The 144,179-nt window shown below is 36.7% G+C and overlaps 2 protein-coding genes across 2 annotated transcripts; one reads left to right on the top strand and one right to left on the bottom strand.

The window, feature by feature from the left end:
- Window positions 1–5,395: 5,395 nt before the first annotated feature.
- On the bottom strand, window positions 5,396–9,190 carry LOC126381293 (uncharacterized). Its single transcript, XM_050030794.1, has 3 exons — window positions 8,812–9,190; window positions 7,262–8,303; window positions 5,396–5,457 (listed from the first exon to the last, which is right to left on the bottom strand). Exons 1-2 carry the CDS (start codon window positions 8,981–8,983, stop codon window positions 7,267–7,269), a joined length of 1,209 nt encoding a protein of 402 aa, XP_049886751.1. The 5' UTR covers window positions 8,984–9,190; the 3' UTR covers window positions 5,396–5,457; window positions 7,262–7,266.
- Window positions 9,191–40,215: 31,025 nt separating this feature from the next.
- Window positions 40,216–131,282, top strand: LOC126381297 (acid sphingomyelinase-like phosphodiesterase 3a). Its single transcript, XM_050030800.1, has 10 exons — window positions 40,216–40,299; window positions 116,129–116,275; window positions 116,999–117,064; window positions 118,025–118,178; window positions 121,914–122,119; window positions 123,477–123,643; window positions 125,823–126,021; window positions 127,297–127,406; window positions 129,048–129,214; window positions 130,262–131,282. The coding sequence occupies exons 2-10, from the start codon at window positions 116,206–116,208 to the stop codon at window positions 130,470–130,472; spliced, it is 1,350 nt and encodes a 449-aa protein (XP_049886757.1). The 5' UTR covers window positions 40,216–40,299; window positions 116,129–116,205; the 3' UTR covers window positions 130,473–131,282.
- The last annotated feature ends 12,897 nt before the right edge of the window (window positions 131,283–144,179 follow it).

Below are 144,179 nucleotides of genomic sequence, written 5' to 3'. Positions count from 1 at the left end.
AACCAATAGTTTCTGGACTGATAAATAAAATATAAAGTTATTAGCAAAACGGTTTCGGTTAAAACTGGCTTTCATGATGAGATTTGATCTCCCTTCATAATCTTTTGAGAATAATAATGAATCCTACTCCTATTGTATTTACATGTTTTTATTAGTTTATTAGAGTCCTGTGAATTATAAATAATACCTGTAGAAACAATAAGTAAATGCAAGTCATCGTCTTAGTAGGTACTAGACAGTGATTATGCTCTTACATAAAATTTACCCCTAATTTCAGTTATTAATTACTTTCAGAATCGTCCAAAGATCCAGGAGGGACAGATATCTACTCCAAACCTGGAATCTGTTGCAGAATATTAAAGAAAATTATGGGAAAACAAATGTGAATGACGGACAGATTTAGTAAGATGAAAGATTTAAGCCTACGAGCACACTACTGTTTCTCACATCAAAGGTACATTGTTAATTATGAACATCAATAGTAAATAAAGCAGTTTTGGAGAAAAATAGTATGTTTCATTAATAATACCCTAGTTGATTATTTTTATTGATATCGTACAGCTCCATCTATTGGCAAGCTATGGTACTACAATGACTTCTAGCTATCAAGCTGCCTAGAAATGAAGTCCTGCTTTTCACAAATGTCAGTCCTTTTCCCACTCCATCTATGTACGAGTAGATGCACTTATCCAAATCTATTCCCTAATAGATGGCGTTAAATTTATAAAAATAATAAAAAAAGTTGCCTTATAGAAAACATTAGATTCAAATTAAGAAATAAATAGTTTCATAATGGTATACATAAACATAAACAGCCTATATACGTCCCACTGCAGGGCACAGACACACATAATGGTCACTAGAATATCATTAACACTTCCATATAGGTTTGTGCATACATACATAAACTCACACCTACCTCTCACCAGGGCAAGCTGAGACCATTGAATTCCTTTTGTTTGTAGGTCTATGAAATTATGAAACCTAAAGGTACAACAAAGCCTACATGTTTCTCAAAGTTCTAATTATGTTTTCCCTGTCTAAAGTCATTAAAAAAATAAAGACGAAAATAATAATAAATGTAAAAAAAAATATTTCACCCCATAGCTAAACCTTTTAGTTACTGTTAAGTACCTACTAACTTTTAGACAAATATATGTACACATTATTGATGTACATTAAAGTTTATTGAAAATAAACTAGATGACTCCAACCGCGACGATTATTGTGGTGCGTTCTGTTACAAGCGTTAAATTCGGGGTAACACGGTTCCCCTTTCGGTACCCACTAAGTTTTAGCTTCCTTAAAAACTACGAAAAGACCCATATAAAATTTCACACCCTCTTTGAAGGGGTTAGGGGCTGATTTCCAAAAAAAGTATGCATGATGTTTTGTGAGTCACAAGTAGTACCCGCATACCAATTTTTAGCTTTCTACCTTGAAAATTGCGGAATGCTCCATAAAAACTTCCACGTCCCATTTTAGGGAAGTGGGGGGTTAGAAAGAGACAAAAAGAAGCTTATGTCACTCTCCATCCCTTCAGCTATCTCCACTTAAAAAATCACGTCAATCCGTCGCTCCGTTTTGCCGTGAAAAACCGACAAACAAACAGACAGACACACACATACACTTTCGCATTTGTAGTATTAGTATGGATACCGCTGTAACTCCATTGGTATCCCTGTTTAGGCCCGTCATACGGCATTTGAAGGCCCTATTCTACTCGCACATCAAATGGTTTGACGTGATCAAACTATGTGAAGACGCCTTAACCATTGGTTCAGGTGTGTCACAGTATTTGTGCAAATTAAGCAATGTTCTATGCGCCAATCTGTTGGATAGTTGACCGTTTAGAGGCACTCAAGGTGTCCTATTGAAGAGCATGTTGCAATCAGATTCTGGTACCCTCAAATGTATTGGATTGCCAAGGAGAATTGGGTCGATTGCTGTTACTATTCAACGTGGCTATTGTTAGTATAAGATGCCATTGTGTTCTGATGGCCTGTTGCGCTTGGTAATTAAGGCCTTGCTTTCAAAAAGCCTTGAAGTCTCATTACGGGGCAGACACGGCAAAGACCACTCTAAAGAGTCTGAAAGCGTACTCTACTACGCTGTTCTGTTGCAGCTCAGCAATTATTGAAATGTGACGTTTGACGTGACAAGCCAAATTCGCGCGAAATTTTAAATTAATGAAGAAAAATATGTTTTTTTTTTCTATTATATAAAGTTTTAAAAGAAAATAAAATATTTTAAGAGATATAAATAAGCGTTTGTATTTTTTAAATACTTATCCGAACACTGTCAAATATTCAATTGTTACAAAGATGTGATAATTATCTTGTGTGGTTTTGGTGGATATAATATTATAAATTGAAAAGGAATTTTATTACATTTTTTTTTTTGCTTCTTTTCCAGCGTACCTAAGTCTTGGGTTTTGTTTTACACACTCACATTGTTCCGTGTACAAAACGAATGTTTATTTTAGTTACGGGTTCGTTTCTACTTTTTGTACAGTCGGACAAATGACAAACTGCGCACACCACCTGATTTGCATTGCATACGAATTTGAATTGGACAAATAAACTGTGCGATATTGGAGTATCCGTTGTAAACTTGGAGATATCTGACTGTTTTTGTTCCATTTTGCTGGTAGACATGTGGGTTGATACATGTTATAATAGTGTAATATCACGCATATATCTCTGAAGCGGTAGGCAGAGGTGTATAGAATACAAACATCCACTTCTCGCCATGTTCAAGACCCATCAAAGATTAAAATTGTGTTTTAAACTGTACATGCAAATGACAGACGTGATGTTTAGCCTCTTGCCGTAAACAGGCTCGCCGTAGCGGGAATCGCCGTTCTGGGAGTCGCTGTCAACGCGACAATTCGTTTGGGGAGAGACTACTGCCATTGCAAAGATTGTTCTAGTACCTATGTTACAGCGTGCATAAAAATAAAATTTTACCATTTATAGTACACATCAAAATTAATTAAATAATATCATTCTGCTGAGGCCTTTGCTCAGCAGTGGGATCATACACGCTAATAATAATAATAGTCTCCCATAGCTCCAGTATCCCGGTCCACTAACCCCCAACCCAATAGCCCAGTTCCCTTTGTTCCCATAATCTGCAATAGTTCTACACGAACCGGGGATTGTCTTTGGGTGCACTCCCATAGTGCATACAGGGATAATCGCTGGTTGGTGTCACACCACATTTAGATTAAACTGTCTTAAGGGGCCTCTACGTGTTGGCTTCGGCTCCACGCACGCCTTCCAAAAGTCTGGGACTCCGTAGGCCCGAGATGTGGAAACGACATACAAATAATAATAATATCATTCTTCTCGTTCCCTCACTGCTGAGGATTGTGATTATTATATTGTAATCTTCCTCCACTGGGTTCGGTCCCATATGTAGAACTCTTTGTATAGGGCCACCTGCCACCTGCTTGAGCTGATCCTCCCACGTAATCGGTGATCTTCCTCTCAATCTTACCCTCAATTTGGCGAAGAATAATGCTAATCGGAAACCGTCTCTGTACATAACCAGAAAAGTACTTTATTTTCATTTTTCGTTGAAACAAAAAATATCAAACATTTTTTTTTATACGATCGTAATATTTTTTTACCCCACTCAAGATGTTTCTGATTTTAAATGTTACTTATAAAGAAACGTCCCCTACAAAAGAAAAAAACATCAAAGTCTGACGTTTTCGTGGCAAATTATAAGTTAGTTAGGAAGCTCTGGCTTTATTGACTCCGATATGGCAAAACATGTATTACGAATATACTTAGTGATTAAACGAACTTACCTATGTGAAGTTCTATCATAATTATACGAAGCGCTTCGTCCGAAGAGATTAGTATTAGTAGATATATAAACACATGTAGTTTCGCCTAAGTGATACCACTCTTGCACTAATTGTTGAGAGAAAGAAAAGGGTAGTAAATAAAAAAGGTTGAATAATAGCAGAGAATCGCGGGTAGATGTTACTTACCACACTATTTTATCGACTGTTTCTCGTCATTTAGTTTAGAGCCATATAAGATACTTACATCTTCATTATCATTGACGTACTTCTTTGTTTGTTGCGTCCCGGGTAGCGTCAGGCTTAAGGGTGGGCGGGAGTACATACTAATCTCTTCGGACGAAGCGCTTCGTATAATTATGATAGAACTTCACATAGGTAAGTTCGTTTAATCACTAATTATACTTCGCGCTTCGTCCTCTAGATTAGTATTAGTAGATATATAAACACATGTAGATTTTGAGAGCCCCTAGAGAGAAGTAGGGTCAATGATACTAGGTGCAATTATCAAGAGTTTATTTTATGATTAATTATAGGTACAAAAATAAGCAATTTGACAATCGTATCTTACACTGAGTGTAATTACTATTATAGTAGCTACAACAGTAGTACAGTAATTTGATATTATTTAATTAACATTAAGGAGAATGGTTATCAATGATTGTTCGAGCTAAGGCTAGGTCAGCGTCACCAACAACCCTATTATAAAATCGAGCGAAGGTGGAGGAGTTGTGGCTCCAGCCCGCGGTGCTACGGATGGTATCCACGCTGACACCGAGCGAGTGCGCGGCGCTGGCGGCTGCGTGTCGCGTGCTGTGAGCTGTGAACACGGCTGTGTCCACCCCGCACTCGCCCAGTGTACGTTTGATCCATCGGCTGAGTGTCTGTGTACCTACCGCGTTGTGAGGTTTTTTCAGACCAATGAATAACATTTCCGATGTTCTTAGGGACTCCGTTTTACTTATATAAATCTGAAGCGTTTTCGCTGGACAGATCGACGGTTTGTCATTGAAAAAGGGCAAAAAAAGAACAGGTTGCTTACAGCCGGGCCGAGAAGTTTTTAAAATATCCGGAATTTTGATACTAATGCGATCATCAGACGTTTCTATATTTTTGACATTAATTTTGGAAATAGTTTGCAATCTATGCGCTGTTGTAAGAGCTAACAGTGTAATGGTCTTTTTGGATAGCTTGCATAAATCAAGTTCTTCATTTGGGTACCAAATACTTAGATGATTAAGTACACAACTAGTATCCCAGGTGGCATTGTACTTAGGTACAGGAGGTCTAAGCCGAAATACTCCTTTAAAAAATCTATGTAAGTATTCGTCTTTTGCTAATGTAGGTCCTAAGATTAACGACAGGGCCGATCTATACGAATTTAGGGACCCATATTGGTAGCCATCAGTGAATAAATTAGTCAAAAAGGAAATTACTGTTGGAATTGTAGCTTCATACGGTTCTACGGAATGAGCTTGACAAAAAGACCACCACTTTTTGAGGCATACGTCATATTGTTTGATAGAGCTTTCTGAGAGCGAGGCCATCATGATGTCTAGTGATGCTGCAGGGAGGCTTCGTCTTGATAATGCCGCCCTGATAACACTCCTGCAGCCAGGGTAAGGGACGGCAGTATCCGAGAGCTGTAATGGGATAATAAAACATTGTCTTTAGGTGTGAAAGTCACGATGTCCGATACAAGGAGAGCTTTGAACAAAGGAAACCATGCCTGTGTTTGCCACATCGGTACCACAACGATACCATAAGCTTTGTCCGAAATTATTTTTCTAAGCATTTTGAGAACCATTGAAAATGGTGGGAAGGCATAGAAAAATAAATTTGACCAACAGATGGTAAACGAATTAATAGCAACAGCGTCCGGATCCCTATGCCAGGAGATGTATTTGGCGCATTTTTTATTTATTCGACTAGCGAATAGGTCTATGTCAGGCTGACCGAATAAAGTTATTAAGTGACGAAATGCTTGATCAGATAACTCCCATTCTATATCTGGGTGCGTTTTACGTGACTCTGCATCAGCAGTGACATTGTCGCAAGACCTGATGTATGACGCGAAAATAAACAATTTACGAACCTCGCACCACTGCCAAATCTCTTTAGTTATGTGGTTAAGATGGGGAAACTGTATACCTCCCATACGATTAATATAAGCGATGGCAGTTGTATTATCGATTCGTAGTAATATTTGGCAATTGTAGAGATTTTTCGCGAAGATCTTTAGACCGATAAAAGCAGCCAACAGTTCCAGATAATTTATATGCTGTTTCTGTTCGCTACTTGACCATTGGCCACTTGCCGTTTCGTTATTGCAACACACACCCCACCCCGTTGTTGAGGCGTCAGAATATATATGTATAACATAGTTGTCGTTTCTAATGGGATGCATCGAGTGGTCAATAGAATGCAGCCACCATTGAATATCAGGTAAAAGGGTATCTGGGATATTCATGTACCTATCATAATCGTTGTGGTGTTTTAAATTGAGAAACTTGCACCTTTCTAGGTCCTTGGTATACAGCCACCCGTATTCGATAGCTGGGCAGCTCGACACTAGTAAACCAACGAGATGGGCGAACTTCCTGATTTTGCAACGGCGTAGATGGGTAAATGTTTCTAATTCGGATTTTATGCGTAACCTTTTGTCCGAGGGTAAGCTTAAAAGCATGTTGTTGGTATCTATGATCATACCTAAAAATTTACATGACATTGACGGTGTCAATACACTCTTTTCTTCATTTACAATGAATCCTAAAGAGGTAAGTAAGTTTCTAGTCGTGTCGATATTTGTCAAGCATTGTTGGAAGGACTGACCTATTAGAAGCCAGTCGTCTAAGTAAAGCGTGGAAATAAAACCTGCCTCGCGTAGGATTTTGGCTATAGGTTTCATAATCTTGGTGAAAACAAATGGTGCGGTGCTTAAACCGAACGGCATTACATTGAATTCGTACATCTTGTTATCAAAATTAAAACGAAGGTATTTTTTAGACTCATCGTGAATCTTTATTAAAAATATGCGTCTTTAAGGTCAAGAGTAGCCATAAAACAATTTTGAGATACTAGTTTGAGAGCGGTGCGTAAGTCTTCAAGTTTAAAATGATTGGTGCTTATGAATTTATTCAATTTCTTAAGATTCAATATGAACCTCATTTTGCCGTTCGGTTTGGGTGTGAGAAAAATACTTGACAGAAATTGACCTTCGCAAGGTTTACACTCAGAGATAGCTCCTATATGCAAAAGATTATCAATAGCCTCGTGGAAATGTTGTAGTTCGGACTCCGTGTATACAGGTAACATAGGAATAGAATCTTGAACAACTGGTGATGAGAATACTATTTTGTAGCCAGTGATCCAGGAAAGGATTATCTGGTCATCTGTAATATTAGCCCACTGTCTATAATAATTTGCCAGACGGCCTGCGTACTTAACTGTGTCTAGTAGCGGCGTCGTTGTGGCGCTGGTGGAGCTGCCGGCGCTGGGTGCGGCGGCGGGGGCGGCGGCGGCGGCGCGTGCGGCGGGACCGGAGGCTGCCACGGCATGCGGTAGTAGGTAGCCGGGTGCGCTCGCGGAGCTGCAGGCTCGCGGCTCCGGTAATTCGCGCCTGGTGGCCTGCGTGCCGACGCCGGAGCCTTGCGGTTTAAAGATTTTGGAGCAGATGTGTTCGTCCTTTTTGCTGTATTTTTAGCGCCTGCTACATCAAGTTTTAGTTCGACACCCGATTTTGTCACAGCCTTAGCAGACTTAATAGTTTCCAACAGATTTTCGCCAAATAAAAAGGTGTCAATTTTCGTATTGGAGAGATGCTCCTTCATATCTTTTTTAAGTACTGATAGTATGAAATTCCTCCTGGTCGCCGAATCGCCGTGTTGAATATCGCAGAGTATGCGGCTTAGGTCCATAAGTTTTTGGAGCATTTCATTATTTTTGTCCTTTGAGTTAATTTGTGTGTTGATCACATCACTGAGGCATGAAATGGCACATGCCATTTGTTTTTGTTTAGCTTCAATGCCCTTGTCGCGTTTTTGTGCGGATTCTGGGAGAGCGGCCTTAATCTCGGGGTTAACCTGAGGGGCGCTGATATGTAAACAATTGGCAGGAACCGGGTACTTTGCGAGTAACGATTTTCTATCGTCTTTTTTCAGGCCTTCTTGAGCTGTATGTTTGAGGCGACTAGCTAGTTCTGTACGAATGTCGCTCGCGTACTTAATCTCGGTAAATGGGTCTTCTCCTAAGATTTCCAAAATGTCCTCGTCCAATGCTGTAGGTTCTGCCGGGGGTACATTTTCAGCCACAGTGACCGTCTTCTTCGACGTCGACGGGTCATTAACTGCCGCCGTGACCAGGGATGGGGGCGCATTTGCCGTGATGTTCTCATCATCGGATTCGACAACACTGACGTCGTCTACAAATCCCTGACATGAAGAAGTTTCCGGTAACCAGTCGTCTGGACCCAGAATTGGTTGTGGGGACTCTGAAATGAGTGCCACCAGGTTAGAAAAAGGTAAGTATATTTAGGTCATTAAAATATCTACGGCACAAAAACTTAGTGTGTGTCGAGACATTCCCAGCGAATGCTCTGATTACACACTTATTACATAACGTGAATACGTTGTATGCCTTGTTTATGTAAAATTAATTTCACATAAGTAGTCCAGAATTCAATAAAGTGCACATTTATTCTTTAGAAAAGTAGGTAAGAAAGAAAAAAGTTGTTAAAATATAATTAAACTGAGAACATAATTAATATTTTCGGAATATAAATCTAAATTGAGTTTTTGATATTATTTGGGTTTTAAAATATGAAAAGCAAGTTAGTTATAGTCACTATTACACATAATGTGTGCACTGTAAAGACAAAGTGTAATATCAGTTCGACCCGATATTAATATTTTGAATGCGGTGAAATAACCCCAACGGTTATCTCGGTTGCATTCGTCTGGACATTAGGTACATAAGTAATAAATCGTATAACTACGTACCTGGTCGATGTATGGTACTGCGTACCGTTGTTTCACAAGCTGGAGAAATTTCCGAATCACTATCCGAAACACTGGTTTTTCGATGACGTATTTTTCGTTCTAATTTTTTAACTTTCCGTAGTAAAGTCTCTAAATCGTCGTCAACTTCTTTAGAACGCTTTCTTTTAGGCATTTTTAACGTAAAAACGAACTTTTTAGTGAATTTAAATGAGCTAGTATTAAGTGTCTAGAGCGGTTGAGCACTAAATTGCGAATGACGAGAAACAGTCGATAAAATAGTGTGGTAAGTAACATCTACCCGCGATTCTCTGCTATTATTCAACCTTTTTTATTTACTACCCTTTTCTTTCTCTCAACAATTAGTGCAAGAGTGGTATCACTTAGGCGAAACTACATGTGTTTATATATCTACTAATACTAATCTAGAGGACGAAGCGCGAAGTATAATGATACATAACTGAACTTATTCGCTATGTTTGGCAAATAATTACTATTCTTTTCTGTTCTGTTCTGTGATGGCCTGTCCTATCCTGTTATGTCCTGTCCTGTCCTGCCCTGTCTTGTCCTGTCCTTTTTATCCTATTCCATTCTACGTGTATCTGACACAGTAACATATTAGTAATTCTCTGAGCAATGATAATTTATTTCATTAATAAAAATGAAATTACAAGTACATACACATAAACATAAACTCACGCCTATTTCCTACCGGGGTAAGTAGACTGTGCAATACCATTTACATCGCCACTGACATACTTTTCTTGCTTACTCCACATTCATTGGTTTCATACACGCACGCCAGTCGAGTACATCGTACTGAACCTTTTCTAAGGAAATCCCCTATATGGTCAATGTACGTATGTACTTCTAGGTATGTTTTTATAAGCGATTACTTCAAAGTAAACTTAACAAAAACTAGTAAGTAGATATATCTTACATCAAAATGAATCATCTCAAACTTTCACAATCACACGCACGTCAATAAGTAGAAAATACGAGAACGAACGTTCTACACAGGTTGTTAGTGACATCGTAACGAAATCTTTGCGGGATGATTCAGATCATGATTCTGAGTTGACAACAAGTGGAATTTTCTGTCGCAAAGGTATGGAACTGAAAATATTTAAGAAATAACTAAAATCTTCGTGTATTTTCCGACAGGAAATTTCACTTCAACTCAAAATCATGGTCTGAATTATCCCCCTGAGTATTTGTTACGGTGTCACTAACAGCCATACGTACTTATAACATCGTATCGAATACTGAGGAGAATGACTCAGCACAATATTCTGAGTTAATATCAGGTGGAATTTTCTATTGCAAAAGTATATAATTAAAAATAATAAAAAAACACAATAAAAGCATGAATTTTGCAACGGATATTCACTCAGAATCATGGTCTGGATCATCCTCCTCAGTATTCGCTACGATATCACTAACACCCTGTATATTGGCCCATCTACGAGATTATGATAAAACTTTAATCCCTTTCGGCCGAACTGGCAAACTTCGTAATAGGAAAGTGTCCGTATCCGGTCGATTGTAATAGTTTCGTGAACAATGGGTACGGATCCGAAATTTTCATAATGGACTACTTTGCTCATCACAACATGTTGGATGTCTTTCGGTCCAACTATTGGGTTTGAAGCGAATTTTTGGAGCGTAAACGATAAGTCCGTAGGAACCGTGATAGCCTAGTTCTAGCGTGCAAGCGTTCTACCGCTTGCCTCTCACTTTTAGGTAGCAGATACGAGCATAGGAACAGGACCAAGACCAATGACTGTCGAATTTGTTTTCGAATTCATATTTGGATCATAAATGAAAACATCGTGAGGAAACCCACATTCCCGATAAATGCATTTTCGGAGGTATGTGACCTAACATGTATTAAGCTGACTTTTCCTTCGCGGGTTGGAAGGTCAGACAGGCAGTCGCTTCTGTGAAAATTCGGACCTGGTAAGGTAAGCGGACCCTGTGAAAAACGGGATAATACTAGGGAGATGATGAAATGATAAGTCCGTAACAGAAAGACTTTGTACGTCGACACGGGGCTACTGCGTCGTCGACACCATCGTCGTTGGTCTGTACGGTCACGAGCATTACGTAATAAGTATACACTTTGGTACCATGTCACATTAACTTTTTTGACAAGTTGGACTGTAAGTCTCACTAAATGTCAAATATGTTAGTGCGACAGAGTCCTGAAGTGGGTAAGGTCTTAGTGTAATAGGGCCATTAAGCCATTCATAAATAATATATTATAAATTCAAATTCAAAAATATCTTTATTCAGTAGGTAACATAGTTACGGTCACGAGCATTAATATGTATACACTTTGGTACCATGTCACATTAACTTTTTTGACAAATTGAACTGTAAGTCTCACTAAATGTCAAATATGTTAGTGTGACAGAGTCCTAAAGTGGGTACGGTCACGAGTATTAATATGTATACACTATGGTACCATATCACATTAACTTTTTTGACAAATTGAACTGTAAGTCTCACTAAAGGTCAAATATGTTAGTACGACAGAGTCCTAAAGTGGGTACAGGATATTGCTCATGACTGTTTGCGCCCTAAGGGGTTATTTTTTCTCCCACTGCCGTACGTCATATTACAGGTGAAACGAATTGCGAGCGTACGCAATAAACGGGACGTTTATTTATTTATGCCACCATTATACATTAGAGAATATAATGTGGACTGTCTGTCTGTGTTAAAATGGACGTTTAGGAAAATGTTGGTCGTGTAATGAGTTTGGGAAATGTAGATGAATTGCCTGGCGCTGATATTGAAACTGCCACGGACTAATAATAACATTATTTTTAACGGCCTCTGCAGTCCAGAGGTTGAGAGTTTAGCTCACGGTCACGATCTCGGGTTCGATTCACGGTGGGTAAATATCATAAAAATCACTTTGAGATCACCAGTTTGGTGCGGACATTGCAGGCTGATTACCCGATTTCCTGAAAGTAAGAAAATTCGTGCTTCGGAGGGCAAGTTAAGCATTCGGTTCTGGCTGTTACTTACTTAAGTATGTATTCAGTTGTTATATGAGCCATGTCAGCGGTTTTTGCGGAGGAATAGTAATCCTGGCACCAGTGTTGATGAGGACGGTCATTGATGAGAGAAGAAGAAGATTATCTCTCTCTTTCTCTATCTCTGTTTGCCAGGAGATTGATAAACGGCCTCCATGGTACAGTGGTTGAGCGTTCTGCTCGCGATCCGGAGGTCCCGAGTTCGAATACCGGTGGGGACAAATCACTTTGTGCTCCCTAGTTTGGTTAAGACATTGAAGGCTGATCACCTGATTGTCCAAAAGTAAGATGATCCGTGCTTCGGGAAAGCAATTTAAGTTGTTGGTCCCGGTTACTACTTACTGATGTAAGTACATAGTCGTTAATTGAGGCACGTCAGGGGCCTTTGGCGACTCAATAATAACCCTGACACCAGGGTTGATGAGGTGGGTCATTCACCTCACAACCCGCACGATAGAAGGACAAGGAGATTTACGCCAACCACTTTAGAGACAGTTTAGAAAAATATTACTACATAATGATCTGTACATATATAAAGGCGTGTATAGCGTATGTATGTTTGTATGAAAAAGGGAATTTTCTTGACAGTTAGGACCATGTCATCATTATCATCATCACCAGCCCATTAAAGTCCCCACTGCTAGGGCACGGGCCTTCCCTATGGATGGATAGGGAGATCGGGCCCTAAACCACCACGCGGGCCCAGTGCTGATTGGTATATTAACGTCTGCTAATGTAGCCGAGACCAACGGCTTAACGTGCCTTCCGAAGCACGGAGGAGCTCGAGATGAAAACTTTTTTTGTAGTCACCCAACCTATGACCGGCCTTTGCGAAAGTTGCTTAACTACAACAATCGCAGACCGTCGTAGGTCCATGTAAAATGAATATATCCCAATTTGGGAAATCACAGATACATTATATCGCGAGAAAACAAATTCCTATAAACGCATAAAGTCAAGCTGAAGGCATAAGCTAGTATATTTACGAGGGCGTTGTGCGTGACACTATCCTCACTTTATTTAGGGGACTACTATTTTTACGATTATACTAATATTTTACTATCGGGGGCTTTTTACAAATTCTAGGGGCTGCATAAAATTCGCGGGACGCGGCGCCTCTCGGCTCGCCATAAAAGTTGGCGATTTGATTCGAGACCCGATTTATTTCTTTTTTTCGTATAGAAAAGAATGCCTAGGATAATAGGACTGCGAAAGCGGTATATAAAAAGAAGGTTGATGGTAGGGCTCGCAGAGGAAGACCTAGAAGGACGTACCACCAAATTGGAGATTTCCTTAGTAAAGTATTTACTCTGACCCGGCGTGCGTGTATGAAGCGATCTGTTATAGAATGCAAATGCTATTAGAAATGCTTACCTTTACCCAAAAACCACTAATTCTGTATTTCATCTAAATTGTAATAGTCAGCACCTTATTCTCCTAGCCTCCTCTTTCCACGCAATCTAGTCAGTCTGGATCCCATCCACCACGCGGTACACAACTCTATTCCAGTTTCTGTCTTTTCTAAATCTGTATTTCAATTCCAAATTCAAAGTCCATATAACAGATCGATGAATGTAGAGAAAGCAAGAGAAGTGTGTCAGGATCGAATCAAATGGAATTCCATAGTTTCTGCTTACCCCGGTGGGAACTAGACGTGAGTTTATGTATGTATGTAAAAGGATATCTAGATAATATGTATTTGAACATCGAACACTCAAATGACGCCTTAGTATTCATAGGAAGAAGTTTATTAGTTTGTTGTGGTAGTAAATAAATGTTTTCAGTCAACGTAATCTTTTAGAAAATTCATTTCCCTACTCTTTTGCTTTTGATTTAAAGTACTGGTACCATTTGCAAGTATCGCAAACCTAAAGCAAAATAAATTAATAAAGGATCTAACAATGGCTAACCCAGTTCATCTCAGTGTTATAAACATCCAAAAGGCAAAGGTGAAACTCGCAAATAAAACCTGGAAAAAATTACCCATTCAGTGAAGAGAGACAGAGGCCGCGATGTTATGCATATCTTAAGAGTTAAGACTACGAAATCTGAAGCAATGACCTAGAAAATTCAATTACCCCCTCTCGCAATTCACGCATTCTAATGTACGAAGGGAGGCGTGTTACAAAATCTAATCAAAGTTTATGGTCGCCCTTGCGGTTTTTGCTGCTTACCTTGAATTCGGGTGCGTTCACAGTAAGGTATTTTTTACACCGCCAGGGTGAATATAGCGAAAAACATCGATCTCGAAAAGACATAAATAAAAAGATTTATTACTTATATTATCTCGATTTCTTTGGCTATTATTTCACTTGATGGTAAGCAAATTGACTTAAGATGGACTGTACTTTAAGCTACTAAACTATTATGACATAAAAAGTAAAGTTTGTTTGTTTGCATAATAAGTACTTTTTACAACGCTGAGGTGAATATACCAAAACCCACCGACCTCGAAAAGACATAAATTAATTAATAAAAAGATGAACTACTTATATTTTCTTGAAAATATAGCCGCGTTTGGCTTCTATTACACCGTGATCGTAAGCAAACTGTTTGATTGTTCTTCATCAATTTAAGAGCCACGCTCTTGTTGATGCAGCATTTTCCATGCTACTTTTTTAGGGACAAATAGGGCAGTGGTTTCCCTCTTACCGTCCGCCCCGCAGTTCTCTGTCTGACGCAAGTGGGATGGCGCCCAGAGTAGTCTATTACAAAGCCGTACTAGTACTCCTGTCCTCCGCCTCTGAATAGTACTGACAGTTACTGCTGCCCAGGTCTGTCTGTTAGATTGTTAACGGGCATTAAAACACATACCATGTTAAGTACAAAACGAAGATGGAAGATAATAGGCCGTTTTAATAGGGCCCATTTTGTTGACGGGCAGAATCACGGTCGCGGTATCCTGTCGTATAAACGCTTCGTCACTTGCTGTCTTGTTGGTTACGCAAGCAACAGGACGCCAGCATAGGACGCCAGCACAGGACGCCAGCGGAGCTAACATGCGCAACGCATATATTTTATCATAAATTTTATCGACATTAAGTTTGTTTTTTTTTTCCTGACATGCCACGTTATTCGTATTTTAACAGAACGACAAGACTTATTTGGGTTCAGATATTAGCACCAATCGACAAAATCGAATCCATAAAACGACCGTGACAAAATTTTATCATGTTGCACATTGTTAGCCCTACAGGTGTCGACTGTATAGTTTTTGTTAGTGACACGACGGGGGTTGTGCCATCATGGTGTCCTAGAGAGATTCAATTAGGGTCAATCTTTCCGCTTCTTCCCGCACTGTGAACGTATCCTTAGACTTTATGCTAAATCACCTGGCTCAATATACCACCGAATTACATTCTATTGTCCAACTTAAAATGTACAAGGTGTTGCGTTCGCATTCGAAATGGTTTATTTGAATGAGGAATGAGAATTTTTGTTTCCGAAGAATTACATTTTGAACGTGATTTGATGGGGTTTTGATCATAGTTTATAATAATATATATTTGTTATTAATCTTACACGTGACAATAATATAAGACTATTTATATAATAAAGTTGTTGATGTTTTAACGGGTTTGATCTTGACATGTTACTTACTAACTTGTACACCATCATAGTATTCAAATAAAGAATGTTGAATATATTAAGAATATAGAGGTAATAGGAATATACATCTATATTTCTAATTAAAATTACAGTGTTTGTGTACGTGCTTTCTAAATTGACAATAAAATAGTTCCCAAATAGTCAAATCAGTTACTTTTTACTAAACGTCAAAACACGAAATCACTATACAATTTTAATGAAAAGGCAACATGTGACGTTATAGAAAAATGTGACATAGTGTCGCACTTATTTTTACATTTTTCTTACTAAAAATCATAAAAAAGTTAAATAGAAAAAAGAAAACGTTATTTGTCACCTTTTGATCTGTTTTTATTTAGCAAGTAAGTAATCAGAATTTCATAATTTATCTTTGACCTAGGAAACTACTCAGTTGTTGCTCGATCGATCTAAAAGGTCAGTGAATTATGAAAATCGGGATAGGTACGAGTAATAACTAAATAGCTTATAGTTTGATATATCTTCTTCTATCGTGTGTGTTGTGACCTGGTGTCAGGGTTACTATTGAGCCGCCAAAGGCCCCTGACATGGCTCATGTAACGACTATTTACTTACATCAGTAAGTAGTAACCGGGACCAACTGCTTAACGTGCCTTCCGAAGCAGAGATCATCTTACTTTTTGGACAATCAGGTGATCAGCCTGTAATGTCCTAACCAATCACAAAGTGATTTTTGTGATATGTCCCCACCGGGATTCGAACCTGGGACCTCCGGATCGTGAGCCCAACGCTCAATCACTGGACTACGGAGGCTAATAAAGAAGAAAAATATCAAGTAGAATATAAGAAAAATGTGCACGGGTACAAGTTGTAAGAGAACTTCAAAGGCCATAACTAAATTACAGTTAGTGCTGCCGATATGAGTCAGGAGGTCGGGACTTTCCTCTTTCCACAGTTTACTCTTGAAATGTTCTCGAGAACTTATTATAAATGGGTTGTTCTTCTTTTTTATCGACAATGATCTGTCCTTCGTTCTGCTTCTGATAAGTTATGTTTTAGAATTTTATTTCATGTTTTGATTGTCCAAAAATATAATTATCTTATTATACTCAAAATACAAGCAAAATACTAATCGGTTCCTCAATTAGTTATTAACGTAGCTTGATCGTTTTTCACAAAATTATGTGACAGAGTGGTAAATTGAAATGCTGTCTCCGATGAAAAGGGCCACTCTGTCACAATATTTTTTGGAATGCGCCTGCAAAGAAAAGTATGTTACCAAGATGAAGAGAACCACCAAATAGTCCTCTACAGACACATCTTTATATGATGTTTTAAAATATTTATTGCCGTTATAATTTTAAAGATGTTAAATCCGATAAATCGAGAAAATGTCTTTTTATTGTCGATAAAAAAGAAGAACGACCCAAATATGATTTCATTACTTTCTTAGTAATGCACATTTAAAACGTAATGGACGGGAAAGTAGAAAAACCAAGGGAAGAACAAGAAGAGGTATATGGAACAAATTAAAGAGAAGGCGAACGTTGTGTCTTGTAAAGAAGTCAAATAATTCGCTCTTGATAGGCAAGAATGGAAAAGCAAAGCATGGTTCATAAGTTAATGATGAAGTACATATATTATACTTCATTTAAGATTCATCATCATCAGCCCATTAACGTCTCCACTGCTGGGGCACGGGCCTTCCCTATGGATGGATAGGGAGATCGGGCTTTAAACCACCACGCGGGCCCAGTGCGGATTGATGGTTATTAACGACTGCTAATACAGCCGAGACCAACGGGGTCATTTTAGATTACAATTTAGAAATTTGACTGTGTAACTTAATTTTAACTTAAATTGCTAAGTACAACTAAGTATGATACAAATCTGTCTGGTATTAAATGTGTTCCTATAGTTGTTAAGTAAGTAGCCGTTACATGAGTCATATCAGGGGCCTTTGGCGGCTCAATAATAACCCTGACACCAGGGTTGATGAGGTTGGTACTCCACCTCACAACCCATACGACAGAAGAAGATAGTTATTGAATAAATTGTAGGTAATGTACATACATTGATTTAAAGCATGTATTGCTGTTGCAGTTTCTTGTAATTTTTTCTTCTCAGCCATAGCACCTTGCGAAATGAAATAATTTAAAAAAATGGTAAATTTTACCTGCATCAAGTTTATCTATAATAATTACGTTGAATTAATAATTTTGATTTCTGACTAAGAATGCGTCCACTAACACTTTTATTACTAAAACGTAAAAAAATAAGAAATAATATTATTTTGTTGAATGCAATATTAGAATCTATTTTCTGAAAATAGTTCAACTATGCAGACGGTCGAACTACGTATTTCTAATGCCATAATTCAAATAAACACGGTAGAGAATTAGCAGGGTTCGCAGGTAACGAAGGCTGGTTGCCGAATTCAGAATTTAGATTCTAACATTGAATTAAACAAAACATTAATTATTTTAATCATTTATTATTTTGGGCGCCTCCATTGTGTAGGTATGTAATGTCTGTATTATTTGTCTTTTTGTCTTTGTTTTTTTTTTTATTTCTGTAATGTAAGTTTGTAAATGTGGCGTCCAATATGGAAATAAATATTTTCTTTCTTTCTTTCTAATTATTTCTTTTTATACGACTGACTTAAAGTCAGTTTTTTTTTTCATTTTATTCTTTACAGTATCGCGTTTGAGTAAGTGATGATATAGCCTAAGATTGAACATGCTTACACGCACTCAATTCACTTTAAACTGGAAAATTTCAAAATTTTATATAAGTAATGCGTTGGAAAAAACATCAATAATCTTTTCTCTTTGCATGAATAAGTAAATGACATAATAGTATGCAGTATGTATGTAAGAACTTATACAAGTAGGCAAAGGGACAGTCTGTCACGAAAATAAAGTCTGAGCATTCCAACAATGTGGCCACATACTTGACGAAAGAAGCCGGTAGTAGATTACGTGGAACCTCACAGTGTAAATATACTCAGTAACTTCGGTAACAGAGGAAAATAACTATAATAGTGTCTTTATCTATCACACTGATTGTCTTGCATATTTTATATTATAATATACATCTCTAGGCACATAAATACATATTTTAATATGTGTAAATATGTATTTATTTATATAAGCATTTATCTACAGTGTTTGTTATTTATTTGACAGTGTTTGTTAGTTATTTAATGTTAATCATCATCATAAAATTATGAACAGACATATATAGTCTGTTCATGATTTTATGATGATGATTAACATTATTACAACTATTTTCTTGTGTTGTGCACTTTTGTACCTGCTGTTCTTGTTTCATGTTCTTTTCTTTTTCCGAGGTTTGCTGGAAGAAAACTTAATTGTTAAGTTTGCCTTTGTACATATTCATTTATGTTCTATGTCTGTGTAACTTGTGTGTGTGTGCAATAAAGAATAATAATAAAGTTTTCCGTCTGTCCGTCTGTCCGTCCGTCCGTCCGTCCGTCCGTCCGTCCGTCCGTCCGTCTGTCCGTCTGTCCGTCTGTCCGTCTGTCCGTCTGTCCGTCAGTCCGTCAAGACCCTTTTTATCGAGATCGCGTAGAGGTATAAAGTTCAAATTAACATGTTATACTTATGTCCGTGGTCCCGTGGAGCCGTGGTAGCCCAGTTGGTAGGAAAAAGAAAAAAGGGATAATGCTAGGTAGATGATGATGATTGAGTGGTGACACCTGGAGAGTCCCACAGACCACGTCGGCGTCCCTAGCGGCGTGGTATGCGTCATTTTCCAACGTTAAATAAAGACCCTCACTAGCTGTAATGTTGCAGCTGGCTTGCAGCTTAAATACAGTCCGTCCATAAAAGCGCTACGCCGGCATATACTCGTACTTACATATAAGTCTGACAGCGTTTATAGCTCATTCATTAAAAAGGGACTGACGAACTGTCCTGAACTATTTATAATGAGCGAGCTTTCCCTCGCAGCTGAGGTGAACATTTACAAAATTTCACAATTATACGACTGCCTGCAGTGATGTGCCGGTCTGCAGAATGTTCCCACGTTCGGAACGTTCCCGGCAGTAAAAACACGAAAAACTTATGTAGAAAGAGTTCTATTACCCAACCTAACCAGGGTACGGTCACGAGTACTAATATGTATAGTATACACTTTGAAACTATGTCACACTAACTTTTTTGACAAATTAAACCGTAAGTCTCATTACATGTCACATATGATAGTGCGACAGGGTTCTAAAGTGGGTACATGATATTGCTCATCACTGTACACGAAAGAACAATTTGAAAAAGAAAAGCAGACAGTGTCTTAACTGTTAAAGAGATTTTACATCGGGAACATTCCGATTTGGGAATATCCCCAGGAAAGGCACATCACTGACTGTCAGTAACACGGACATTTAATTTGACTCGTAAATCTGGTACTGTCTTATTTATTTTAATCAGTCCAACAATTTAGCTTTATTTCTGAAAACTGGGTATCTACCCCGATATGGATTACAGGCGTAGGCATGCTTTACCTACTTTAATTCTGTGGAAACGTACGTTTTATATCATATTTTTTCGTCACATGAATACATACATACATAAACTCCATATTTCCCACCGGGGTAAGCAGAGACTATAGAATTCCATTTGTTTCGATCCTGACACACTTCTCTTGCTTCCTCCACATTCATCAATCGCTTCATACATGCACGCCGGTTCACAGTAGATCACATAACTATTTACTTCACATAATTGTCATAAATTTCCGCGTTTTTATTTTCACAGAAAATGTTATTGAGTTAATGGTTGCGGACGTGCAATTTTTTTCTTTTTTTATGGGACTTTTTTTAAATATGTATAATAGGTTCGCGTTTGACCACTATCTCACCTAATGGTAAGTGCCGCATATGACATTTACTACTTGCACAGATGATAGTACAAAGTTTTCAACTTTTATATGTTAATCAAGATTTTTTTTACTTATAACCAGTGATCAGAACACATAATATTCCTCGTGGTTACCATGAGGTTTCTGATTACGGGATAAAGTTACATTATAATATCATCTTTTACGAGTATTAAACAAATTAACTGTTTGAGATAATTATCATAAGTATAGTCATACTAATAATAAAATGTAAAAATTTGTTGATTCAGACAAAGAGCACCTAAAGAGAAAAAAATCACAAGTAAATTTTAATAACTACGTAACACATAAATTACTAAACTATATCAAAAATTTCATTAAAGGAATATCAAAATGTTAACTTAATGTTATTAAAAATAGAAAAATATATATTCATTAAAAATTCGAATATGGTGTTTTGAGATTCAAAATTTGGGAGGCATATCCATGTTAAGACAAATCTCTCAAATGGCACTACCTATAACTCTCTTTGAAAATTAACTTACTCTCTCTTGCGTAATATTAAAACTTGTTACGCACGTAAAAACAAATTAGTTATAACTTATAACCATTTAATGCACAAAGGCGTTGACACCAAAATAACATTAAACACTTTCGAGACTGTAACGTCTATAGGCGATGTCCCAATTTGGAGACCCCAAGTGTCACCCTATTATGATCGAAAGGTCAATAATCTGTGCCGTGTGTTCCTAAAAGGATTAAATATAAAATATATTTCTTTATGAAGTGTGGCTACTGCAGGCTGTGTTTTACGTGCCATCACATGGTCGGATGTACCGAACCTACGTCGGCACATTGTTAATAAGGGGGAGGGGCCTATCCGGTCCACGTTTCAAAAGAGAATTATGGAATAAAGAAACCGGGTGGAGGTAAAAGATGTAATGTTTCCCCCGTTTCCCCTTTCTGTGAACTTTTTGTTTGTTTACTGTAATGTTGTATTGAATGCGCTTCCAGTCCGTATGGGGTTCGGGATTTTGTGTTATCCAACAATGAATTAAAGCGGGCGGTAAGTGTGTATATTTAAATTTCTTTCCCTTTAATATTGTTGTTGAAAATAAAAATAAAACCATTTGATATTTAAATAATGCGGTCCCTTTTTAGGTAAATCAGTTTATTATACAATCATAAATAAATATTTAAGTACACAATCTCTGGCAGAGGAAGACCTAGAAGGACTTACATTGATTGAATACATTATTTAATCAGCCAATAATTATAACTAATAACCAGCCAGTTCGCTTGAAACCTGTACTTTCCTCTCTGGATCTAAAGTTCATACTTGTGGTTTATTTTTATACAGTAAAATAAACATCAATTACTAAATTATAAAATCTTTGATTTACAGCGGTCGAGAGGCTTTGTACATTTATTGTTTACCTTGTTATCAATTCTCAACTACCTCTACTATGAAGCTTATTTACATGATAAGATCGACAGAGTAACGTCACTGCTTCAACATCGTAACGGACTCAACACGCGTCGTGTGGCTTCACTCTTATATTAGTCAGCGCGTGGGCTTGTCACGTTTCCATAAAGATGTATATACGTAGAAATGAAATAGAAAAACACGTTTTCAATTTTAATTGCGACCTCGTAGACTATTCTTTATTGGCGCGAGCACCAATTACTGTTCGAGGTTCGTCGGTTTTGTTATAAAAAATTACTGTGAACCCCTACCATTTTATATAAGTAAACTAAGAATATGGCGCCATGTCCTATAAAGTCAATATGTTTTGGTGTTATATGCTTAGTAATATAACATAACATAAAATAAACTCACGACTATATCCCAATTAGGGTAGTCTGAGGTACATCCACGACGACGATCCAGACGAGCCACGTGCCCACATCTCAGAGTGCCTAATAATATTATAATAATTAACTTCAAACACTTTAATTCACATAAACACAACATTATCTATTGGATATTATTTATATTTTGGTTTGATGTTCTTTCAAATAGCAATAGAGGTACAGATTAACATAATTTAAACTATGAACATCGTTTGTAGAGATCATAACAAAATGTCACTTTGTTTCAGATCAAAGTCAAATCTACGAATTATTGATTCATCCGCACCTAAATGATAAATGACAAGACAACCGAAGTGTTTACACCTCTGCATATTTGATGTGGAAAATTAATAGTATTTTTTTTATTTTGGCCCTTAGCACGAAATAAAAAGCGAAGTATATAAAGCGAAGGTTGGTGGTAGGGCTGGCAGAAGAAGACCTAGAAGGACGTACATTGACCAAATTGAAGATGTCCTTAGAAAAGTTTCAGCAAGATCTACTCTGTACCGGCGTGCGTATAAGAAACGAATATGAACGACTTTAGAACCCTGTCGCACTATCATATTTGACATTTATTGAGACTTACGGTTAAATTTGTCAAAAAAGTTAATTTGACATGGTATCAAAGTCTATGCATATTATACACTTTATACATTGACCTTCAACAAGCTTGTTGATGATGTTGTTATCCATGATAATAACGTTGAATAAATGATTCTGATTTTTGATTTCTAAGTGCTTGTGACCTCAAGTCGCAAGTATATCGACACGATGGAGTCCGAGACTCGTTGCTATCGAGTTCCCATAGTAGATCACCTCGCGTGACTGTTTTGATTATCACACCATAAACACAGGGTAACGAGTAACGACTGGCCAGTTTTTAGTCCGGAGTGCTTTTAAAATTTCGTCGGCCCCTATTTGGGCTTGTTCGTAATTTATTTTACATACAATGTAAAGGCGCGCGAAAATATTTACACGGAAACACATGTGACAATCATTGTAAGTAAGTATTGTTTTATAGATTAAAAATAACCAACCAAGAAGTATTTTAGGGTGGTATACTCGTAAAGTACCGTATTAATAAGCATTCCCCTAATACACGGGACTTAAACATTGCAAGCAGTGGATAGTTACCTACAGAGTGTTAGTGGCATCGTAACTAAAACTTTGAAGTCTGATTCAAAGATTCTGAATTAAAATCAAGTGGGATTTTGCGTCGCAAATACTTAAACTTCACTTGATACTAACTCAGAATCATGAATGAATCATCCCCCTCAGTATTCGTTACCGTGTAATATCACAAACACCCAGTATGTAAATCTTCTAACATCTAAACTTTTTATCCGAATTTAACAAATGAGGTGTCACTAGAAGCGTCTTGATTGTCTCCTTGTTAATATGTAGATTATATTTGCCATGTTTCAAAAAAAAACAATGTGGGTTGTCACTATTCGGAAGATAGTCAGATATATAATTTCTTATTACATATTTTTACTAGCGCAATATTTCCATAGACGGGTTTTAGTTTTTAAACGTTTAATCTTGAACTTGAAATCAGTCAAAACAAATGCTACAGAATAAACATTTACACATCCTTTCGTAATTAAAACACATAATAACGGGTTCTTACCGCGTTTAAAATAGGGATATGAGACTCCCGATAATTCGACACTGTTGCAAGTGCCATGATAATAACCGCGTAAACTTAAAACAATGTACATCCTTTCGTACCTTTAACAATTGTTATGCCTATCCAGCCATTGTTAAGATTGTTGGACATGTAACGAACTTATTTGGTAATATGGTATTTCATAAAAAATAACGATATTACTATTGTATTCGTACAAGCGGCTTGGATACGCCAGTAACTATTATTCTGCGCGTTTTCCTAACACATCCAAAGATTGGCATTACTTGAAAACGTGACTGTTTTCTGCCTAGACGTCCCTGGTTATTGACATTGAAATGCGTAGATATCGACTGAATACATAACGTAAGCTCGTGACTATACCCCAATTGGGGTAGACAGAAGTACCTCGCAAGATGAATTAAATACCCACACCTTACCGAGGTTTCTGTTAGACCAGCGTGATAGGTGGTGAGCCGTCATTTGTCCGGCCAAATAGTTAATACCATTTGCGACAAATCTACAGTAAGTCACGTCAAATAAAAAAATTGAACCGTCTATAATGGTGGAAACAACTCTGCACTTTAGATAAATTAATGACCCATTGGTTCAAGTCCAGTACTGGGGTTTCGAACCGGAACTCCCCGATTATGTGATGGAACGCCACAACACCACAGTGACTATTACAATACAATGAGACTGAAAACAAACGTATTGATTCCAGTACACACTATCTAAGTTTATCTTAAGTTATACCTGTCATTTTCTTCTCCGCCGAAAAGGAAAGGGACGGGTAATCGCCAGGCATAAAATTTATGGAACACACGTTAATTTTACACAGATTTTTTTAAAGGCCTTCCTAATTTGATATTGGCCGATACTTACAGCAAACGAATTGCATATAAGCGAGATTCCTATTTTATTCACCCTGGTTATTGATTCATTTTAAAATTAACAAGTTATGTTGTCAATAATCCGTCTCTTTCCTATTCGGCAGATAAGAAAATGATGGGTATAACTTAAAATAAAATTCATATTCATAATACAGAAATGAATAAGGTTGCCGTTATCGGGCACCATAAGGAGGACTATATAAAATAAAATTAGGGTGTGTCTCCAGAAATCGGGGCCAATATGTGCTTAAGAAGATTAAGAAGTAATATTTTCCTTGGAGTAGGTACCTATTTTGTCCTTAATTACAGGTCTTACTGCTCATCTGCAAGAATATTGAAGGTCAATATTGTTCATCATGATATTTCGCCCATCTCAGGTTTTTCTATCAGAGTGCTCGCGAAGTGGCATGGAAATCCAAATTACTCGTCGTTGAGTCAAACCCATTGGAATGAAATTCATGTCCCTGTGTATGACTTTTTAGACGACTATCACTCATGAGTCATCAAAAAGATCTTACTTCAAAGAATTGTTACGAATTTCTTACTTACAAAAATAACCACAGTTTTATCTCACATCATAAAATGAAATACTACCTCGAAATGTGAAAAACGAAGAAAAATAGCCACCAAACTAATAATAATACCCCAGTGGGTCAGTAGCAAAAAATAAAAGGTTCCGAGCAAACTTCATACCTAATCATACTTTTTCATCTCAGGGAAAAAGTTTGGGGGGAAAATATGAAAACAAAGCATCTCCACTCCGCAGAAGTTAGTGGAGCGAACTAGCTTGGGGCCTCTTTATTCATTTTACTTTATAATATTTTGTGGGTAACTCCGCTTTGATTAACTTCATCTGCTAATATTTTTATAGAGTTTTATTCTCCATGGCGAAACCCGTGTGTAATACACACAGAGATAGTGCAGATTGACTTGACATGTTTCTATATAGAAAATATTTCGTGTGTGCGTTGACTTCTGATGTGATGTCATTATAATGTACTAGCTTTTGCCCGCGACTTCGTCCGCGTGGCGTGTTATATAAGAGAGAGATCTTTGTGTGTGTGGGAGTGCATACTTATGCAGTTTAGATTTTTTCATATTTTTTTTTTCCCAATAACTCCCATTTTTCAAAATACAGCCAAAAATAAACTTTATATTTACTAAGGTATGCATGCATGCTAGATTGAATCAATTGATTGAATTGATTTTTTTTTAATTGATTGTTCATTGAGTTTTAATTTTAATACACACTTCCTCTCTTCCCTTCAACGTTGCTGTGCCCTACAGGGTCCATGTTTTAGTTCCTATGCCTATGTAACACCCCATTGTACTACATGGAATGCAATAAATAATTTAATTGAATTGAATTGAAAACATCTATCTTACGCGGTTTCGATTTTTTCATACAAATGTTTTTTTCCCGCTTACTCCCGTTTCCGTGGGAATTTTGCAATATCCTGTTGCAACTAAGCTTTAAGTTAACTAAGGTACCTGCATACCAAATTTCAAGCGTCTAACTTAAGCGGTTTAGATTTTTTATACAAAAGGATTTTCCCGCAAATTTCCGTTTCCGTGGGAATTCCGGGAATTCCTTTCTTAGTGCACCTCTACGGTACCTAAGCTATGTCCCTTCCAAATTTCAAATGCCTACGTTTAGCCGTTCAGGCTATGCGTTGATATGTCAGTCACTGAGTCAGTCAGTTTCTCCTTTTATTTAGATTTGATTTTTTCATACAAATGTTTTTCCCGCTAACTACCGTTCCCGTGGGAATTTTGTAATATCCTGTTGCAACTAAGCTTTAAGTTTACTAAAGTACCTGCATGCCAAATTTCAAACGTCTAACTTGAGTGGTTTAGATTTTTCATACAAAAGGATTTTCCCGCTAATTCCCGTTCCCGTGGGAATTTCGGGAATTCCTTTCTTAGTGCACCTCTACGGTACCTATGGTACCTGCATGCCAAATTTCAAACGTCTAACTTGAGTGGTTTAGATTTTTCATACAAAAGGATTTTCCCGCTAATTCCCGTTCTCGTGGGAATTTCGGGAATTCCTTTCTTAGTGCACCTCTACGGTACCTATGGTACCTGCATGCCAAATTTCAAACGTCTAACTTGAGTGGTTTAGATTTTTCATACAAAAGGATTTTCCCGCTAATTCCCGTTCCCGTGGGAATTTCGGGAATTCCTTTCTTAGTGTACCTCTACGGTATTTAAGGTACCTGCGTGACAAATTTCAAACGTCTAACTTGAATGGTTTAGATTTTTCATACAAAAGGATTTTCCCGCTAATTCCCGTTCCCGTGAGAATTTCGGGAATTCCTTTCTTAGTGCACCTCTACGGTATCTAAGGTACCTGCGAGCCAAATTTCAAACGTCTAACTTGAATGGTTTAGATTTTTCATACAAAAGGATTTTCCCGCTAATTCCCGTTCCCGTGGGAATTTCGGGAATTCCTTTCTTAGTGCACCTCTACGGTATCTAAGGTACCTGCGAGCCAAATTTCAAACATCTAACTTGAATGGTTTAGATTTTTCATACAAAAGGATTTTCCCGCTAATTCCCGTTCTCGTGGGAATTTCGGGAATTCCTTTCTTAGTGCACCTCTACGGTACCTATGGTACCTGCATGCCAAATTTCAAACGTCTAACTTGAGTGGTTTAGATTTTTCATACAAAAGGATTTTCCCGCTAATTCCCGTTCCCGTGGGAATTTCGGGAATTCCTTTCTTAGTGTACCTCTACGGTATTTAAGGTACCTGCGTGACAAATTTCAAACGTCTAACTTGAATGGTTTAGATTTTTCATACAAAAGGATTTTCCCGCTAATTCCCGTTCCCGTGGGAATTTCGGGAATTCCTTTCTTAGTGCACCTCTACGGTATCTAAGGTACCTGCGAGCCAAATTTCAAACATCTAACTTGAATGGTTTAGATTTTTCATACAAAAGGATTTTCCCGTTAATTCCCGTTCCCGTGAGAATTTTGGGAATTCCTTTCTTAGTGCACCTCTACGGTACCTATGGTACCTGCATGCCAAATTTCAAACGTCTAACTTGAGTGGTTTAGATTTTTCATACAAAAGGATTTTCCCGCTAATTGCCGTTCCCGTGGGAATTTCGGGAATTCCTTTCTTAGTTCATCTCTACGGTATCTAAGGTACCTGCATGACAAATTTCAAACGTCTAACTTGAGTGGTTTAGATTTTTCATACAAAAGGATTTTCTCGCTAATTCCCGTTCTCGTGGGAATTTCGGGAATTCCTTTCTTAGTGCACCTCTACGGTATCTAAGGTACCTGCATGACAAATTTCAAACGTCTAACTTGAGTGGTTTAGATTTTTCATACAAAAGGATTTTCCCGCTAATTCCCGTTCCCGTGGGAATTTCGGAAATTCCTTTCTTAGTGTACCTCTACGGTATCTAAGGTACCTGCATGCCAAATTTCAAACGTCTAACTTGAGTGGTTTAGATTTTTCATACAAAAGGATTTTCCCGCTAATTCCCGTTCCCGTAGGAATTTCGGGAATTCCTTTCTTAGTGCACCTCTACGGTATCTAAGGTACCTGTATGCCAAATTTCAAACGTCTAACTTGAGCGGTTTAGATTTTTCATACAAAAGGATTTCCCTTCACTACTCTGCTCCTATTGATTGTAGCGTGATGAAAAGTATACTATAACCTGTCCAGGAGTGTGAAGAATAATTGTACCAAGTTTCATTAAAATCCGTCCAGTAGTTTTTGTTTCTATAAGGAACATACAGACAGACAGACAGACAGACAGACAAAAATTTTACTGATTGCATTTTTGGCATCAGTATCGACCACTTATCACCCCCTGATAGTTATTTTGAAAAAATATTTAATGTACAGAATTGACCTCTCTACAGATTTATTATAAGTATAGATAGATGAAGTACTCTTAACCAACAACATATTTATATTTATATTTGAATAAAGATTAATATTATTATGTTGATACAACTTAAACAAATTATTTCGACCAAATTTGGTACCATAAAAACGGTCATTGTGACTAAACCTTAAAAGATAGACATATGCCGTCGCGGACTTTTTTTTAGATCATGTATAGAGGAATAATTCTTTCATACATATTTTTTGTGTATCTTGAACCGTTTTCGCAGCGCACGCAAAGAAAGCCTTCAAAAATGAATAATTTTCCCCGTTTTTTACACATTTACCGCTCTGTCTTTGCTCCTATTGGTCATAGCGTAATGTTATTTAGCCTATAGCCTTCCTCGATAAATGGACTATCCAACAAAAAAAGAATTATTCAAATCGCACCAGTAGTTTCGGAGATTAGCGCGTTCAAACAAACAAACAAACAAACAAACTCTTCAGCTTTATAATATTAGTATAGATATATATGTAAACCGTGTCTGTGGTGTCCTAAATAATAAATGTTTCTTTCTTTCTTACTTATATTGCTCGTTCGCGAAATTCACAGAAGTCACTATTAGATATCTAAGTTATTGTTAATAGTTAGTTATGTTTTTTTTTATTTATCTTAATGATTTACACATTGATTTAAATTTATAAAGACAAGAGATTGTTTATATTATATGTGGTACACAGATTTAATTATAGAGTTTATAATACAAGTAAGTATATTGTTCGGTAAAATTCTACCAAGTTCCGTGTGTATTAAAAATTCTCAATTTCCGTTACCCTTTCACGGTCAACCCTACCCCTGAACTATAAATTATGGCTGCACGTCCAGACCACAGGCGAACATATTGAAACTGGGATTAATACTATTCCTAGGGAAATTACATTACGAAGAGCGTAATCTGAAGCTTAGGGAAATAATTTATTTTGTATAAAACGATCCATTTATCTTTGGACTTTGAAACTAGGGCTGCGTTTGCATGTAGATATTTTTAAATTCTTACATAGCTTTTACTCGGCCATAGATACAACATAACACACCATCACGCCTGTATCTCTGAAGGCGCCAGCCATGTTTAGGTCTTATTATGTCCTGTCACAAATCCTGTAAACCACGTGGTGTCATCAATTGGATCGTGTACTAGGTTAAAGATAAATTATGAAATTCTGTTATCTAAATAAAAGCAGGTCTAAAACTAACGAAAAACATTTTCTTTTCCTATTTTATTTATGAATTTTAATCAAGAAAAACTTGATAATAAGTCCGACATTTTATCACGTTTTTCCATGATGTCACAGTGTGCTTTTTCATGTTTCAATTTCGTGTTTCGACGTTTAGTAAAAAGTTACTGGTTTGACTAGTTGGAAACTAGTCTATTATGTATGATCCAAACATGAATTCAAACCATAATAGACACTTTCCAAATCATTTTAAATATTTAAGTATTACAGTAGGTACAAAATTATGAGTTCTATAATTGCCTTATATAATGTCTTAGCACCTTCCCTGACGTTACGCCCATAGAAGGATTTAAAATTCCAGGTCCCACACAATGCGGGATTTTTCAAGCTACGTTCTTCAAAAACAATATAGATGGCGCTGTATAGATTTTCCTTAGAATAGAATAGAATAGAATATGTTTATTTATCAAAAAACTTAAACTTAAACATTACTGGCGGACCCCGCATTAGGGAAACCCTGTATCGCGGAGGTCCTGAACATTTGTTATTACTAAACAATTTTAAATAAACCGGTGAGCTAGCCTTTCATAACAGTACTATTATAACATCATCATCATCATCAGCCGTACGACGCCCACTGCTGGAGGTCTCCCCCAAGGATCTCCACGACGATCGGTCCTGCGCTGCCCGCAACGCGTTTTCCATTATAACATATTAATGTACAATTTAGAATAAACAAAAGTAAGTAATAGAAAACAATAAAAAAGTTACATTTTATATGGCACATTTCCTTCGTTTAACGTTCTAGTTTCATGAATAAGAGGAATATGCATCATAAATCTTTGTTTTTGAGTATAAATTATGATCATTTTTATTACACCCAGGCACAATTACATCTTCCAGCATTTATTATTCTGATTAAAACAAAGAGAAGCAATATAGGTAGCAACATAATTATATACATAATGGTGCTAATTCCTGTAAAATACCATCTAATTTTATTTTAAGTTATATCTGTCATTTTCTTATCCGCCGAAAAGGAAAGGGACGGGTAATCGACAAGCATAAAATTTATGGAACACACGTCAATTTTAAGCACAAATCTAAACCAACCGTCTAAAAATTTTACATCAGTCAATAACCCGACACAGTTAAGTAGACATCACGTCAAACGGTTTGCATACCAGCGACGTACCTTTTGATTCGCCCGGGTTATTCATTCATTTACTCATTCTTCCTAAAATTAAGAGCTGTGAATCATCCGTCCCTTTCCTTTTCGACGGATATGAAAATGACGGATATAACTTAAAATAAAATTAGGTGGTCTCTGCAGGAATCGGGGCCAATGTGATCCAAATATCAAGTAACAATTGTTTTTATATTATGTTTCTGCCATTATATTGTATTTGTGAATAATTATATATCCGAGTAATGTGAAAATAAGTAATTATAATTTTAAAGCTGTACAAAGCAATGTCTACTGTTTTTGGTAAACATAGATTGGATAGTTCCTCATTATAAACAATGACACGTCAGTGAAAGGGTTAAAAATAAACGTAGTGAAACGTATAAATTGTATATATGTAATCAATAAATTAATTTAAATCTACAGCACATATTCCGGACAATAAAGGGGGTTGTAGAGTGCGTGAGAGATCATAAGGTTTCTCTTCAGAAATGTGTTCAGGGTGTTTACGGTGTTAACATGCTAAAAGATCCCATGTCTAGGGGGCGAGCCGGAGTGGGGGAGGGGGGAAAGGTCCCATTTTTGGGGTTTACAAACGGTGCGTCTTAGAGAAAAAAGTTCTATTATTGAATAAAGTATAAAAATTGCTACGACATTTTTTTTTTCATTTTTTTTGTCATTACACACTTTTCAGAATTTTCATCCATTTTTTCATTACTTCAAAAATAACGATTCCTCTCACGCACTCTACAACCCCTTTTGAGGCATTTGTTGCATATCTTTATAACAAACATAAAATCTTCTGAAATCTATTAAGCCGTAGTCATCCTGTCCTATTAAAGACATTAAGTAAAGAGCCTTTCATTTTTATTATACAACGTCGAGGGAAAGACCCCGGCCACCGATCCTAGCCTTCATAATATATTGAAATGTATGGAAATGCTCGCAGGATAACGCTTTTGGCATATTGACAAGAGTGTGCGCGAAAAGTATTGGGGTTTCGGCCCCTAAATGTGAAGATGTCAGGTATAAAGGTGCCAACAAATCAAAATTCTTCCGCGTCGTACGCGCTGCCGGAACTTAAACTTTTATACGAAATTATATTCACTGTCACAAAACAGAAGATCATTTTCTTCTGAAAAATTAGTATGCCGTCCAGTCTCCTATCGCGTGGGTTGTGGTAGATTACTAATCTCGTCAACCCTGGTGTCAGGATTATTAGTGACTCATGTAACGATCACGTACTTACATCAGTAAGTAGTAACTGAGATCAACGGCTTAACGTGCCTTCTTAAGCACGAATCGTCTTACTTTCGAACAATCAGGTGATCAGCCTGTAATGTCCTAATCAAACTAGGGATTACACAGTGATTTTTGTGGTATGTCCCCACCGAGATTCGAACCCGGGACCTCCGGATCGTGAGCCTAACGCTCAACCACTGGACCACTGAAGCCATCCAGTGACATTATGTCATCAGATTTTTTCATATCAACATACATACATACATACATAAACTCACGCCCGTAATCATAATCCGTTTTTTCATATCAACAAAAAGAAAATCTACCTTATTTTCTCGTATAATAATGATTCGAATTTCCAATAATTTAAAATTTTGACGGTACGTACAACGCGGATTCTTCCGCGCACTTTTGGTCTGGTTACAGCTTAAGAAAGAATAATAAGTAATGTGATAATGTAACGTCTGCGCGGAATAAGAATTGGCTTGTTTGACAAAAGGAATATTGTTTTTTAAAATGATAAGGGTGACATTATTATACCTTTTGATAATATTAACGTCAGTGCGTTTTGTTGAAATTTTTCGTGCCTTTTATCATTGTGGCTCTGCCCACTCCATTAGGAATTACGAGTGTAGTTATGAAGAAGTAATCAATCTTTCTCGGAGTCGATTCAATAAAAACCTAGCAACAGAAGTTTGGTACTTAATTGAAATATTTTTCTATGACTATACGCCATTTATTTTATCTTGTCATAATAAGGCTTATGATTACTTATGTCAATTGATCTGGTGGCTAGGTAAGTATACTTCAACTAACTTGTAAGTCAATGTCAATTCAAATTGCTTTCACATTAAGTACCCAAGTTTCTTAACAAATTCTATACAAATTAAAGTAGAATTTGATATAATATTACTAAGTATTCTGTCTTGAGTATTAAATAGTCATTTATGTAAGTTGGTAATGTATTATAATACCATGTTATATGTCTAATACTCTTGAATGAGTTGTTCAAAGGAACTTTGATGGATTTTGTTTTATACCTCTATAATATATGGTTGAAACACAAAGATCCACTTATAAAGTATTATGCTGCTTATACTTCATTGACTACTCGTCTTTGAGGTCAATGACACCAAATAACTTTATCGATTATAAATGTTGATTATATTAGATAAAAAAAAATATTTATAGTATTTATAGTCACATCACTAATTTAAGCGCCACGCTCTTGCCGGTGTTGAATTCTCCTTGCTACTTTTTAGGGAAAAATAGGGCAATGGTTTCCCTTTTGCCTTCTGCGAGTAGGTATTTTATAGACATACAAATAATTAGTAAGTAGAAAGTGTGTCAAGGTCGAACCTAATTGAATTCAATAGTCTCTGCTTACCCTGTTGGGAAATAGGCGTGCACCGAAAAGCTAGGGGCCCACACTGATTTTTCACCCTCACCCGTTATCGGAGACGCGTTAAAAGTGTTGTAAATTGTTATTTATTGCACTAAATGAACATAATATACCTACAACACAGTTAGGCAAATGGTACAAAAGCCGGCCTTATAGCTAAGGTAGTGAAAGTTTTCAGGTAACCTATATGTACATCTAGGACAAAATTAATATAACGTTGTACAAGAATGAACAATGGAAAGTAATAAATACATTATTTTTATTAATGATAAATATAATAATATAAATAAATACGTGTATATACCTCTACATATATGCCATGTGTGCAAAAACATAATAATCAGAATAACTCTTGCCTCAAAAACCAGGTATAGGCTTTGTCCACTGTTTTTGACAACAGTACTGCAGCAGCTTAGCACGTACAAAATATGGAAACGACATACAATAATATAATAATATCAATACGTGTATACAGGGTGTTAGTGACATCGTAACGAAAACTTTGAGGGATGATTCAGGCCATGATTCTGAGTTGATATCAAGTGGATTTTTCCGTCGCAAAAGTATGGAACGGAAAATAATTTAAGAAAAAATTTAAAAATATTCATAAATTTTCCAACAGGAAATTCCACTTAATATCAACTCAGAATCATGGTCTGAATCATCCCCCTCAGTATTCGTTACGGTGTCACTAACACCCATACCTACTTGTATGGCTACCTGTAGTACTGGTAAGGGGTGTAAGTGACATCGTAACGAATACCGAGGGGGCTGATTTAGCTCAGTATTCTGAGTTAATATCAAGTGGAATTTTCGATCGCAAAAGTACAGAATTCAAAATAATTAAAAATAAAATAAAAAAAACATGAATTTTGCGACGGAAAATTCCACTTGATATTAACTCAGAAACATGGTCTGAATCATCCCCCTCAGTAATCGTTACGATGTCACTAACACCCTGTATACATACATTCACATATATATCAGATAATAATCAGAATCATTTATTCAACGTAATTTGATCACCACAAATAGCGATAAGCGGTGGTTTTGTGCCCCTACGATAGATGCTGCTTAAATCTTCAGACAAGATACATACACTGAGATACATGACACTCATTCAAATTTTGTGAGAAATGTCCTAAAATACTTAAGTCCAAATTCTAAACTATAATATAGTCATTGTTTTAAGTTTACGCGGTTATTATCATAATTAAAACACATAATGACGTGTTTTTACCGCGTTTAAATGGGGATATGTCGTCAGACAGTCATCCCGTGATCATGGCAATTGCAACAGTGTCGAAATATCGGGAGTCTCATATCCCCATTTAAACGCGGTAAAAACCCGTTATTATGTGTTTTTATAATATAGTCATAAGTAAATTCATATATTTTTATGTTATTCTACTTTAATTTTATATTTCATTCATATTTGTCAGTTCAGGATAAATAGACTGCTTTGCTAATTTAATTACTAATTTGTAGATGCTATGTACACTTTAATTGTCATATTAATAAGTCTTAATTTAAGTAATTGTCTTATTTGTTAGTGCTTTATATATATGATGTAGTGGTATTTAATAAATAAATAAATAGATACATACACTGCTACATTACTATGGAAGAGAAGAGATAATAACAGTTGTAAAATACTTTTCAAAGAAGAATTAAGAAGAGAAAGAAGACGTTATAAAGAAGGTGGAGGAAGAGAAAGTGCTGCTTGATTTATCCTTTAAAGTGTAATAATTGACTAATCCTAGAAGGACGTGCATTGACCAAATTTGAGATGTCTTTAGAAACAGTTCAATAAGATCTACTTACTCTAAACCGGCGTGCGTGTATGAAACGATTGATGAATGTGGAGGAAGCAAGATAAGTATGTCAGGATCAAAGCAAATGGAACTCTCTTCTTACCCCGGTAGAAAATAGGCGTGAGTTTATGTATGTATGTAATATATGAATATTCATTACCTTTTATTGTTTAGTTCCACTGCAAACTACGTATTCCAGAAATACAACTCTAATTTGAAACTATTAATTTGTAGACTACTTCAACTTTAATTTTGCTGCACTATAGCATAATTTGTATGAAATCCCGGATAGTTTTTAAATTGTTTCTAAACTTTAATTATATGAAGCATCCCTACTACCACCCTATTTGCTGCGTTTATTAATAATTCTCTTTCTCGTTATGAATTTCGTGTACGTAGTTTGTTTTAAAATAAGATATTTTTAATGAATGAAAGTCGATTTATGTGAAAGCTTGATAATATATAAGTGTAGTGACTTGGTAGCGGTACCCGATTGGATCAACTTATTGGAGTGACTAAGTACGGAAAATCGACAAACGCGTTGTACCCATCCATCTGCCCAACATTATATTGGGCACATAGTGAAATAATTGGCCAAATTACGCGATGCCGGCACACCGTTATCTCAGGCAGAGGCTCAGTTTTTGCGATCTACCCGCTACATACAGTCATGACTGTCATGAGCAATATCATGTACCCACTTTAGAACCTTGTCGTACTTTCATATTTAGGGAGGGTGAGAATAAGACTTACTGTTGAATTAGTCAAAAAAGTTAATGTGACATGATATCAAAGTATACATATTAGTACTCGTGACCGTACATAACACAATGCGTGAAATCTTTGGGCCATTTAGTCTTTGCGCCCTGCGTGTTCAATACAATGACGCTTTCAGGATTCTGTTGGGGCTGCCTCGCTACTGCAGCGCGTCGGGAATGTTTGCCGAGGCTAACGTAGATGACTTTTATGCCATAGTCTCCTGGAGGTTGTAGCCGGGCGGGTCGATGGCCCTGTGCTTAAACACTGGGTCGGTGTCCATGTTGTCGGGGCTTCGCGCACGTTTTAGACGGAACAATTTTCTTAGAGAATAAAAAAGGAAATGATAATATTAATTCTTGATTGTATTCCACACTACATTTCTGCCATCTAATTTAATATTGATTTTGTGTTTTTTTTTATTGTAACGTAAATTTGATTATTGATTTTTCATTTTAATTTCTTGTTTATATTTTTTATGTATTTGTACTTTTATTTTTTAACAATTTTTGTACTTATTTAGTGTTTATTATTATTTATTTTTTCTATGGACGTTATTATGGTCCGAAAATAAATTATTTGAATTTGAATTTGTACGCTAAGCTGCTGCACTACTGTTGAAACAGTGGATAATAGTAACAAAAGCCTATACATGTTTTTTTGAGGCAAGAGTTAACACGTTTAATGCAGTTGTGAGAAACAGGATTGCCTCCTTCATGTCTTTTCTGTATCGGTCGAATAATGTTCTTGGAAGGAACTGCAACTAAGTATGTTGGGCACTTCTTGGTACAAACGATGGCTAAATGTTGTGATTTAAAGTTTTACTTATTTATATTTATAAAAATATGATATATTTTGTGTATTTACTCTGTAACAAGAATGTTGTTATAATTAAAACACATAATAACGGGTTCTTACCGCGTTTGTGTTTTAATTATGATAATAACCGCGTAAACTTAAAACAATGTAAGAATGTTATTGCATTTCTCACTTTTTTTTAATGTTACTATCAAAGATTTATTTAAAAATAAAAGCAAGAAATAATTAAAACTATACTACTAAAACTAAAAACAAAAAGAAACAAAAGTACACGCAAGTAACTATTAAAAAGCTCAATTAAAAATGCTCCCTTTTTGGAATATTTATATATTATTTTATTTGTTTATCTTTTTTATTATTATTATTGTATTGTATTATAAATTATTTGTTTATAACTCGATGGTCCTTGTGTCGGAAATAAATATCTATTATTATTATACTAGAGATAACGAAACTCGAAGGTTGAAAAAACATCTTGTAATTACCACCCTATAATACGAGAATCGAGATTTCGAAGAGAACCACACAAACAAAAACTGTTTTATTATTGGTCGTGCCCATTTATCAAGTGAACTGTAGGTATTGTCCACGTATAATAACATATAATTTAACATAATAGCCTGTATTTACAAGACAGCCTTAAAAAGAATTCCGTTAGAGTTAATAAACCTTCTCTTTCCGGGAAAAACCACTCCAAGTGTAAATGATTTATCCATCACGGAGGTCCTGACTGCTCAACTTTTCAATTGTCAATGGAAGCAATCAGTTTGCCCGATTACCCGCTATATCTGGTAATTGATCTGCAGATTAATCCTGTGATTAATCGCTGCGCACATACATCAATGTTTGCCAACTTAACTGTGTCCAAAACAGACAAAATTCAACCTTAGTTTCTGACGAGTAGAAGACACAATGATGGTAATGGTAAAATGGTCGACAGCGATATGTTTACCGATCAGTGCATATGTGTGTATGGGATGTCGCGTCTGTGTGTTTCTATTCAGATTTTAGCTATGCGTTCATTCAATAAAAGTGTAACGTTTCAGGAAAAAATGTGATAGAAAAAAATATGGCTCATGGTATCAGCTTTAGAAAAGTTTTAAAAGGATTTTATGTATACCGTTGTTGGACAAAACCGACTCGCAGTTACGCAGTATAAACTGTCGAATGCTTCGTTTTATTTTCTGTTTTTATATTATTTTATTTTTAATACTATACATTGTATTGTATTCTGATTAGTTGTGCTCTGTCGACCCCATAAGTTTATTTATGACTCAAGTAACGTGTATAATATATATTTACTTACGTAAATTGCAACCAGGACGGACTGCTTAAGGTGCCCTCTGAAGCAGGAAATCATCGTATTTCATAGATCGTATGGCTTCTAATTTTGTCATTTTTGTTTTTGCTTTTAATATGACGACTCTAAACGGTTTTAAAAATAAAACAATGCCATCGTTTTGACGTTTATAAATATCTCTCTTGTATCCTTTTGCGAAACATTTTAAACCGGAATTTCCGTTTGCCGCGCAGCGATCGAAGGGAAATTTAGCGGAAGAAAAGCCATTACTAAAATAAAGCTGTAAATAGTGATGGAAACTGAGTAACTGTATAAATCTATGACGAAAGACTGTATCTAACTACATATAAGTTTTTAATCACTACTTGGTTGGTCTAGTGAGGTGGAACGTGGATACTTAGTTAATCACGTGAAGGCTGCTATATAAGAAAGAAAGAAACATTTATTACTTCAGGACACCACAGACACAGACAGACAGGTACATTACATTTAACACAGGACAGAAACTACACGGAAATCAATACACAGGGAAAAAATCCAAAAGAAAAACAAACCAAAACCATAAAAACAATAATAATGAAAGTAAGCATCCTAAATGCAACGCAGTGACGGCCCGATTATCTGCGGTGGCGTCCGGAATAAAAGGACCTCGCTCAGCATAAGTCGCGGCGTGAGCCACGATGCTGGTATTATGTGGGCCCTGCCGAATGAGGCTATACCTCTGACTATCCTCATTCGAATTTTATAAACCAGCATCGATCAGTCAACAAATCACAAGATATACGATGTAGGTTTATTCTATTGTGAGGTTTGTGTGAATTCTACATAATGTACGTACTAAGTATTATGATCTAACAACTAGTGATGGACTAACTATGCATCTAAATATGAATCTTTTTGACAAGTCTGCTACGACCGTAAATCAATAAACCTACTTAAAAATAAATTTTATTCCAATGACATGGAATAAAACCTCGCCTACGACTACACTTTCTTGAATCGGTAATTTTTACATATTTAATTATATTTAAATTATTTTGTATACAATTGAAATAAATTATTATCATTGTAATATTATTTATATATTAAAATTAAATAAATTATCAGGAAATTTTATGACACGGATAAAATCTTACAAAAACTGAAATATATATTATATATTTAGCGGGTAAAAAATACATTTCACTTGTACTTGTTGGCGGTGAATAATTCAGTGCCCAATAAATGTAAGATGACTTTTAATTAAATCTTGTTAACTGAAATGTTTGATTACACCTAAAGGGGAACAGGTAATTATTTATTCAAAAGATTTTGGTTTGAAGTAGAAGAATAAATAATTTACTACCATCAAATCAGTGTGTAATTTCAAGTGAAATAATTATTTAGTGTAAAAATAAGAGTTTACAATTTCAATGAATACTATAATAAATGTTTTAATATTCAAATCTATTCCAAATAAGTATTAGGTGGATATATATAAATATTAACGAGTAGTGTGAACAAACTGTTAAGATATACCTAACCTGAAAAAGCTTCACAGAATCAATTTTGTATAAAGTCTGGCATTAAATATTAACTGTACATTTTGCGTTCCTAACCCGCATTTTAAATTATCATAATTATGGAATTTATAATTAGTCCAACTCCGTCCATCTGCATATTTAAAAGTGAGCCTATATTCAACAAGCTAACGACACTTAGCTTGTAGTATGTCGTTGGATATCTTTTACGCGGCGCGGCGTATAATAATATCTCTTTCTCAAGTCGAACGTATATCAATAGCGACGAGCGGCCGTCCCTTCAGTCTGTATAGGTTCGCACCTGCAGGCATTCGACGTCAGACCCCCGTCGCGAACGGACGCGTTTCCCCGAACGCCCTCGACGATTTCCGAACACACCCGAACTCACGTGCGCGAGTGAATTCAAATTCAAAAACGTATTTATTCGTGTTGATGTTCTAATTCCATGATTTATGTTTGGACGGTTTTTTCGAGTGCGGAAAGATTCCACTCCGGGGACATCACGCCAATGGAATACAAAATATGTGAGGACCTTTTTTCTATTATGTTAATAGGATTTTGTTTTTTTTTTCGTCCAGATGGAATTGGGTTTGGTTCGTTAATGCTTTTTTGGTGGAATACAAAGTAACGTAGAATTTTATTGTTATCGGCATTTAGATCCGTGGTTTTATTGATGTTGGGGGTTCTACTGAATTTGCTGTTTGAGAGATGCGAGGCTCCATTTAACAATGTTTCTCGATCCATTTTCGAAATAAAAGTTATCTTTGTAGCTGTCCTGGTCGAGCGGTTTAGTACCCATTACTTGAATGGTTACAGCTCGTAGACTTTCGTAGCTAATAGCTACGGCGTAGCAACACGAAATTGTTGTGGCAAAAAGTTTTCTAAATGTTATTACTGCGGTTTAATCTTTGCTGCGAGCGTTTGTAATTACAAACGTCATGAAACGTGATGGCAAAGGAAAACATGTTTTAAATGTTTTCCGTGCCAGCCACAAACACTATCTATCTATGTTTAAGTTATAATTATCCTTATGTTGTTACCGAAATTCAAAGTGACACGAATCATGACCAATAAAATTGTGACATAAATATAAGTTACGGTATTCTGTTTTACCATCTAAACGATACCATAAAACACATTATAATTCATCGATTAAAGGAAGGGCTCCGTAGAAAAGACCTACAGCGTAGCAGCGATGGAAATAAAATTATATTGGTAATATTTCACAAATTGGTTTAGAAAATTGGACGTCGCTCTTTTATAAAGAGATTCCATTCTTTCGATTCTTAAGAAATATTACGAACATTTTGTTCGTAGAAATAGCTTTTGCTTTTAAAGATACTTATTTTTAATTAATAAACTCAAACTAATTTCTTGTTAGGAAATTGTGCCAAATTCTTTCGCAGTTTCTTTTCACCTTCAGTTATTTTTCCTGAAAGTTATCCGCCTTTATTAGACACTTTGTTATTTCCTTGAAATATTAATGGTGATTGTTCATCAAAACGCTTCTCTGTCACTATATTAATATTTTGCCAGAAGAAGTTAATTATTTATTTTATTATGTTTACTTCGAAAGAGACATTCATTTCTCTCTTGGAAATATTTTAGCGCGTATGTACATAATATAGAAATGTGACAGCATAAGTGGTTTTCCTTTTTTGATTTTGTTATTATGTACCTACTTAGCTAAGTAAGAGCCGTTGTAACTCAGTTGGAAGAATGCTTTACTAAATGGTCACAGGTTCAAATCCAGCACGAGCTGCAATTTTTGAATTCATGTTTTGGTTTCTGGATTAAAATTGTGCTTGATTTGATTATCTTAGGCTGGCTTCTATTTCTATATTAGCGTTTTATAATTCATTCTCTGATCTATTCGTCTATCTTATTGTTAGCACAGAATAGTAGAGCGCCATAAATAATATCAAGCACGCGTAGACCACCGCTAGATAACCACGAAAGGGGTTACGAAGCATATTTCATTAAGCTATTCCGCTGCGGGTCGAGAGGTTCCAGCGGTTCCCAGTCTACTACTAAATTCAATTGAATTTAAACTAGCCCCGAGACCGTAGTATCTCAATCTGCTGAAATATAAATAAACATAATACGCTTTAGTAATACTTTTGGTACAGATCTTATAGTATCGGAGCCGTCAACTCTCCCTATTTGTCTGGCCAAGTACCTAGTTATGCCATCTGAAGGAAACCCACAATAAGTTACGTCAAATTAAAAGGGTATGACAACCCTTATGAGAATAGACAGTGACAGTGACAAAAATGTATGAGACTGACATAACGTGACATGTCAATGTCATACATTTTTATCACTGTCACTGTTATCAAAATGGTTGGAACTTAGCTAAGGCCCGACGTCGGTATCCTAATATGAGAAACCATAGCTCACAAATAAAAAGGGCTGGAGTAGTAATGTATGATCCGTTCTCTATCCATTCGACAAGCGGAGTTCTCTGCCCAACAGTGGGAAATGGGAAGTTTCCTAGGTCAAACATAAATTATGAAACTCTGACTACTAAATAGAGAATCTAAAGGTGACAAAAACTGTTTTCTTTTTTCTATTTAACTTAATTATGAATTTTAATAAATAAAAATGTAATATTAAGTGCAACTTTTGTCACGTTTTTCTATGACGTCACAGGTTGTTTATTCATACAAATTCCATAGTAATTTCGTGTTTTGACATTTAGTAAAAAGTAATTTATATGACTAGTTGAAAACTAGCCTATTATATTAAGCTATTAAGCTGTTTGTTGTTATATAGGTGTTCATGTAGGCTAGCGATCTTGTTTCAAACACATTGATGGATCTTTTTTTTAAATAAGTATTATCTATTTAGTAATAAACAAAATGAACAATACAATATACTTTTACCTTTTTTTATCTTTGGACTTCGTATCAACAGTGGCTGCAAGTTGTCTTTGATTACTCGTGGCTCTGCCCACCCCATTAGGGATTGCGGGCGTGAGTTTATGTATATATAAAACAAAAAACAAAAACAAAACAAAACAAAACAAAAAAAAAAAAAAAAATTTTCTTAGTTGGCTAACATTGTGATACAAGTGTATTTTAAGGGAGCTGGTGCTTGTAAAAGGATTTCCCTTGTACTACAGGTCACCAGGCCCCAACCCTTGGTAATTATATTCTAATGTGTTACTAAGTAGCTACAAATATTAGAGAAATGTATTATTATATAATCCAAAAAATATATCAAAAAAAAACAGAAATAAAGGAAGATATTAAATAAGGGAAAAACTGACAGGAACCTTCAAGATACGCAAGTGTGTGTGTGTGTGTGTGTGTGTGTGTGTGTGTGTGTGTGTGTGTGTGTGTGTTTTTTTTTGGGCTATTATTGCTGGTACCCAACAGATAGCCGTCACCCGCCATCCACTTCTAGAACAGGCAAAGACAGGTTAATGGAAAATTAACTAACGCAAGGGATGAAGCAACGCTTCGGTGGTATCATAATTGTAACTTTGAAGCCAGATAGTCACCCTCCTTTTGCACTCGTATCTGTTTAACCCATATATTTCCAGCTCACGGTGGAGTTTGTTGTACAAAAAGGGTCCCAGGAAGCAATAAAATCTACGACTAAAAGCGGTCCTAAATAGATTATGGGATTATATGTATGTAATATACTTTTAACAATTAAGCGACACTGCTATTTACTGCACTCCTAATGGATTTATGAAGATTTGTATTTTCTAAGTAAGTAGTGTCTTTTTTAATTCATGTGTCTATACAGTGTTGAAATATCGGTAGTCTCATCTCCCTGATTTTAACGCGATAAGAATCCGGTAATATGTGTTTTAATCATGTGTAAACTATTGTGAATTTTACATAACTTAGCTTAAGTTATGTACGACTATATTTCAATGTAGTAATCAGAGGTACATTCTTAAGATGAGCTAAGTATCCACACTTCACCGAGTTTTCTGTTAGACCAGCGAGACAGGTGAAGAGCCGTATCTCCGTTTGTAATTTTCGAGTCAACTAATGTTTTACTCATACGTTTTATACAAAGACAGTCTCGAAAACGAGAAATCTCTTTTCCATAGAATATTCGAAAATAAAGCAATTATAAAAAAAAGTGAAAAAAGGAATAGTTGACTAAGTTTTAATTGTCTTATTTACAAAATAAACCTAAGTAATTTGAATTCATTGAAATGAAAGCGTAAAATTTCAAAAGGTAGCCAAATGATTCCATCCTTGTGAATTGCAATGTCAAATAGGTCAGATATCTCGAAATTCAATACGATTCCAGTAACGTTATACAGGTTCAATCTTCACGTGAATTTCGTCTCAATACCCACATTTCGGTAGCAGACAAGATATTTATTCTATCCAATATACAATTGACTTGACAAATAGATGTTTGTATAGAGATTGGGTGTTTGTTTTGGGTAGAATGTTTAGTTTCTTACAGCATTCGCTCGAGGGTTTCAACTTCGGGAATACCTTTTGTGTTATTCGTTTTAAAATTTGATCTCTTGAAATCGATTTTACATAAGGCAAACTTAACAATACTCGTTTTTATACTTAATTGTGTCAGAGCAAATGGGACTCCGAGTCTGAAACAATGGAATAATTTGAAAACGTGTACAACCGTGCTTCCTATTTTTATATCTTTATTTTTTTACCTATGCCCTGATTCCTGCAGACCCCTTTCATTTTATTTTCAGTTACTTATACCCTCAGCTTATACTGTCATTTTCATATCTATCGAAAAGGAAATATAGCAATATTTGACAGCTGTTAATTTTAAAATGAACGAGTGAGAACGAATTATCGATGCGAATCAAATAGGCATCCCGCTGATATGCAACCCGTTGGCGTGTGCTGACAACCTAATTCTGTGGGGTTATTGGCCAATGTAAATTTTTGAGAGGGTTGTTGATATATGTGCCTAAAATTGACGTGTGTTCCATAAACTTTATGCCTGTCTCTTTTCTTTAAGAAAATGACAGGTATAATTTAAAATAAAATTAAATGGAGTGTACCGGCATCAGCACCATTGTACACATAGGAAAACAAAAAAAAAATTACAACAAGAAGACAACCAAAAGTCGCAACTTATTTCGAACTGAAAATCCATTAATTAGGCCTAAGAAACTGATAAATTACAAGGTGAGAGCAGATAGTGAGTACAAGAACACATAAAAATAAAAATATACGACTAATTATTGTTAATAGTGTATTTTCATTTCACTTTTTGTACTTGTAGTAAACATTTTCTTCTAACAAAGAGAAATTTAAATGGACAAAAAATTCTGACTTGGATCGGACTGCCGATTATTGACTTAATGACTATACATAGACCGAAAAAAATTGCATGGACAGGAGGAGGACCTGGTGGTGTAATGGGTTCAAGTTTTGTCCGAATCAGACATTTTTCGCTTTCAATTTCTCTTTGTGAGTTTCCCTAAGCACTTATGGTATAAAAATAAAAAAAACCCTTTAATTTTCTTCTATGTTAATGCCTTTATTAATGCCCTGTGTAATTAGGGATAGGAAAATACTGTAATTGTACTTTGTCTTCTAATTATTATCGAGTGAGTTGTGAGGACGATGGTCGACTTCATCTACTCCGGTGACAGGATTATAACTGTTGCCAAACGACCTTCACTCCATGTACGGTCACGAGCATTAATATGTATACACTTTGGTACCATGTCACATTAACTTTTTTGACAAATTAAACTGTAAGTCTCACTAAATGTCAAATATGTTAGTGCGACAAAGTCCTAAAGTGGGTACATTATATTGCTCATGACTGTACTAAGTATTTGTTTACGTATATAAATAACAGTCGGAACTAAGCTCGAAACTACCTATAAGTATTACTCTCAAACTATAAGTGATTTAGCCTTCAATGTCCTAATCAAACTAAAAACAATTTTGCAAAATTATTTATTTATTTTATTTTTACCACCCACCGGCAAACGAACCGAAGATAGGGTTCGTTTTATTTTTTTACTACTTTTCCATGCTTGATTTTAGGCCAAGTATTTAATGCCATACGCGGCAAATCTACAATAAGTAACTAAATAAAAATAAAATCATGCTTTACTCAAACATGAACGTAAATCTAGAATAGACTGAAAGTCTATGGCGTTTTCCTCCTTTTAAGTATAAACAGCCTATAGTATACGTCACACCGATGGGTACAGGCCACCACTCAATAAACCAGAGAGGATATGGAGCATAATCTACCACTGCTCCATTGCTGGTTGGTAGAAGTGTTTTGACGTAGTAGGTCGGGACCAACAGCTTAACGTAACGTAACGAATCAGCCTGCAATGTCCCACAATAAAGGACAGTCTCACAAAGTGATTTCGACAAAAAATGAAAATAAAAATGTCCCCATTGGGGATCAAACCCGGACCTCCAGATCGTAAGCCTAACGATCTAACCGCTAGACTGTGGAAGCCGTTTTCCGCCTTCATAAATCCGAAGATGTAACACGGGACGACTTCTAAAAGTATATAAGCGGGTCTCCATTATCATGTTTCAGAGAAAAGGGCCCTATTATCATACGTCACTGTCACAGTAACAACTATGTACATTCTCGTATTTCATATCACGATTTCTCCTCAATAGTGACGCTGCTAAACGATATCTCCATTTAAATAACTCGATTTAATTGAAGAAGAAACACAAAACACACTTTTTTTAGTTTAGGCAGGGTTACTATTGAGCGTGTGCTCGATAGACGCGACACTCATGACCACACCTGGTTTGACACACTGGCGAACAGGAGAATGAAACGCTATCAAACCGACAACAATCCACCAGTTGGAGACTTCTCCTGCAGAGTGTGCGGTAGAGTTTGCCGCTCTAGGATTGGCTTGCACAGCCATGAAAAAAGTGCATTTCTTCGAGGCAATGACGTCATAAATCGTCTGAAACAGACGTATAAGGCCAATGATGATGATGATGATGATGATGATGATGATGATGATGATGATGATGACGATGACGATGACGATGACTATTGAGATGCCAAAGGCCTCTGACACGACTCATGTAACGACTACATACGTACGTAGTAACCGGCACCAACGGCTTCACTTGCCTTTTTAAGCACGGATCATCTTACTTGTAGACTATCAGGCGATCAGTCTGCAATGTTCTAACCAAACTAGGGATCACAAAGGGATTTTTGTGATTTGTCCCCACCGGGATTCGAAGCCGGGACCTCCGTCAGCTCTCAACCACTGGACTACCATTAAAGTCAGTCATGATTAGTCTAAAAAGTAGAATGGACGCTAGAAACTTTTTTATGGTTTATAGAAACATCGACAACTTCCGAACATTTTTAAACTTGTTTTGTTTTCGATTTATAAATCGAGTCGATCAAAAAAAAAAATCAAAAAGTATTTATTTTCTTTTCTTACATGTTTTTTCTTAAACCAGTTACTGGAGCCTCCTTTTAAGCAAAATATACCTGTATCAGGAGACCCCGCTCTTCTATAACAGTAGTAAATAGGTAAGAAAGTTTTGTTACCTTTAAGTTTTACAAATAATTAAAGAATGTTTGTATAATGTGTGTGCGTGCGTTCGTGTGTGTAAGTGTGGGCGTGCTCCGGCAATTAGGGTAGATTCCTCCTGCCCTACGACGAAAGTCTTGGGGTCGGTTCGGTCGGTCGATGATTTAAGATAGTAATCGAATGGCTTGCCTTTTCAAGGAATAGGCGCAACACTATATATCAATTTTAGAACACGTTTGATCACGTTTCATAACGCGAGTATAATGGCTGAAACATGTTGGACATGTTTAAGTGCTAGTAGTTGTTATGAATATGCTCCGCGATTATGTATTGATAAGGATGTTTGATGGCTTGTGGTAATATCTTGTTATATTAAAGCACTAATCATATTTAAATAATTTGTTAGGAGCTCGGTGCCGCAGCGGTAAACGCGCTCGGTCTGCGATTGTTGAAGTTAAGCTACTTTCGCAAAAGCCGGTCATAGGATGGGTGACCACAAAAAAAAATCATCTCGAGCTCCTCCGTGCTTCGGAAGGCACGTTCAGCCGTTGGCCCCGGTTGCATTAGCAGTCGTTAATAACCACCAATCCGCACTGGGCCCGATGGTTTAAGGCCCGATCTCCCTATCCATCCATAGGGAAGGCCCGTGCCCCAGCAGTGGAGACGTTAATGGGCTGATGATGATGATGATGGTGATGAATTATATTTGAATAATAAATAAAGTTTTCATTTACATACATATTTAAGTTCAAACCTTAAGGTTTGGCTTAAAGTTTAAGTAACCCCGAGCCCCTTCAAGCCAAGTTCAAGACCTCAAAACCGGATTGAGAATCAAAGTCATGTTCTAAATTAACTCCCGAACGAATTCAGATTTGAACCTGCGTCCTTCGGATCGTTATCGCAAGTGACCACTGGACCACAGAAGCCGCAATTTTTTAAATAAGCTACGTAAATACAGCTTGTGTTTATTTCGACAATTTTAATTTCTATGCAACGAATTATTAAAAAGAAACGTCTGCGGACAATAATAATTCTAATAACAAAATAAATGACTTGAATTTTCATAATAAAAAAAACTTTTCTTCGAAAGGAGTTCCATTACCTGTAACAGAGCAGCAGCGTGATAAATTTAAATTAATTTTAATTACAATTCTAAAAGTAAGCTAAAATAAAAAGCAAATAGATTATTTAATCTGTTTTTGGTATATTATATATTTTTTGTTTTATATTTGTACGTGTATGTTGAATGTGGAGGAAGAAATAAGTACTTATTTCAGGATCGAAGCAAATGAAATTCCATGGTCTCCACTTACGACGGAAGGAAATAGTTTATATATAAAAAATTCATTTTTGTCAGAAAGTGGTGTCAGGTCATAGTAGATTTGATTCCGTAGTGTCTGCCTACCCGAAACAGGAAATAGGCGTTATCTCTTGTATGTATGTTTCCAGTTGTCTAGCACTCAATAAATATACATTGTCTCTTTAATTTCAACTTTCTACCTCATCATCATCATGCACCAAAACTTTCAAAGATAAAGGAATTCATTAGTAATAAAACAAACTTAATACACTCCATTTAAAATTTCCACATAATTTACCATTATTATAATCTTGTACTTAATCTTTACCCAGTTAATTCAATAGCAAACATAATACGGTAACATTCAGCAAGATCTGTCTTCGATACTAAAAGTAAAATTATGGGTTAACATTGGCCCATTTAAATTACGTATTTGGCTAATGTCAACATACCACGTGATTCGGCATTGTTTAGCTAACGAAATGAAATAATTAAAGAGGTAAAAAGGTCAAGTTTATATTACACTGAATAAACACGTACAAGGAAAAATAATTATCAAACTCTTTCTCTTTATCTTTAATTAGGAATTTGATAAAAAGTTGTTCTCGTTAAATGTAATTTATGCGTTTTTGTAATTGATGGTGTAAACACAGTTTAAAGAGGGACACATGCAAACTGTTACTTTTATTTGAACTTACATAAAATAACATAAGCTCACAACTATATCTAAATTGGGATAGTCAAAGGTACATCAATAGCAAGATTAACTAAATAGATACCCACACCTCACCGAGCTTTCCGACCAACGTGATAGGTGGCGAGCTGTATCGCCGTTTATAATGGTCGAGCCACCTGTGAAGTGCACTAAAGTGAGCATTATAAAAACCATCTTATTATTACTTCTAAGCGTCATATCTCACTAAGAAACCATGGTGGCTTCACCACCAGTCCGGTCACAAACAAAATATTTATGCAACCAAAAGACACAAGGGCCTTTGACCAAGTTGCAATTATTGCGACAATTGACAGTGACATTTATAAAAATGTATGGGATTGACATGTCATCTTATGTCAAGTCCATATTTTCGTCACAGTCACTGTTGTTTGTACCAAATGCCCTGGTTGCAGCTTACGAAAACATCCCGCTCAGGGACGATACTGAAAAGTATCGGCGTCAGAAGGGCGTAATATACGATCCCGACGACCCGATTATTCTAGCCATAGAGGCGGCCAATCAACTCGCGTCACCAAACACTTCAGAACCTTGATACCGACGCCGCCGGCGTGGTCGACGATTTCCCTCATTCAGCGAATATCGCTATCGACCCACTAGGGTCGATTAATTCTTTCAAATATTCTTCCTCTCAGACGACATCCTGAGCCGAGGTTCGCGCCCAACTGGACACCCTCAGGCCTGTTCTTAAACGCTGTACTGGGTGAGAGCCTTCAGCGCTCCCCATTTGTCGGGCCAAGTAGTTAATGACATCTGCGGCAAATCTACAATAAGTTACGACAAAATTAATAAAAAAAATAAAACAAAAAAATAATAATGTCGATTGTAATAATCGATTGTAACTTAGCTAAGGCCCCAGATGAGGTAGCATTTATACACATAAGTACATTTTATTGGTGGCGTAACCAAGGTTGATGATGGTGTCCGAGTGAGGTAAAGCTCTTAGATTTCCTAACGACCGCAAACTCAATTTGTTAAATTAATTTTCCTAATGATTCCAAATAATTTGTGTAAGTAACTCGACGCCAAATCAACGAAACAATAAATTTTATGGTCTTCAAGATAATAACAATTCTAATTTAAAATTTCTCAAACTTGGAGCCATAATTAAAGGCACATGCTAACTCGAGTTTAATAACAAATAATTGTATACCTACCAACATAAGAAAACCTGACGAAAACAAGCTTTCAGAAATTTGATATTGGACTTTGTTCGGAAATCAAATTACTCCAACAATAACGGCGAGTTTGGTTTCGAAGAAACTTTTTATTATTAACCATGTCAAGACACAGTTTTTAGGTCAAATCAGTGGGTGCTTTTGATCTTAAATTTTAGATAATTACTTTTATACAAAGTTATTAATTACCTGTACACGATTGCTTGGAACTTGACGAAATATTCGAGTTCGTGTTTTATCCATTGAAGTGGTTGTTATTAACCCGTAGCGTACGAACTCGAACATTAGCTCCTGTTCGAGTTCGAACGAACGAACTTACTTACATCAGTAAGTAGTAACCGGGACCAACGGCTTAAAGTGTCTTCCGAAGCACGGAACATCTTACTTTCGAACAATCTGGTGATCTGCCAGTAACGTCCTAACTAAACTAGGGATCACAGAGTATTTTTTGTCATATGTCCCGACCGGGAATCGAACCTGGAAACTCCGGATCGTGAGCCCAACGCTCAACCACTGGACCACGGAGGTCGTCGACACTTATGTATCTTGATACAGAAAGGCACAAAAAGCGGCCGTATTTCTCATGCAGCAATTTCTTACAACACACAACAACCTGATACTTACAGAAATATTTTGTACAAATATAATAGTAGTAGCGGATTAGTACATTCTAACTAAAATTAAAAGGTTAAAACAAAGAAGGCCCGGAAAGTATCAACATTTGAACATAGAACGAGTGTTGTTACAAAGTTTCTTTTATAGCAAACTCGTTGCGGTTATTATTGTCGCTTACAGTACAATAACTAATTACAGTTCGTTAAACTTTTATCTTGGCATCTACAATTAACGTAGTCGATAGTAAATAGGACCCACGAGGTTTTACAATATGTGCGACGCTTAAAGTACTAGCGAGAAGCGTGCAGCGAATAATTAATACCTATGCGGCGTGCACAAGTTCATCTTTTGAGTATGTTTTAAAATATAAACGGAATAAGATATTCAAATTCAAAAATATCTTTATTCAATAGGTAACATAGTTGCACTTTGAATCGTCAATTTTTACATAACGAACATCTCATCCGCCTAAAACTACTGCAGCTTCTCACAACTGTGCCTAACAGTGAGTGTATTTGCGCCTGCCCCTTCTGGTATGCCTTATAGGCGTGATGATTATGTTATGTGTTAGCGTTACCAACTTTATCCCTGATAATTACGTATATAATATTTAGTACATTTACTAAAATAAGTAATATGATTTTCAAATTGCGCACAAAATGTCGTGAGCAAAACCACACACCCGAGAAATACGCTCGGAGGTATGTGACCTAACCTACAGGCTGGTTTTCCCTTCGAGTTGAAAGGTCGGGCCTCGTCGCCTCTGTAAAAAACCGGACCTGACAAACCTGGTTAGGTAAGCGGACCCGGTCAAAACTTTGAAATTGTTCATTGAACCATTTAAATGGTTTACGTCAACGGTTACGGAGTCTTTAAGGCATTTGATTTAGACGATATCGTCACCTACCGTCAGGTGAGATTGTGGTCAAACGCGAAACTATATTATTAAAAAAGAAGTCTATCGCTACCAAATGGACAGAGGGTTTATGCCCTTATTAAAGGTAAAACGTTAGCCACAGAGCAATGCATAGTTTCATGGCAGTTAACCTACTTTTCGCATGCACAATCACGTGTTCAATACGGTTAGCGTATGTTGTGTATCGGGTCAAATCTGATTTAAACGATCGACTTTTTAATGAACTAGTTTCAGAAAATGGAAAAATATACAATGGAAAATCGTGTTTGTTTTTAGCGCTTTCAATCTAGGTTTACACATATATACCTATACTCACGCCTATTTCCTACCGGGGTAAGCAGAAACTATGGAGTTCCATAATGCATTTCCATTTTCCAGATTTCAATATATTTTCTTTTCTAGGTTTAGTTTTGCTTGACGAGTATTTACTTTGCATTAGTATATTAAACCACTAACTGCACTCGTTCAAATTGTAATTTTTTGCCTTTTAGTAATTTTACTACCTTTGTGGGTTTGTTGAGAAATATTATGTAATTATCACAAAAAAATATCATTATTTATTTTTTTCAATTATCATTATTTATTATTATTTGTATGTAGTTTCTATATCTCGGGCCCACGGAGTCCCGGACTTTTGGAAGGCGTGCGTGAGGCCGAAGCTAACACGTAGAGGCCCCTTAAGACAGTTTAATCTAAATGTGGTGTGGTGTGACACCAACCGGCGATAATAACAATAATAATAATACAGGGTTATCCCTGAATAACCCTGTATTATTATTGTTATTATTTGTGCGCAATAAAGTGTTTTATTACTATTATTATTATCACATATTTTGTTGCCATCGAAAACCTCTTGCCCTAGAATTGAAAACCTAGGAACTGTTCAACAAGAGTAAGAATACGTCTAATCTCCGAGACTATTTGACAACTACACAAGTCGCAACTGAGCGGTTGCTATCGGCATGCCAGCGACTGTCTCGACGGCTTCGCCCCATGTCGATTCTATGACGCAGTAGCCATGTGTCGGCGTCATTTACACCATCGTCGTTTCTATTAAGTACCCTTAGTAACTACTAAGCTTATATCCAGCGAGTGTGGAGTATCACCACAAACTATGGGTCACCTTTTGTGCTGTCGTAAGTGCCCTAACACCTGCACTATCAAAGACCTTTACGAAGCCACTGACAATGCCGTAAGCGTGGCCAATTATTGGTCAGCAAAAATCCAAATTAGGTACTTTATAAATTGACTGAATATTCGACATTCAATAGGTTTTATTTTTTGACGAAATGTATAGATGGTTGAGTTTTTTAACTACTCATATCCTTTTTCATGCACGTGGTATTTTAGGATATACTACTCATTGAACGTAACAAAGACCAACATAGCTCATAGAAACTTTGTATAACTGGGTTCCTACGCTATTATCCCACCCTATAATCTTATCAGGCCAAATAGTATAAAAACTATTGTTAAACCTGACTTTAACACGATACTAACGGCCTCCGTGGTCCAGTGGCTACGCGTTGGGCTCACGATCCGATGGTCCCGGGTTCGAATCCCGGGATATATTACAAAAAATCACTTTGTGAGCCCCGGTTTGTTTATGACATTGCAGACTGATCATTCGTTTGTTCGAAAGTAAGATGATCCGTGCTTCGGAAAGAACGTTAGGCAGTTGTCATCGGTTACTACTCACTGATGTAAGTACATAGTCGTTACATGTATGGAAGAATAACACGATTGGATTTTTGTTAAGCATCGGTAGGTACCTAGTTATTGTTTCGTCTAAAACTGGGCTCACCGCAAGCATTTCGCTTCAAAATGTCTGCCATAGTTTAAAAGCCGCTAGTTTTAGCTCGGCTTAAGAGGTGGACGGGTTGAGTGTCCTTATCCACAGTAGTCTAGTTTCGCTTCTCGCCTTCCGAGCCTTAACAAGCTGCTTCTAATTTCATTTTTAACATACCTATTTTTTACATAGACTATCGTTGTAGATATATTATGTAATACTAACTGGATTTAAAAAAAAAGAAAAGAAAGGAAAACATGAAACAGTAGGACTAGGGCCGTGTGCTGGGAGGTTTTCTGGCCACGTCTTTCCCTCAGCGTTACAGATTCCGATGTGGTAGTAGTTTTACAGCTAGTTACATAATATGTAATTTAATTTTTTTGACGTTCAAAAAGCGCTAATTTTGTAAGCCAATTTTGAAAAATGAATTTGTAAGCAAATTTTTTTTTGAGATTAAAAAGCTTCTCTTTTATGGTTTCCGTACCAAAACTGAACTCTGAATTATTTAGTAGTTCGGAGATCAGTTCTATTCAAAAAAATATAGTGAATATTATTTTGTTTTTTCCTGTTTGTGCAATAAAGTATTTGTTATGTTATGTTATATAGTAAGTAACTAAATACACTTCTCATCAAAAAAATCGAAACACTTCCGTTTTCATTGTTTCTGTCCGAATTTAACACAAAAAAGAATTCATACGATGAAAAAAAATACATAAATGTATAGCTGGCAGTTTGGCCATTACAGTAATAAGCGAAAATTCTAAATTCAAAATTAGAATTTCATTTGTTTACCTTATAAACGAAATGAATCACTGTTTTGAGACAAATGTGTGTTTAGGGTTGGAGTACATTTAGCGTTTAAAAACTAAAAATTGGCGCCTATCCTTAAACTTTTTGTTTTTTATTTCAATACTGTGACTTTGGGACGTCTGAAAAAAGGGTTTTTTTCTAAAACGTATGGATACTTCGCCCACAGAAGCCGCCCAAGTTGTGGCATTGCTGGATTCTGGCCTTAGTCAGCGTGTTGTGGCTGCAAGACTGCATCTAAGCCTGTCATCTGTTCATAGAGTCTATAAACGTTATCGGGAGACTGGTTTGTTCACGCGCCGTTCAGGATCTGGCAGGAATCGGGTCACTTCTGAGCGAGATGATCGATTTATTGTAACAACTTCTTTAAGAAATCGACGCCTTAACGCTTTTCAACTGCAGCAGCGGCTTCGTGTTGTACGAAGGGTGGCTGTAAGTGACTCTACAATTAGAAGAAGGTTGAAGGATCGTGGACTGGTACCGCATAAGCCAGCAAATGGGCCGAAATTAACTGCAGACCATCGAAGAGCGCGCCTTAACTTTGCACGTGAGCACCTAAATTGGTCATACCTACAGAACCGCCACCATAGCTGACCTTTTCTTCAATGCAGCATTGTGCATAGCGTTCTCCGTCTCTTCTGTAGACCTTGTTCCTTCCGTCGTTACCATACAGCATAATTTTACACTCATCAGAAAAGAGAACTTTGCTCCACTGTAGGTATGACCAATTTAGGTGCTCACGTGCAAAGTTAAGGCGCGCTCTTCGATGGTCTGCAGTTAATTTCGGCCCATTTGCTGGCTTATGCGGTACCAGTCCACGATCCTTCAACCTTCTTCTAATTGTAGAGTCACTTACAGCCACCCTTCGTACAACACGAAGCCGCTGCTGCAGTTGAAAAGCGTTAAGGCGTCGATTTCTTAAAGAAGTTGTTACAATAAATCGATCATCTCGCTCAGAAGTGACCCGATTCCTGCCAGATCCTGAACGGCGCGTGAACAAACCAGTCTCCCGATAACGTTTATAGACTCTATGAACAGATGACAGGCTTAGATGCAGTCTTGCAGCCACAACACGCTGACTAAGGCCAGAATCCAGCAATGCCACAACTTGGGCGGCTTCTGTGGGCGAAGTATCCATACGTTTTAGAAAAAAACCCTTTTTTCAGACGTCCCAAAGTCACAGTATTGAAATAAAAAACAAAAAGTTTAAGGATAGGCGCCAATTTTTAGTTTTTAAACGCTAAATGTACTCCAACCCTAAACACACATTTGTCTCAAAACAGTGATTCATTTCGTTTATAAGATAAACAAATGAAATTCTAATTTTGAATTTAGAATTTTCGCTTATTACTGTAATGGCCAAACTGCCAGCTATACATTTATGTATTTTTTTTCATCGTATGAATTCTTTTTTGTGTTAAATTCGGACAGAAACAATGAAAACGGAAGTGTTTCGATTTTTTTGATGAGAAGTGTATTATTATACATCAGTGGCATTAGTGCCATTGATTTGAAATTTGGAATAATTTGGTAAAAGTCATTCCAACCCCCCTGCCCCGTTTTCGGGGTTTTATAAATTGTATTATACTTACATAAGTTATACCCGTCATTTTTTTATCCGCCTAAAAAGAAAGGGACGGATGATTGACAACTGCTAATGTTGGAATTAAAGAATAACCCGGGCGAATAAAATTGGCATCTCGCTCATGTACAATCCATTTGACGTGTGCTCAATTCTATCGGGTAATTGGCCAATATAACATTTTGGAAGGGTTTTTACTGCCTAAAATTGACGTGTTTTCTATAAATAAAAAATTAATAATATAAAAAAATATATGATACCTAATAATATTAACACTCTATTACGAGGCCGTCGGCTAGAGCAAGCAGCTTTTGTGCATATCAGTATAAAAACACACATTTAGAATCAGTACTAAACAATAAACCATAATATCGTCACTTCAACATCATCAGCCCATTAACGTCCCCACTGCTGGGGCACGGGATAGGGAGGAGCTCGGTGGCGCAGCGGTAAACGCGCTCAGTCTACGATTGTTGAAGTAAAGCAACTTTCGCAAAGGCCGGACATAGGATATCGTCACTTACCAAAAAGGAAAAAAAAAGCAAAATAAAGATTCTATTCTATGAGATTGTGGTCAAACGCGTACGCGATATTTAAAAAGAAAAAACGCCCTTATAACTAAGCAACAACCTTTTCCTTGCATAGTATGTAAATATCATAATTGCCTTAATACGGTCAGTTTATAAGTTCAGGTGGCTCCACATACAACGTATAACTTTTCCTTAACTGACATTGCGTGTGACATTCCGTTCAGCTTTTAGTTTTAATTTATGGTAATTTTACTTAAACAAACACGAATGACAGCTTTATTAACGTGTGCAACTATATTTCGTGTCATAATGTCACCGCCATTAATATAAATCCCGTTATTTAACGAGAACGGTACCTATTTTATTTATAATAAAAATTATGAACATATTATTTTTTTAAATAAAAAACCAAACCAATTGACTCGATCTACTTCGGGAAATATTTTGAAAAAAATAAATAAAAAAGAAATACCTGAGACAATAAAAACACGTAGTAAGAATGCACCTCCACCAACCCGCAGTGGAGCAGTGTGTTGGATTATGCTTTATACCCCCTCTGGTTGATTGAGGGGAGGCCTGTGTCCAGCAGTGAGATATATGTATAATATGTTATGGTAGTCTGTGACAATATAGACTTAAGCGGAGGAACCAGAAAAAGATCAAATATACCTATCGAGAAAACAAGAATGTGAACCTAAATTACAAATATAAAACTGGCCAAGTGCGAATGTGACTCGCACACGCTGGGTTCTGCACCATTGTCTAGGTAAATAACAGTAGGTACACAAATTTCATACTGTCTACCGGTTGCCATTATTAATATCAAAAAATTTGCGTTTGTTGTATGGGAACTCACGAAATATTTATTTTATATTATTTTTAGTATTATTTGTTACAGCGGAAACAGATTGACATAATGTGTAAAAAAATCAGCTGTCTAGCTATCGCGGTTCTTGCGATACGGGTTATGACAGACGAACGGACAGACAGACATGGAAAACTTAGTATTAGGGTTCCGTTTTTACCATTTGGGTACAGAACCTTAAAAACGTAAAGACTAGAAAACTCGTATGTATGTGATAGTGGGCGGATGTAGGTAAGATAGATTGACCACTAAGGGTCAAAGTACAGGAATTCTTGCACGTACACGATCTTAGACATTGATGACTATAAAGAAGAAAAAATGTATTAAATTCCATTGAAAGGTCGTTCGTGCCAAAATTGGTTACAGCAAAGGGTAAAAATACGTTAAGTTCTATATAAAAGTTACATAACTTTCAAAGAAACCTGTTGTGTAAAATGTATTAACGAGAATGGAAATCAATTTTTAATAATGTGGCGGACCCAACTAGTTGGCCAGCTAGTTCCGTCCACATGCAACAGAGGCCCCACATTCAATAATGCAGTCTTCTCTTCTCAACTTAAATTTTATTAAATATTCCTAATAGAGTAATTCTGAATACGAATTCAATTACTTACTTAAAATACAAATTGTTACAATGTTTCTATCATGCTGTTCTGGGAGCAAATAAAAAACATAGAACACGTTCAGCTGCTTGTCTTCCCGGGCATGTCGTAAAAACCGACAGAGGGATTGCGTCCTCTAACATGATGGACTAATGTTATGGGCGATAGGCTGATCCCTTATCACCATAAGGTTCATCATATCCATCTTAGGACTTCGTATCAACAGTGGCTGCAAGTTGTCTTTGATTACTTGTGGCTCTGCCCACCCCATTTGGGATTACGGGCGTGAGTTTATGTATGTATGTATGTACAATGTTTCTATTTTATTAATGTCCCTCGAGAAGAATCGCATTCCCTAATAAAAGCAATTACGACTTTCTTTAAAAGTAAATGTGTGTCTAAAAATAGTAGAATGCACCTACGTACGAACTCGACTAATACGAACTCTCCTGCTAATGAGTAGAAGCCTTATGTAAGAACTTTCTTCTACGTAAAATATACTTACCTAAATTTACACATAAAACATGTCATGTGTATTTTTCCAGTTAGTCAATCTGAGAATTTTGATTTCGGCTCTGTTGTAAAAATGTTTCGTCTGTTAGTAACTGAGACCCTGTTCAATCTTCATTTAGTATGTTGAGATGTGAGGAGTCCTTGTATCGCCGAGATAACAGTTCCGGATTTGAAAAGCTTTGGAATGTTTCTGTAAGTGTTCATATATATGCAGATACCTACATTATACATATTGTTATGAATAGCAAACTCTGATCATTCGAGAACAGTCAACAGAACAAATATCGCTACATACACTACCCACTGCTAGACTTGTCTACTTCAGCTACTTCCACAGCATAATGTCTTACGGTATTTTGCTGTGGGGTCGAGCCGCTGATGTAGAAACTATTTTCATCATTCAAAAAAGAGCAGTTCGCGCTATTTATAAGCTGCGTTGTCGGGACTCTTTGAGGGAGCTGTTTAAAGAAATAAATATACTGACGGTCGCAAGTCAATATATATATGAAAACATTATGTATACTGTACGTAAAAACTTATCTCTCCTTCCGAGAAACTGTGAAAGGCATACTTACAATACAAGAAATAAACATAAAATTGCTATTCAAAATTCTAGATTAAGTAAATTAAATTCATCTTTTTTGGGACTATGTATACGTTTTTACAATAAAATACCAGATAATATTTTAAATTTGTCAGAAAATAAATTTAAAGCTCACGTGAAGCTTACTTTATGTAAAAAAGCTTATTTTAAGATTAATGACTACCTAAATGATAAAAATGTCTGCTATTGAATGTGTTCCTCTAGTTATTAAATAACTTGTAATGTATATCCTCATTGGTTTTTAAAAGATGTGTTGCTGTTGCAGTTTCTTGTCATTTCTTCTCCTCAGCCATAACACCTTGCGAAATGACGTAAATTCAAAAATGTTACATTGACCTTCAACAAGTTTATCACGATAATTAAGTACGTTGAATAAATGATTCTGATTTCTGATTACACAACGCACAGAACACAAATGTGTATTTGTGTCTGTGTAGACACAGAGAGGACAGCAACATAAAACAGTTTGAAGTCTGTTTTTAGGTCTACATCCCATTTAATTACTTAACAATATTAACTTTATTGTAATTATATTTTTTTGTAAGTAAATAAGTCGTTTTTATCCAGATAAAATGAAAAAATTACTTAATTAAATAAAATATATGAAAAAGATAAATTTTATATACTGCAGTGCCCACCCTAAAAATACCATAAGCCAATTCCAGTTCGACGAACTTTCAGAAATGTAATATTTATACGACCAATAATAAATGGCATTATAACAAAAAAAAGATAAGTCTTGAGGTAATAAATCATCTGTCTCAGAAGCGAGATTACTCGTGCTTGCCGAAGAAAGAGGCGTAGATATACGTGGTTTTCAGAAATAATAAATATTTGAGTAATATACTACATAATAGACCTGCGTTTGTAATATAAACATACGTTTGTAGTGATTTCCTTCTCGAAAAGGGATTGCCAGTTCGATCCATGGCACCAGTCTTGCACCAATGAGTTATTATAATTATTAATCAGTACAGGTGGGTTAAAAAGGCCACACCGAAGCAATTCATCTAAAGAAGCAAAATAGCTATTTGACTTTTGCGTATATAAAAGTAAGTGCGCAATGCAAACAAATGACAAATAGCAATATTGCTTTTGTTGATCTGACCTTTTTGATCCCCCAGTTTTAACATTGTTGGTTCGACCAGACGGCTTAAGAACCGTGGCTAATTTGTCCATCTTCCGATGTACGAGTATGTACCTCTGATTACCCCAATCGAGACATAGTCGTAAGTTTACTATGTATAATATCTTGTTGAAAACTATACATACCATGTGGTAAGGATCTAAAATTGATATCTCATACTAAAATGGCGAAGAGACCCGACATAACCCGAGAAAAATATTTTCGCAGGCATGTGACCTAACCTGAATAGATTTAGGTATCCCCTTCGGGTTGGAAGGTCAGATGGCAATCGAAAACAGGTATATACGTGAACCTTACACATTAGGCAAATACTTCCTGTGCCAATTTTCATTAAATGTTTTTGTTTTTGTATGATATAACAGAAGCGGTAGACAGAGGTAAACTGTCAGTATGTTTAAGTTCCATGTAATGAGGGGCAAGCCTTTTGCCATTAATCGGATACGAATCCTGTAAACCATGTGATATCAATTCTTTATGACCTAAGGCTTTTTGGCGGGAAACGGGAACGGGACAGTTGCTTTCTTCATTGAATAATCTAAATAATTAATACGCAGCGGTGTTTTGTGGTTAATGATCTCATTAAGTTAGTTGGAAGACATTCGCGAGTGTTATTATATCGGAGTATTCAATAAACAAAGTGTATCTGCCTATTTTCGCTTCGTGGCACGAAGCCGCTTCATAACTCAAAAGTTTATGCGGACTTTTGAGTTAATTCGTTTGGGGTTCGGAGTAGGAGTCTACTCCGAGGGTGGGGGCTTAGGTTTCATCATCATCACCTTTCATCATTTCATTAATCATCAAGAAAAAGAATACGTAAGAGATGGCTGTATGGGCATAGTTCCCTTTGTCTTACCCTTCGGGGAAAACCAAAACAAAAAAAAAACTCTATGACCTAAAAAATTGAATTGAGACTCATAAATTCGAATCTACTGGTTTGGTCTGTTACCCGAGCTGGGATTTGAACCTGCGACATTTCCTTTTAAAGTCCGAGTTTTTTACCGTTTTGCTTTTTTTGTAATTGTTTATTGGAAATTTGATATGATGTTATTGTTTATTTTTTATGTGTGGCGCCCTTTTATAATCAACTATTTCTATTCTATTCAATTCTATTCTATTAAAGTCCATGTTCTCTGAACAGAGCCGGCACAGTTTTACTGTATGTACTATAAATGAATTCGTATTTTTATAGCCACTCTGTATACCTCTAAACAGAGAATCAGGTGACGCCTGCCATATATTGTGTTTTATGGCTTTATCGTCCCTTTATGCGAACCAAATCTCTGCGCGCTCGTATACAATGCGATCGGAAGTATACGACGGTTATCAATCCATATCACTGTATTGTGCACGCAATTTCATGGGGAGTTGGGGGTGAGGAGAAAATTGAAAGTAATACTACAATGGTTGTGACTCGTTTTAAGTTGTCGAGTGATACTTACTGAATGCGATTCCACCAGCTTCGGAAGACACGTTAAGCCGTTGGTCCCGGTTACTACTTTCTGATGTAAGTACGTAATCGCTATATGAGTCATGTCAGGGGCCTTTGGAAACTCAATAGTAACCCTGACACCAGGGTTGGCGAGGTTGGTAATCCACCTCACAACCCACACGATAAAAGAAGATTTACTTTTAGATTAACTTTTTTTTTTAATTTAATTTATGTATACATTGATGCTAATTCTAATACACAGTATCTTAAATTTTATTTTAAGTTATACCTGACATTTTCTTATCCGCCGAAAAGTGTGAAAAAAATTATCTTTGATTTGGGTTGGTTTTGTTGTTTTTAATGGTTTGTCATTTAAAATAAAGCAGAGGTGACAGTGCGACGCGGTTTCATGAAAATTCCGCTACTTGATCAGAAACGATCGTCTGTGTATATCAGGATTAAAATTCTAAAACGAGTCGAAGGCAAATCGCGGATTTGTTTACCGTCAAACAGTAAGCGCTTTTTCATTAGCATTTCGTGTTTGAGTTTCGCGGTAAGCGTGTTACGAGGGACCATCGCTGTGACTAAGTAATACCAGAATAATACCTATATTTGTTTAAAGTGCAGTTTTCACTAGCACAGTTGGGTCGAATATTATAGACGGCGTTACGGCTCACCACCTGTCATGTTGGTATAACAAAAGGCTCGGTACGGTGTGGGTACATAGTTCAAATTGCGATGGATGTATCTCTGGCTATATCAAGACGAATATGCTTATTACATTTAAAAAGAAAGAAAGTCTAAAGAAAAAAAGAGTTCGGTAAAGAAAGTATTTATAATTAGAGCGCGTCACAGTACAAAAACAATAGGAAAATAAATATTAATTTAGTTGATTATCATCCCGATTATGTTGAAGTTTTTTCGGTAATAACGGCTTCCGTGGTCCAGTAGGTAAGCTTTAAGCTCACGATACGGAGGTTTCGGGTTCGAATCCCGGTGGGGATACGTCACAAAAATCACTTTGTGATCCCTATTTCGTTTAGGATACTACAGGCTGATCACCCGATTGTCCGAAAGTAATATCATCCGTGCTTCGGAAAGCGCTATATTTGTGCTCTAAAAAGTATGAAAGAATATTTCTCCGAAATTCTTCCGAGTAATATTTTCTTGTATGCATACATAGCAGTGAAACTTGTTACCCTCCGTATGCTTCACCGCAGTCGGGTAAAAAAAAATGCTAGAGATCGAATATGATTCTAAAAGAATAAATATGATTATAAAAGAATGCAAAATCAGAAACACTGTTGATCTTGTATTACATACTTTCTAGCGAACGGAATCGTTCTTAATTCAAATAAACGGATTTGTTTTATTTAACAATGAAAACTGAATCGCAACCGGATTGGATTCAAGATTGATAAATTATTTGTTTCCATAATTTCGGAAGCGTGACAACAAAGATAAAAGCTTATGAAAGTACGACAACGCTTCAAAGTTATAAACTTTTCGAAGAAAAACAGTCGAGTCTAAGAATTTAATTGGAGGGTTGAAACAATACACCCTATACACCATAGAGAGTAATATTGCTGTTTAGATGAATTGCTTCGATCTAGCCTTTTTACCCCCCAGTACGTAATCAGTACTTATTTCTTATTTATACTCCACGTTTAACGTAGCTATGTCTACGCGGGCGTAACACCGTCTACGGGCGCAGCAGTCTACGAGTTTTAATACGAAGCGAGAATTTTTAGTTTTAATTTCAATTTCCGAGTTTCCTCCGAAACTAATTTCGTAGTTTCTGTTCTTGTACACAACTTTTTGTTTCTCGCCAACAAAAGTCTTAATTATTTTTTTGTATGTAGGTAAGTAACTTGCGGGAGAGAAAAGAAAAACTAACAAAAGACATTGTGTTGAAACATGTAAAATAATAATTTTATTATAAAAGGAAAAGTTGTGTTCGCTTTCTTCGATCTGGTAGGTTAAAAACGCCACATTGACGCAATTCATTAAAATACGTAACATAAATATATATAAACTCACGCCTATTTCCCACTGGGGTAAGAAAGACTATGGAATTCCATTAACACACAGTTACTTTTCTCTTTTTATTTTAATAAGTATATCATTTTTGTCTGTGATATAACCAATAGGTTAATTCATGTCTGATCGAATATAACTACATGTTTTCTTGTTCGTCTTATAAAGATAAGTATAATATAAGTATAATAATATAATATAATAAGTATAAGAAAAGTATAATTATATTATTTAGTTTCAACAGCGTTAAAAATCTTATAATACTTTGTGTAAAACCAAATTGTTAAGTTGCAACCAGGAGTTTATGAATGTTGTCGTTATCTTTAATTGTGGTATCAATTACGTATTTATATGTGATAATGAGTCAAAACATGTTCTATTGATTATCATGTTGATAACCTACAATAAATAAAGAAATAACTTGAAGAAATTACGTAATTAGATCAACATAATACTTTCTTAAAAAACTGGAATAGCAGTAGTGTTCATTGTAAAGGAAAACGTTCCAGAAAATTAGAGGGTCGTCCTGTGTAGATTATAAATACACCCTTGTTTCTGAGGGTGGGTAAGGGGATTAAACTGAAACGGACCATCGTTAGAACCTTCAATATCCATTACATTGCATGTTATATTGTCTACAACTTGCCATTCATATAGCAAAAGTTATTCACAATACATAACAATAAGCTCACATCATCATCATCATCACCAGCCCATTAACGTCCCCACTGCTGAGGCACGGGCCTTCCCTATGGATGAATAGGGAGATCGGGCCTTAAACCACCACGCGGGCCCAGCGCGGATTGATGGTTATTAACGACTGCTAATGCAGCCGGCACCAACGGCTTAACGTGCCTTCCGCAGCACGGAGGAGCTCGAGATGATTTTTTTTTTGTGGTCACCCTTCCTATGACCGGCCTTTGCGAAAGTTGCTTAACTTCAGCAATCGCAGACCGAGCGCGTTTACCGCTGCGCCACCGAGCTCCTCAAAGCTCACAACTATATACCAATTAGGGTATTTACATCTTAGTAGGTTATTATAAAGTAAGTGATTATTAAGAAGATATGAATACATGGAATTAACTGTCTAAGAACTGATAATAGGCAGCTAAATTAATTAATTGTATAAAAATATTTAATGTTTATTTTTTTTTAAAGAACGTCTACGGTCCTGTGCCGGTGTTTTTCTTGCAGCTTCTTTTCCCCGGCTATACAGGTTGTAAGAAGCTGCAGTACTTTTAGGCGGATGAGACTTTCGTTATGTAAAAATTGATCATTCAAAGTGTACCTATATAATAAAGATATTTTTGAATTTAAATTTGAATCTATCACAAAATGCACTAAGCACCCGCACCTCACCGAGCTTTCTGTTAGACCAACGTGATATGTGGTGAGCCGTATCGCCGTTTATAACGGTCGAGCCGACTGAGCTAGTGAAAACTGCATTCAAATAAACTTGTCACAATAGAGATTCGGTAATTATGTCTACTGATACTACCTGTTTTAACGAAATACTACAATTAATACTACTAGTTAGTTGCTACTGCAATTGGGGCTTCTCTATGTTCACCATCAGGCATAGTTGAGCCAACATACTTAGCCAATATTATATGATAATATGGCGACGAAAAATTCCACGTGATATTAACTCAGAATCATAGTCTGCATCATCCCCCTGAGTATTCGTTACGATGTCACTAACACCCTGTACATATATATTTAAATATATAATTATAAAAAGAAATACCCGGGAAGTCAAACGTAAGGTCAGAAGTTTATTTATTGCAATATTTTTTTACCTAATTTTCAAAAACAGAAAATATTCTCAATTCATTTCAACCGTATCGATGACAAAGAGCATTGAAAACGATCTAATAATGGTTTTTTCCCGTTAAAATCATTCAGTTCGTGTAATTTGATTCCCTAAAAGCACTTTGGATTTTGCAGCCTATTCGCTGGAATTTGCAACCTCATGCTAATGAAAGTAGGTTTTAATGAATTCAGTTTGTAATTAATTTGTGTTTAATAACATCGAATATGTTACAACATAATTTATATTAAGTACTGAAGTTGGAGTGTTTTGCAAACTTATCTTTCGTCGCTTATGTTTTGAGGAATACAAATAAGGGCCTGCCTCATAAGTGTTAGAATCCATCGGCCTAATCTCGACTGATAACATCACTGGTTTCTATATCCGATCCCGACGACCCGATTACTCTAGCCATAGAGGCAGCCAATCAGCTCGCGACACCAAACACTTCAGAACCCCGATACCGACCCCGCCGGCGTGGTCGACGATTTCCCTCAATCGGCGCTTATCGCTATCGACCCGCTAATCTAATCTAATCTAATCTAGCCTACAAGATCCCACTGCTGGGCAAAGGCCTCCCCTTCCTCTTTCCATTTTTCACGGTCCTGTGCGACCCGCTAGGGTCGATTAATTATTTCAAATATTTTTCCTCTCAGTCGACACCCTGAGCCGAGGTTCGCGCCCAACTGCGCACCCTCAGGCCTGTTGTCTTAAACGTCGTACCGGCTGAGAGCCTTCAGTGCTCCCCATTTGTACAAGTAGTTAATGCCATGTGCGGCAAATCTAAAATAAGTCACGTCAAAAAAAGATGTACTTTGACAGGTCTAAATCGTACCGCGCATTAAAGCAATTGTAAAACATTATTAAAAGTTTTCATCTCGAGCTCCTCCGTGCTTCGGAAGGCACGTTAAGCCGTTGGTCCCGGCTGCATTACCAGTCGTTAATAACCATCAGTCCGCACTGGGCCCGCCTGATGGTTTAAGGCCCGATCTCTATATCCATCCATAGGGAAGGCCCGTGCCCCTGCAGTGGGGACGTTAATGGGCTGATGATGATGATGATTTATATTTTATTGAAATATAATCACTAATTGTACTGAACTATACGTGTTTTACACTCTAATTTCGAATATATCTTTATTCAGTAGGTAACATAGTTACACTTTGAATCGAGATTTTTCACATAACGAACGTCTCATCCGCCTAAAACTACTGCAGCTTCTCACAACCTGTATAGCCGAGGAAAAGAAACTGCAAGGAAAACCTCGCCACAGACTCCTAGATGTTCTTTTTTTGAAAATTAAATACTGTTATAAAGTAATTTCTGGTGACGGATACCATGTATCTGCTAGCTTGCAACACACAACTTTTTGTCCATATTATAACACTTTTTTTAAAAGTATTTTAATAAAATATAATGAAACATTATAACAAAATACACTGTAACAAAACGAAATACCATAAACCACTTCCGTAACATTATTTTATTTGTTTGGTTGCATTAAACGATTTCTTTCATGTGTAATATCTATACATTTTAATAAAAAAATATTTTCTATTTTGTGTAAGCGTAAGTAAATGTAAGTACACTTCTTTAACTTTATTGCGATCACATGTGGAATGCGCGATATTGTTTTCTTATGTTATTTACTTTTTTAACCTACCGAAGTTGGAATAGCTATGGAAAATGTCTCAGGTACTTGTATTGCGTAACAGCCTCACTGGTTCAATGGTTGAGCGCCTTAATACTATCAGACGTATAAAATAAAAGTTTAAAAACAAAACCGACTACGGAAAAGTCACGCTCTTATATATTTTAAGAAACAAGACAATGGAACCGATTCCTGCAGACACCTCCTAATTTTACTTTAAGTTATACCTGTCATTTTCTTATCCATCGAAAAGGAAAGGGACGGATGATTGACAGCTATTAATTTTAGGAAGAATGAGTACATTAATGGATAACCCGGGCGCTTTAAATGTGTAAAATTTTTAGACAGTTGTTTTAGATTTGTGCTTAAAATTGACGTGTGTTCCATAAATTTTATGCTAGTCGATTACCCGTCCCTTTCTTTTTCGGCGGATAAGAAAATGACAGTTATAACCTAAAATAAAATTAAATGGTGTTTACAGGAATTAGCACCAATATTTCTCTTAAATTCTTCCGAACAGTGATACTCTTGAGTGAAAGCCGTGGTCGTATGCCATCGTAATCAAACTCTTAGAACATATTACAGACATACATAGCGGTCAAACACAACCTAAAGCCGCAGCAAAGCAAAAACGAGGGTAAAAAAATGTGATAAACAAACTTCGATTTACGTAAAGCGCGAAGGAAAAGTGAATTGAAATACAAAGTTAAAATGCCACTTTTCACCTAAAAAAAATATTCTTCCACTTTCCGTATAAAGAGCCGTACGTAAAGACATGTCGTTTTTTTTTCTGACTTCACACAAAAGGGTCGGGTCGACAATTTGGGCTTCTTTCTACGTACAATGGTACAGTGAAGCGATCATGAGTTTACGCCAGGTTACGCAGAACGTTAACTACAGTATTAGTCTAAATTGCTTTACCGAATTCAGTAGATATCTCGTTGGTATGCAATCAATGGACAAAAGATGTCTTTTTAATTCGCACGGTTATTTGTTATAGATAAAGATTTATTTATTTATTTATTTACTTACTAACACAAATTACATAGACATTACAGGCAGTCCCAATTCGACTATGTAATGCAATTATAACATTAGTACCTAACTAAAGAATTTAATAACTAACTCGGTGAATTCCGTCAACGAACACGTAAATAGGTCGATGTCAGTACACTGCTGAGAAATATCGTTTATGGTCCTAAGTGCGTGCGCTACTGGAGCGTATCTGCCGATGTTGGTGCGCGCGGTGGGCAACACGAACATGCGCGGGGGCCGCCTGGAAGATAAGATAAAGATAAAGATAATTTATTTGCTTAAACATCGGTCACAAATGTTTTTTTTTACATTAGGTATATGATAGGTAATAGACATCATAGAATAGAAAATAGAGGAAGAAGAATACCAATAACAGCTTACATGGAACAGGTTAAGGAGAAGGCGAACGTCGTGTCTTATAAGGATGTCAACGAATAAACCTTTGATAGACAAAAACGGAGAATGCTACACTGACAAGAGCGTGGCTCTTAAATTAATGATGATTATGGTAACAGATAATTAGTCATCACCCGTGTATAATAGTTCATAATCATGTTAGAAAGGACACAATTCCTCTGTCGGTTTTGATGACACGCATGAGAAGAAAAGTTGATAAAATTTTACAAAACAAAGAACTGTCTAGGCTCTGATTGTATTCGAAAGACAAACTGCCTACATTAAGCGCGCTCGTGAAGAAAATTTCAAGGTAAAAGCTAAATTACAAAGTTGCAAAGTTTTGCACATTTTATCACGTGGATTTCGTCACATTTACCAAAATTGGCACTCTATAAAAGTTTACTGTTGTCGTCTAAAGTTTATATGAAGTTGTGGTGAGAGTAGTGAAGTTATTTTACACATACTTTGTATGAAATATTCCTTAAGTACAGAACGAAATTAATTCTAAACTAAAGCCGTAGTCATGCCAACAATTCACCCTGTCCCTTCTAGAACATTCACGAAAGCAACTAGTCTTTATTATCTTAGACAATTATCATCAAAACACACACACACTCAAGTCGTTAGTATTTCAGTAATTTCAACCCGACCTCTATCATTATCGACCCTAGTCGGGGCCACTTTAATTGCTGCTATAAAGCTAACTTTATGTAAATAGTGAACTCAAATAAACTTACAGGGAAATTAGCCCAGCTAATTTATATGGACCCTTCCATTTGGACTATAAAAGTGTCCTAAATTATCGGGCACCTGTTAAATTACATTGTAAATAATTCTCAGGTATTTGTACTAGTGTCGACGGGTAGCGAAAAGACAGTTTTTTATGTTATTTATTTACTTTATAACAATATAATTATAACATAGCATCACGCCAGTATTCCCTTAAAGGGGTAGGCAGAGATGTACAGTATACAGGGTGTGAGCGACATCGAAACGGAAACTTTGAGCGATTCATTCAGATTATGATTCTGAGTTGATAGCAAGTGGAATTTTTCGTCGCAAAAGTATGTAACTGAAAATGTTTAATAAAACACTAATACTTATATCCATGAATTTTCCGACAGGAAATTCCACTTGATATCTACCCGGAATCATGGTCTGAATCAACCCCATAACAGCCATACGTACTTGTATCGAATTTAAAAAAAAATCGGTAAAGTATATATAGAATTGAAAATTATAAAAAATTAAAACACACAAATAATATCATTAATTTTGCCACGGAAAATTTCACTTGATATTAGCTCAGAATAATGGCCTGAATCATCCCCCTCAGTATTCGTTGCTATGTCGCCTGTTACACCCACTTCTTGCCAGCTGTTAGCTCTCATGTAATAATAGGTGGCGAGTATGTTACCATTAACTGGGCACCAGACCAGTCAACAACGTTATATCAATTATCTATGGTCAAAATATGACCTTCATTTTTTAAATAAAATATTATCCGTTGCCCGAAACAGCACCATTAAAACCTTCACTACTTCATCAAAACTATGATAATGTAAAACTAACTATAGGTACATTACTGTCGATCTCAGCGGTTCAGTGGTTGAGCATAAAATATGTCTCACGATCCGAAGGTTCTGAATTCGATTCTAGGAGGTGATATGCCTCACAAAAATCACTTTGTTAAACTGTCACTAGTTTGATCAAGATATTAAGACTAAAATCACCTGATTGTCTGAAAATTACAATGGTCCGTGCTTCAGAAAGCACGGTAAGACGTAGTCACTGGTCTCGGTCACTGTTTACTGATGTAAGTACGTTGTCGTAAGTATCTTTGGCGGATCAATATTAAACCTGACACCAGGGTTGATGAGGTTGGCAAAAAAGAAGATTACTTAAAATGCTGACCAAACCATTTAGGATTACTGGCTTGAATTTATAAATAGATTTAATATACTTACTTTACTTTGAGATCGCAGGTTTGAACCCAGCGCAGGCCTAAACCATTGATTGTCTAATTTGTTTTCGAATTCATGGTTGGATCATAAATTATTATCACGTGCACAGCGGTGAAGGAAAACATCGTAAACAAACACACATTCTCGAGAAATGCATTTTCGGAACTAACCTGTATTGGGCTGGTTTTCCCTTGGCGGGTTGGAAGGTCTGACAGGCAGTCGCTTCTGTAAAAAACCGGATCTGTCAAATCTTCAAATTAATCTAACGGATCCTGTGATGTAATGGAGATGATATCTTTAAAAATACACTGCTTTATCACTTTGTTCTTCTTCTTTTTTCATATTTTGTTCTTTTTTTTTAAAAGAACGTCTAGGGCCCTGTGCCAAGGTTTTTCTTGCAGCTTCTTTTCCCCGGCTATACAGGTTGTGAGAAGCTGCAGTAGTTTTAGGCGGATGAGACGTTCGTTATGTAAAAATTGACGATTCAAAGTGTAACCTACTGAATAAAGATATTTTTGAATTTGAATTTGAAACTAATAGTGAAAAGGATTCCTGACAAGCCCGTTTTCTCTTAGTCAGTGAAAGACACCAAAATAAACCCACTATTTATTCTGAATTACTATACAAAGTGTATTTAAACAATTCAGCCTTTAATTAATGAAAATTAAATTGTTGCTATTAATTGATGGTTCCTCTTGCCAATTTTGCTTCATAATCTAAATTTTGAAGAGGAAGGATAATTATAATCCTGAGCCTCCGTTTACTATGTTTGGTTTATCTAAATATTCGTTGCTGCATTAATTAGTAGATACAGTTTAAATTTCGAAGACAAAATGCTTCATAATACTGTTTTTTTTTTTCAATAGCGTCTAGAGCATGTGTCTAGGCTTTTCTTGCAGTAACTTCTCCTTAGCTATATAGGTTATGAAAAGCTGTAGTAGTTTTAGGTGGATGAGAAGTTTGACAAAATCTAAATTTTAGTGTCTTTTTAATTATTTTCTGTTCAGTGCTTTTGCAACGGAAAATTCCACATGATATTAACTCAGAATCGTAGTCTAAATCATCCCTAAAAGTTGTCGTTACGATGTCATTAAAACCCTGTATTTTGTTGGCATACCAAATACAGTGTTGTTTAAAATATTTCACAATTTAAACCCATTGGGATGGTGAAAGTGACATTACATTACATAAACTTCAAAAATAAATGTAATCATCTTAATACCATACTTAAAAATAACAAGGTATCGAATACCAATGTGGAAAAAGGTAAACTTAATAAAATTAATAAAAAAGTACATTAAGCAGATAGAAAATAAAGAACCATGACAGTATTCTATTACTTAATGCTCATAACGAGACTGTTATGAGATAGTATGTCATTATTCTGTAACTCAATACTCATATTCATATACATATTCATTTATTCGTAATAGTTCGTATTACATGTCATAATGTCGTATATAATCTAGGTTACATTCTACTAGTAGAATAATTCATTTGGTATCATTAATTACACATTAAAAACAAATTAAAATAATAATAATCATAAAATTAATACAACAGCGTAATAAAGAAGTCATTCTTAAGTATTAAAATAAAATCATGAGTTAAATGAAATGAATTCGTTATAACTATAGAACGTGTGCTCAAGAAGCCAGCGTTTGAGTCGAGACTTAAAACAGGGCAATGACGGTGCGTCAGTGATATGTGTCGGTAGTTTGTTGTACACCTCCGGACCCATGACGTGGGTCAGCCGATCAGACTTGGCAAGTCTGTGTTGAACACCTCTCAGCCTATTATCTCACATCGCCCATAAATATAAAATATTGCTCTTTAGAAAAAGTATTCTTTTAAAATCAGACGTCGTTTGAGAGAGAGTGGAGATGACCCCCGTGCCGAATTGCTCTTGGCGCAAACGTTGTCCATTGCTGTACAGCGAGGAAATGGATCTAGTGTAATGGGCACCTTGGCGCCCGGATTAGTCAGGGGCGGGCTTTTTGACGAGTGTAGTAAATAGCATTATTTTTGTTAATTTATTGATAAATCATTTCGTATTTAGAAGTGTTTAAAGATGAAATTATTGTTTATTACTAGAATTAAAATAAATTGGATTGTTTTATCTATGTTTATGATTTATTTAAATATAATTCTTTATTTTTTGACGTATCTTAATTACTTCTTGGCCCTGACTCCTGGAGACACCTCCTAATTTTATTTTAATAATAATAAAGATTTTTATTATGTATAAATTTAGGTACAGTTATAAAATAATAGTTGCAGTTATAGAGGAAAATTACGTCTCACTAAATTTTGCCTTTGCAGGCATATACACATTTCACCCGGCTAAACGTGCCTTCCGAAGCATGGAGTATCTAACTTTCGAACAATCAGGTTATCGGTCGGTAATGCCCTAACCAAAGATGGGATCACAAAGTAATTTTTGTGACATGTCGCCATAGTGATTCGAACCCGGGGCCTCCGGATCGTGAGCCCAACGCTCAACCACTGGACCACGGAGGCAGTTATTAGGTAAGTAACATAAAATAAGCCCGAATCAATGAATGTACCTAAATCCTAATTGTTGGATCAAATGAAAACGTCATTTACACAGACCGTGAACTGTCAGTAATGTCACCACATCTATCTGCCACTGACAGCTGTTGTAATAATGACAGCTGTCACTCAGAACGTGTGGAAACGCACGTTACTAGTACCCAGTCGAGTCATAATCATAATCATTTTTATTCATAACTTTGTTACACGTCAAATTAAAATACATCTTATAAAAAAATATAATAAAAAAAGAAAAGAAAATACATTCGTCGTATAAGTATCTGGGATAAACAGATAACTTATACTAAAAGTACAAGTCCACTTATCACTTTCCAAAACATAATATAACACATACTTTATTGCACACACAGGAAACGACATTACAAACAAAGAAAAATTGAAGCACCACCACATTTCATGTGGCCTTATTGACAAAAGCTATCTCTTCCAGGCAACCTTTAGTTATAGAATATTGCTTTTTAATCTTAAAGTCCGTGATAGCCACTTCGGAGAACAAGAGACTTACATTTTTGTTAAAAAACCTAGAAATAGATAAAATTGTTTCGCGTGGCACTTACGAGGTTTCGAAAAATAGAGTATTTGACTATTTGACTAAAATATTTGACTAAAATGCTAATCAAGAAATACAAGCCAATTTAATACAATAGAAATCAATCTCATTTTACTTTTCTACTTAATTTCGAATTTTATTAAAGAATTAAGTAACAATGAGTACGACGTTTGACCGCTTTTATTGATGACGTCACAGAACAGTACTTCCATACAAACTCCGAATAGAACTTTCGTTTTGCCGTTTCGTAAAAAGTATCTTATTTGACTAGGTTGGCTAGTAGACTATTGTACATTAGATAGATAAATCATCTCCCTAGCATTATCCCGTTTTTCACGGGGTCCGCTGTATGAAACATGACAAATTGATAGTTTTTAGAAATACGTAGACTATGTTTGCTAGGGTTATTAATTTGCAGACCCGATCGACAATAAATTAATTTTAATCTTGTAATATTTAAGTACATACTTATGTAATATTTCACGCCCGATTGGCTTAAAAAATTGTACCTAAGAACTGTATTTTTTTCTTTTTATAATGTAACTATGACATCTTTTTTTGTACTGTACAATTGCAATAAAACTCTTTTGATTTTTTTTTTGTTTCACTTATCTTAACTCGAAGATTTGACAGGTCCAGTTTTTTTACAGAAGCGATTGCCTGTCTGACTTTCCAACCTGTGAAGGGAGAACCGGCCTAATATAGGTTAGGTCACATACTTCCGAAAATGCATTTCTCGGGAATGTGTGTTTCCTCACGATGTTTTTCTTCACCGCTGAGCACGTGACGTGATAATTATGATCCAAACAAGAATAGAAAACAAATTCGACAATCATTGGTTTAGGCCTGTGCTGGATTGTAGAGGAGGTGGAACTACTCCATGGAAATCCTCTCTACTCTCACGTCTGCATGCCTGATGGAAAGGTATCTAATTCTGTAAATCGGTTTATAGTGCGGGAGTAGTCTATCACTATCCGCTTACGATGTACTCCGCCTCCTGTCACTAGGACCTGTGCTCTTCGAACCTGCGACCTCAAAGTGAGAGGCAAGCGTTCTACCAACTGGGCTACCACGGCATACGTTAGATAGATAGATACAATCTTTATTTAGGCTTTTATCTTTTTATATGCCCGATCTTAGTATAAAAAAATAAATAAAATATAAACGTAAACGACCACATTATCACTCCGTATACGCTTCGCAATGACGTGGCACCGCACCCTGTGACCGCACTTTCAAAGCCTTGCACCTACCCATTACCTGCCCGTTATGTAAATACTTTTAGCTTTTTGTAGCATTAGACAGGTAATGTTTGTGTCCACAACCTTTATAAATGGAATCGTTTTTTCTTCGTCTTTGGTTTTTATATATCTGTTTTGTCGCGTTGGCTATGAAAATAGAGTAATGGATTTTAGACACACAGCTCACACCGTACATACATTAACATAAACAACCTATATACATCCCGCTCTTGGGCTCAGGCCTCCCTTCAATCAATCGGTGGGTATATGGAGCATACACCACCACGCTGCTACGCTAGTGGAGCTGTTTTACGGCTAAAAGTCGAGACCAACAGCTTAATGTGCCCTCCGAAGCACGGAATCATCTTTCACATGACAATCAGGTGATTCAAGCCTACAATGTTCTTACCAAACGAAGGACAGTCTTAAAAAGTGATTTCGACAATGTCCCCATCGGGAATCGAACCCGGATCTCCGGATCGTGAGCCCAACGCTGTAACCACGTGATCACTGAGGCTGTTAGAAATCTAGTAATAAAATCATAGAATAAATACTACGTATAGAAGGGACATTTTCCGCACGCACCGATACAAACTTAGATTATCAGCTTAATAAGGCAACAGTCATTTATTTTTAATATATTTAACCCGTTAAGGAGTAAGGGAACGGCCGTGGTTATGTTTCTAAAATAAATATTTGAGAGATTTTAATACGAGCAGGTACGAGTTAAAATCACAGAGTTCATATTGCAGAGATATACCGCGCGAGCATAGTTGGTGGGACCGAAATATGCACGAAATGAGCATATCATATGCGGTTACGATCGTATTGTTAAAAAATCCTTTTCATTCATGGCTTTTTTGATACCGCACAATTACAATTACCAAGAACTAATTTACGAGCTAGATCAGTAGTAATACAAGGATGTTATCACGCACTCTCAGGTAAACCGATGTAGCGATCCAGCCAGAAACGTCTTGGTGCGGCCGCTTCATTCGCCGATGAACACACAGGCGACATGTGGACTTTCAGAATTGAGTGCTGAAAGCATATCGTCTTTGTTTCTATGATCTGTGGTTAAAATAAATAATAGTCCAACAACTAAATTTCCAACTTTTGTAGTACTTAGTTTCATATTTTATGAAAATGTTCGCGTAACCACAGCAATATGTGAATTTAAAAGGCTACATTGGAGGCTTATGTTATGTTACATAATCCGATTACTTTACGAGCTTTTAGTGAATAGCAAACCATTAATTTTATAAATTACTCAAAGTAGTTTAATATTATTTACTGCATCATTATAAAACTAAAAATAGTACCAGGTTTAAAATAAAGTTCACGCTATGAAAGAAATCTACGGATTTTAAAAGCCTTGCTTGAAAATTAGATATCAATCCATCACTTGCTATGTTATTTGATAAACACATTAGAATTTATGTACGATAAGCTGCAAAAGTCCAATCAGTTTCTTGCAAAGTAATAAATGTTTACAATTCATGTCGTTTCTGTGATAGACCAAAAACACTTACAAAAACATTAATTTTATAATTATGACAACTAATGGTTCATAATTTCACTACTGTTTACAAATAATTCACTGGGCTCAGTGACTGAACTTTTGCGCTTTGATTGTACATAGACACACTATGGCAAGAAAAAATGTACCCCACATATGGGACATGCCGTACTAGTTCCTAAGATTATGCCTCATATGTGGTTCATACACAGTGAACGTGTTAATAATGGAATTTATTGGTAAGTCATAATAATTCTATGCAGAATCGGCGACACTAGCGCCGCGGCTGCGGGACTTCGTTCGTGGCGCGGACTACATATTAAACTTGTTATCATCTTTAAAACAAAAAATTGTAAAATTAGGTGACAGCAAGGTGAGTCTTTAACAATAATGGTAATTTTGAAATTAGAATTTGAGCTTACATGGAACAGATAAAGAGAGGGTGAAAATCGTGTCTTATAAGGAGGTGAAGAAATTGGTCTTTGATAGACAAGAATGGAGAATACTACACCGACAAGAGCGTGGCTCTTAAATTAGTGATGATGAATTTTGAAATATAATATTAGTATAAATGTAGCTTATTTAATAAAAAATTGACAGAAATACAAATAATTTTAATAAAATTTATTTTATTTACATTTGAGCTCGTTACGTTGAGGACACAAAAAATTAAATATTCCTCGAAATAATACCTTCTTAGCTAACAAAAATAGGGTACGATAAAATCTAACCGAGATATTATTTCCAAGAAAAAGTTTGAAAACCCTTGGAAAGCCATTTATTTTACGAATTCTATCCATTCTTTATTTGATATTATGACGACGCCCTAAATTCCTTCACGAAATCAACATAAAACTTGGGCTTGTAACGTAAAAATTGTTCTGCGGCCTATAAGTATAATACAGGGCTGTATTTTTTGTAAAGGTCGGTATACATTCCAACGACAATATTACAAAGTGTTGCCTTTTTACACAAAGCGTCACTTCGAAGTGATCCAGTGTGTAACGACGTTTTTATGTTCATCGTAAAACCGGGATCGCCCTTAAATCTCCATCATTACCGTGTTTAAACCTTATGAATTATACAACGAACTTAATGCGTGACTAAATAAGGTTGAAAATGGTGGAATAGAGGGCCTTTATCAGCTCTGAAGGTTATTCTAAAGCCGATGATTGACAGGACCGATCGCCTTAACGAGCCGTCGTTGGTAAGACGTTCTTAAAATTCAAATTTAATCATACTGCCCTAAGGAGTCGTGTAATGGATCGCTTTTTTATCGACACATCTATTTATTTACGTTTCAGTGATAAATTGTGATCATCTGCACGCTTGTCACTGTTGTTAGCGGAAAAATCGCAACCCTCGGACCCTAAACCCTTGTTATAAGCGTCCAAATCGATAATTTTGTTCGACGGACTTTATTCTCCACCAAAATCAGATTATGCAAATATATTGTAAAGGAAATCCAAAGGAATATTAAACAGCTGTATATCTTTGTGTTCTTTAAATGTACTTATAAAAGAAATATAGCAGAAGTAGGTATGAGAATTTTGCTTTAAACACAGTTTTGAACATTCTAGTTTTAAAAGTGTAGAAAGTCTTTTAAACAAATTCTAGTTAAGATTAAAACATTTTCGAAGTTAATATTGTTAATAATTATCTTATTTCTTATAAGACATTTTAAAGACCTCCATAAAAGGCTTTGGTCATAAAGCGACCTAATCTTACTCAGTTCGTTGCTCGTGTTAGAAGTTGGTTCTTGGCCAATTTTACGGTCATATTTATTTTTATAGTCGCTATTTCATCAATAACATTAGCCGTAAAAGAAGGATACCTTTTTAACTAAAATATTTAAATAAAAACTCTTTATTCGAAACTACAGACACCATACAAGGAAATAATTGCAAATTATTTTCTGAATACTTGTGGTTTTGGTCACCCTAGTAGGGATTGTATGCGTGAGTTGTATAAGTAAGTTGTTTCGTCAATTAAATGTCCGTACTTCACTCAGTACTTAGGTCTCACAGAATACCAGCATCGCGGCTCAAGCCGCGGCATAATTATCAGTGAGGACCTTTTGTTCTGGACACCATCCACTACACATGGGTAAGCCGACATGACATCACATTTAATTTAGGTATAAGTTTCTGTGTTCGTTTTTCATGTTCCTGTATAGAAAATATTTCATGTGTGCGATATTTTGTCTTTTGATGTGATGCCATTATAATGGGGTGTTAGTGACATTGTAACGAAAACTTCGATGGATGATTCAGACCATGATTCCGAGTTGATATCAAGTGGAAGTTTTCATCGCCAAAATATTGAAGTAAAAAAAAAACTAAACCTTTTCATGAATTTTCCAACAGGAAATTCCTCTTGATATCAACTGCGCATTTGTATAGGCTGCATGGTTTATCATTACTTTTCATAAAGAAACTGCATACAAAAGTATTTAATGAACAGCCGACTATACCAAGGTTTTTAACGTTCCTGTGACAAGAAGGGATCTCCTTGCATGATAGTTGATATTTGACTTATTGTCCTGCAGGTCATAATGCACAAGACGAACTTTTAATATATATTTATGGAGCTCCGTGTGTCGTAAAGTTTGCGAGTGGAGTGTAAAGTTGAAGTATGAACTATTTACTCATACTTGTATGGCGCACGTTTCGCTCACCTTTGATCCTTTCAACCTCCCTAAAATTGAATTAAGCAAGTACTTCTTCCACTATCGTGTGGGTTGTGAGCTGAATTACCAACCTCATCAACCCTGGTGTCAGGGTTATTATTGAGCCGCCAAAGGCCCCTGACATGGCTCATGTAACGACTACTTACTTACATCAGTAAGTAGTAACCGGGACCAACGGCTTAACGTGCCTTCCGAAGCACGGAACATCTTACTTTCGGACAATCAGGGTGATCAGCCTATAATGAGCCGTGAGCCCAACGCTCAACCACTGGACCACGGAGGTCGTCAAGTACTTGAAATGAAATACAAAGATCTTTTTTGGTACTATTTTTATACATTACCGAGTACTTATTTAGGGTGCGTCCATTTTTGTTGCATACTTAAAATATAATAATATTTTATCACGTATTTCGCTTCTCTTAATGATCTTTGACTTCTTCATCTTTGGGAAATCACTAATCTGCCCTGCGTTGGAGTAAAAAGATGCATTCGAAAATCGTGTTTAATTCTTGTTAGTTTCATTTTTAAACTTTGTAGGTAGGTTGATTAGACTAATGTTAGCTTTGGAGGCTTTGTCTTTTACCTACTTGGAATAGAGATCTAACTAGTGATAATTTGAAAGTCTATTTTCGTTTGTGCTAGCAACGAATCGAAATTACTTCGTGCGCAGAGATAGTTACATGTTTGTTGTCCTCCTCATCTCTTTAGTCAAATTGCTGTTTAATTGAGCTCTAATATTTTTTTAGTCATGTTTATGAAAACGTGGTCAAGCATAGTGATACTAAAAAACTTCTCATGACAACATGATAGAAGTAACAAATAAAAGTTTACGTTCAAAAACAATACTTTATTTAGTAGAAATAAACCGCTAAATTTTTGATTGAATCCTTAATAATTCACAGTTCAGCTACCCTTATTACTAAAAGAATAAGGTCTACTCAATATTTTATCTCCAACAAGTCTCATACAAAGCAAAAGTCATTCTATCAGGTAAAAAAAAAAGTATGCCTAGATTTAAATCCCTTTTATTATTGGACGAGACAAGGGACAGGCAAGAACAGGTAAAAGGGGGTAAAAATTGCACGGCCCAGGGAGGGAGGAAACACGACACTTCGACTATTAGGTGTCCTTTGCGTCTTCTCATTTTTACGATTATTCCGAAAGTGCCAGCAAACGGGACTTCGTTCTTTCTCGAAACGTGTGGTACAAGGTATAGGAATACCTAACAGATAATTGGAAATAATAATATGCAATAGTCCAACGTGAATCGGGAATTGACTTTAAGTGCACTCCCATAGTGCGTACATAGTGCTACTCCACTGAATCATACTTTTCGCAAATATCTCTCATCACCAGCCCATTAACGTCCCCACTGCTGGGGCACGGGCCTTCCCTATGGATGGATAGGGAGATCAGGCCTTAAACCACCACGCGGGCCCAGTGCGGATTGGTGGTTATTAAGGACTGCTAACGCAGCCGGGACCAACGGCTTAACATGCCTTCCGAAGCACGGAGGAGCTTGAGATGTAACTTTTTTTTGTTGTGGTCACCCATCCTATGACCGGCCTTTGCGAAAGTTGCTTAACTTTAGCAATCGCAGACCGAGCGCGATTATCGCTGCGCCACCGAGCTCATCAGGCGGAATTTAAACATAGCTGGCGGGGAGTGTGTGCATACTATACACCTCTGCGTACCCCTTCTGGGCTACAGGCGTGACTCTATGTTATATGTTCATACAATGAGGCGATTCTGCCGGTGATGTTCCTTACCATACAAAAGACATCCTGACAATGTTCACATCAGAAATCGAACTCAGCAAGTACAAGTGCGGCACTGTTCCCCCAAACGATGGAGCATCTTAAATCGTGTCCTGCGTGCCCGAACACCTGCACGCAGGAGGATCTGATGAGCGCTGCAGATAGCGCCATACTTGTTGCCAAGTTTTGGGCCAAAACTATTTAGTTTGCCATCGACACGATAAGAAGATCGAACCCGGACCTCCAGAGCGTGAACCTAACGCTCAAACCTAGCTAGACTACGGTAGCTGTTTAGATCATTTCATGAAACCTTATTTATCTAGCCTTTGTTTCATTACAAATCAACAAGTTATCACCTAATTGTATATGAATACATTGACCCGAAGAGCCAAATAGGCTTTACTGGGCTTAGACTAGGCTTGATTAGACTAATCGGTGGTTCTGAATCGAAGGATGTAATATACAATCCCGACGACCCGATTACTCTAGCCATAGAGGCGGGCAATCAGCTTGCGACACCAAACACTTCAGAACCCCGATAGGGACCCCTCATTCACCCCCTAAGGTCGATTAATTCTTTCAAATATTCTTCTCTCAGACGACGCCCTGAGCCGAGGATCGCGTCCATCTGGGCACCCTCAGGCCTATTCTTAAATTTTGTACCGTGCGAGGGCCGTGACTTATTATACATAGATCTGTGGCAAATCTAAGTCACGTCAACAAAAAGGTGGTTCTGCACATGCCGTCTTCAGGGTTGACGATTAGTCAATTCGTGGTGTAACACCTCTATTGTTGCATTTGAATAATGAAGTTCCCGACACATTCCCGAAATGCGTTTCGGAGGTATTATGTGACTTAACCGGGCTGGTTTTCCCTTAGCGGGAACCAATGAGCCACACGATACAAGAAATAGGTTAGGCTTAAAATATGTATGAACCCTATCGCATCGATTATAATTGACATTCATCATTGACACTTCGTTTCAATTTGTCAAACAAGTTGATATAACGAGGTTATTCATAAAATATACAGGGTGTTTGTGACATCGTCACGAAAACTTTGAGGGATGATGCAGATTATGATTCTGAGTTGATATCAAGTAGAATTTTCCGTCTCAAAAGTATGGAACTTAAAACATTTAAAAAATACACGAAACATTTTATGAATTTTTCGACAGGAAATTTCACTTGATATCAACTCAGAATCATTGTCTCAATCATCCCCCTCAGTAATGGGCCGTTTACCGCAACTCGACGTCTGAGCTTTGCCTGATACCTGAAACAGCTGGATCACTCCAGGCAGCCTTAGTCCCCAAGAAAATCTAACAGTCCTTTGACGTTGCTAACCACCTCAGGGAGGCAGGCACCCCATTAGACCAAGGTGCCTGGCCCGGTAGCTGGCGACTCCTCCACACTCCAGTAGAACATGAGCCGCTGTCTCCTCCATCTGATCCATGCAGGCTCTGCGCAGGATCCCCCACAGTATACACTATTGAAGCTAAATTAATGTACATTATAAGCAGCATACCTAATATTTTTAATTACGTATTTAAATACACATGATTACATTAAAAATGACGACCTCCGTGGTCCAGTGGTTGAGCGATGGGCTCACGGTCCGGAGATCCCGGGTTCGATTCCCGGTAGGAATATTATCACTAAAAATACTTTGTGGTTCCTAGTTTGGTTAGGACATTACTGGCTGACCACCAGATTGTCCGAAAGTAATATGATCCGTGCTCGGTAGGCATGTTAAGCCGTTGGTCCCGGTTACTACTTTCTGATGTAAATAAGTAGTTGTTACATGAGACATGTCAGGGGCCTTTGGCGGCTCAATAGTAACCCTAACACCAGGGTTGATGAGGTTGGAACTGCACCTCACAAACAAACAATTTTACTGTATAAAACAATCTCTTCCAGGCGACAAGATACTCTTGCGATAAGAAGTAACTACTCCGCGCTGTTCTAACTTTTGTGGTTAGGCGTTAAACCACAATGGTTAAGCACGGGATTAACCCTACTTCTATCGACGAGGTAGCAGATACAATTCCGTTGCAACATTTTAAGGTTAATTTCTTTTTGGCTTCTTTTATTTTTAGTATTTTGTTTCTTGTATTTTAGGTAAGTAGACATGAATGTAAATTTGTCCGAAGTAAAGTAATTTTTTTTTTATTTATGTTAGACTTGTGTTTGACCACAATTTCACCTGATACAGGCTTATCTATAAAATTCCTATTCAGTCTAGTTTTGAAGCAGAGTTTTTTTTTTTCAGAAAGTATTTTTATTTATCAAAAATAAACATTATCACATAAGAACTCTTCTGTCTTTAGACGCCAAAGAGAATAATAATAATAATTACTACTATTGGCGACCTACCAATAATACAATGTTTCTCGGGCAAACAGCAATATATTTTACAAGAAGACATAAGACAAAGTCATTATCAATAAACAAAGACAATAAAAGAATAAAAAACTATAAGTATCAAAGAAGTAAAATTATATTATAAAAAAGATGTGCTATCTTGCACAATTACGGTTTTAGACGTCACTCAAAGATTAACTTATTTATTTATTTAGTTATATTATAATAACGCGCCTGTCAGCTTGGATGGTATGCCGTAAAGTAGTCACATCATCACAGTACGCAAAAGTTTATGCAGTGTAGGAATTTAAAGGAAAGACTTCCAATAAACTGCTTTTTTTCTGTAGCCTATTTAATGTCCCACTGCTGGACAAAGGCCTCCCCCTTCTCTTTCCAACCCTCCCTGTCTTGGGCATTGTATTGCCAAGTGTGCCGGAAGGCGTCCAGGGGCCTGTTTAATAAAACTTACAATTGAAAATTACAACGACAATTTGATGTTTATTACGAAGCTAATATTTAACTGCAAAATATTCGTGATCATACACTCCGCAATGTACATCAAATTGTCATTGAAATTTACAATTGTAAGTTTTATTAAACAGGCCCCAGCTCGTCCCTCCACTGTCGTCGTGAGCTGCCTCGACGTCAATGACCCTGTGGGGACCAATCAGATAATCATCATCATCATCACCAGCCCACTAACGTCCCCACTGCTGGGGCATGGGCCTTCCCTATGGATGGATACGGAGATCGGGCCTTAAACCATCACGCGGGCCCAGTGCGGATTGATGGTTATTAACGACTGCTAATGCAGCTGGGACCAACGGCTTAACGTGCCTTCCGAAGCACAGAGGAGCTCGAGATGAAAACTTTTTTTTTTGTGGTCACCCATCCTATGACCGGCCTCTGCGAAAGTTGCTTTACTTCAACAATCGCAGACCGAGCGCGTTAACCGCTGCGCCACCGAGCTCCTCAGATAATAAACTGCTACAACACAAAAATATATTTACTGAAAGCTAATCTCCTCCATCTTGCACCACAAATAGGGTGGACTTGAATTATAAATCAAGGGGACACAAGCACACCTGAGACGCCGGACTTTCTCTTTATAATAATACTTACGTCTGTCTTACAACAACTTCAGATAATATACGACCGGACAAAATATCACGCCTGTATCCTCGAAGGGGTAGGCAGAGGTGTATAGTACAATATGCTTTTCACCAGCAGACCATATAAGATTACTGACGTAACTTATACTTTCTTTAAGAAAGATATTAAAAAAAAAAAACAAAAAAAAAATCTTTGGAAATTTGATAGGATGTTGTCTTTTTTTTGTGTGTGTAGCGTCCTTTTATAATAAACTTTCTCTATTCTATTCTATTATTTATACTTGAGGATTGTAAATTGTTGTTCTTCGGATATTATTAGTATAACAGCCTCTAGTCTAGTGACTATAGAGTTCGTTACAACCTGGAGGGTTCCAGTTCGATTCTCGGTGAGGACATTGTAAAACTGCACGTCACCGAATAAGATGATTTAAAGCGAGTGATTCTAGTTTTAAGGATAAAGGTCCCAGACCATCTCTGAAGCCCTGAAGGACCTCTAAAGAAGAAAAATCAGCAAATTTGTTAATCTCGACAGTCGCCAAATTAAATTCTTTCTTCCATAACATAAGCTCAAGAGTATATCCAATTGGGGTAGAGATACATCCATCGCAAGATGAACTATTCCCACACCTCATCGAGCTTTCTGTTAGACCCACGTGATAGGTGGCGGCGTCTTCTAAAATAATAAAAAGCAAATTCAAATTTTATACAACCCTAAACACGCAACGGCCATTAACAGACACAATAGTCCCTATAGTTATTACATGTTAAAATCTTCATAACTAAAAAATAATACCAAACTTAATTGATTATTTATGGAATCACTCGCTTAGACATAAAATGTCACGCCCCAAATAAAGAACAAACATTAGCTTTCCACTTAATAAGTCTATTATTTATCTACCTACCCCACCACGTCGATAAAGCTGTGAATACACCGTCTATTCATCTCGCCATCCAGTGGCGTAGTTAGACGGTTCATCCGTTTCGGGGCGACATATGTGTTTTTTTTTCAGAAACCGTCATAACGGTTTTTTTCTGTAAGACCAATCTATATCTGACTAATTAATGACATTCAGAGGCAAATCTACACTAGTTACATTTTTTTGACGTGATTTATTGTGTATTTGCCGCAGATGGTATTAACTACTTGGCCGAACTAATGGGGAGCGCTGAAAGCTCTCACCCGGTACAACGTTTAGTAGCTACAAGTTGCGTCTGCTTACATTAAAAACACCACTAAAATTAGGTACCTTACTAACTCTGCATAAAATACATAATTAACACGTTACTTGATGCAGCGTTTGGCTCGCGATTCGGAAGTCCCGGGTTCAGTGAAACCTAACCATGCAAATCACTTTGTCATCCCTAGATTGGTTAGGAAATTTCCGGCTGATTTACCTTAAGTGTCTGAGAGTGAAATGATCCGTGTTTCGGAGGGCATGTTAGGCAGTCAGTCCCGGCAATATTTACATAAGTAACGCCTATGGAAGCGCAGGTTCGAATCCAGCACAGGCCTAAAATAATGATTGTCGAATGTTTTTTCCGAATTTATGTTTCGATCATAAATGATTATCACGTGCTCAGCGGTGAAGGAAATCATGAGGAAACCAACGTAATAAGTAAATTATTATTATTATGTATGTCGTTTCCATATCTCGGGCCTATGGAGTCCCGGACTTTTGGAAGGCGTGCGTGGGGCCGAAGCCAACACGTAGAGGCCCCTTAAGACAGTTTAATTTAAATGTGGTGTGACACCATACGGCGATTATCCCGGTATGCACTATGGGAGTGCACCCAAAGACAATCCCCGGTTCGTGTAGGACTATTGCAGATTATGGGAATAAAGGGAACTGGGCTCTTGGGTTGGGGGCTAGTGGACTGGGATACTGGAGCTATGGGGGATTATGGTATTAAACAGCATGTGTGTATTCATCGGGTGACATCCCAATATCGACATCTGCTTCCACCTACTAGCTACGCCACTGTCATTACCACGTAGAGATAACCCTATAAATAAAAGTTGTCATCATTATCCTCAACTTTATTATATTGAAAATCGACATCAAAGGAGAGTATTCAGCAACTTTCGAATGGCACTGGAGTTTGTGAAATAACTTGGATGGTGCGGGGAGACTTGCGATAGAACGTTCGAGAAAATTCGAGAACATTCGAAAATTTGTGGATACGTGTTTGTGAAAATTGATTGTGATGTCTCCGAACTTAAGCACTAACTGAGCATTGAACTATGACTTGACTTTAAAATTTACATAATCAGAATGAGAATCATTTATTCAACGTAATTATCATAGATAAACTTGTTGAAGGTCAATCTAACATTTTTGAATCTACATCATTTCGTAATGTGTGTCACTTGGCTATCTGGGGTGGGTTGTACGGTGGACGACCAACCAACCTCATCAATTCTGGTGTCACGGTTATTATGGAGCATCCATAGGCCTCTGACATGGCTCATGTAACGACTACAAACACCCTAATATTACACACTAGCACATACTGCAAAACTAAGTACTACATACATACATAAACTCACGCCTATTTCCCACCGGGGTAAGCAGAGACTATGAAATTCCATTTGCTTCGATCCTGACACACTTATCGCTCACACTTTTCACTAAGTACTACACTTTACAATTTCGTTCTTTTCTTAACTAAAGGTAGAACTTATTTCATAAATATGTTACTAATAAACATAACGTTATCAGCTTTATTTGTAACTGTACTTTAGTACCATTTCGAGTCACTTTTATTATTAAGGAAGTTTATTTTGTATACATACATAAAAAGTTATTACATATAATTTTAAAAGAGTAGTACTTAGTTTTCCAAGCAAGTGTAGTTAGAGTCCTACTATTATAGATCCTTGTTTTTATTAGCATCTTGCATAATTATCGCAGCAGAGAGCGGGTTATAAAATGTGGCGGCTTCCGAACACTTTCTGCCACAGTTTACAAACGCTTTTTTGGCGTGTCTTATTTGCCGCAAATGGCATTAACTACTTGTTTTGAGTTTACGCGGTTATTGTCATAATTAAAACACATAATAACGGGTTCTTACCGCGTTTAAAAATGTGGTGTGACATTCCGATATCAAAAACATAAACAAGTGGCAAAGAAAGAGGGTAGACAGATACTCCACTCCAATCGCATCACTCATCCCGTGATCATGGCACTTGCAACAGTGTCGAAATATCGGGAGTCTCATATCCTTATTTTAAACGCGATAAGAACCCGTTGTTATGTGTTTTAATTAACTACTCGGCCGAACAAAACCCGTACCTATTCACCGAGGGTTATATAACGTAACTTATAACACTAAAAAATTTCTAAATTTGTTACTTTACAAACGAATGTATTTCTTATAACTCAGCCAAAAAGTCGAGCTAACCTAATCTAACTTCATTAAAATTTCTTTCTGAACTATCCATAAAATATATAGACCTTATCTATACTTATAATAAATCTGTAGAGAGGTCAATTCTGTACATTAAATATATTTTCAAAATAACTATCAGGGGGTGATTAGTGATCGATACTGATGCCAAAAATGCAATCCGTAAAATTTTTGTCTGTCTGTCTGTCTGTCTGTCTGTATGTTCCTTATAGAAACAAAAACTACTGGACGGATTTTAATGAAACTTGGTACAATTATTCTTCATACTCCTGGGCAGGTTATAGTATACTTTTCATCACGCTACAATAAATAGAAGCAGAGTAGTGAAGGGAAATTTTGGGAAAACGGGAGAAGTTCCTCCATTTTTTAAGCTTCCGCCGCGTGAGCAGCCTTAATGGTTAAAGTTACATAGAAATCATGTATGACGGAAATATCTAAATATATAAAAGGAGAAACTGATTGACTGAATGACTGACATATCAACGCACAGCCTAAACGGCTAAACGTAGGCACTTGAAAATAGGAAGGGACGTAGCTTAGGCACCGTAGAGGTACACTAAGAAAGGAATTCCCGAAATTCCCACGGGAACAAGAATTAGCGGGAAAACCCTTTTGTATAAAAATTCTAAACCGCTTAAGTTAGACGCTTGAAATTTGGCATGCAGGTACCATAGTTAACTTAAAGCTTAGTTGCAACTGGATATTGCAAAATTCCCACGGGAACGGGAGTTAGCGGGAAAAAACATTTGTATGATAAAATCTAAACCGCGTAAGATAGATGTTTTCAATCTAGCATGCATGTTACGAATAAAAGCATGCTTGCATACCTTAGTAAATATAAATTTTAGTTATGGCTGTATTTTGAAAAATGGGAATTGGCGGGTAAAAAAAATTGTATGAAAAAATCTAAACTGCATAAGTTAGATGCTTGAAATTTGACATGCATATATTATATACCTTAGTGAATGCAAAGTTAAAAATTTCCCTGGGAACGGGAAGCGAGTTAAAGGCTTGAAATTTATAGCTCGCGGTAGTGGCAACCAAGAAACGTCGCGGCCGCGGCGGCGTTTGTGGGGCGGCGACAGCGGTGGCGAGGCGCGGAGGGGGGGGGGGGGGGGCAGATACCCGAGTGAGCAACCGGAACGCGGCAGACGCGTGAGGGCAGACGTCGTTGATGGTCGTGTCAAATATTGAATTTTGCGGGCGAACTTTTCACTATTCTTGGATGGTTCTAATCTTTCGTAGGAAGTTTTCTGTTGAATTTTCCAGGCGGACATTTCACGGCGTATTTCTGTTGTAATTTTGAAATTATGTTTAAATTTTCGAAACTGGTCGTATTTTCCTAAAATATCAAACCAAATCATAAACTAATAATCTAGAAATTAATAACAATTCATTATTTAACTGAGCTAATTATACTGTATCCTCATTTAAAAATAATAAAATTAAACATGTTTTAACCTTTCTCCCACACACACAAAGATCTTTCTTTTATAACACGCCACGCGGACGGAGTCGCGGGCAAAAGCTAGTTTCTTAATAAAATAAAATACCCATACTCATATTTCCATACTCAGATAAGTTAAAAAAAAATGAAATTATGACTTTAATTGTTTTTATAATATCCTGTTCTGTGTTAAATAAATAAATAAGATTTATTTGTAATAGTGTGAAGAAAGTATTCCATGTTTGAAATTTTCCGTACAAAATTTTGCTATTCCATTGTTGATTGTTGATCTTGTGTCCATTGTGGTCAATAAGGTATCTACGTATATGTATTTATTAATCCGTTTATTGAAAAATCAACCATTATCTACTCTATTATTATCTTTATATATATCATCATCAATTGAGGATCATTAATTGAGCTTTTTAATTTAGTTTTAGTAGTATAGTTTTAATTATTTGTAATTTTAATGCCTAAAGTAAGTTATTTTAAGTTATGTAGAGCTATTATTCTGTATATTATTCTTTGTTAATTTGTTAATTGTATAATAAATTTTAATAAAAAAGAGATAAAGAAATATATATATATATTCATATCCTTACTTTCTGAATATAATAAATATCAATATTACCTATTATTATGCAGTCACATTACAGTTAGACTCAACTCAACCAATATTCACAAGCGCTATTGTGCTACATTCATGCTTTATGTCAAAGGAACGGGATATTTTTATTGTGTTGCAATGAATAATTGAATACTTCTATCCTTCCATCTTTTTATCATCAATTTCTATGACATTTCTACAATTCCTGCACGATTCAAACACGATTTCCATTCATTCTGAGTGAATAGACTGCATTGTTGAACGGATTATGTGTAACCATTTTTATCTTTATTTCGTTGTTATATTATGTTGTTGGGTTTTGATTAAGTATTTATAGGTTATGTTTATGTTATGGACAAAAAAAAATGAAAAAAAAAAAAAATAAGTGAAGTGTGTCAGGTTCGAAGCAAATGGAATTCCATAGTCTCTGCTTACCCCGGTGGGATATAGGAGTGAGTTTATATATGTATGTGTGTATGAACATAAAATAACATTAATATTAAAATGCATCACGCCTGTATCCCCGAAGGGGTATATATAATATTATTATACACCCACTCCTTGTCAGCTATGGTTTGTACATACATACATACATAATGTATATAGGATTGATGTTATTTTTTATTTTTTGGTGATGGATGTAGACAGATACGTCATGTCTTTTCATGATTTCTAACCTGTCACTATAAATAGAGCGTCGCAGTAGTATTGTGGCGTCCATTATAGAAATAAAACTTTTTATTTAAGCCAATAGGTATTTATTTTTAATATTGTTACCTAATTATTCATTTATTTTTCAGCCGAAATATATAAATGAGTATTTCTTTCTTTCTTTTAGTCGAGGCGGTTTCATCTTTTGTTTTGCATAGACACCAACGCGACGCATTTTTAATCGAATACACACACATTACAAAGCATATTATGCCTAGCAAGCCGCGCGGTACGCCTTTCATGTGTATTATATATTATAATATATGGGCAGCACATACCTCGCAGTGTTTCTATACTCTTAACACACCTACCCAAATAGTATGTATAATAAGTACTCCTACATTCCAAGAAAAGTGTAGTATAAATGATGTAACAATTGAACTATTAAATCAGTGTAAGTAGCAAGTAAATTGCATACAGTTCCAAGCAATTAACTGAATTCGAAGTTGCAAAGATTCTAGGAAGTAGGACTCGCCTCTTTGTGTAAATAATTACTATTGAGTTCGACTCTACTTGTACTTGTTTTTTACGATCTTGAACTTACTAAAGCAAATTTCGTTACTTAATTTCAGCGGCTGTAAGTAGGTAATTATATCGCAAAAATCGAATACCCAATTCTGACGTCATCATCATGATTTTGAACAGGTTGGTTTTCATTACATTAAAGAACTTTAATACCAATGGCTGTAAGGTATTTTATATGTTTATATAAACCATTTTTTTTTAATTTTGATTGTTAAGCAGTGATGTATGTGGTCTAAGGTGGAGCTCAAAAACTTCCTATTTACTCTTGCCTTAAAAACCTCACGAAATTAAAAATGTATGTGTATTTTCTAACTTCTAACAATCTTATAAATATATACTATTAAACATAGCGACCAGGTGGGTTAAAAAGGCCAAATCAAAGCAATTCATCTAGATGGGTGAATCTCAAAATTTCAAGTTTGGTGGCGAAATTTCATATTATTTTTTCGTGAAAAATTGGATTCCGACATGAAAAAGATCCAAAAGGATCCTCGGTTCCGACATGAAAAAGGAATTTTTCAATTCCCAATTCTCCCACTTTCCCCAATTTTTCACGAAAAAGTTATATGACAGTCGCCACCAAACTTGACACATTTTGATATTCACCCAGAAAAGCAACATTGCTCTTTGGCATTTGTTTGCATTGCGCGCTTACTTTTCCATGCACAAATGTCAAATTGCAATATTGCTTTTCTGGATGTATAGCTTCGATGTGGCTGTTTTAACCCCCCAATTCAGTACAATTAGCGATTATCACTACATAGTATAAAACAAAGTCGCTTTTCTGTCCCTTTATCCCTATGTACGCTTAAATCTTTAAAACTACGCAACAGATTATGATGCGGTTTTGAAAGTAGATAGAGTGATTGAAGAGGAAGGTTTGTATGTATAATACTATCCATTAAAAATAGTGGAGAAATACTGTTATTTTTGAGGTTTTTATGTGATGTCGTAAATAATTTCATTTTTTGCTCAGCATTGCACGCCGGGGCGGGTCGCTAGTATTTTAGTAAAGATAACATTTCAAAATTGCATCAAAGCATGGTAATAGTTAAATCTGTCAAAGAACAGAAGCCAGTGTTGTCACGTTCATTAGCATAGTGATGTATATATTATTATGTAGTTGAGATTAGGGCGATCGATTCTGTTCTAACACTACTTTCATTGTATGTCAAATTTACTTGCACCTTATATTTCGACCTTTCGATGTAGTCTTGCACAGTAGCTCAATACTTTGACCTTTCCCGTGCCTTTTACAAGCTCCAACATAATATCACGGCAGTTGAGTGACAGAGGGAGTCGCGTGATAGGTCGTGGTCGAACTATACTATTAATCAGTTACAACTTGGTGAAAATACTTCGGGTTTTTGTTATTAAGGACTAAATGATTGATCGCTGTTGTTCTGTCTACAATGCAGGCGAGTTTATTTACACGTATACATAGTTGTGAGCATTTTTAGGGTTCTGAAACTCAAAAGGAAAACGGAACCCTTATAGAATCACTTTGTTGTTCGTCTGTCCGTCAAGGGATTATTCCCGGAAACGCGTAGAGGTATCACTTTGAACTTAACAAGTAATATTTACGTCTGCGGTCTTATGAAGCTATGTAAAAATCAAGCTTCTTAATCCATTTTTAACCTGTTTTTGCATTTACAAACTTATATTTGCAGTTGGTTAACTATTCGCGACGTAGTTGATGTATGGCGCCAACAGTTATACAACAGTAAAATTAAATTGTTTTTTCAATTACAAACTTATTTGCAGTTTGGACTTATGTTGATTTGTCTTGATGAACACCAGAGTGTTAGGACCAGAGTCCTAGGTGGTATTTGGTGGTTGGCATTCAGTCTGATAATGATCAGATGGCAATTTGTGCGGAACCCTCGGTGCACGAGTTAGACTCGCACTTGACCGTTTCTTTTTGCTATATTGTCTATATTATGTCTTACTGCTGAGCAAAGCCCAAAAGGCGTCGAACTCGTCCCTCCCTCGTTGCCGTGGTCTGCTGCCTCTACTTCGACGATCTAGTGGGTTGGATCCCACATTTTGATGCCAAAAAAACAATTCCTGAGTAAAATTACATACAATAAATTGATACCGTAACGGCTTTCATGATCCAATGGTTAAATGTATCGCTCACCATCCGGAGGTCCTGGATCCTATTTATATTAATATACTTATACATATTGTAAAAACCTAGGTATCTAGCTATCAAACCTAAGCATCTAGGTAACTACTAAGTACGTCTAACTACATATTACTACGTCGCCATTCATAAACAGTAACAACTCTTTTAAACAGCCATACCTACTTTGCAAAGTTGTTAAACTGTTCTTATCATTACCTGAATCAGTTCAGTTAGTTACAAGCGAAGTATTGTTCAGTTCCATTGTAGAAATCTTTTCAAATTTCAGTTGAAAAGCACAGCTTTCTGTGAATGTAAAGTACAAACGTACGGAAGAAAGTTTTAATTGGATTGGCGAAACATTTCCTGAACGGGAACCCCGCTTATCATAATATGAAGGTTAGTTTTTAAATGGTTTGCGTTTTACTTTGTCGAGGAGAATGTTGATTTATAATTTTCATTTCCGGTGAAAATGCCTCTTCAAATTGGTAGTGTTATTGCAACACCGCGGGTTGCGTTACGGCATCGCGCTTCTATCGCTATTTAAAGAAGTTAGTATTGACATTTCATTTATACTCTCTCGCCACTGAACCGCGATAATATTGCAAAAAGTCGCAGTGTATAAAGGGCTTTAATACAAACACAAACAGGGAGAGTTCCAATGGAATTCAAATCTTCGGATTACAATCGGCACGTTCGATAACGACATTATCACGGTTGCAGAATTTGAAATTAGTTATGAAATGAAACATGACGACATAGGAATAAAAGACGGTTCGGCAGACTGTTATAAGGTCAATTATATACTATTGTAACGAAGTTTGTCATCTTTATGTTTGGACTAATAAGAATTTGCATGACCTATACTCCTAAATTGTAGATCAGAATCACTTGATACTTCACTTGTTTATATTTTGTAAGGATTATCAGTAATTATATTAAATAGGTAAATTAAACGAGTATTAGGAATACAAAATAATTGTTATTGTAGAGTGGGTATTATAAGTTTTTTACTTCTTAATATTAACATTCCAAATTCAGATTTCACTTTTTAAAACGCCTATTTTGTTCAATAATAATCGGAGGTGTTTCAATTATTTTGATGAGGAGTAAGTATATAAGATATTTAGCTTTCAATATGAACCTCAAATATGACACCACTAAATCTAAACAACGTTTATAATGTAACCCAATACAAAGCTTAAAGGAATACATTAGTAGAATGACATAATAATATTATGATAGGTAAAGAGTCAATCAATTCCCTGAATCGATGTCATTTTCCTAAAAGCCTTAGCGTTTAACTGGTCGTCGATTTCCCCAAATGGTTATTACTTGCTGTTGAAAATTGAGTGACTATAGCGCAAAATGGTAATGGGCAAGTGATTCACAATTTCTATGGAATTGTTTAAAATGTTCAAGCAATGCCAAATGGCTTTTCTTTTAAATGCTGTGACACTAAGACCTATTTTGGCGTAGTCGAAATTAAATTTGCATTTTTGACATCAGTTCGTGTAGATTTGCCTCTGAAAAAAAAATCTAAAAAACTATTACTCGATTAGAGAAAAGTTAGAAAATAGGTATATTTCTTTGAAATTCTTCCAATTAGTGATATTTAGGAGAGAGCCGTGGTCGCATGCCGTGGTAAAGAAACTCTTAGGACAGATTGGCATCATTCATTCATCTCATTTGTTAAATTCTGACAGGTGGTTTTGTAGTTAAATTAGAACAAACGTACATACACACATACACAGCGGTCAAACACATAACTCTCCTTTTTGCTTTGTTGCAGTCGGGTAAAAAAAAGAAGAACAAGGATAAAAAGCGCTAGTAAGTGTTCTTACACTTATTTATATGCCTATTTCCCCTTGGAAATAGGCAAATATTGAGAGTTATTGAAGACCAAAAACGCAAGATGATTGGACGCTTAATAAGGACACGACGAATTGATTAAAGACATAGAAGGGAAGCTACGAGGAAAGAGAGGAAGGGGAAGACCAATAAAACTTATTTTTTACCATTCTATTTCAGTATTTCGAACATAATTCTTGTAATTGTTATGCGAATAAATACTCATACTCATACTCAATAAGAGCTGACGTGGAATAGATTAAAGAGAAGGCACGTCGTGTCTAAAAAAATGAAAAATTAGCCTTAGATAGATAAGAATGGAGAATCCAGCAAGAGATCTTTTAAATAAGTGATGATGACAATAAAATGTGGGTGTGTATAATATACATCTCTGTCTACCCCTTCGGATATACAGGCGTGATGCTATTTTGTGTTGTTTATAATGTTGTTGTGCTAAGATAAAAGACTATACGGGGTACGTTAAAAATAGAGAGGTTAGTATATAAATGAAATATTATATTAAGTTTCCGTGAATTATAATTGACGGATTTGGAATGTTAATATAAAGCCAAGAATATGATCCTAAAAATAAAAAATATCATGTTCTTTTCCATTAAAAGCAAAAATCTTGACCGTAATCTGTACGTTATTCAAATCTATCATCGCGGGCTTTTCTTGGGGCTATTGATATCCCATCGACTTGGGTTAACACCATTTATACTTTCATAGAGGGTGTTTCCTCAAGCAAACTTAACAAGCGACAACTCTCGACAGCTCTCGACCACTCTTGTAACGGTCAGTGCCATGGACAAATCGGCCCTTGACGGGAGTTACTCCGACCACTGAACTGTTTGTATGGTGCAAGCTTCCGGATAAAGTTTAAATGAGCGGAAGATGAGATGAGGAGAATTTGAGCATTCAAAGCTGAATGAAACATGGAACTCCAATTTGAAGTTGTGAATAGTATGTAAAATAATTTTATTGAGGTTTGGAAAGGTTTAACAATGGAGTTTGGGCATATTGTAGCATCCCGCCTGTATAGCCGAAGGGGTAGGAACTGATGTATATTGGTGGTACTGGTGGTGGTGTACTGGTTAGTGACATCGTAACAAATATCGAGGGGGATGATTCAGACCATGATCCTCACTAGATATCAAGTGGAAATTTACGTAAAAAGGTTCATAATTTTTTAATTTTGTGTTCTTAAATTATTTACAATTCTATATTTTCAAATGGAATTTCTGGTCGGAAAATTCATAAACATTTCAGCGTTTTTACTTTTGGGACGGAAATTCCTTTTAATATCAACACAGAATCATGGTCTGAATCATCCCTCAACGTTTTCGTTACGATGTCACTAACACACTGTATATCCCTACTCCTCGTCAGTAATGTTTATGGTAGGTATGGATTTTAAATGAAATTGATTAAAATGTATGTTAGTCAGGTTTGATGTCGAATATCTGCGCAACACTTACTGAATATTTCAATAGCAGGTAGTGTTAAAATGTGTGTGGATTGATTATTTCACCACTCGCAAACTGTATTAAAGGAAACGCTGATTGTTTTGCCACTTCGTATATAATTCGGTTTAAGGAGATAGTTACAAACGTTACAAACACGTCCGACAATAAGAGAAGTTCGATGAATACAAAATTAATTTAAAAAATAGTAAAGAATGAATATTTTTTATAACCTTTTTTTTTAAAAGGTATTTTTATGTTGCAATTGTCAACAGGTAGCAAAATATGAATTATTTTTGTAAACTTTTACCTCTTAAAGTACCTAATTTAGGACTACACGTGGAAAAATATAAAATCTATTATTTGGTAAGTCCTTCAGATTGATCGGGGGTTCATGAATAAGTGAATTTATTTATCAGGTCATTATTCAAGACTTGTATGCTGGGGTAAGTAAAATACAGGCCCTAGCCAATCCGGGCCTAGATGTGTCAGGAACTTTAGGCGGTTATAACTCTGACACCAGGGTCAATGACATCGGTCATTATTTTCACATCCCTCCCGAGAGAAAATTGAAACTCATATTCAAAATATATTTGTTCAGTAGGTAACATACATCGTAGTTACACGTTGAATAGTCAAATTTACATTAACGAACGTATCATCCGCCTAAAACTACTGCCGCTTCTCACAACCTGTATAACCGGGGAAAAGAAGCTGCTAGAAAAACATCGGCACAGGGCCGTTAACTTTGTTTAAAAAAACTTAAAATATTGTTAAAACGATGCATCAAAACTTTCGTATGGAGTATAGCTCTCTATGGATGTGAAATTTGAACACTGACGCAGAAAGACAGAAAGAGACTCGAGTCCTTAGAAATGTGGTGTTGGAGGAGGATGGAAAGAATAAGTTGGACAGAAAGAGACTCGAGTCCTTAGAAATGTGGTGTTGGAGGAGGATGGAAAGAATAAGTTGGACAGAAAGAGTTACTAATGAGGAAGTGCTAGGAAGAGTAAAAGAAAAGAGGAAAATATTAAGATTTATTGAGGACAGAAGAGGCTAGATAATTGGACATTTAATAAGACACGACGTATTTATTAAAAACATCATAGAAAGGAATCTACAAGGAAATAGAGGAAGGGGAAGACCGAGAAGAGCTAACATGGAACAGATTAAAGAGAATGTGAACGTGTCTTATAAGGAATTGAAAGAATTGGCCTTTGATAGACAAGAATAGAAAATGCTAAACCGGCTAGAGCGTGGCTCTGAAATTAATGATGATGTTGATTGTTATTGAATACAATTTAGCAAAGAACTCCCGCCGTAGCTCTCATCTCGAGCCACCGATGACTGGATCCACTTCACTAGCCATCGCTTTTGTGCGAGATTGACGGCTTGTTGTTCGAGCGAGTGCAAATGAGCTTTTTTGCCGACCCTACTTTGTTATCCCTAGTGTACTTCTCTTTTAATTGGTTGGATCCTGTCTATTCGTTCGTGAATCTGGCATTGATGGCCAGCACAGATACGATTATTTTGGCCGATTAGAGTACTAATCGGTTGATATATGTGCTTGTTGGTTTTATAAGCTGTTTTTTTATTTCTCACACGGGGAACGCCGGTTTGAACCCCGTTACCAGCCTTGTGTCAATGAGTTATTAATTTATCTTAAGTGCATTTTTCACAAAAACAGTTGGCTCGACCATTATAGACGGCGACTTAGTTCATCTTGCGATGGATGTACCTTTGACTACCCCAACGATTTTCCTGTACCCAAAGGTTGTCTGGAGGAAATTGCTGCATAAGCAATAAGGCTGCCTGTTGTGTCTTTTTATCCATCTATACTTCATTTACTTACAAAGGATCTTAGAACTATAAGCATAATTAAACACCACTAAAAACACTGCGGATCTTAAACGAAAAGCGAAATTCCGTGAAATTTTCCTCTACACAAATGGAAGGGGAGCGGTTTTCGCAAAGTCAGCTAGACATTTATTGCTTGCAGTAGCTATAAAATTTTTCACAGTACATTGCACGCCGCATATCAGCTATCTTGACTGTGTCAACACGTAACAAACGTTGGAAGATAAACTGTTTGTGCAAAATAGTACGCTAACTTTTTCTAAAAATTGAATTTAGATATTCGACCTTAGTCTTTTATTATATTGATCAACGAAGTCGCATTCAGAATTGACTAAGGACCGCGACGTTGCACAGCCAAACCGTAGTGGGGCAGCGAAGTGGAGTTTGAATTTGTGGAGTAATCATTGATTTAAGTACCACCCATTCTTGTCTATCAAAGGTCAATTTCTTTGGCTTCCATATAAGACACCACGTCCGCATTCTCTTTAATTTATTCCATATACGCTCTTCTTAGTCTTCTCATTCATATCTTTCCTTATAGCCAATCACCTTGCCTCTTCCGTCTTTAATAACTCTCAATATTTTGTCTCTTTTTTATACTCTTACTAGCTTCTTTATTCGAAATGGAATAAACACCTAATCAATATTTAAGGGGAAGTCATGTGTGTAGCTGTGGGGCGTTTATAAGCATCAGTGTATGTACATTATGTTTATGTATGAATTAAGGTGTCACGGTATTATTTACACTAGATTAGATAAATGGGGCGTTGAGGGCTGTCACCCGGTGAAAATGTAAGCAAGTCAAATTCCAAAGGATATGGTATTTTCTTGACACAACAAAAAAAGATTAAGTGACTAGCCACACCATACGTTGCCGCTCTGTTGCGACGTTAGAGCTTCTTCGTTCTACATACCTACTGAGTTATGACATCGGAACGCATCACGTGGTCTGTCATTGTTTGTTTTGATTTAATTCGTTTAAAGATTTTAGTTCCACCGATTCACCATTAGATGTCGCTGTTTTTTTAATTAGAACGCAGTATTGACTTGTTCATCTAGTTTCTTATAAGATTTTTTTTGTTGATTTTCTTGTGAGTGTAGTAAATAAAAAAAGTGAGTTTGAGTGTTTCATTGTGCAGGCATTGAGATTTATTTATTTATTCATGGATCACTTACAGCTATGTACATTATAACATTTAGTTAGGACATAATTAAACAAAGTAAAATAGTACTTATGTGTAAGCCAATTACAAGTGAACACAACATTCATCATAAAAAAACAACATCTAGTCTGTTGAAGCTAACTTCTCAGCAGGCATACGTCTTACTCGGGGTTTTTGTAATGGTGTTAAAAGTAATGCATAATATTTTCAAACAGAGAATTTAATTAAAACTGATTACAACATTTCCTATTAAGCCAAATAATTTATGGCCTTGCAATAGGCCATTGTCCATATATCTTGTTAAAAAGAACACTATCGCTTTCACGAGATTCATAAGTGAACGTTTTCTATGGTTTGTATCCATTTCTATTACGAAATACAAATAAACAACTCCCTAAAATGAAATTTACAATTCAAACACTGTTATTCCGGATATTCTCCCAATCCGCACTAAGCGCGTTGCTTTTGTTTCCTGATGCAAACCGCAAAGACTGGAATTGCCTGTCGTTGTTTATATTTAGAACATTATAATCTTGGTATTGCTAAATGTCTTCTATTTTCATTTCTTGACAGATTCGCAGAACGTAAATAGTGAAAGTGTATGATAACTTCGTTTTATACTTTTAAAATGATAACTTTTATATTCGTATTTGTAATGTCGCAACACTGTATTTTTTTCTTTTTCTTCTTGACAATGTCTTGCAAGCAGTAGGACAATGTTCGACCTTATTTTTTTTTTCAATAGTGAAATCCATGTTTTCAAGGTTCCTATGTTTTATTTATGGGTTCATTCCGATGAAGAAAACCTGCTGTTGCGCTGTTGGTAGGAATAATCTCACTCTTACCGTGTGCTTACGCACAAGTGCGAGCGAGATACAGTGCTATCTCTCTCCCACTTACTCCTAAATGGCTTACGGCCATTTAAGACTAAAGTAAGACCCAGAGGGGGTGAGATTGGCGCTCGATAGGAATTGGTGCGGGGCGGAGAGTCATTATATACGTAGTATTATTTATCCTCCAACAATGTTTGTGATAGTCCTGTTCGGGGAACACTTGACTTACATCGTGGTGTCACGGGTTAGAATCCCGGCTCGAGCTTTCATCATCATCAATTTAAGAGCCACGCTTTTGTCGGTGCAGAATTTTCCATTCCACGACATTTCCAGACACGACGTTAACCTTTTCTTTAATCTGTTCCATATAAGCTCTTCTTGGTCTTCCCCTTCCTCTCTTTCCTTCTAACATTCCTTCTATGTTGTTTTTAATAAATTCGTCGTGTCTTATTAGGTGTCCAATCATCTTGCCTCTTCTGTCCTCAATATTCTCAGTATTTGTCTCTTTTCCCTTACTCTCACTAGCACTTCCTCATTTGTAACCCTTTCTGTCCAACTTATTCTTTCCATCCTCCTCCAACACTACAATTCAAAGGCCTCGAAATATGGTGTTGGAGGAGGATGGAAAGAATAAGTTGGCTTTATACCACTAAAATCAACTTAATGAGTTAGTACTTTGAATACATGGGACTCAGACATAGCTGGCGCGGAGTGATGAACCAAGCTGAGCTGGAGTGCATACTATAACTCTCTGTCAACCGCTTTGGGGCCACATGCGTTTTGCTATGTTATGTCTGTTACAATATTTTAATTTCCAACTCTTTTTAAGCGCAGTTCGAAAACGGCTTCGCTAAGACGTGTTGAGACGGGGCCGTTGTACTAATGATACTATTATACTAATTATTAGATGTTAATTTATAATAAATAACAAATCTAGTCTTGTTTATTTATTTAACAGTTTATTGTATAGTTTAGTGTACAGGATAATTATAAATATAATTATACTAACATAAGACAGACACACTGTTCATCTTATTTCTAGTAGAAATCTGATAAATTATAAATTCCTGCTAACAGACCGGGAAAGAGATAAACTGAAAACTTAGAACTTTTATTGTTTTTAATATACTTAATATAGGGCAAACCTTACTCAAAAGTCAGTTTTACTTTGATAATACTACTAATTATACAAAGTAGGTACCTGCTTAACAATGGTGCTACATTCTTAGTACACCGAAATGGTCTTAGAAATATTTTATTCGCTTTATGGCTTTAAGCACTTAACAAGATAAACCACTAATCCCCATTGAGTGCTTGCTTCCAAATCATGTAGGTACACACAAATAAATTGAATTCACAGTTTGCCGAGTGTTTAGAGTCGACTTAGTGGGGGTACAAAGCTCCTTATGCCAAGGGTGAGAGGGATATAGAGGATTTGTTGAGGAAGGAGGAGGCACGAAATCTCCAAGAGAAGAGAGGCAGTGTGTAATGAACGTAACAATGCTTTTGTTTACTTTTTTGTATTGCTACACGACTGAGAAAAGATATTTTCGAATAGTTAGCAGAACGTTCATAATAATTCTCATAAAGAGAAAACTTGGAAATGCGAATGATGATAAGCAAAATAAATAAAACCTTTTATGAAGCCAAAATGGCACATTTTTATTAATAAAATATTGTTGCTTCACCAGGTGGCTTTAATTACTTGGCCGGAAAAATGAGGAGCGCTGAAGGCTCTCACCCGTTACGACGTTTATGACAACAGGTCAGGTCGTCTGAGAGAAAAAATATTTGAAAGAATTAATCGACCCTAGTGTGTCGATAGTGATAAGCGCTGATTGAGGGAAATCGTCGACCACGCCGGCGGGGTCGGTATCGGGGTCCTGAAAAGTTTGGTGTCGCGAGCTGATTGGCTGCCTCTATGGCTAGAGTAATCGGGTCGTCGGGATTGTATATTACGTCCTCCCCAAAAAGGCACAGATCTTAGTTAGTAGATTATGGTGTGTTTTAATCCGATTGATCCAACAAAGTTGTTATTTTAGATCAAAACGCTTTGTATATCCCGCATTTTACCTAAAAGAGATTCAAAGAGCCTCGCAAAAGGTCTTCATGTAAGATTCATTCCTTATGAAGACTTAATCCTTAATGAACAAGAAATTTTCTGATAAATTCGACAAAGGAGATGTATGCCCGTATTTTAAAGCAAACCTTTAATGAATCGACCTTCGGTAAACGAATGTACAAAGAATCAAGTTTTGAATCGAGGTATTGGAATTTGAAAATAATTATAAAGAAGAATAGGAAGTAATTTTAAAAGGTGTTGAAAATAGTTAAATTTATATAGAGGCTTTTTATCAGTGGTGAATAAATTTCAGGAGTTTTTGTAGAATATTATCTATTTCCCGTAATAGTTGGTGTCACTCACCACCTATCACGTTGGTCAGACAAAGCTCTGTGAGGCGTCGGTACTTAGTCCATCTTGCGATAGATGTACCGCTGACTACCCCAATTTGGGATATAGTCTCACGCTAATGTTATGTTCCTATCTTCAATACTCAAATATTGCATTCCATTCCAAGATAGGCTACTGACACCAGGGTTGATGGGGTTGGTAATCCACCTCACAACCCACACGATAGAAGAAGAAGTACCCGTACTTATAAAAAAATATGAGCATAATGCTGACTTTCATTATTTCAATTCCACAGAAACCCCATTTTAATGTGATAAATTATGTTTCTATCTGTTTCTTGTCCGTACTAATTACTATGAAGCGATTAATTTGCGCCAAACCTGCGGCTACAAACACGGGTTTTAATAATTTAACGATTTATTTATAATGTTGACAACTCGATTATTATTGATGTTGCGAACTCTTCGTAGGTTTTGTAATCTTTTTATATTATTATGTTTTTATATTTATTCTTTTTTGACGTTTTGTATGTTGATTTTGTTTTACTTCTTGTCGTTTTCTTTTTTGGTGACTGGTGAAAAATATATTAAATAATTCTCAAAGCTAAGTATCTGTTATTCCTTCATTTCATTTAGTTATACAGTCCACTTCATATTCATCAGCTACCACCGTAGTTCACAATTTACTTGACAGTTTCAAAACTCAATCGACGTTAATTAAACGTTGATGTTTTGCTTGCAGCTAGATATATATTTTATCAACATAAGAGTCTCCGTGGTCTGGGTTCGATTCCCGATGGAGACAATGACGAAATCACTTTGTGAGACTGTCCTTTGTTTGGTAAGGACTATTCAAGCTTGAATCACCTGATTGTCTGAAATAGTAAGATGATTTCGTGCTTAGGAGGGCACGTTAAGCCGTTGGTTTCGGCTATTAGGCCTAAAAATACCTCCACCAGCCCGCAGTGGAGCAGCGTAGTGGAGTATGCTCCATACACCCTTTGGTTGAAATGGTGTATAGAGGATGTTTATGTATGTTATGTAACTTAACATAGTTGTAGTAACGTAACATGCGATTGTTGAACTTGGAGGAAGCTAGAGAAGTGTGTCAGAATCGAAGCAAATGGAATTCCATAGTCTCTGCTTACCCCGGTGGGAAATACGCGTAAGCTTATGTATGTATATATGTGGTAACATAAGATAGGGAACACGCCTTTAACCCCGAAGGAACAAATACACCCAATGTAATAGGGGCAAGATTATAGCCATTAATCGAGCATGAATTCCGGAAACTACGTGAAATCAATTATCTATAATAGCAAATAGAAGTGAGACGCACACACGCACCCACGCACGCATACACGCACACACACACACACACACACACACACACACACACACACACACACACACACACACACACACACACACACACACACGCACGCACGCACGCACGCACGCACGCACGCACGCACGCACACACATACACATACAAGCATTTATAGATTTGATATTTTCTTTTTAAGAAATATTTTATGATATAGTCTAACAATTAAAAAAAATTTTTTTTTTTATATTTTGTTATTTTTTCTTAACCATGACTTTTTGGGGGTGGAGGCCTGGAGTCCTAAAACACAGGGTCTCCTAGTTTAGGCTCCAGCCTCTACAAATATTGTATTTTTGTATATATTTATGTATCCATGTGTTTTATTATTTGTAGAGGAAATAAAGATTTTACTTACTTACTTTACTTATAATCCAAACATGAATTCAAATTCACCAAGTCGAATTCATTAGTTAAGACCCACAGGGCTAGGATTCGAAGCCATAACACTACACAACGTAAGTCACACGTTCTTGAAACAGGGCTACCACGGATTTACGGATATTTTATTTAACTTAAATTAATAATTTTGTCAATAATAATAATAAAAAGTTTATTTAGGTAAAACCTACGACACACAATACATATACATTTACAACATTAAAATATACACACATTAATATATACGTATAGTTGGAAAACATAAAGGTATATGGGTGCCGCAGCTCACCAAAAAAGGCCAGGGTGCAGTGAAAATTTACCCAGAGGACAACACTGATTTTCAACCCACGCTGATCGGTGAAACGCGAGTACCGCACAATAAATTAAGTACCCGCACAAATAATTATATTATATTATTGTTCTCAGTATGTCACTGCAGTGCTGTGTTTACTAACATTTCTCAGTTGACTCAATTCTTTTCGGTGTTATGCAAGTCACTGCCATGGCAATCTATACAAAGATTGTGAAGCGACGTCAACGACGCAAGGAGATTAATGACTGTTGCTTTTTCGGTACCTATACTGTAAATTGACAGGCGACATATTATCTTCATGGAACCCTAATGCTTGCACACAGTACCGGGAAAGCAGTGGTAGAATTTTTCCCAGGCCCTTGCGTCCTTCAACCATTTTGTCTAGCTTTGTCTCGTTTTTCACAAGGTCCGTTTACCTAACCTGAAGACTTGACAGGTCCGGTTTTTTACTGAAGCGACTGCCAGTCTGACCATCCAACCCGCGAAGGGAAAACCAGCCCAATAAAGGTTAGGTCTCATACCTCCGAAAATGCATTTCTCGGGAATGTGAGTTTTCTCACGATGTTTTCGATTTTGTCTAGCCTCTTGCCGACTTGAAACATTTTGTCTGGGCCTTCGCCTAATCGAACTATTCTGTTTGGGACTTTGCTTACTTGAACCGATTTGTCTGGGCCCTCGTTTACTTAATCCTAATTTATAGTATATCTTCCAAAAAGATAGTACTTACTTTTAATGATAGATCACTCAAGGACTTTAGAAGGGATCAGCAAGGTGTGAAACGTGCAGTGACTCTTCTTATTCATATTTGTACAACAATTGTACATTAGTCAGCCATGTTGGTGTTTGACCGTCTAAGGTCCTGTGCCGAGGTTTTTCATGCAGCTTCTTTTCCCCGGCCATGCAGGTTGTGAGAAGCTGCAGTAGTTTTAGGCGGATGAGACGTTCGTTATATAAAAAATGACGATTCAAAGTGTGATTATATTGCCTAATGAATAAAGATGTTTTTGAATTTGAATTTGAATGGAGGCAGGGTAGAATACATCAGCACTTAAACCAACATTATACACAAAATAACACTAGAACTCAGCTCAAGGGAACACATCATGTCTAGACCTTCTAACGGTAATAGAACATGCACTTCTGGCTATTAGTGCTAACACTTGAAATACAAATTCCTATTCAGATGTGCATACTTCAACTCGGTTTTGACGTAGAAACTATAGTCTATATACGTAAGCGTGAAGAGCTAATTCTTAGTAGAGTGCCTTCCTATTTTCTTAATTAAATTTTCGTTTAAGTTTTTAATTCTTGCTTTAGTGACGTCACCAAGGGTGAAATTTTAAGTGTTTCTAAAAAATAGATAGGATTGATAAAACACAAAAATATCGAAATTGGTTCCTTAAAATGGACTATATTTTCAAAACAAATTATAAAAACAATACATAAAAAAATCGTAGCATGGCCAATTGTACATGTTATGAATACGTCAAAAGATAACTTGCAATCATCTTTTTTGACAACCATGAAATCAATCTTATTAACTTTACAAAATCGTACAAATACATACCTACATGGTGTTAATGACATCGTAGCGAAAACAAGGTGATTTAGACAACGACTCTGAGTTGATATCAAGCGAATTCCACTTGATATTAACTCAGAATCATGGTCTGAATCATCCCCTTCAGTATTCGGTACGACGTAACTACTACCCTGTATAGGTATTAAACTCACGCTCGTGATATCTAATGGGGTGGTCAGTGCCACAGATAATCAGACAGAAGACAACTAAATCGTTATAATTAGGAATGGAACGACGTGGTGTAGTGTGTACTACTACATACTCTGTAAACAATGACGACAAGAGGTCTGTGTACTCAACAGAGAAACGATTTTCATATATGGGTTGTTCTTCTTTTTTATCGACAATGATCTGTCCTTCGTTCTGCTTCTGATAAGTTATGTTTTAGAATGTTATTTCATGTTTTGATTGTCCAAAAATATAGTTATCTTATTATACTCAAAATACAAGCAAAATACTAATCGGTTCCTCAATTAGTTATTAACGTAGCTTGATCGTTTTTCACAAAATTATGTGACAGAGTGGTAAATTGAAATGCTGTCTCCGATGAAAAGGGCCACTCTGTCACAATATGTTTTGGAATGCGCCTGCAAAGAAAAGTATGTTACCAAGATAAAGAGAACCACTAAATAGTCCTCTACAGACACATCTTTATATGATGTTTTAAAATATTTTCTGCCGTTATAATTTTAAAGATGTTAAATCCGATAAATCGAGAAAATGTCTTTTTATTGTCGATAAAAAAGAAGAACGACCCATTTATGTTTTATGTATTGTTATGACAATAATCATTAGGCTCTATCTAATAAGCGTAAGGCTCTCGATTTGGAGGTCCGGGTTCGATTCCCGATGGGGACATTGTCGAAATCACTTTGTGAGACTGTCCTTTGTTTGGTAAGGACTTTTCAGGCTTGAATCACCTGATTGTCCGAAAAAGTAAGATGATTCCGTGCTTCGGAGGGCACGTTAAGCCGTTGGTCCCGCCTATTAGCCGTAAAAACACCTCCACCAACTCGCAGTGGAGCAGCGTGGTGGAGTATGCTCCATACCCCCTCCGGTTGATTGAGGGGAGGCCTGTGCCCAGCAGTGGGACGTATATAAGCAGTTTATGTTATGTTATGAATGATAATAACAATAATAAATTAAATCCCGCAACCCTCTTAACCGCAAAAGCTTAAAGTAATGACATTAAAAAAAAATAAACTCCTAAAAAGTATGACTGAAATAAAATTTGAAATGAGCTCCCCTTTCAATTACGTGAGGGTTGGAAACTGATTCCAAGCAAAGCCTAAAATAATTTACGCAGAATTATAATACTTTTAGGTTGTTCCGCTTCCCTTTACTTGGTCCTTTTAGTCTTTTCGTGTTTACTTTTAATGTAATTTCAGATAAACTTATATTAACTTCCTTCCTTGCTGGACTGGCGCTTCATCAACTCCATCATTGATCACGCCTGTATCCCCGAAAGGGTAGCCAGTGCATAATGTACACACCTATTCAACGCCAGCTACGTTTGAGTCCCTTAGTAGTCTCTGGGTAAATTTTCACTGAACCCTGGCCTTTTTTGGTGAGCTGCGGCACCCATAAACCTTTATGTTTTCCAACTAAATATTAATGTGTGTTTATTTTAATGTTGTAAATGTATAATAATATGTGTGTCGTAGGTTTTACCTAAATAAGCTTTTTTATTATATTTTTTTAAATAGGAGGTAGTAGGCCACTACTTCCATTAACTGGGCTCAAATCCTGGAAACCACGGGACTTGATTAATACAATACAATACAATAACAAAAGCGGTTACAATACAATACAACAACACTAAAAACAATTCAAAAGTGACAAAAGACAATTGGCGGCCTTATTGCTAAATTGCAATTTCTTCCAGGCAACCTTAGATTGAACCTGCCCTAACCTAACCTTGGATTAATCTATGATCCAAACATAAATTCAAACTCATAAAGTTGATTTCAGTGGTTTAGAGGCCGAGCCGGGATTCAAACCTTTGACACTATGATTTAAGTCACGCGTTCTCCGAAAAGGGCCACGGAGATTTTTTTTAAACATAGTTTTATTTTATAAGCTGTCACCAACGCTTCATTATATCCAACATGATAACTAGTGGTTTTGACCACCACAGCTAGTTGGCTAATTTACAGGTAGAGTAGAAGTGAGGGTAGTTTCTCTTATGTCATGTGAGATCAATGACCGACGGTGCCATTTCTAGTACACAGAACAAGTATCTTAGTTGTAAAAGAGCGTTAGTAAATAACCTCCTTCGTAGATCTTTTCTGGAAAAAGACTGCAAAAATGGAGTCTACGTTTAAGTTGAAGTCAGTGGTTCGTATTTTCCTCTTTAAATAAAAGTCAACTAAAACTGCGGGTTGGTCGCCACTGTAAATAGCACACTTTCAATTAAACTTACAAACGCTGGAAAAATAAATGGGCAAGGATCTAAAGTGTCAGTTAATTAATTCCTTTTGAGACCTCACAGTGTAATTACTGTAGCTAGGTAATTAAGAAGTGTTTGCGTAAACGGACACTTTATTTTTTTCTGTTTTTAGCCGGCGACGAATCGTTTATTTTTATTAAAGTAAAGCTATGTCGGAAAAATGTTGAAGATTCTTAGATCGGAATTTTGGACGGCGCCGTCTTCAGATTTTTTTAAATTATGTTTGTAGTTTTATGGATAAACTGTTTTTTGGCGCTAACAAGGTTATCTGTTCACAATTTACAGTGTATGCTGTTTACAAATAATTCTCAATTTCTTTAAATTCGGAATTTGGAATTTCTTACTCACTGACATAATTAATACCAAATCTATCTCCTTGAAGCATGTTTGCGCTGGAATTACAAATCCCTCGCCACTTAAGACACAAATCTAACCGCTTAGCGCTCAGTTAGTGTAGTCTTAAGACGGAATTAATATTCATACTGGCTCGCTGAGTCTGGATATTCCTTTCGTGAATGGCTCGCAGTGTTCGGGACAAGCGAGACGGTGGCTGTGACATAAAGAGAACGAATATACACGCTATCGGCCAGCTTCTTAGAAACTAGGCCTCATACATGTGGGAACTTGTGGGATATAGAAATAACACGGGATATTTTAAATATCTTTACTCCTTATATTTTAACAAAATCCTCTAACCCGACCATCATCGTACCAAAGACTCCCCTCTTTTACTTTTTAAAACTGCCTTACGTCCGGCGATTGTTTATGTTATGAAAGTAGGCTAATGAATGCATTAGCCTACTTTCATAACATAAACAATCGAATTCCAATTCATTATCCTTCCATAGTATTCTTACTTTCCTACATACATACTTGCTTATAGTATAGGTCATATACGTAATATAAAAACCTATAGAGGTACATTTATTACAACTCACGCTAGTAATCCGTGTGATGTTGCCCGAGGTCACCGCTTCCAATTGCGTTGAAAACGATATAGTTCAGTGTGCGTACTACGTACATAATGTACATGAAATAGTATTTTATGCAACAGTTGTATAAGAAGGGTCAAAAAATGCGAGTGGCGTGAGTTGCGATGTGAGCCTTGGCCAACATCGCAATAAGAGACGCCACGAGCATTTTTTGACCTAGTTATACAACGTTGCATACAATACTTTTTCTACGACGACGTAATTTTAAACGAAACACAAAAATTTTCCAATTTATTTTCCAACGCGCGGGAAAATGGCGGCAAATGTATACTTTTTTTTTATAGTATATCTATGGCACCAAACAAAGTAAAGGTGCCAGTTTCCAGGTCAAAAAAAAAAACAACAACAATGCTTTTTTGGCGACATTATAGTACAGTTACACTTTGTAAACAATGCTTTTATAGGCCATAGAGCGTACACTTTTTCAAGAGTTTAATTATGTATGTACTTATATTAGACTTTTTGGTTATTTAAATTCCAGATTAAAGTAGAGGAGTAGAAAAAGATTTATATGTACATGCTTTAGTAATAAAGAAAGCAACGAATTTAAAAGTGGCTCCGCTGCAGAGCATGCTCCCAAGCGGAGCCGCTCAATATACACACTTCTAGATGTTTTCTTTCTCTTATTTTAAGTACAGGTTATATGTGTATAACTCCCATAAACACCATCTAATTTTATTTTACACGCACACGCCAAACGGTTTGCATATCAGCGAGATACCTTTTTGATTCACCTGGGTTATTCATTAATTTACTCATTCTTCCTAAAATTAAGAGCTGTCAATCATCTCTCCCTTTCCTTTTCGGCGGATAAGAAAATGACAGGTATAACTTGAAGTTAAATTAGGAGGTGTCTGCAGGAATCGGGACCATTGTGCGTGAAAAGTTTTTATGCGTACGTTCTATATTAAGAAAGAAAATAACGAATTAAAGTGGCCCCGCTACAGAGCGTCACACTAGTAATCAATAATGCAGCCATTTTTGATACGGAAACAACATGTATAAATTTACCGCTCGAAGCGCTGGTTATCGTTTCACATGACTCGCCACATTCTATACCTACTAAATGATGTCAACCAGTGATGTGCCGTTCCCGCGAATTTTCCCAAAATAGGAATGTTCCTGTTATTAAAACTCTATAATAGGAAGAATAGGTTTAACTTGCCACTCAAAGACAAAGAATCATCATCCCCCTAGTATTATCCCGTTATTCACAGGGTCCGCTTACCTAACCTGAAGATTTGACAGGTCCGGTTTTTTACAGAAGCGACTGCCTGTCTAACCTTCCGACCCGCGCAGGGAAAACCAGTTCAACACAGGTTAAGTCACCTACCTCCGAAAATGCATTTCTCGAGAATGTGGGCCTGGTTGAATGGCTGTTTTTTTTGACCTGTTCTTTCTTGTACTCTGATCCTATCTACTTTTTTACTGCCGGGAATGTTGCCAGAGTGGGAATATTCCCGGTAACGAAACAAAAACCAGGTTATTTTTGCAACTTTCTTAAGCCCTCACATCGAAGCGGTAGCGCAAACGTTTCGGGCTGGGGAGCGGGTGTGTGTGCAGGCTCGAAAACTCACAGACTACAAAATATTAACAAAACTTGCCGGGTGCCGGTTTAATTAAGGACTTTCCAAGCTAAGATCCCGAATAAAAATATAGATGGCGGTGTAGTAGGCTGAGCTGTAAGCCATCTACGGGGTCCACAGGTAGCGGATAGTGGAACGGCCATCAGATAATTATGAGTATTGCTAATATAAAAATAAGCAGTCCCCGACCAAACAGCGACAGGAATAGCAAAACGTAGTGGGTAGCTCACTGGGACGGGCTAACCTATAAAATGCTACTTAGGTTCTATGACGGTCTTGTGACGTAGCGAGTAGGCGCCGTTACTTTTAAAGCGCACCCATGATGCCGGGCAGCAGCGGTATCAGTACTGGTCGAGGAAATGGATTCTGGTAGGGCTCTAGCTAGAACATCACCGATTGAGAAATTGGTCGTTGTAATACGGAACGGAAGGCGATTGGGGCAACCACCGTTCTACAAAGAAAGAGAAAGAGAGAGAGATATATAGATAATAGGGTAGTTTCCAACTAGTCAAATCAGTTACTTTTTACGAAACGTCAAAACATGAAATTACTATGGAATTTGTATGAAAAAGCAACCTGTAACGTCATAGAAAAACGTGACAAAATGTCACAATTAAGTAATATTACATTTTTTTATTTATTTAAATTCATAAATAAGTTAAATAGAAAAAATAAAACGTTTTTGTCACCTTTAGATCTGTCTTTATTTAGTAATCAGAATTTCATAATTTATCTTTGACCTAGAATAATTACCTATTGTGTGGCAGAGGCATATATTAAACATAATTATTGCTTGATATTTGTATTAGTTATGGTACAGAATTATGTTTCTACCTGTATTGCTTCTCTTTATTTTGATCACAATAATAATGGGTGGAAGATGTAATTGTGCCTGGGTGTAATAACAAGGGTCAACATTTATACTCAAAAATAAAGATAAAAGACGCATATAACTGTTATCCGTGAAATTCGAAGGTTAAATGAAGGCAACTCTGTACTCTGTGTCTTTTTAGGGAAACGTAGCATGAATAGTCCTTCATTGCTAGTCAATCTTCTCACTGGGACACAATGATAGCGGCATCACCATCAACTTAAGAGCCACGCTCTTGTCGGTGTAGCATTCTCCATTCTTGTCTATCAAAGGGCAATTCTTTGACTTCCTTATAAGACACGACGTTCGCCTTCTCTTTAATTTGTCCTACGTAAGCTCTTCTTCTTTCTTTTCTTCTTCATTTGTTTTTTTTTTCTCTTGTGGCGACACCAGCACTAACAAAATGTATGCAGTTGTATAAAGGGTATCCCAAATAATTTCGCGATGGTGATGCAGCCTTGGCGTCCTTGAGACACGGCCCTTAGAGTCTCTACATGCAAAAGCCTCAACATATCTGTATTACTATGAATATGTGTCAGTCAAATGTAACAATTCTATATAACCAGCTGCCACACTGTTCCCGAGCTAACTAGTCAAAGCTGTTAATGTTATAACAGTAGTAACTGTAATGAACATTGTGTTCGTGTAAGAGACAGCCCACAGACAGTCGTAGACAATGACGCAAGTGGTGCGTTTACCCTACTTCGCTTGATTATGAGGTTTAGGAGGATTGGCTTGGAAGATTTTGGCTTTATGTGAATCATAAGACTAACGTGTAGTTACTATATGATTTAAAAGATGTGTTGCTGTTGCAGTTTCTTGTCATTTCTTCCCCTCAGCCGTAACACCTTGCGAAATGACATAAGTAGATTCAAAAGAGTTAAAATTACCTTTAGTAATTATATTACAATAAATAAATGATTCTGATTTTTGATATAAGAGGTTATCTTAGTATAACACCGCACGGCGGAGCTGTGTTCGTGTGGTTGTAAGGCGTCAGTGGATTACATTACATTATTATTACATATTGCAAAGCGGCCTCTGTGGTCCAGTGGTTGAGAGTTGGACTCACAATCCGGAGGTCTTGGGTCCGAATTCCGATAAGGACATAATCATAAAATCACTTAGCGATCCCTAGTTTGGTTAAGATATTATAGGCTGATCAACTATTTAACTGAAAATAAGATGACCCGGGCTTCGACAGGCACGTTAAGTTGTTCGTTCTGGTAACCGTTAGGTATATGAGCCATTTCAATACCTTTAGCGGCTCAATAATAACCATGATACCAAGTTTGTTAGAGTTGGTAATCTACTCACAACCCACACCACGTCGCTGCCGCGTCGTATAAGAATCGTATGATAACCTTATGTATTACTATATTTTACTATACTGTATCCAATCAAAAACATAAATGTGAAATGAGAGCCAAGTCCAATATTATGATAAATGCCTTGGTTGTTGACTTCAACGACAAAAGAAGTGAGATCTAAATGGGTGCCAAGTTCAATGGTCAGTCCTGAAATGTATTTATAAGTGTATCATATCTTCTTATAACATAAGATAGTGTAGTGTAGCCTAAGGTTTGTCTTGGCTAGTTTTCATATATAAATTATAGCTTTCACAAGTTCTAAACCTACAAATATTCGTCGGTACTTATTTTATAATTCCGAAAATTTGGATTGTTGTTTGGAAACTAGCGATCGAACATAATAATTCGTTGGTAGGTTTATAAAAACTAGCCAAGACAGACCTTAGGCTTCAATACATTATCTTATGTTATAAGAAGATATGATATGTTATACTGTTACTTATAAATAAATTTCAGGACTGACCATTGAACTTGGCACCCATTTAGATCTCACTTCTTTTGTCGTTGAAGTCAACAACCAAGGCATTTATCATCATAATATTGGACTTGGCTCTCATTTCACATTTATGTTTTTGATTGGATATCATTACTTTTTGTAGGTATTATTTTCAGTTATTTATGAGTAGGTAATGATCTTACACTATTGATGTGCGGTAAATATGAAAATAATAATTAATCCCAGTTAATAACGTAGGAACCCTAAGTAATAAATATGAAAACCGACTATAAGTACCTACTCTTAATTGTAAATAAGTAAGTATACCTAGATACTTACCTACTAAAACGGAAATACCTAAGTAGGTACCTAAATGAATGAAAAAAAAATGGGTGGTAGGTAGGTATTAAACTCGTTTAAGATTCACGTTAAGTTAAAAAAATTACAAAGCAGTAAAATGGATGAGAGTTGTGTTGTATGGTGGGCGAAAAGCTGACAACCTATCACCGCTAAACACATGTTCCAACTTGCTTACCTACCCTCACAGTACTTGTCGAATGTGGCATCAAGTGATTCTATGATCACTTAGTGCTCTGCCTACCCCGATAGGGCATATAGGCGTGATTATTATGTTATGTTAAGTTAATACACATACCTACCACATAAAGACCGGCTGTCATGAGTTTTGATTACTTACTGATTCTTACATCTATAGTTAGGTACAGGCACTAATTAGGTATTTATGTTAAGCGTTCATAATAGAATCTAATTATTTTAAAAATACCAGTTTTTTATTTTTTCCTTTGTATTCATCTAATTACCTATCTGCATACCAAATTTTAACTCTCTAGGTCATCTGGAACTGGGTTAGAATTTTGATCTATAGGTCAGTCAGTCAGTCAATAATAAAAATGAGGATTTTTGGACATTAATATCTAAATAACCGTTTGAGATAAGCTTATGAAATTTAGAATACATATGTATCTCGCAAGTCAAAGAGCCAAATTTGATACGTTTATGTGAAATAGTTTTTGATTTATGAGGGGGTCAGAAGTGTGGCTCCAAATGGTTCGTGTAATATTACACACGGTGCGGCTCGCCAGTTCTGTTTCTTGAACTTGGCTTGACACGCTACCGCGTGTCTAGATCCAATATCAAAACAAAAGTTGGACAAATGATTTTTCCTAATTTAAAGATGCTTTTTTATTTCTTATTTGCAAATAAATGACTTCCTGAAATTAATGTTTTGTAACTCATTGCTAATGAGGCCTACTCACAATACAACTCACATTAGACTTTGTAAAAGGATATAAAAAAGTCAAATTCCACAAGTTAGCCACACATTTATTTTAGGTAGGTAAGTAGGTTATAAGCCTTTTTATAATATTTAATTTAAGACTAAAGATCACATATACAAAGATAAAACATACTTACCTAATTTTTAATAATATAAACGGGGACACGGCTCACCACCTATCACGTTGGGCTAACAAATAGCTCGGTGAGGCGTGGGTACCTGGTTCATCTTGCCGTGGATGTACATCTAACTACCCCATTGGTATACAACGTGACTTATGTGTACTTATAATAATATAATAAAATAAAAACACCCAAACAGCATCTCCACTAGAATTATACTACCCAACAAATACCATGAAAATATTGCGAAAGCAATCACCCACAAAACATCCCGGAGCGAGTACCGAGTTCCTCTGAATTCTACCTGTATTTCTTTAGGAATTCCTTTTTCTTACTATTATTTTCCTTGTCCGCAGGCTATGTAAATAGGAGACGATGATTGCGAGGGGGGACAAGACGTGCGAGTCAACGCAGCATTATGTAGCATTGTAACATGAAGCTTAGTAATTTCCTCGTTTACATCACTAGCCTACTGTGGCTCAACCTGACAGACGCAAAAATTTGTAAGTTCACTTTACATCGCCATTTGTCTTCTCTCATTATTCTGTTCGTTGTCTCACCAGCCCGTAACGGATATGCAACAGGCGCTAGCTCCATCTAAGTCCTCATTTATATTCACTAGTACGAGTATTATACAAATACAAAATGAGAGTTTGTTTACGTCCCATGTTTTTGTTATTGTGATAAGTAAAGATATTGTAATCTTGGTTCCTTCCAGCTGATGCTATTCTAACGTTCAGGAGTTCCGTGGTTATTATTATTTGCCTCTAAATAAATATGCTCTGTTTATAGAATGGATGAACGAATATGAGACAGTTTTATCAATAACGAACATATCAAAACATTTAAACCTGTGATCGAGCTTACAAAAGTAAAGTTATCTACTTCAGACTGCCATCAGATGGACTGTTGCACGCAGTCGGATCAACAAATTATGCAGTCGTTACTTCAACTTCACACATTTGGCTGCAGTCGTGACTTCTACCTGACACGGTCGGCTATACAGATTGCACACGATTGCAGCCGACCGCGTGTAGTTGAAGTCACGACTGCAACTGACTCCATGAAGTCGCGACTTTGAGCGGATTCTGCAGTGTAATCCCCCTGACGCGACGGTAGCCTTATTATTATTTTTTTCCACTTTTGAGGCAGCGCGCCCGACGACAAACCTCATTATGAGCCACATTATTCTGATGTGCAAACTAAAAGCATAATTTTATTTTCAGGCTACTTTTGGCACATCACAGATCTTCATTATGACCCGTTCCACAATTCTCCGGAGTTCCACAGAGGTAAAATTTTAATACTAACATAAACTTTCAGCTATCTACACGTATTTCCGTAAAAAAAATATACCTCTGTTCCACATTGTACAAAAAAAAAAACATTAAAAGATATTACTGGCGAAAAAATACAATAAACAGGAAATGAAAAAGGAATTAATGGAAACAGATGTATTGGTGTGAACACTTTTGCAACAGGGTTGTTAAAAAACCGACCGTATTTTACTTACCGACATGTTATTGAGAAATGATTTTGCTAATAAAATTCAACGAAAGCAAAGCATTGTATCAAGCAATAATTATTTAAAAAGCATTTAAAAGTTTTTTTTATACCAATGTGATAAAAGTGTTGTTCCGTGACGAATTAGCCTAATATAAACTACATATCTGTATTGAAGACTATAGAGAACCGGAGAGGAAATATGATTGGCCACTTGATACGACACGATTCATTTATAACAAACATTATACGAGGAAAAATTGAAGGGAAGAGAGGAAGGGGTAGACCTAGGATAACATTTATGAAACAAATAAAAGAGAAGGTGCAGGTCGTGTCGTATCGGGAGGTGAAGGTTTTGGCGGGAAGAAGAGAGGAATGGCGGTTACTCCACCGACAAGAGCGCAGCTCTTAAATAGAGAGAGAGAGAGAGAGAAACTACATAATATCTACATAGGTATCTTGCAAGTATACTCGTAGCAGTCACACGTTTCCAAAAATCTAACCTTCGAGAAGATTCCAAAATATTTTTTTAAGTAGCCCTAAGTATTAATTATGTAAGTAACTAGATTACTTATAATTAATAATCATAGCACTCGACTGAAATGTAAATGTGAGACTAACAAGTACTGATTATACCTCTAGATCATTATTTAATTAATTCCCCCACCCACAACAGCTGAAGGTGTTATGTTATAATTTTATTTCCCTGTCTACTTTCTTCTCGTATAAAGAACGACATTTCCCTGCAGGATGCCGACACAACCGGGGCAACACGGAGCACAGCCATCGCAATGGCCGGCACAGGGACCATACGTGTGACAGCTCCTACTCTCTGATACAAAGCGCCGCCGCGTTCATGGCGGAGCGACACCCCGACACGCTTGAGTTCGTGCTTTGGACTGGGTGAGTTTACATACAAATACAAAATTTGTAAGGGATGCTTCGAATTACGGACATGTAGACAGAATAACACTGAATGATAACAGTCTCTGTGGTCTAGTGGTTAGAGCGTTAGACTCACGTTCTGGAGGTCCGGGTGCGATTCCCGATGGGGACATTGTCGAAATCACTTTGTGAGATTGTCCTTTGTTTGGTTAGGACTTTTCAGGCTTGAATCACCTGATTGCCCGAAAAAATAAGATGATTCCGTGCTTCGGAGGGCACGTTAAGTCGTTGGTACCGGCTGTTATCCGTAAAAAATCACCTCCACCAACCCGCATTGGAGCAGCGTGGTGGAGTATGCTCCATACCCCCTCAAGTTGATTGAGGGGAGGCCCGTGCCCAGCAGTGGGACGTATATAGGCTGTTTATGTATACAGAATGAACTCTTCAACGTTGCTGTGCTCACCAGGGTGTACCCTGTTTTAGTTCTTATGCCTATGTAACATCCCATGGAATGCAAAAAATAATTGAGCATAGAGAATGAATGAAAGTAGACTTACGAAGAAGATTTACGATACGGGTGAAATTGGTAAGGTTGGAAGAGGAAGTAGGTGTATACACCGAGATCAGGATGTTTTATGGAAAGGTCAAGAGAACTCTAAACCGGCGAGAAGGCATGAAGTGTTTGATGAGAGTGGAAGCAGCAAAAGTGGTGTTTCAGAATCGTTATAAGTGGAATTCCGTGGTGTCTGATTAGATTAGATTCTTTATTTGCCATAAATGCAGTGTGACAGATGTTACAAAAAATATAGTATACCGTGCATTTAAATTACATAAATCATGCATTTATAAAATTTAAAATATAAAAGTGACAATTCATACAAAGGTCCTATAGTGAAATTAATTGTTATTAATAAAAGTCAATAAAAGTATAACAAAATATTTTTCATTCAAAAACGTTAAATCAAAGTTCAAATAAGAAAACATAATAAAACAAAGTGCAAACATTATATTATACGATGCGTGTAGAAATCTCTCAATTATTTTTCTTACTTAGATATATCCCATGCCTACCCCAAAGGGAAATAGGCGCGATGTATGTATGTCTAGGTGTATTGATTTTATTTTATTGATCATTATCATTGTGGGTCGAGAAATGGGCTTTGAGGGTATGTCACCTAACCTGTATTGGGCTAATTTCACCTTGACGGGTTGGAAGGAGAGACGCTTCTGTAAAATACCGGACCTGTCAAAAGAAACTGAAGTAGACATTCTATTTACTAATACATACATAGGCACTTACATAAATGTAAAAACAAATGAAAAATCGTTTATTTTCAATGTAAGATCATTAGCAACCGCTTTTATGTTAAAATATGTTGAAAAATAATATGTTATTGTCTGTAATGTTGGATTTTTTGATATCTCTTTTCAACACAGCTCCTACTACATTCTCTATTTTATGATGAAGACTTAGCTACACATACAAAATGTGCTGAATGAAAATGGTTAAGTCTATCTTGTAAAAAGCTTTTTGCTATCCTACAATCTACATCACACGTAAAATCCTTGAGTTACCTTGTACCAGATAATACTCGTATAGTGATAAAAAAATGTACAGTTTCTTTGTTAATCAGTCTACTATTTACCTAAGTTAAGTAATTGTCATATGAGCCATTTCGGCGTCATAAGGCAAATGACGAGTCAATAGTAACCCTGATTACAAGGTTGATGAGATGATGTTTTCACAACCCACACTAGATCAAAAGAAGAAGACAAAGTTTTTCATAATGCGAAACTCGTGTCTAACCAGTACTCATTTACCTGGAAACGTTATCAAATAATGATCAAACAATTCTTTATTGCCCATTAAAATTATATTTAATTAGGCAGAACAAAAATCGTGCGCTCCAAGGTTCTAAATTGGGTCCGTTATATTTCATCTTCTACGACACTGTAATGTCGAAACAAACTTTATGGTAGAAGTATACATAAAATAATAACGTCGAAAGGGTCTTCTCATCTGCATAATATTGTGGATAAAGTACGCTTGAGCTTGTGGTATGGGCAAGGTTGTATAGCAGCGATTCAGAAGACAGGCCGGAAATTACGCGAGGCGCGACTCGACCGCTGTTGGATTGAAAAATGTAAAGCCACAGAGCCATAAATAGTAAACGGTCGAAACCCTTTCTGTTATAGGGAAATGAAAAAGCAAGCCTAGCTGTTTGTTGGTCGTGTATTACTTTTTACCGGAATGAAGATCACAATCATTGTTTGTACCGTCGCCGCGTCGAACAGTAGTTCACTTCTTTTAGCTTTTCAATTTCATAGCAAGGCCGTCGAGATCAATCAATAACGGTATTATGTTACGTAACACGACTTGAATAGACTAAGCTCTGTAAACTTGATGAGTTATATAAGACGCCTGTCTCAATTTCAACACGAAATATGTTTACATAACTGATTAAAACGAAGACACGTTAAGTACAAGCTTCTAATATTACATATCGAGATGGTTATTTTATATGAGCCGTAGTAGTCTGGTCGGAAGAGCGTTTGGCTACCAGGCAAGTGTATTTTCTTATTCATGTTTGGGTTATAACTAATTACCACGTATTGAACGGTGAAGGAAAACATCGTAAAGTCACCCACTTTTGCGGTAATTGATTTCCCTTTGCGGGTTGAAGGTCAGACAGGCAGTAGCTTCTAAACACGTGGGCCTATCAAATCTTCAGATTAGGTAAGCGAACTCCGTGTAAACAGGATAACGCTAGGGAAATGGTAATGATTTTGATGTTATTTTATAGGTAGGCAAATAGTGTTAATTAACTTTTCAGAATAATTGTTATGGCTACATAAATAAACCTTTAATCGATGCTATTACTGTAGGTTATTATTTTTAATTTTGACCGCGATCGATATTAGAATTTATATTCCATAGACAAAACCCACACCTATGAACAAAACGTATAAAATAACATTATTTATAACTGTTACCCCCCACTTGGCTCGCATGAAACCCTACTATTAAAACTGTAGAAGTTTCATACAAACTTTGCCACCCCTTTTTACAGAATTAACGAATTTCGCAAAATTACATCTTAGTGAGCACCTACGTTCTAAAAGGAAACCCCATGCAAAATTCAAGACTCCTAGCACTTGTGGTTTCTGAGATTTCGTGATGAGTGAGTTCAGTCAATAACCTTTCGCTTTTATGTATTTATGCAGAATAGCCGTATGGTAAGACACCCTCACCCCGCGCCGCCGCGCGGTTGTCGTAGACAGTTAACCAGCCTTTCAACTGAACGCATTCTATGTTTCGATTTATTCTTCGTTTGTCCCACTGAGTTTTGTCCACATTAAAAATCGTAGGTCTTCCCAAATAATTTGCGTCCTTCATCCCAAAATATAATTTTAATCTTTTTCGTGTTTCGTGGGTCGGAGAAGGATATATTCCTTCTACTTTTTCATATGCTTTATATTTGCTTTGGCCAAACTTACCAGTTCGTATAATCAGCAGTAATGAAAACAATTAAACCTTCATAATATGTCTCATAAAAAATAAGAAATATTATAATATTTTTTAATGCTTTTTTTAGTTTAAACTCAAAGACGAAGCACAACTTTAATAGTGATATGGGATAACGTAAGTTTTTTTTTGGAATGTGGGACAAAATTTCAGTACGTACGAAGCATTAATCTATGTTTTTCCTATACTCTAAGTTCTGCAAAGTAAAAAGTATATATTTTTAACAGGGACATTCTATCTTCATCCATGGAGCATCTAGACGGAGAATTCAAGTTGGAAGCCGTGCGGAACGTAACAGACGTATTAAGTCGGACGTTTAGTAGTCAGTTCGTATTCCCAGCACTGGGACACAGTGATCCACCGCCTTCAAGAAGATTAGTGGATATGTGGATGCAGTGGCTACCGACAGAAGCTCTGCAGACATTTGAAAAAGGTAAGTCGTTTATGCCACAAATACAATTGCACTAAATAATACAAGAAAACTTTTCGCTCGTACAACGTGAATTCTTAGCAAGCACGTAAGTAGAATACATTCATTTTCTTTCAACATTGTTTTCCAGAAAATCTTGTTGATAATTTGAAATATTTCACTCACTTTACTTTAGCAAATTTTACTTGAGTCCTAAATTTTTGAACATGTTCATGCCTCGTTTACTCTTTAGTAACATTGTAACGGTTTCCGAGACTGTTTTCTAGATTAAGTACTAACACAACATAACATATAATTATAGTCGTGATGTTATGTTGTAACATAATATAAGCTCACGACTACATTTTGGTGTTATCATAGGTACGGTCACGAGTACTAATATGTATACACTTTGAAACCATGTCGCATTAATCTTTTTGACAAATTAAACCGTAAGTCACATTAAATGTAATATGATAGTGCGACAGGGTTCTAAAGTGGGTACCTATATGATATTGCTCATGACTGTACATCCATCATAAGAGGAATTTTCTGTTACTAGCAGTTTCGCCGCCGTCTATAATGGTCAATTGTGTTAAAAACTGCACTTAAAATAATTTGATAACTCATTGGTGCAAGTCCGGTGTCAGGATTCGGCTCCCCATTTGACGATAGTGACTAAGTACTAAATAAGAAATTATTCCTATTCTGAACGGTATATTAAATGCATAGGCGACGTGATTCACATAGAGTCGGGGGTTGGAAACAAAACACACACTGCCCGAAGACATTTTGTATTCAGTGCAAACACGGAATAAACCGCTGCAGCTCCAGTATGCGATTTGAATTTTATGACGCGTAATCTTACCTTTGCGTGGAAGGATTGCACAGAATCGGATTAGAGAAGAAGAAATTGCCTACATCCAGCTGGGGATTCTCGTGGGGAGTCCACTTTAATTTTTCAAAGATGTTGATTTTCTTTATCATCACCTCAATCCGGAGGTCACGGGTTCAAATCCCGGTGGGGACATATCACTAAAATCACCTTGTGATCTCTGACATTACAGTCTGATCACCTGATGGTCCGAAAGTAAGATGATCCGTGCATTCGGAAGGCACGTTAAGCCGTTGGTCGCGGTTACTACTTACAGATGCAAGTTAGTAGTCGTTACATGAATCATGTCAGGGGCCTTTGGCGGTCAGTAGTAACCCTGACACCAGGGTTGATGGGGTTAGTAATCCACCTCACAACCCATACGATAGAAGAAGATACCTTTTCTTCTTAATAGGGTATACTGTCTTGTGCTAAAGCATTTAATATGCAAGTAAGATCTTACCCAATAGTTATAAATATAAACTGAACCGTACCTTTTTCTCGCAGGTGGTTACTATACTATAGAACAATCACATAGCAAGTTGAGGATCGTAGTGCTGAACAGCGTGCTGTGGGCTGGTGGCCAGACGAGGACTGATGGTGCAACGCAGGGCAAGGCGCAATGGGAGTGGCTGGAGCAGGTGCTTAGCACGGCTAGGAGGAAAAATGAAATGGTGAGTCATAAATACCTATTCAGGGTTATAGCTCAAAGTCAGAGGAGGTGACCTTAGGTCTCCGTCTTACCTGGTCCAACTATCAGTGGCTGTGCAACGGAGCAATGCCGCTAGTGTAATAGGTTCGTTTGGACCAGGTTAGACTCAGAGCGTCTAGTTGGATGTGACTAAGTTACGTATGTTTCTGATTATTTGACAAATTGTATTCTTTTATAATTATTTTTTACTAACATTCAATACTTTGAACCAGCTAATAGTTAACCTTTTTTTCACGGGGGTAACGAAGGGGCTTGATTTAATGATTAAATGAATTAAAAAATATATGTTTTTAAATGATTCACTGCTACAAAATGTTTATTCATGGGTTATGTTTATTGTTCCTTCCTTCCATCATGCAAAGTCAAAAGAACAAAAATATCGCCTAATTAATAATATTGATTTTGAAACTTTATACAAGGAAATAACAAGTATTAATTAAGTTATTTTATTCTAAGAGAACAGCGCGAACAAAGTCATTTATATGTAGGTATTTTATACCCTAACAGATTATTTATAGAAACGTATTTTTATAATCCCTTGGATCTCGCTCACGACATTCAGAGCCTCAAAAATTCAACTAAATTGACATTAAACTAAATATAGAATAGGTTAACTAAATTTAGTAAAAGAGCTGTAAGTAGAAACCTATATTTAGTTCTATAAAATTCGAGATTTGAACAAAAATATACCGTTCCTAAACTTTTCCAGTCATTCATAAAAAAGAATGATACACAGTCGCATTGAAAATATAAAACATCTTTAGGTTTTTTATGGGCTCACTTTATTAAATTTTAATGAATCAAGTTTCTTTCTTCTTCTTTTTATCGTGTGAATTGTGAGGTGGAGTACCAACCACATCAAACCTGGTGTCAGTATTGAGCCGCCAAAGGCCCCTGACATGGCTCACGTAACGAGTACTTACTTGCATCAGTAAGTAGTACCCGGAACCAACGGCTTAACGTGCCTTCCGAAGCACGGATCATCTTACTTTCGGACAATCTAGTGATCAGCCAGTAATGTCCTAACCAAACTAGGGACCACAACGTAATTTTTGTGAAATGTCCCCACCGGGAATCGAACCCGAGACCTCCGGAGCTCAACGCTCAACAACTGGACCACGCAGGTCGTTTCTTTTTAAAGTTTCTTTAAAAAACGAATATTGTTTGTATCGATTCTAAGAACACGTGACAGGTTTATGTTGGAACATAATCCTCTGAAACAACGCCCTGAGCCGAGAGTTCGTGCTCACATGAGGACACTGCCTGGTCTCTTAATTGTTTCCAGGTAGTGCTCTCTATTTGTCCATTAAAGTACTCAAAGTTGAAGAAGCAAAGGCGTAATTCAAAAAATAAGGATTTTGTAGCAAACCATAGCAGCACTCGCGGCAGGAACTGTAACCTAGGGTTTCGACCAATAGCCGTAAGACTTTTATGTAAGTACCATAGATAACATACCCTGCGTCGATTGGTCGAAGTCGGCGACACATTTCGCGCCATTTAGGTGCCTGCTGTGGCAAAAGTAGTTGGACAGGTGACCGTCTAGTAACTTTCACTTTAGGTGCCTCTCGAAGAACACGTAAAGTCATTAATCCCGGTTATTGATGATTTTTGTTTTTATAGCACTTACCCGTACATAGGGAAACTCACAAAGAGAAAATTTAAATCTAAAGTCTCAATATTCTAGATAGATGGCGCCGGCGTTGGACTTAATGACGATACATAGCTCGAAAGAATTTCGCATGGACAGGAGAAGGACCCGGTAGTGTACAGGTTAACACGCTCGTCCCGGCTTGACAAGAGCTGTGGGTTCAAGTCCTATCCGAGAAGAAATTTTCAGACTGTCCTTTGTTTTGGACATTGCAGGCTTGAATCACCTGATCGTCCGGAAAAGTAAGATGGTTCCGTGCTTCGTCATGGAGTATGTTCCATACCCCCTCCGGTTCATTGAGGGGAGGCCTGTACCCAGCAGTGGGACATATATTGGCTATGCATGCATAGCGGGAATCGACGATCAGGAACTCGCTGTCAATGCAATGCAATGCAATTGATCCTGGCGAATTATCGAAGATAGCGAGGATTCAAATATCAACCATATTTGATTGGTTGCTAAACATGATTATAATAACTTGATTGTATTGTAGGTATACTTAGTGGCGCACGCCGGGCCCGGCGTAGAGGAGCGACACAACGCCGGGAGTTCCTCATCGACGGGAGGAGGGGAGCTGACTCCAACAGCCAACGCCCGACTCCTCTTCGTCGTCAGAGCGTTCAGTGACGTCATCGCTGGACAGTTCTATGGGCATCGTCACGCGGATACCTTCCGACTCATTTATAGTGAAGGTAAGATCGTGATCGGAGGGAGAATGAGTCTTCATTCTGACCCTGTGGTACACCGGCTTGCTTCTCAATCGGGAGGCGCTGGTTCATACCCAGGCATCGGGCTTGCACGAGTTATTAGTTTATCTTAAGTGCAATTATCACTAACACAACTATATTAGATCCACGGCATAATTGGAGATACCAATGTTGGAGATCCTTGGAATGTTGGAGATACCAATTATATCGTAACACAGTTTTAACACTTACGTCATCAAAGGGCTAGCTGGCGGCTTGTCATAGGATTGAGCATAGCTGTTTTTCTTATACCATGGTTAGATCAACGTGATACTGGGTAAGTACTAGTACTGAGAGAAGTAAAATAAACCCGCAAGTAATAGGTACATACTTGAAATGTGAAAATTAAGCCCTTTCATAATGATATCCTACACAATACCATGTCTTTTGCAGGGTGCCACATTGAATATTGACACCACATAACCTATAACCACAAGACAATCAAGACATTTCCAGTGACACCTCATTTGTTAAATTGTGATAGGTGGTTTACACACATACACACATGTATACAAAGCAGTCATACACATAACCCTCTCATTTTATTCGCCGCAGTCGGGTAAATACACTGTGTAGCTTTTGACTGCATTACATAGGTTAGTTACCTATACAGTATGTTATTGACATCGTAACGAAAACTTTGAGGGATGATTCAGACGACGACGGAAAATTCCACTTGATATTACCTCAGAATCATGGTCTGAATCATCCCCCTCAGTATTCGTTACGATGTCACTAACATCCTGTATATGCATGGAAACTTCTGTTCTCATGACATACGTATATATACTAAGTGACTCGAAATTCTGGTACTCGTAATGAAATAGTGATGGTTTTCACTTGGATAACAAATGATTCCAAATGATTCGATGTTTCTTTTTTGATGATTGATTTGATTGATGTTTTTGATTTTTTTGTTTTTATTCGTATGTTTATGTCCTTTGTATAATGTCGTTGTGCAATAAAGTATTATTGATTGATTGATTCCATAATTTCATAGAATAAAATAAAATAAAAGGAAACGATTTATTAGATTACTCTATTGACTTGTTGACGTTGATTTTTACGCTGCAACTGTTTGCAGGTTACTGTTGCATAACTGAATCCTAAAAAAGTGAATATTTTTATATTGGCTAGATATTCTGACTAAAATATTATTTTGTTTCGGTAGATTTTATGCTTATTGTGGCAATAGAAATAAATCGTGTGTTTTCATTACAGGGCGGCCAGTATCGTGGGCTTTATTAGCTCCCTCGTTGACACCACGCGGCGCCGGCAGCATATCGAACCCTGGATTGAGGCTCTACAAATTTGACTCCAAAACTGGAAAGGTAATTACTATTAAACAGAACGTTCAACCGGGTCTGCATGATAACCGCGCCGCGCGCGAATTACATTGACCGCTTCCACCAATAAACGATACGAATACTATCTACGTAGATGGACATCAAACGGCTATTGGTCGAAGGCCTCGATATAATTCGCGCCGCACGGTTATCGTGCAGAGCCTACAGCTTAGTAGCTTCAATGCACGGTAAGACATGTCAAGATACGTCAAAGTACGTTCGTAAGCTAGTGTTGTGACATTCACTAGTATAGTGATGTATCATTATATTTATTTTATTTATTTGGCTCACGGAACAGGTTGGGATTACAACACTAAAAATAGGTACAAAAAAAAATATTTTGAACTAGATCCCAGCCCAAGACATTGTGTGCTCAGCGTAGCCAAATGTTACGAAGCTTATCAGTCGAGATAAGGAAGATCGATTATTTTCTATCATTGACAATTCTATTGCTATCAAACGATAGTATAGGTATATTCGTATAAAATGCGAAACTATCATTTTAATTGCATACATCATTAACTTCGCATAAAATAAATAAATAAATTTATTTTATTCTTATTCTTCTTCTTATATATATATTTTTTTAAGAAATAACAAAATCATGAATTGGCCACATTGTTAAAGTAGCAGTTACTATTTATAAATCCCTCATAGACCAACAAAATAACATACCTACTAAATTAATCATAGAACCAATTAGTTAGCAATTAGTTATTGAAAATAATATTCATTTAGTCAATTCCGTTTGAAATAAAGTACGCTCTACGAAAGAAGTCTTGTATTCATGGAAATAATTGACAAGTCACAATAATTGGGTACCTAGTTTCATCAAAGATAAATTATGAAATTCTGATTACAAAATAAAGATCGATCTAAAGGTGACAAACAACGTTTTCTTTTTCTTTTTAACATATTTATGAATTTTAATAATGGAAAATGTAATAATAAGTGCCACATTTTGTCACGTTTGTCTATGACGTCACAGGTTGCTTTTCCATACAAACTCCATAGTAATTTCGTGTTTTGACGTTTAGTAAGGTAACTAGTACGAGTAACGAGTAAAGTAAAGTTGACTAGTTGGAAAGTACTCTATTATATATTATACAGATACCAACTACCAAAATGGCGCTGCTGCGACTGCGGGACTTCTTAATAGTTTCTTTTGCTTTTGATCTTTCTGTGTATCAATAGAAACAAGTACTCACTGTAATAAGCAACAGTTACTTAAATACAATAAACTGAAAGACTTATCCAGAAGTACCTAAAAAGAAAATTTTAAATTATGAAATTCTTATTACTAAATAAAGACAGACCTAAAACTGACAAAAAAACATTTTCTTTTTTCTGTTTAACTTATTAATTTTTACTTTTTATCAAGAAAATAGTATTACGTTTTTCTATACGACATATTATAATTATATTATTTTCTTTATTTTTTTTATTTTCTATATTATTATTTTTTTTGTTTTTTTTTTATTTTTTTGTAGTCATAATGTGCTTTTACATACAAATTCCATAATAGAGGTAATTTCGTGTTTTGACGTTTAGTATGTAACAACTGACTTGACTAGTTGGGAACTAGCCTATTCAGTGAAGTTGCTAACTTTAATCAATCTTTGGCAGGTTTTGGACTACACACAGTATTACCTAGACGTAACTAAAGGGGAGATGCACTGGGCGGTAGAATACAATCTGACGCAGTATTACGGGCTGAGAGATGTTAGTGCCGCTTCACTAGACGCCTTAGCCGAGAAGATCCGCCACCACCATGATAGAGGGATCTTTGCTAAGTGAGTATAAAATATAATAATAATAATATTCATTTATTTTCAGATTTACAATCCATAGTTGTTAGTAAAAATGCAGTCTTAACCTATTGTTAGTAGAAAATACAAAATACGTTAACGATTGCCAGATTTGTGCAATCGCATCCACCGCGCGAACATAGGCGCGTCCCACCTGCCGATCAGCACACTCAGGATACTGTTCGAACTCTTACACATTCGATTTAGGGTCGAGGCGCCTCTCTTCCTCATTATTGTATAGAAGCAGTCTACCCTCGCTTCAGCAAACATGAGAGAAGCGCTACAGAATCGCGGAAGTCCAAACAGTATCCTGAGCGCATCATTGTACTGCACACGTAGCGCGCTGTACGCCTTCTGCGTATAGTTGACCCACAGGCTGCACGTGTAGAAAGATTGGCAGTAAGCTTTGAAAAGCATCGCCTTAACCTGCTTGCCACAACGTGCAAATCTGCGTGCCAACATGTTGCATCGGACAGCCAGCGCCCTACGCTCCCTCTCAATGTCCGAGTTGTCACATTGAGTCTCGGTAACCCAGTGGCCCAGGTACTAAAAACGTTCAACTTGAACCAATGGACTCCCGCACAGTCTTACAGGAGGCACGTTCGAATAAGTCCTAGTACCGGCCCTGAACTATGACTTAAAATGTGTATTCTATATGCCAATGCGGTTTTACCTATCACGTTGCTCGAAACGCGAGGCCACTTAGTTCGTCTTACGTTGGGCGTACCTCTGACTACCCCAACCGTGATATAGTTATTTTGACGAGTGTGTGCGCCTGCGTTTTGCGCGAACGTCTGCGCACCTTAATATATCCTGCGTACCTGACCGCTTCATCATCATAGTTATTTTATATTTCTATAGTTAACTAATTAAGAACTTCGAAAAGCAAACATAAAGACTCATGAATTAATCCTTGTAAGATACAAGACCAATTTCCAATTTCGATAAAATTATTACTTAATGAACATGATAAGTGTAATTTTACTTGCTTTTAGTATATTATTATTAATGTGTATTTATTTTTCTTGAAAGGTATCTATCGGCTTTGCGTGTACGCCATTCAACGGACATATCAGACTGCGACGCGGCGTGCACGCATGTTCACTTCTGCGCGATCACGCGCGCGGATTATCACGAGTTCCGTTCCTGCGTGCGCAACCCCGCGTCAGCACTTGCGTCGCGCGCGCCGCACAACTCAGCCGCCATTTTGCTTTACGCAATTTTGATTTTAATCTCTTCTTAAAAAACCACCAAGGCAAAAGTTCTCGCGTGTATATTTTGAGTAGATCCACTGGATTTTTTATTGCTGTTGAATATTTTAGGACCAATTTCACTACCTTCGTTTTAATTATTTCGAGTGCGGCTCGACAAGATAAATTGCAAGCAAAATGTGTACTTTACAATTTATCTGTGCCAACTCTACAAACAAAGATGCGTGAATATCTCATGAACTTCGCTCGATTTTACGTGTATATAGCAAACCTTATTACGGGAGTTCCATGGGATCACAATGGCCCCGATTCCTGCAGACATCTCTTAATTTTACTTTAAGTTATACCTGTCATTTTCTTATCCGCCGAAAAGGAAAGGGACGGATGATTGACAGCTCTTAATTTTAGGAAGAATGAGTAAATAAATGAATAACCCGGGCGAATTTTTAGACGGTTGTTTTAGATTTGTGCTTAAAATTGACGTGTGTTCCATAAATTTTATGCTTGTCAATTACCCGTCCCTTTCCTTTTCGGCGGATAAGAAAATGACAGATATAACTTAAAATAAAATTAGATGGTATTTACAGGAATTAGCACCAATCTCTGCTTAAATTACTCAGGTAAGCAACTTACCGTATGTTTCTGTTACACGATTACTTAAATAAGATTCTCATTCAATCAGCTTATGTCGAGGTGGTGAAATAGGCGCTTAGCGTGTTGTAGGATTCGTGATCAGAATAACTGAAATAACTATTTGTAAAATAGCATCATGCTTCAGTTTTCATAAGTATAAAAGTGGTATATAAAATCATACTCATTGATGTAATTAAATAGACATTATTTCTGTACCGTCGGTGAAAAGTAATACAAGTCCAAAATTCAAGTTTTGAGAAAATCGAGTTTAAAGTTAAAAATATTCTAGCTCGCGACTTATAAGGAATAATGGAACAGAAGTTAGATGTGTCGATAGGTGATGATGGAAGGTTTCTTTTCTAATATTTAGTTATATTTAGAACCTAAACAGAAATGGTAGAGGATCAAAATAAATTACATGTATCAGTTGACACCAACTTTTATATTGTGTAAATTGATACAAGTCTACTTATACCTTTTTACACACATAACTATAAAAAAGTCATCGTTGATATATCATATTTCAATTATTAATTTTACAGTCTTATTTTACAAAAAACAAAATGTCTTGGAAGAAAGTTTATTTCATAATGTTGTAGAAAGGCAAAATTCTGTACCGTCGGTGAAAAGTAATACAACTCGAGTTGTATCACTTTTGAGTTATTAGCACACACTTCATGTTCAAAAAATTCCCTTTCTTTCTGTCTAATTCTCGTAACTGTAGCTATTATAAATACGGAGATAATTTTTGTGTTCAGTGATATAAGTACTGTTTGTGAAGGATTCATGCTGTTATAACACGTGTAACATAATTCATCTTAACTTGCATTAAAGTGAAATGAAGATTTTCATTAAATATTTTGGTGTAAGTAAATGCAACTCAACATATATTAAAATACACGCAATCCTTGAATTCTCACGGTCCGTGTTTAATGATATAATTTTAGTTGTAACATCAAACAACAAATTTATTTTTTCGTGAAAAGTAATATAAATTAATATATATCAAAATATTTCAGAAAATACGATCTTGGATATCAATAACGTGTCGTGTATAATGATACATACAAGTTCGATTCCATGCGCCACCAGTGTGTATCCTAGGGTGACCTCCGCATAAACCTGTCTATGGGAAGACATTTTGTCTAGAGCCACAGCAAACCATATCTGATCCGCATTGCGAATGGGTATAGGTTAAGTTAGTACTTCAGACCAAATCGTGTTTTTTCTCTTTCTGCTATAGCCACCTTGTAGTACTTAATTACAGTACCTCAATAAGTTGTGGGTCCTGATCATGGCGTGGTTATCACCATGGCAGGGTTAGTCAAGAGGTATTTGAGATTTGTCATAACTGTCGTTAGTCTCCTTCCCTTAGCTCGAAGCATAGCTGTTTTACATAGTTTTCTTGATTACATGCAGGTTAAGCGGTGGCAGATTGAATGCTGCCTTCATTGCTAAGGAGGTTGTAGACGTGAAATAATGGCTCCAAATATTATCGAGCTCCAATTAATATGCAAGCCATTCAATACACGCTGGTTAGATCTTTGATGCAAGGCCCGGTAGTGGTATTTTTGAACCTACACGGCCGTAGATGATCGTACATACTTTTGGGTTTAAGGTCCTACTGGGATCCAACTCGGCAACGGCAGCATCGGGATCTGCCACATCTTCTCAAGAGAAGATTACCAGTTTCTCAAACACGTTGAATGGTGTAAATTTGTCGAGCTTCCTCATTTTTATAAAAGGAATAACTACTCTGAACTCTTGAGCACCACCAGTAATATTTTTTTCTGTATTTTGATTATATAAGAGAGAATTACGCACAGGACTGTGAAAAATGGAAAGAGGAAGGGGAGGCCTTTGCCCAGCTGTGGGATCTTGTAGGATAGATTAGATTAGAATAAATAATTGGCAACACCACGGGCATAACCCCTTAATTAAACCAGGTCACGAAGTTTGTAAAAATCCCAGGAGGTATTTGAGCTTCTGAAAGGAGTTAGTTGGCTTACATAGTCAATAAAAGCACGCATAATGGACCACTTGCGTTTATGCGGAAAACTGAGCCCATTAAAATAATATTACATGTGGGACATTTGAGTATTCATTGAGTCAAGTCAGGGGCCTATGGTGGCTCAGTTATAACCCTGACACCAGGGTTGATGGGGTTGGTAATTCACCTCACAATCCACACGATAGAAGAAGAAGAAGATGGGACATTTGCCAATACATGTTGTGCCGACCCCACCTAGAGTGAGATAAGGGCAGGAGGATGATGATGATATAGTGGGAAGTTTGGCCACTTCACAATAGTGGTCCATACGCGAGGATACGCGGAAAGTCCTCCACGTGTAGAGTTTTGCGGAAACGAGCTCATTTAGCTTAACCATAACATACCATGGTAAAGGTGATAAGACCTACCCTGAGGATAGCCCTGTGTAACCTATAGGTTTGGAGGTGAACCAATGATCTTCATTTTCACTACCTATTCTTATCGTCAACATTGATTCGACTCAGTTTATCGTTCTGTCAATGTTGCGGGCTACCATTAGACCGGGAATTTTGATAATTCGAAATATCGAATTTTACTTTACTTTAGCGGATTTTGATTGTGGAATGAGTTGTGATCTTTTAAATAGTTTCAGCAGGAAAGAAGTAACACTTACCGGTTTGTGTGATTTTGGTTTAAAAGTACGTAGGTACATCACCTTTATCTCCAGGCCATACTGCCAGGCTAGCCCGAAACATTCCTAATGACCAGTCTTAATATGATTCCTCTTACCTTCATTTGTTAGGGGTGGAAATATTATCATAATTGAATTTTTAAGATTTTGACTGCAAAAATGAACCAAAAGTGATTTTGATTAGGGGCGTAGTGTAGTGGACAAAATGTGTTTGTAGCGGGGAGCAGTGGTGGTTTTGACCGGTTATTTTATGTGTTTTGAGAGTAAAATCATAACGAAAATATCTTATTATCGCCTCTTTACACTATATATACGCGTACCATCTTTATATGTATTTATTACTAGAAATTCGTAAAAACATCGATCAATCAATCAATCAATAATACTTTATTGCACAACAACATATACAAAGGACATAAACATACGAATAAAACATAAGCACAATAGGCGGCCTTAAACATGTATCATTTTACACAATAAAACCGAAAAAATAAGTCATGTTAAACCACTTGACACAAATTCGTTATAGTTTATCGTTTGTGTCAATTGATATAAGTTAAGTTTCTTTACTTTTTAAAGAAAATAAATAGAATTTTGCCTTTCTACAACTTTATGAAATAAACTTTCTTTTAAGACATTTTGTTTTTTGTAGAATAAGACTGTAAAATTATTAATTGAAATATGATATATCAACGATTACTTTTGTATAGTTATGTGTGTAAAAAGGTATAAGTAGACTTGTATCAATTTACACAGTATAAAAGTTGGTGTCAACTGATACATGTAATTTATTTCGATCCTCTACCATTTCTGTTTAGGTTCTAAATATAACTAAATATTAGAAAAGAAACCTTCCATCATCACCTATCGACACATCTAACTTCTGTTCCATTATTCCCTATAAGTCGCGAGCTAGAATGTTTTTAACTTTAAACTCGATTTTCTCAAAACTTGAATTTTGGACTTGTATTACTTTTCACCGACGGTACAGAATTCTATTTATTTTCTTTAAAAAGTAAAGAAACGTAACTTATATCAATTGACACAAACGATAAACTGTAACGAATTTGTGTCAAGTGGTTTAACATGACTTATTTTTTCGGTTTTATTGTGTAAAATGATACATGTTTTTACGAATTTCTAATAATAAATACATATAAAGATGGTACACGTATATATAGTGTAAGGTGGCGATAATAAGATATTTTTGTTATGATTTTACTCTCAAAACTCATAAATAACCGGTCAAAACCACCACTGCTGCCCACTACAAACACATTTTGTCCACTACACTACGCCCCTAATCAAAACCACTTTTGGTTCATTTTTGCAGTCAAAATCTTACAAATTCAATTATGATAATATTTCCATCCCTAACAAATGAAGGTAAGAGGAATCATATTAAGACTGGTCATTAGGAATGTTTCGGGCTAGCCTGGCAGTATGGCCTGGAGATAAAGGTGATGTACCTACGTACTTTTAAACCAAAATCACACAAACCGGTAAGTGTTACTTCTTTCTTGCTGAAACTATTTAAAAGATCACAACTCATTCCACAATCAAAATCCCCTAAAGTAAAGTAAAATTCGATATTTCGAATTATCAAAATTCCCGGTCTAATGGTAGCCCGCAACATTGACAGAACGATAAACGGAGTCGAATCAATGTTGACGATGAGAATAGGTAGTGAAAATGAAGATCATTGGTTCACCTCCAAACCTATAGGTTACACAGGGCTATCCTCAGACCATGACCATGACCACCATGGACCATGGTTTGTTATGGTTAAGCTAAATGAGCTCGTTTCCGCAAAACTCTACACGTAAGCACACGTGGGGGACTTTCCGCGTATCCTCGCGTATGGACCACTATTGTGAAGTGGGCAAACTTCCCACTATATCATAATCATCCTCCTGCCCTTATCTCACTCTAGGTGGGGTCGGCACAACATGTATGGGCAAATGTCCCATCTTCTTCTTCTTCTATCGTGTGGATTGTGAGGTGAATTACCAACCCCATCAACCCTGGTGTCAGGGTTATAACTGAGCCGCCATAGGCCCCTGACTTGACTCAATGAATACTCGAATGTCCCATATGTAATGTTATTTTAATGGGCTCAGTTTTCCGCATAAACACAAGTGGTCCATTATGCGTGCTTTTATTGACTATGTAAGCCAACTAACTCCTTTCAGAAGCTCAAATACCTCCTGGGATCTTTACAAACTTTGTGACCTGGTTTAATTAAGGGGTTGTGCCCGTGGTGTTGCCAATTATTTATTCTAATCTAATCTATCCTACAAGATCCCACTGCTGGGCAAAGGCCTCCCCTTCCTCTTTCCATTTTTCACAGTCCTGTGCGTAATTCTCTCTTATGTAATCAAAATACAGAAAACAAATATTACTGGTGGTGCTCAAGAGTTCAGAGCAGTTATTCCCTTTATAAAAATGAAAAAGCTCGACAAATTTACACCATTCAACGTGTTTGAGAAACTGGTAATCTTCTCTTGAGAAGATGTGGCAGATCCCGATGCTGCCGATGCCGAGCTGTCATCTACGGCTGTGTAGGTTCAAAAATACCACTACCGGCGCTTGCATAAAAGATCTAACCAGCGTGTATTGAATGGCTTGCATATTAATTGGAGCTCGATAATATTTGGAGCCATTATTTTCACGTCTACAACCTCCTTAGCAATGAAGGCAGCGTTCAATCTGCCACCGCTTAACCTGCATGTAATCAAGAAAACTATGTAAAACAGCTATGCTTCGAGCTAAGGGAAGGAGACTAACGACAGTTATGACAAATCTCAAATACCTCTTGACTAACCCTGCCATGGTGATAACGACGCCATGATCAGGACCCACAACTTATTGAGGTACTGTAATTAAGTACTACAAGGTGGTTATAGCAGAAAGAGAAAAAACACGGTTTGGTCTGAAGTACTAACTTAACCTATACCCATTCGCAATGCGGATCAGATATGGTTTGCTGTGGCTCTAGACAAAATGTCTTCCCATAGACAGGTTTATGCGGAGGTCACCCTAGGATACACACTGGTGGCGCATGCCATCGAACTTGTATGTATCATTATACACGACACGTTATTGATATCTAAGATCGTATTTTCTGAAATATTTTGATATATATTAATTTATATTACTTTTCACGAAAAAATAAATTTGGTGTTTGATGTTACAACTAAAATTATATCATTAAACACGGACTGTGAGAATTCAAGGATTGCGTGTATTTTAATATATGTTGAGTTGCATTTACTTACACCAAAATATTTAGTGAAAATCTTCATTTCACTTTAATGCAAGTTAAGATGAATTATGTTACACGTGTTATAACAGCATGAATCCTTCACAAACAGTACTTATATCACTAAACACAAAAATTATCTCCGTATTTATAATAGCTACAGTTACGAGAATTAGACAGAAAGAAAGAGAATTTTTTGAACATGAAGTGTGTGCTAATAACTCAAAAGTGATACAACTCGAGTTGTATTACTTTTCACCGACGGTACAGATTTATGTAATTCTCGTTGCTAATTTGATTGTGATATAATTAAACTTTTTGTATATAAATTGTACTAAGTGAACTGAAAGTCAGTGTAAGTAAAAATAAATTTGAATATTTAAGCAAATGTCGTTTTTCATTTCTGCATGTAAAATACTGTTCTGTTCAGCATAAAACTAACGAGGCTGGGAAACTCAAAAGAAATCGGGATCGTGACAAACTAACGGACGCGGGTCGAACTGAAATAAAAAGCTGTTCCAGTAGTTGCTGATCAAACAAAAGATTTCCATTTTAATAACTTCTCGAGACAAGTTTTCCAGACTGTAATAATAAGCCAAGTGCGTAACTCAAACAATACAGGTTCCATTCTTTCCTAAAAATACCCCGCTGAACAAATATATTTCACCGTATTGTTACATGCTCAACAATACGTGAACAGAAACATTTCATTCGCGTTGTTCATATTATAAATATATCCCTTATTGGACCACCGAATATATTCAGGCAATATCCAAACGAAACATTCATATCCGCATTTTCATAAGAATATTTTTCTAAGGGGTACGCTAGTATTACTAATCTTTGGGGTGCGCCTAAAAACGCTCGGAAAAATGGGTCGTAGTGAGCCTTTTTTCTCGAAAGCTGCAACAGAACCATTCATAGCTGAACTTCCATTCTCCCTTTTGTGTGTGTATCTTTACATCTTTGAAGAACCTTCTTTTACACAACCAAAGGTCACGCGTAACTGGTAGCAACATACGTATTTTATGCCATATGAATAAGTTTCGATGTACGGACGAAAGGGTTGCGTTCGCTTAGAAAAAAGTGGTAAAATGGTAGTAAGCGTTTATGGGCTGAAGTATGAAAGGAAATGTCACTAAGAGGGCTTTTGTCGCTTTGCAAAAGGAATGATCAGTCGTGGGGAATAATGTATTGTCGTTGCCAATGCTGGACGTTTATTATATTTATGCAAAGAAATGTTACGAAGTAGGTACTACCTAAGTGGATATTTTATACATTCCCTCACAGAATATACTAAGGTACAAAGGAAACGACTGTCTACAGAAGTATGAGTGAAGGTCAGTCCTTAATTAAGTATTTTCTTGGTAATGGAGCCATTTAGGATTGGTCCTATCTGAATAATAAATACAGTCACTTCACAGAAACATTTATAATAATTATAATTTTTTTAGTAGAAATAGGTAGTATTCTTAAATAACTTTAAAAATTTGTAAACTTATTTAATATTTCTCTGTAACGTTTCCCAAAGGCTGACCCAAACAATTACGACAAACAAGATGACATAGAAGCCCAACAAACGTACATATTTACATTAGCTGGCTCGTTTCATGTTTATTATATTACGTACATTTAGCTGGCTGACCCCTCGACTTAGTAATTTAATTCGTTGGGAAATTAATGAGATTCTGCCCACGACGCACTCTGTGGCCCCGTAGATTTCCGGACGCAATTAAATTAGGTGCCTAATGATCTAAGAAAAGGTCCCGTTTGTCAAGCACTCGGTTCTGCTCTATTTGTTAAATTACAGTCAGAAAATGTAAACGGCAAAAGACAAGAGGGGATGATAAAGCTCGACTGATGTCGGATTAAGCTTCGCGTGCGCCCTCGTCCAAGAGAACAGAGTAAATGTACGAAATGCGAAACTTTTGTCGTTTTTTTTTTTCTTTAAACAATAACAAGGAAACGTTAGGTCAGCGCGAACATTCTATTGTTTGTTTTTAAATAACATTCGGAATAACGTGAATGAGGACTGAATGATATCAAGCTATTAGGGAGGTATTCTGGGACCGCTTCTTTTCCTCTTTCACAAATTGGAAGCCAGTTGACGGAAGTAATTAAATTCCTAGAGAACCGTGCTCAGTTTCCAAAGCTTATAGAGCACTTCAGTAAAAATAGTCTATTCGATGTTGGAACTACTGTAAATGTTAAGCTATGACGGGTGACAAAGGTCCCAGTCTCGTTTGGGCATGAATTACTAATTCATATCATAATATATTACGTGTATCATGTAGAGGAGCTTCAGTGAAAACGATCCAATCTCATTAATTTAGAGTCAAGCGTACATGTTGCATACTAAGAGAGACATGGAATTTGTAATCATGGTTTACAATCAAGATACTCGTAGTGGACATGAACAATCTTAACGCTTTGTGTAAAATGCATAACGTGGTCATAAAATAATATTTTTAGGTCAATTAATAGCGATATTCCGGATCCCCGCCGACCACCACCACCACCAACTCCGACTCCAATGGGAATTAGGTGTGATCTTGTGTATTATGTAACAGTGATAAATTATAGTGTATCTATTTTTGGAGGACCCTTTCTTTCGGACTCTATTTCATAACATGGTTGCGCAACCAACAGACACCAGCATAGAATAAAAAATAATACTACGTATAGAACGGCAACTCTCCGCTCCCCGCCAGCGGCTGAGCTAGGTTTCCTCACCCCCGTCGAACATAGTTTAAGACTTGAATCGTATGGGCGCCAGACGTCACACACACAGATGCGCGTGTACGATAATGTCAATGTGTAGTGTCTGTGTGAAACGAGGTTGTTTATAATGAACTGTCCGGGGTGTAACACCTGTACCAACTGCGTACTTTTTGTTGGTGACGCCAATACGGTCGCGCATGGTTGCCATCATAAGTATTGTACATTTTACGATTTCGCATCAAAATTGCCTGTAAGTTGCTCTCTGATTACGTGTGGCTCTGTCTACCCCATTATGGACTACGTGAATATAATAATTATGTTAAATAAACTTTATTGAGTACGCAATAAGAAACAAGCAAATATGGGCACAGGCACAACGAGTTGTCTTATTAACCAGATTTTTTTTTGTTTTGGTCTTCCCCGAAGGCCAAGGCAAAGGGAACTATGCCCATACAGCCATGTCTTATGTATTTTTTTTCTTGATGATGATTAATGAAACGATGAAAGATGATGACGATGATGATGAAACCTAAGCCTCCATCCTCGGAGTAGACTCCTACTCCCAACCCCAAACGAATAAACTCAAAAGTCCGCATAAACTTTCGAGTTATGAAGCGGCTTGTTGGCATGAAGCGAATATAGATAGGTACACTTTGTTTATTGAATATTCCGATATAATAACACTGTCGCAAATGTTTTCTGACTGATTTAATGCGATCATTAACCACAAAACACCACTTCGTATTAATTATTGAGGTTATTCAATGAAGAAAGTAACCGTCCCGTTTCCGTTCCCGCCAAAAAGTCCTGAACCAGAAATTATATATTTAAGGTACGAATATGAAGGTTTTATGTATTTTTAATGTTGTTTCTAAAAAAAAAGATCTACAAGAAATAATCGTTCCGCACTTTCCTTGCAAACGGCGTGAATAAAATAAAGGGAAATATACGACCAATTCTCTTTAATATTATTCGAAATCACCCGTTATTAGGAAAGACTTATTGAATAATTCTCAAGCGCCGTTCCCATGTTGTTTTAGGATGATAGAGCCTGAAGGGTATTGGTAGACATAACAAGGGACAATTTAATACAAGTTTGGCTCATACTTATTCCATTATGGTTGGAGATACATCAACTGTCGGGAGTTTAGCTGGGTCTAGTGTTTAACCGGCTTAATTTGATTTGATAAGAATGTTAAAACTATAATACTTGCCTGATCCCATTTTTCGCCGAATGAGCATTGTCAAATATGACAGAACACCAACTAAGACTCCCGGTCAAAAACTCTTTTGGGTCCCGCCAAAAAAAATCTACTCTATGCCCTAAAAACGCAATAAAACCTCATTAGTCGCACCGCTATCGCGCGCTTATCTTTGTAAAACTGTAAAACCTCGTAACATAAACAATTATGTTACGTTACGTTCTCATTCTTCCTTTTCATTTTTCTAATCATATTCGTACATTCTTGAACGACTATGTACAAAGATCGTAAAAACGTCGAGATATCGCATGTAAATACCTACATATGCCAACGATATGCCATAGCAATTTTATCCTCATGTCAAATTGCGTTATATTTTTCGATCGCACCCAAATTGTAACCCGATAATACGAAGGGTAATGATCATACACATTTACAAGATAAAAGGAATTTCGTAGGCAGGTCTTTGAAATAAAATATCCTTCGATAATACGTTTTGTTACACATTTTACACAATGACATTTTTTGTTGTGCCATACATTTGGTTTAGAATAAATGTCCAATGAAAAGTTAACAGCCTCCGTGGTCTAGTGGTTAGAGCGTTAGGCTCACTATCTGGAAGTCCGGGCTCGATTCCCGATGGGGACATTGTCGAAATTACTTTGTGAGACTGTCCTTTGTTTGGTAAGGACTTTTCAGGCTTGAATCACCTGATTGTCCGAAAAAGTAAGATGATTCCGTGCTTCGGAGGGCACGTTGAGCCGTTGGTCCCGGCTATTAGCCGTAAAAACACCTCCAAAACAAACAAAAAAACCATCCCGCAGAGGAGCTGCGTGGTGGAGTATGTACCATACCCCCTCCGATTGATTGAGGGGAGGCCTGTGCCCAGCAGTGGGACGTATATAGGCTCTTTATGTTATGTTATGTTATGTTATGAAAAGTTAAGAATAAAGGTATGACGGCGCTGCATGTTTGGATCATCATCATCATCATCATCATCAGCCCATTAACGTCCCCACTGCTGGGGCACGGGCCTTCCCTATGGATGGATATGAAGATCGGGCCTTAAACCATCACGCGGGCCCAGTGCGGATTGATGGTTATTAACGACTGCTAATGCAGCCGGGACCAACGGCTTAACGTGCCTTCCGAAGCACGGAGGAGCTTGAGATGAAAACTTTGGATCATCGATAACTAATTCATATCACGTGGATTCTAGGATTTGAAATAGACTCGCCCCCTACCCTACCCTATTACATGGGACTTAAACTTTTTTTTTTTTTTTGACGTGACTTATTGTAGATTTGACGCAGATGGCATTAACTACTTGGCCGGACAAATGGGGAGCGCTGAAGGCTCTCACCCGGTACAACGTTTAAGGCAACAGGCCTGAGGGTGCCCAGTTGGGCGCGAACCTCGGCTCAGGGCGTCGTCTGAGAGGAAAAATATTTGAAAGAATTAATCGATAGCGATAAGCGCTGAATGAGGGAAATCGTCGACCACGCCGGCGGGGTCGGTATCGGGGACCAAGGACTTAAACAAAGTCAGAATAGTTGTACCTGTACTATACAAGTACAGTGATGCTTTGTTATGGAATTTACATGAAGAACAAAATAACCAACAAAAGAAATATAAAGATTGCAACTTCGAAGTCTAAAAAGAAACTTAACCCATAGTATTCATATAAAGACCTAATGAAATACAAACATACATACATAAACTTACATCTATTTCCTACCGGGGTAAGCAGAGACTATGGAGTTCCATTTGCTTCGATCCTGACACACTTATATTGCCTCATCCACATTTTATTAATAGTTTCATACACGCACGCCGGCGCAGAGTAGCTCGTACTAAACCTTTTCTAAGGACATCTCCAATTTGGTCAATGTACTTATGTCCTTCTAGGTCTTCCTCTGTCAGCCCTACCACCAACCTTCGCATTATATACCGCTTTCGTAAAGAAATACTTTTATAATTAAATAGTATAACGCGCTAAAATAACGTACTTATAAGTATGTTAAGTTTCTATTTATCCTATAAGCCATTATTTTCTAAAATGAAACAGTTGCAGCATGAAATTGAATGATACTTACGCCGCTGACAATATTCAATACTTGATTGACGTTGGTCTAACATAAAGCTTGGTGTGGGTACTTAGTTCATGTTGCGATGGATGTAACTCTGACTACCCCAATTGGGCTATAGTCGTGAGCTTATGCTTTGTTAATTGAGTTAAATACAGCATGAAAAGTGCTCTGATTTCATAGTCTCTCTATTCTATCGTGTGGGTTGTGAGGTGGATTACCAACTTCATCAACCCTGGTGTCAGGGTTACGATTGAGCCGCCAAAGGCCCCTGTCATGGCTCATGTAACGATTATTCACTTACATCAGTAAATAGTAACCGGTACCAACGGCTTAACGTGCCTTCCGAAGCACGCATCATCTTACTTTCGGACAATCAGGTGATCAGCCTGTTATGTCCTAACCAAACCAGGGACTATAAAATAATTTCTGTGATATGTCCCCGCCGGGATTCGAACTCGGAGCCTCCGGATCGTGAGTCCAACACTCCAGTACTGGACCACAGTGCCCGTTAAAAAGTGCTCTGATTTCATAGTAAAGTGTCACAACACACAGTGCCTCGAATAAAACAACTTCGCCTCGATATTGGCGCTGTCTTTTTCCCATCCAAAATTTCCGGCCCATTGTACATCCATCTACGTTCACACTAGTCTCACGCACACAAAAAGTGTCGTAAAGCTGCAATAGTGCCCTCGGGACAAGGCGAAAGGTTTCACAGCTATAACTCACATGTTTCGCCATTTCAGTGCCCAGCGAATGTGGGCCGAGGACCTTTATAATTACGACCTTGCCTCGCGATTTGATCGACGGCGGGAAGCGTCCTTTTGAAATCAATCTGAAAGCTCATTTAAAAAAAATGTACTTGTAAGTAGGTACATTTTATATTTATGAAGCTGGTAACAGTGTTGAGTATTTCCAAATAAATTATACACATAAATAGTTGTCTATCTTTTATCATGATTTATGTGCCTATAAGAGCCACGCTCTTATCGGTGTAGCTTTCTCCATTCTTGTCTATCTAAGGCCAACGCCTTAACTTCCTAATAAATGTTCGCCTTCTCTTTAATTTGTTCCATGTAAGGTCTTCTTGGTCTTCCCTTTCCTCTGTTACCTACGTGTCTAAATTACATAAAATTACAAAAAAAGGAATGTA

This window comes from Pectinophora gossypiella, unplaced genomic scaffold (genome assembly GCF_024362695.1).
Source record: "Pectinophora gossypiella unplaced genomic scaffold, ilPecGoss1.1 Pgos_43, whole genome shotgun sequence".
In the NCBI taxonomy this organism is placed as follows: Eukaryota; Metazoa; Arthropoda; class Insecta; order Lepidoptera; family Gelechiidae; genus Pectinophora; species Pectinophora gossypiella.
The sequence above is the reverse complement of the archived record's forward strand: the minus strand, read 5'-3'. Positions and strand labels throughout refer to the sequence as shown.

What these genes read in the sequence shown, in the direction of transcription:
- LOC126381293 (XM_050030794.1), bottom strand. Translation starts at nt 8,983, where the DNA reads ATGCCTAAAAGAAAGCGTTCTAAAGAAGTTGACGACGATTTAGAGACT. An exon ending in CAGTACCATACATCGACCAG is followed by an intron (nt 8,304 to 8,811) that starts GTACGTAGTTAT and finishes CACTCATTTCAG; the next exon opens with AGTCCCCACAACCAATTCTG.
- LOC126381297 (XM_050030800.1), top strand. Translation starts at nt 116,206, where the DNA reads ATGAAGCTTAGTAATTTCCTCGTTTACATCACTAGCCTACTGTGGCTC. An exon ending in GAGTTCGTGCTTTGGACTGG is followed by an intron (nt 118,179 to 121,913) that starts GTGAGTTTACAT and finishes TATTTTTAACAG; the next exon opens with GGACATTCTATCTTCATCCA. An exon ending in CCGACTCATTTATAGTGAAG is followed by an intron (nt 126,022 to 127,296) that starts GTAAGATCGTGA and finishes TTTTCATTACAG; the next exon opens with GGCGGCCAGTATCGTGGGCT.